The 144179-nt window shown below is 43.9% G+C and overlaps 2 protein-coding genes across 5 annotated transcripts; one reads left to right on the top strand and one right to left on the bottom strand.

The window, feature by feature from the left end:
• Positions 1-6236: 6236 nt before the first annotated feature.
• AP2S1 (adaptor related protein complex 2 subunit sigma 1) lies at positions 6237-19367 on the bottom strand. 2 transcript variants are annotated; one of them, XM_073321608.1, is made up of 5 exons: positions 19273-19367; positions 9814-9963; positions 8857-8970; positions 8161-8220; positions 6237-6788 (listed from the first exon to the last, which is right to left on the bottom strand). In XM_073321608.1, exons 1-5 carry the CDS (start codon positions 19273-19275, stop codon positions 6687-6689), a joined length of 429 nt encoding a protein of 142 aa, XP_073177709.1. In that variant the 5' UTR covers positions 19276-19367; the 3' UTR covers positions 6237-6686. The 2 variants fall into 2 exon arrangements, with proteins under 2 accessions (XP_073177709.1, XP_073177710.1); XM_073321609.1 differs by lacking the exon at positions 19273-19367 and adding an exon at positions 10472-11004.
• Positions 19368-35530: 16163 nt separating this feature from the next.
• On the top strand, positions 35531-140190 carry ARHGAP35 (Rho GTPase activating protein 35). Of its 3 annotated transcripts, none has more exons than XM_073321926.1 (7): positions 35531-35761; positions 68018-71921; positions 90009-90153; positions 129534-129611; positions 133042-133173; positions 137524-137629; positions 138281-140190. In XM_073321926.1, the coding sequence occupies exons 2-7, from the start codon at positions 68223-68225 to the stop codon at positions 138639-138641; spliced, it is 4521 nt and encodes a 1506-aa protein (XP_073178027.1). In that variant the 5' UTR covers positions 35531-35761; positions 68018-68222; the 3' UTR covers positions 138642-140190. The 3 variants fall into 3 exon arrangements, with proteins under 3 accessions (XP_073178027.1, XP_073178029.1, XP_073178028.1); XM_073321927.1 differs by lacking the exon at positions 35531-35761 and adding an exon at positions 67446-67586; XM_073321928.1 differs by lacking the exons at positions 129534-129611; positions 133042-133173; positions 137524-137629; positions 138281-140190 and adding an exon at positions 93925-94253.
• The last annotated feature ends 3989 nt before the right edge of the window (positions 140191-144179 follow it).

The raw sequence follows: 144179 nt of genomic DNA, 5'->3' as shown, positions 1-144179 counted from the left end.
GAACAGAGCTCACGCTGGGAGCTGAGAGGAGCATTTGCAGCCGAGACCCAAAACACCTGCCTGCTCAGAATGAAAAGAGCAGGTTTTCAGGGAGCGTTTGAAGCCAGAAGGGACCATTAGATCATCTAGTCTGATCTCATCTGATCTCCGGTAGACCACAGGCCAGAGAATTCCATCCATTTACCCCTGGATTGAGTCACATAACTTGTGCTGGCCTAAAGCATCTCCTAGGAAGGCAGCTACCGTGGATTTGGAGACATCAACAAATGGGGAACCCCTCACTTCCTGGGGCAGTTTGTTCCAGTGTTCAGTCATCCGCACTGTACAGAATCTGTGCCTTGTTCTGAGTTGGAATTTGTCTGGCTTTAACTTCCAGCCACTGGTTCTTGTTTTTTCTCTGCTGAATTAAAGAGCCCTTTACCACCTGTTTCAGAGTAACAGCCGTGTTAGTCTGTATTCACAAAAAGAAAAGGAGGACTTGTGGCACCTTAGAGACTAACCAATTTATTTGAGCATAAGCTTTCATGAGCTACAACTCACTTCATCGGATGCATACTGTGGAAAGTATAGAAGATCTTTTTATACACACAAATCATGAAAAAATGGGTGTTTATCACTACAAAAGGTTTTCTCTCCCCCCACCCCACTCTCCTGCTGGTAATAGCTTATCTAAAGTGATCACTCTCCTTACAATGTGTATGATAATCAAGTTGGGCCATTTCCAGCACAAGTCCAGGTTTTCTCCCCCCCACACACAGACGTTCTTGTTAAACCCTGGATTTGTGCTGGAAATGGCCCACCTTGATTATCATACACATTGTAATGAGAGTGATCACTTTAGATAAGCTATTACCAGCAGGAGAGTGTGGGGGGGAGAAAAAACCTTTTGTAGTGGTAAACACCCATTTTTTCATGCTTTGTATGTATAAGAAGATCTTCTACACTTTCCACAGTATGCATCCGATGAAGTGAGCTGTAGCTCACGAAAGCTTATGCTCAAATAAATTGGTTAGTCTCTAAGGTGCCACAAGTCCTCCTTTTCTCTTTACCACCTGGTATTTTCTCCCCATAAAGTTAAATGTACAGGGTAATCAAGCGACCTCTCAAATCTTTTTTGATAAGCTGAACAGATTGAGGTGTTTGCGCCCATCACTCTAAAGCAATTTTCCAGCGCTTGGGACCATTTTTGTGGCTCATCTCTGTGCCCTCTCCAATCTCGCAATGCCCTTTTAACAATGTGGACACCACACCACAACCAGAGGCAATATCACAGCCTCAGTCTCCCCAGTGCCATACACAGAGGGAAAATCCCCTTCCTACTCCTACTCACCTCCCCACTGTTTATACATCCAAAAATCGCAGTAGCCCTTTCTGCAAGAGCATCTCACTGGGTGCTCCTGTTCAGTTGTGTGTCCACTATGATCCATTAATCCTTTCTGGACTCCCTGCTTGGCAGGATATGGTTCCTCCATTCTGTGCCTTGTAAAGGAATTTACAGTGAGGTAACTATGGTGTGTTTGTTATCTCGCTGTTAATAAAACCTCACCTTAGGGCCAAAACCTGGCCAGTTAAGAGCAATGTTTGCTTAAGGCATTCCTCCTCCTCAGAGCCAGCACGCTCTGTGAACACAGCAGGTAATCCAGCACGCCTGTGCATCACAGCCCACATGGGGCCCACTGGCTCATACTCTCCACATCCTGTTGGCCAGGGCTCTTTCCTTGAAAGGCTTATTTCTAGGCCTGGTCTGCAGTACAGCATCAGGGCAACATAAGGCAGCTTACATTGACCTTATTATGTCAGTGTCTACACTACAGCCTTGCTCCCACCGATGAAAGTGCCCTACTAAACCGACGACATAACTCCACCTCCGCCAGAGGCGTAGGGGTTTTGCCAGCGTAGTTAGGGTGATGCAATGTCTGTGTAGACACTGCATTACTTACATGGGATGTTGGCTGTCACTCTCATCAATTTCACAGCTAGGCTCTGCAGCTCTGGGGTCCCAGCTGGAGCCATGAAATTGACATGAAGGGCTGGTAGACTCCCTGCTGTGAACCCTGCCCCAGGCTCACAGCTGATATGCTCACCCTGGGGCGGGTGGAGGGCTCCAGCTGTGAGCCTGGCTACCGCCTCAGCTCCCTGTTCCCCATGGGAGACAGACTCCAGCTGGTTAGCTCTTCTGGGAGCGGGAAGCTGAGAGCCTGGGTGGCAGCCAAGCTCGGAGTGGGGAGCTGAGAGCCCAGGTTCTCAGCCCCGCACACTGCCCCTCTTAAGTCAATGCAAGCGCTCCTGGTGAGGATGCGCACCACTGACAGAAGGAGGGTAGTGTGGACATAAAAAACTGCAGCAATTACTGAGGTGGCTGTATGTGGACTTGACTTAAGTTTGCAGTGTAGACATGCGGCATGCCCCTAGTAAGGGCTGACCCTTATCCCAGGCCTGTTTTTCTTCTGGGACACTTTTGGGCTGGGGGATTCTTTAGCAGGCTCTGAACTAAAAGGAGAACAGACGTGATACCTGTTTCCACAGCTCTGTGACCTCCAGAGACCCTAAAGCCCTCTTAGCGCATGGGGAGAGCCTCAGACAGGAAGGATCTTCCGCCGGTGGGCATGCAGCAAAGTAGCCAGGGAATCATCAGAACACAAGATCAAACCAGTCTGGGCCAGAGCGAGGAGACGCGATGGTCCTCACCCACAGGTGCTCGGCATAGGAACGAATTCAACTGGGCTGGGAGGGCAGCAGATGTGAGCTTGGGGGAACATGAGAGCTTTCAGGGGGGCTGGCACCGTGGGAGCTGGAGGGAGCACCAGGCATGAGAGGAGAGATGAAGGGAAAAGGAAAGATGGGGTTCATTTGCTGGGCAGAGGAGGCAGGGGTCTCAGGAAAAAGAGGAGAGACAGAGCCAACAGGATTGCTGTGAATGGGGTTTGCACATAAGGGGGCTGATTAAGCGCCATGTCGTCCTTCGGTGGAGGCCAGTGCACGATTGTTCTCCATTGTACTGCGTAAGCTAGTTTTACACGGACCAAGCAAAGGGGCTCGCAGCCCTTCTGGTGATGAGGCAATTGCTGGGACACTGGATGCCAGGCACCACCTGCGCTCTGTTCCCAGCTCTGCCAATGACCTTGGGCAAGCCCCTTCTTCTCTGTGCCTCAATATCTCCTCCCATCTATTGTCTGTTTAGACTGTCAGCTCTTTGGGACGGGGACTGTCTCCTACTGTGTGTCTGGGCAGCTGCCTGGCACAACAGGGCCCTGATCTCGGTCACTGTGTGTCTGGGCAGCGCCCAGCCCGACGGGGCTCTGATCTCAGTCACTGTGTGTCTGGGCAGCGCCCGGCCCGACGGGGCCCTGATCTTAGGACACTCAGATCTTGGGACACTGCACAGCCTTAAAGGGTCCTGCTCTCAGGACACTCAGTACTCAGTGTGACTAATAATAAAGTAAATAATCCATTTTATGCTCAGGCTGCTTTGCTTGATGATCATCCGGTGCTTTCCCCCTCTTCGTTTCATCCCAGCAACCACGGATAGCAGCCATGATCCAAGGGGAGAATAAAGCAACGCTTTTACACATGGTTAGAATACACAGTAAGGGCTCCCTCTGGTGGCTGAAGATCCAGGTCTAGCTGGCAGCACTAGCAAGCACAGGGATCAAACATGGACCGGCCTGCATCTCTCCAGCACAGCGGTATTTTAGGCTCGGTCCCACTGCTTCATCACAGGCTACATGTAAACATAAGAACAAGCAGGTGCATGGTCATAGTAGAGGGCAGTCACCTGTTTGAGAAGGAATAAGCTTGTGGAATTCGCTGCCTGGGGGTCCAGGGCATTTTCTGATCTAATTTTGCATGTGAAGATGAGAGATGTCATTAAATGCTCATAGCACAGGGATTAATTGCTCCTCTCTGTCCTCAAGCATGGCATTAACTTCCTCTGGGCCTTCCCTTTCCTTTGAAGCATCCCAGATCAAGTTCTAGATTCCAAGCAACCATTGTGACTTTCTGGCCTGACCCCATGGACAACACAGGCCATAGGACTGCCCTGATTGATCTAAAGCAGATCTTTTAGAAAAAAACATCCAAGCTTGGTTTTAAAATGGCCAATGATGGAGACTCCACCACGACCCTGAGTAAATTGTTCCAATGGTTAATTAGTCTTCCTGTTAAAAATGTACACCTCATTTCCAAAACTGAATGTGTCTAGCTTCAACTTCTAGCCATTGGATCATGCTAGACCTTCCTCTGCCAGACTGAAGAGTCCATTATCAAATATTTGTTCCCTGTGTTGGCACTGATAGGCTGGGATCAAGTCACCCCTTAACCTTCTCTTTGTTAAGATTGAGCTCCTGGAGTCTATCTATTTATCACTTTAAAGGATTAGAAAACCTGCCTTAATCATTCTCGTGGCTCTTCTCTGCACCCTCTCCAATTTAATCAACATCCTTCTTAAACTACGGGCACCAGAACTGGACACAGGATCCCAGCAGCGGTCACACCAGGGCCAAATCCAGAAGGAAAATAAAATCTTTGCTCCTACTCAAAATTCCTGTTTATACATCCCTGGATCGCATTAGCCTTTTTAGCCACAGCATCGTGCTGGGAGCTCATGGTCAGTTGATGACCTTTTTCAGAGTCTCTCCTCCTGTACGTACAGCCCACATTTGTTCTTCCTAGATATCTATATTGACATTTAGTCATATGATATTAAACACATATCGTTTGCTTGCACCCAGCTTACCAAGCGATCCAGATCGCTCTGTGTCAGTGACTTGTCATCTTCATTGTTTACCACTCCCCCAATTTTTGGGTCATTTGCAAACTTCATCAGGGATGATTTTATGTTTTCTTCCAGGTCATTAATAAAAATGCTAAATAGCGCAGGGCCAAGAACCAACCCCCGCGGGACCCCAATAGAAACACATCCAGGGGCTGTTGCTGCAGGCAGGGTACTACCACAGCAATTAGGGAGAGGCAGTGATGCCTAGTGGATAGAGCACCAGACTGGGACACAAGAGAGCTTGGTTCTATTCCTAGCTCTGCTGCTGGCCTAAGGCCAAGTCCTACTCCGTGCCTCAGTTTCCCCATCTCTAAAATGGGGGATGGTGATACTGTCCTCGTTTGAAAGCTATGGGTGGTAAGAGCTAGGTTTTATTATTCAAGGTAGGCACCATCTCTGAGCCATTACCGTGATGCACAAGGAGCAAGGATACCAGACTGCTACCGAGAGGGATCTACAAATCTTATCCAGGATTCTGGGCCCAATGAACCAGTGCAGCTATTAGCCCAACATGGCTCCAGCTGAGATGGAAGCAGTGGTTCAGTGCAACATTCATGCACGGTGAGAGGACAGACCTTCCTTAAAAAGAATCGGGCCTCACCCCAGGAAGAAAGGACCTTTCCCTGCATTCCGGGCTGCCCCAAGACAGCCTGCATTCTCCACAAAAACAAAACATGAGGGAAAAGCCCTAACAGGGGACGACTGCTCTGGAGATTGGTACTCCTGGCCTCTTTCATGAGACACCAGGGTAAATTCCTCAGCAGTACATAGTCCAAGCTCTGGAGAAAGCCAATTAGAGCAACAGCCCCGCGTGTATGGTGAACTCCCTGCAGCATCTGAAGGTCACACAGCAGCTCCTGACCAGACCCACTTAGCTCAAAATATTAAGTATTACAGCCAAAATATTTCAGTCCTGAAATGGCAACTGTGAAGCATGGCTCCTGTTCTCCTCTACAGGTTGGGCTCCCCAGCCAGACTACATCTCCCATGATGCACTGCCTTCCTTCAAAAGGGAAGACGCTGGTGGCTCATGAGAGTGGCAGTCCAACCAGGGAGTCCAGCCTATGGGGAGAATGGGAGCATAAGGTGCCTGAACTCCCATCATGCACCACAGCAGCATTTCAGAATTGAAATCATTTGGCTGAAAACACATAGTCCTGTTTTTCTTGCCAAGATTGTCCATGCAAAATTTGGGGGAAAAAACCTACCCTCTCCCCCCGTACATCGTTCCCCACCAGCTCTGGTGACAGTCTGTGCTGTCGATCCGGCAGAGGCTCTGAAAGTGGGGAATACCAGAGGCCACTAAGAACATGACCTGCTCCCAATGCCAGACAGCAACACCCAACAGGAGTTTCCTGCATGTACCTCAGAGCCTTATGTCAAATCTACCACCAAGAACCCCATCCCCATTCCCTCCCTCCTGCTTCTGCAGGGCTCTTCAGAGACCACCACAGAGAAAGGAGCGTTTCACAGATGGTTTATTTCAGTACAACACTGGCCATACGGTATGGCTGCCGCTCACCAATGGGTAACACAGTTGCGGTCCCACTTCTAGTGCAGACTCGGCACACGAACGGGGGGACGACGACAGCGCACGCTGGTTATATGGAGGGAAAACACAGAGGTTCGGGGATGGTTGTGTCAGGGCCCTAAAAGGATTTTTTTTTTTTTTTTTAATACAGTTGCTCTCTCCCGTTAGACCCACCCACACGGGATCTCAGCTGCCGCATTCGAGTGTGGGGAGGTGGGACTGAAATTTTCGACTTGTGGTTCTGATCCATTTGAGGGGGCGTCCCTTCCTCACAGTGGAGAGTGGCTACATTTGCTCTGAGACAGTCACTGATTCAGGGACTAGGTGCAAGGAGGAGACCAGAGGCAGGGTGGGGCACGGAGCCGATTCGATCCAGTTCTCTCATTCCAAGGACTGCAGCATAAGCAGCTGTTTCAGGACTTTCGTTTGGCTTGTCTCACGGATCTCGCCGGCTAGGAACATCTCGTCCACCACGGTGTAAACCTGCCACAAAAACAGACCACCCGTGAGCAAGGCGCACTGAGAACAGCCTCAGCACTGCCTCTCCCTCTGGGGAACTCTGCAGCATACCTGTAGCCCGGTATGCAGCACCTGGGTTCGTCCATCAAGTGGCACCGAAAAGCATTTCCAAAGACAACGCTGTTTCCTCTGCCATTTTCTGCATCCCAAGTGCCACGGGAGGGTAAAAAGACTGGCACCTGTGTCCTCCCCCAGAGCAGCAGAGTGACCCTGGCACAGAGGGACCCTCACGGTACTGAGGCCTGGCAAGTGGGTCCATAGCCATCAAATAGAGACCAGCATGCTTAACCTCTCCCTGCTACATTCCAGCCCTCTAAAATCCTCCAACTCGCCGCGGGGATTTATGTACCGGAATGCCACAGGGTTGCATGGGATCTGCCCTGTGAAGCTGGAAGGGTCATCAGGGACAAGGGCTGTCAATTTAACACGTTATATTTTGAATGTTTAATCCTTCCTCCTCCCCACCCAGGAGATGGGGAAGCCAAGCACGCTCAGCGCAGCAATGATTTATAGATTCCACAGCCAGAAGGGACCATTGGGATCATCTCGTCTGATCTCCTGTGTAGCACAGGCCAGAGAATGGCCCCAAAACAACTCCTAGAGCAGATCTTAGAAAAACATCCAGTCTTGATTTCAAAATTGTCAGCGATGGAGAATCCACCATGACCCCTGGTCAAATGTCCCAGTGGTTACCTCACTGTTAAAAACTGACTCCTAATTTTTAGTCTGAATTTGTCCGGCTTCAGCTTCCAGCTATTGGATCACGTTAGAGACTTCCTCTGCTAGGCTGAAGAGCCAGTTATTCAATATTTGTTCCCTATGCAGGTACTGATAGACTGGGATCAAGTCCCTGCCTAACAGTCGCTTTCTTAAGCTAAATAGATTTAGCTCCTGGAATCCATCACAATAAAGCATATTTCCTAATCCTTTAATCATTCTCGTGGCTCTTCTCAGACCCCCTCCAATTTATCGACATCCTTCTTGGACCGTGGGCACCAGAACCGGACACAGGATTCCAGCAGCGGTTGCACCAGGGCCAAATACAGAAGGAGAATAATTTCTCATAGAAACATGATTCTCTCCACTCCTACTTGAGATACCTCTGTTGATGCATCCAAGGATCGCATTGGCCTTTTTGGCCACAGCATTGCAGTGGGAGCTCATGTTCAGCTGCTTATCCACCCCCATCCCCCAATTCTTTTTCAGAGTCACTGCTTCCCACGATAGGGTCCCCCAGCCTGTAGGTACGTCTGACACGAGACCATGTTATACAGCAGCTGCATGGAACTGCACAGTGACGGGCCCCACGCTCCCCTCTCCGCTGGGCTGAGCTCACCTTGTAGAAGTTGAAGACCAGGTCGAGTTCACAGACATTGTGGAAATATTCATTCAAAACCTGGGCCAAGAGAAAGGAGAGCTGGATTTCAGAGACTGGGAGAAGGAAGGAGCCACGCCACCTTTCAGTCAGAGATGCTAAAGCCACAAGGGACCATTGGGATTGTCCAGTCTGATCTCCTGATTAGCACAGCCCACAGAATCCCACACAGGATCCCTGCCTGAGCCAGCATGGGTCGTTTAGAAAGACACAGCCAGCCTGGATTTAAGACTCCAAGGGATGGAAAAAATCTCCCCTTGTCTCTGGATCAGCTGTTCCAATGTATCAACCTTACCTCTAGTTTCAGCTTCCAGCCGCTACAATGGGTCAGACCATTGCCTGGGCGGGATATGCCTCTGCCCCAAAAGGGGCACCAAAGGAGATCCCTTGCAGCCAGTGGAATCTGCAACCCTGACCCCCTTGAACACAGGCACAGCCCCCAGTCTACCTGAAGGATGAGGCACTGTCTTTATGTCCCATCACAGCCGAGATCAGAGGGGCAGGAACTGCTGACTGTCCTGCCAGCACAGAGAGGGGCTGTTGAAAGCAGCTCACGGTCTTTTTAGGGCTGCCGTCCCTCTGAGGAGCTGGCACAAAGGACCAGGCCACAAGACGGCTCAAACTAAGGGAAGGGCAGAGGCCGTGGGCAGTGCTCACCTCCACGAAGTTGTGGATGGCCTCCAGGTAGGCCAGGTTGTTGTCGTTCACATCCACGCAGATGCAGAAGTACAGCCCCGCGTAGCGGCGGTAGATGATCTTAAAATTCCGGAACTGGGAGAGAGAGGAAGAGGACCAGCTGACATCTGTGCTGCCCCTGGATCAGACAGCCCCCCAGCCCCCCCAGATAGCCCCCTTCTGGAGCATAGAGCAGGCAGTCAGAGACAGCATGGCCCAAGGGGTCACCCATATCACCAGTGATAGCCGAGCCTATAGAATAAATCCCTAGCTCTAGTCTAGCGCTTTTCACCCCGAGACCTCAAAGTGCTTTATGAAGGAGGGGGCAGAATCATTAGCCCCATTTTACAGATGGGGAAACTGAGGCACAGAGCGAGGCAGTGACTTGCTCAAGGTCACCCAGCAGGCCAGGACACAGCCAGGAATAGAATCCAAGTCTGTCCCCCCCTCAACCCCCCGTACCAGTCCAGTCATCACATCACAGCAGCTCAGTGTCGGCCTGCTGCCCCCAGGCTGATCGGAGCAACTCCAACGAGATGAGGCATTAATGGCTTGTGGCTGGAGGAGAGATACCAGGAGAATTGTGAATCCCTACGCAACTGGCTGGGCTTGCCTCAAACAGACTAGCTGGCTCTCCGCTCAAGGGCATCAGGGCTGAGCAGCTGGTGGCTGGTTCTTAGCTGCGGTGATCCACCGCCCCTAGACTGTGTAATGAGCATGCTGTATTTGGAGCTGCCTCGAGAGCCACACACGGGCTGCAGCCACAGCAGGACCCAGCAGCTGGAGGGCTCGGGCATGGAGATCTCCAAGATCAGGGTTGGTATAAATTGAAGGGTTGTACCAGAGAGGGCGAGATTACACCTGCCACAGCCTCAGAGGCCTGCAGTGTATGCTGGGGCGTCGGTTGGCTGCCCATTTGGCATGCCAGGGGTGCCTTACCTCCACGAAGTTGGTGTGCTTAGCGTCTCGCACCGTGACCACGGCGTGCACCTCCTCGATGAGCTTCTGCTTCTCGTCGTCATCGAACTGCATGTACCACTTGGCCAGGCGCGTCTTGCCAGCCCGGTTCTGGATGAGGATGAAGCGAATCTGCAGAGAGAGCAGGCAGGGTTACGGGCATCCCACCCAGCCCTCCCCACCACTAGCACCCCCCCCCCCCAGGATGCTGCTGCTCAAATACGGTGCGGCTCGCAGGCTCCCGGGAGGGTGGTGCCTCCCCTCTCCCTCATGTCAGCTGGCAGAGAGCCCAGCTGTTCAAAGCTGGAGCCACCAATGTAGGGACCTTTACTCTGAACTGCAGAAAATTCTGTAACTATCTAGACTTCCTCTGCCCTGTGCTCACTGGCTGTTTGCTCCATCCCCCTCCCTCCCTCAGCCCCACTCACCCTGTTCTCCCCTGCATCTTCCCCCTCCTCTTTCCATTTCTCTGATCCCCTCCCTAACTAATCCCACCCAAAAATAAAGTCACAGCACGGACATGTCTGTCACTGCCATCGCTTTATTCACGCTCGCCCCCTCGCCCCACCTCGGCTCTGTCTGGTCTATTCGATTGCCAGCTCTTTGGGGCAAGGGCGGTCCACTACCATTTGTACAGCACCTTGCACGACGAGGCCCCATCTTGGTTGGTCTTTAGGCATGTAATAAACATGACTGCTAAGCAGCAACAGCTGCGCGGTAGAGTCTGGGGGCTACTTCTTTATGGAGGTGGAGCCGTTGCCTCTCTGTGGGTGCAGCATACCCTGGAAGGAGGGTCTGTCCAAGTACGCTAACATCCCAGCGTGGCCCGTGCCTTCTGCAGGCACAGCTGTGCCTTAGCAAGCAGTCGGCACAGTATGGGGTAGAAGCAGAGGTCACTTTCCCAGTCCCATGTGAGGTTATTCTCCATCAGTGACATGGGAGCTGCTCTAAGTCCCAGCTGCTCTTCCCATGTCATTCTGTGTCCCCCATAGACCTCCTTCATGGCACTCTCCAAAAGGGCACCGGCTCCCCCAGGCAGACTGCCCTGGCAAGGGTCTAAGATCCCTGGAACTTGGTTCTCATTGTCTGGCCCATGTAGTTCATTAGCCTCCTGGAAGCTCTTCCTAGGGACAGCAACAGCAAGAATCAGGCAGAGTGCGGGACAGGACAGGGCAGATCTCCCCCTCACCAAGGTATCTCCCAGAGGAAAGAGATGCAGAACTGCCTTCGAACATGGCGTCTTCAGCAGGTGTCTCTCCCAACCTGCCCCACTTCGGGGGCCCTTTGTCAGCTGCTCCCTCTGACAAGATCCTGTCCCTTCCTTTCACCCGCTGGCATCCCGTGGCTGTGCACAAAAGACAACATGTCTTGCGCCTCCTCCCACCCCACCCGTTCTGTTGGGCTGTGTGGAAAACAGATAACAAGGGGGGTTGTTGACGCAGGGATACCCCAGAGCAGGAGAAGCCACAGGCATAGTTTGCGACTCCTCTGTCCATTGCCCTGCTGGTCCAGCCTCCTTCCTCCACTTCCGCCCACCAGCCTGTGTCTCATGTCACAGCCATAAGCCGGGCCTGTGTGGATCCTCCTTCCCTTTCTGAGGGCTCCTTCCCATCACCAAGAACCCCACCATAACAGCGAGGCCCCACATAACAGCCAGAGAGATCACTGCTTGCACAGCTCCTCTGGGGTGTCAGCACCGGGTACTGTATCCTGGAAAGCAAGCAACTCACAGAAACTCAGGGGTGGTGGTGGATGATCAGCTGAACACAGGCTCCTAAAGACGCTGTGGCCAAGAGCTAATGCAATCCTGGGATGCATCAACAGGGGACTCTCGAGTAGGAGCAGAGATGTGATTTTATCTCTGTAGTTGGCCCTGGGATGACCGCTACTGGAATCCTCTGTCCAGTTCTGGTGCCCACAATTCAAGAAGGATGTGGATAAATTGGAGAGGGGTCAGAGAAGAGCCATGAGAATGATAGATTCAAGGAGCTCAATTTATTTATTTTAACAAAGACAAGGTTAAGGGATGACTTAATCCCACTCTATCAGTATCTACATGGCGAACATTTAATAATGGGCTCTTCAGTCTAGCAGAGGAAGGTCTAACACAATCCAACGGCTGAAAGTGGAAGCTGGACAAATTCAGACTGGAAATAAGGGGTCAATTTTTAACAGGGAGAGTAATTAACCATGGAGACAAACTCACCAAGGGTCACGGTGGATTCTCCAGCACTGACCATGTTTAAATCAAGGATTGGATGTCTATCTAAAAGATCTGCTCTGAGGACTGTTTTGGGGCAGTTTTCTGGCTTGGGTTATCCACGGGCTCAGTCTAGATCAGGGGCGGGCAAACTTTTTGGCCTGAGGGCCACATCGGGTTTCCAAAATTGTGTGGAGGGCTGGTTAGTGGAGGCTGTGCCTCCCCAAACAGCCAGGCGTGGCCTGGCCCCTGACCCCTATCCAACCCCCCTGCTTCTCACCCCCTGACAGGCCCCCCCGGGACCACTGCCCCATCCAACCACCCCTTCTCCCTGTTTCCTGAGTGCCCCCAGAACCCCTGACTGTCCCCTGCCACCCCATCCAACCCCTCCTCTCCTTCCTGACTGCCCTCCTGGGACCCCTGCCCCCATTCAACCCCCCTCTTTCCCGCCCTCTGACCACCCCGACCCACACCCCCACCCCCTCACCGCCCCCCGAACTCCCCTGCCCTCTATCCAACCCCCCCCCCCGCTCCCTGCCCCCTTACTGCACTGCCTGGAGCACCGGTGGCTGGCGGAGCTAAAACCGTGCCACACGGCACAGTGCGCCGGGTCAGGCCGGGCACTGCAGCCCCCTGCCCAGAGCATTGTGCTGGCGGCACAGTGAGACGAGGCTGCGCGGGAGGGGGAGCAGTGGGGGAGGGGGAGCAGTGGGGGAGGGGCTGGGGGCGAGCCTCCCGGGCCAGGAGCTGGGCAGGAGGGTCCCGCGGGCCGGGCCGTACTTTGCCCACCTCTGGTCTAGATGATCACAACGGTTCCTGCTGGCCTTGGAATCTATGAATCAGCAGCAGCATGGGAGGGGTCACGGCAGATGGCTCCTCCCCAGAAGGAGCTGCCTCACCATACTGCAGGGCCTTGCTAAGCAGAGAAGGGCATGAGTCGTCCAAGCAGCCTGCAAGGTCTTGCATTCTGCTGAGCCAGGAGAAAGGGCTTGCTCAGAGGAAATTCAGACGAGCAGCTGGCATGGCTCCAGCACAGAGCCGGTTGGTCGCACAAACCCACGGGGGGGATCTTGCTCATTTCCAGTCCATTGACAGCAGGCAGACATGCAGGGGACAGGCAGCACTGCAGAGACACCCCTGCATTTTAAGCTTGTTTTTCCTTATATTTTGCTGGGCTTCAGCATCCAAACATCTCACACCACGTCACACGCTGCAGCTAATCCTCACGTCACTAGCTGGGAAGTAGCCCGTCCCCATTCCACAGATAGCAAGGGGAGGGGAAGCGAGGTGTCCAAGGTGTGTCGGTGTGTCAGTGAATCAGTGGCAGAGAGAATGGAGCCCAGGACTCCCGTCTTGACCTGTGTCCCACATTCAGGCCTCACCAAGGAGAAGGACAGGCAGGAGGGTCAGAGAGTTGGCCAGTTCCAGCAGCACCCCACTCACCCAAGCTTCGTGTTTGAGGGTAGGGAAGATCTCACTCAGTGGAGAGTGCTGTATGGCTTTTCCAAACTCCAGCTCTCCCCCACAGCCAGACCATGTGGATTTATCTACTACTCTGCTTTACTTGCGGAGCCCTGCAACGTCACCAAACAGCCACTTGCTCCTTATCTCTGCACTAGCCCTGGGTTTGGATCCCACGCCAACCAACCTCCATCGCTCCCCAGGCTCTGAGTCCCCCTCCCTGGGGGATAGGCAGCCCTCTCACCCTCAGCCAAGACAACTGATGGCCTCAGTGCCCCCCAGCGCAACCCAAGAGCGGCCATGCTAGTACATCCTCTGCATCCCGGCAGTTACCGGCCACCAGGGTCCAAGCGGAGCAGATTGCTAGCAACATCAAGGGCAGAGAGACCGGGCAGCTACTCCAAGGGGACCTCCCTTTATAGCCACACATCACATCAGGCGGGAGAGCTTCATGTGGCCCCATCTGTGTCAAACACCAAGGGCAACAAGGGAGAAAACCATCTCTTTCAGGAGCCTTAGGGCTCAGACTGAACATTACTTGCAGAGTTCACTCCCATCAGGGTGAAGGGGCTGGCATGAGCCCACTCCGTTTTCCTCATCCACATACTAAGCTCAGAACATCCTTGATTACGCCCAACACAACCACTCAGACGGGTGGGCGGACAGAGGATCTCTAAACTGGCAACAGACAGTAACACTGTCCCCCCTCCGCCCCCACCTTCCCAGCAAGCATTGGAGTGGGCTTGTTCTGTAGCAAAGAGACTTGGTTTTGAGCTTGTGCAGCATGTGTTAGGACCTGTCTGGGTCAAAGCAAAGGGCCAGGCAGCCGAGAAAACAGATCAGAATGGGGAGATCTTTTGCGTCAGGAGATCAGGGCGTCTCAGATCCCACCGCAGATGGGAGGGCTGAACTGTTTCTAATCCTGAGAGAGTTTATGGCAGGGGAGAAATGCCAGGCCGAGGGTCCTGGGGTCTGATTCACTCTAGTGACCCCCTCGAGGATGTGCAGGATGGGCAGCAGCTGGGGAGGGGACTAATTGGCGCATTAGCCAGGAGGTTAATGGAAAGTGAACACACAGACTCCGTGTCAGAGTTAGAGCTAGCCAGAACAAATTCACCAAGATCTCATCAAACCAAAACATTTCGCAGAGACCTATTGGCTTCCATTAAACTTTTGTCATGAAGGTTTTCGGGTCAGAAAGACTGGCTACAGCTGGGTGCTTCGGGCCCTGCCCTGGGACGTGGGTTCAACTCCCTACCAGGTCTGATTTGGAGCAACCTGGGATGAACACCTCTGCTCTGAAGCAGGCAGAGCAGGGAGTCAAACCCATAGCAAAAAGAAAAGGAGTACTTGTGGCACCTTAGAGACTAACCAATTTATTTGAGCATGAGCTTTCGTGAGCTACAGCTCACTTCATCAGATGCATACCGTGGAAACTGCAGAAGACATTATATACACACAGAGACCATGAAACAATACCTCCTCCCACCCCACTGTCCTGCTGGTAATAGCTTATCTAAAGTGATCATCAAGTTGGGCCATTTCCAGCACAAATCCAGGTTTTCTCACTTTCCGCCCCCCCCCCCCCCCAACTCACTCTCCTGCTGGTAATAGCCCATCCAAAGTGACCACTCTCTTCACAATGTGTATGATAATCAAGGTGGGCCATTTCCTGCACAAATCCAGGTTCTCTCACTCCCTCACCCCCCTCCAAAAACCACACACACAAACTCACTCTCCTGCTGGTAATAGCTTATCCCAAGTGACCACTCTCCCTACCCATAGCAGACGCCAGTGCCCTGTGCACCAAGCTGCAGAGCGACACGCATGCATTTGGCCAGCTCTCAGCAGGATTCATTTTCCAACCATAAGATCTGCTAGGCTATGAAATCGCCTCCCCGAGGGAAGTGTTGGAAGCCACTTGGCTTAGGGCAGTGATACTCAATTAGATCGACCCACAGGCCAATTTGAGAATTGTATAACAAGAGGCGGGCCGGGCCATTTGTGCAGAAGGCTGACAAAAAAAACAAAACAAAGCAAACAAAACTTCAGCTGCCAATAAAGACCTGGACTGCACCGTAAGTATTAGAGTTTCTATCTTTTAACAAAGTTTATATATCAACATTATTACCTGTGTGTGTGGCAATCTCTAATGGGAGATTTCAGAGTAGCAGCCGTGTTAGTCTGTATTCGCAAAAAGCTTTCAGCTCACTTCCTTGGATGCATTCAGTGGAAAGCTTATGCTCAAATAAATTTGTTAGTCTCTAAGGTGCCACAAGTCCTCCTTTTCTTTTTTCTAATGGGAGAGGTGACATCGAGGATCTCCGGCAAGCTTTGTGAAGAGTGGTGTGTGGGAGGTCAGGGCAAGGTGCGTGCACTGGTGAAGATGTTCATGTCACACAACTGTGGTGCTGGTTTTTTATGAAGTTCACGCTAGAAAACCCAGATTCGCAGGGGTACGTTGATCTAAAGATCGTTAAAAGATAAATGGCTAGATTCTGGCTACTCTGAAACTGGTCAGCATATTGAATCCAGAAATCATAAAGTCCCACTTCTCTGAATTTTCCCTTCGAGACATCTGAGCTCCGGAGACTTACAATTTTTAATTGAAAGGCATCTTCATCAATTGAATCAAGAACGTTCTTTGCTTCAGAAGGGCAAGGTCCATCGACAGAGACAATAAATGGATCACAAACAAAAGCAAATCCTTTGAAATTTTAAAATTCTCAAATCGCATTTTGAAATTTTCCATCAGATGGTTTAGGAATTCATGCATCGTTTTTATCTGCAGCAACATGCAATATGGGAAAGTGCACCATCTTTCCTGTTAAGTTTGTCTGAAAGATTTCAAGATTCCTCTGAAAGACACACACTTTTTCAAACAAATCCCTGAGACTGCTTGCATGGCCTGGGAGCTGCAAATGGAGGGAATTCAAGTGAACAGTAATATCGCACAGAAAAGCTACCTATGACATAGAGGGGACATCATTCAAAATTCCAGAACTTGCAAGCCTTGTTGGTCTTGTGGTTTGAAGGAAATTCTATTATTTCTTTTTGAAGTGCACAAAACCTCTCTAACACGCGGCCACTACTTAACCAGCGAACATCAACTGTGCTGCAATATTCGCCTGAAATATCTTGTGAAATAGCTTTAAACAGACGATATTGTAAGCTAGAAGTTGGCCATATGTAGTTCACTAAGCTCATCACACTTCAAAATCCCCAGACAATTTACCGCAAAGGCAATCTGGCGAATAATGCACTGAAGTGTATTTAATGAAGGGTGTAGAACTGCCAAACGTGAGGCAAAGCCCTTCTCTTTCCCTGCCATGGAGGGACCTCCGTCTGTAACAAGCAAGTTTACTTTCCGCAAACCTGAACCTTCCCCCCGCCCCCCAAAGCCTTTTACTTTTTACAAAAATGCTCTCTTCTGTAATGTAGGTTTCTAATGGTATTAAGCACAAAATTCTTCCTGACAATTTCACCATCATAAAAATCTAACAGCAATAGATGGGCAGTGTCACTTAACTCGCCTAATTCTTCCACTGCAAGAAACATATATTTGGCGTTTTTTTAAACCAGAAAGCAGTGCTGACAAATAATCCTCATAAATTATCTCCAGTCTTCACACTGTGGAGGAATCAGACAGGGCAACTTGCTTCACACGTTTCACTAGGTCATCTTTGTTTTTATGTCCAGCAAAAAGCTCCTGCAGCATTTCCAATGGCACTCCTTGGCAAGCCTGGCATCCAGGAAAGGCTTTTCTTTTTAGCTAGTACCAACAGTATCTGAAGTGAAGCAGTTATTGCTTTTCCCTATACAGTTGCTGATGTTAGGAGAATGATATTTGAAGTGTGCTACAACCACGTCAAATTTTCAATTTTGTCACATCTTGCAACATTGCCACGAGGACCTTATTGAAGTTACTGTGCTTTGATTCAAAGTGGTGCCTCATGCTGACGACCTTACAAACGGGGCACATTAAACACAAAGGGTTTGCGTTTAAATGAGGCAGCATAATAAAAAGTGACAGGTTTCAGAGTAGCAGCCGTGTTAGTCTGTATTCGCAAAAAGAAAAGGAGTACTTGTGGCACCTAGGAGACTAACAAATTTATTTGAGCATAAGCTTTCGTGAGCTACAGCTCACTTCATCGGATGCTTATGCTCAAATAAATTGGTTAGTCTCTAAAGTGCCACAAGTACTCCTTTTCTTTTTGCATAATAAAAAGGAAATCTGCTGTTCAGCTCGGGTTTCACTGTTGACTTTGCACCTTTTGCTCTCACTCACATTCATTTTTGGCTCCATTTCCATCACTCATGAAAACATGGGCAGTGTCCAAGCGCAATTTTAGCCAATGCTGTCGTGAGAACTTAAGATCCAGTCAGTTACTAACAAAGGAAGTCATAGGCAAATGATAGGCAGCACATCACTGTTTGTGAGTTTAATTAGACACATTTTTTAAGGTGAGCTGGTGGGCCACACAGGAAGCCTTGGTAGGCCACATTTGGCCTGCAGGTGACCTATTGAGTATCACTGTCTTAGGGTGTTTCAAACTCTACTAGTCAAGGCCCCAGGAGTCAGACTGAAGGGGACACTCCTGCATTTGCAAGGAAATGGACTGCAGAATTGGTCTTTTCCATCGCTAACTTTTGCGATTCAATTACACACATGTGCACGCACACCGAATTCGGTCCTCAGTCTCCAGGGCTGAAACTGGTGGGTTTTTTTGCGACCATCCCATCAAGATGGTAATAGCTTTGGCTCACTCAGCTCCATGACAGCTTGGAACAACTGGCTTAGGCACAGAAGCGACTGGATGTCATTATGAATCCCCTATGCCACCTGGATTAAACCAGACTAGATCAGATGGGGCCACTCAAGGGGTCCAGGAACCCCTTAGTTGAGGACAATATCAGCCCAAATCTGTGATCATCTAAAATCTCCCCACTTGTCACAATGCCACACCACATGGCCCCTCGGAAATTCATAAAGACAACTGGGACTAGAACTCAGAGCCTCCTGCCCTTGCTCCGTAAAGCAGAAGACAATCTCCGTAATCAGTTGGTGCTAGACGAGGGGACCCCTGAAAAACAGCTTACTGCATCCCACACCAGAGACGGCTGCATGTCAGCAGCGGCTGAGAAACCCCTGTACACAGCCCACACGGCAGTAAGAGTGCTGTCAGAATTACAGCCCCAGCCCCAATCTTCTTCTGTTACCTGCCTACCAAATATCTTATCCTACAAGAGCCTCCCTCCTCAGGCACTGGGGCTGCTCCCTACTTCCCCAGGGGTGGGGGAGCTTATACCCCAATGGTGCACCCCCTTTCCCCACCCAGGATAGGGAGCCTCTCCCCCACATCCTTCCCCTACAGAGAAACCACCACTGGTGCCTCTCTACAACCCCGAGGGATAGAATCACAGAATCATAGGCCTGGAATGGACCTCAAGAGGTCATCTAGTCCTCTCCCTTGCACTCCTGGCGGGACAAAGTATTATCCATGGGGCTGGGGATCCTGACCCAAATCCCTCCCCTATAAGACCCTCAATTTTCCCCCTTTTCCCAGGAATGAAACCCACATCCCACCCAATGGCACCCCACGCTGAAGAGGGAGCCAGGCCCATATCCCCCCCCAGAAGGTCTTCCAATGGTGCCCCTCCCACAGAGTTAGGGAGCCAGACCCACATCCCTCCCCCTCGGGATGAGGGCCCATCCCCCCGGGAAAAGGAGCCAGACCCACATCCCTCCATAGAGCCCCACAGTGGTGCCCCCCCCTTACCATGATGGTCCCGTCCTAGCCAGGCCCCCCAGACCTTCTTCTTTCCCCTCCGCTTCCTCACACCTTCTCTTTTCACCGGATATCCGGCACCGTTCCGTCGCGCGGCCTGCTGGGAGCCGTAGTCCCGGCCGGCCCGGCGGAGTTGCCCCCCCGGCAGGCCGTGCGGCCGCAGCGGTGCATGCTGGGGGTTGTAGTTCCTCCCGCCAGGGCGGGGCGGTGTCGTTCCCCGCCGGCTCCGCCAGGGGGAGCCCGGGCTCCGCGGTGCTTGGGGTCGGCAGCGGTCTGTTGGAGCCGGGGAGTCGCCTGGCGGCCCAGCCGGGAGCTTCCACGCGGGGTCGGGAGAGCTGCCTACGTTAGCCCGCTGCTGGGAGAGGCCGAGTAGGCCCGAGCCTGGCCCAGAGCCCCGCAGCCCCGGGGAAAGCGAGCTGGTCCCCCCACCACCCCCCCGGGACACCACGGGGGGGACCTGACCCGGTTCCCCCCCTGAAGCGGGGCAGTTCTCAGGCCACTTCCCCCACCTGGGGCAGCGGTGGGGGGCGGCTCATGGCCCGGTTTGCCCCCCAATCCTGGGCAACGGGGCTAGCGGGGAGGGCGACTCTGCCTGAGTCTGGCCCCCGTCCCAGGGGCGAGATCATGGAAGGCCCCAGTGGGCTCAGTTCCTTGCACGCTCTGGTCCTGGAGCGGGGCCCTGTCTTCCAATAGTGGGCGTGAGGCCCCCCACCCCGCAGCAGCCGGCGGCTGGGTCTGGGCTGTGATTGTGCGAGGTTACATGGGGGACACAAAACCGGGAACGGTAGCTAAACAGAGCTGTAGGACAGACTTGCTTCCTCAAGGGCTACAAGCTCCCTGCATGTCCTCCGGCAAGTCACCTGGTCTCTCCTGGCCTCAATTTCTCCCCTGCACAATGTGGATAAATTCACTAAAGACTGTGAGGCGCTCAGATATTATGAGGATGAGGGGCTTAGCTTAGCTTAAACTTGTGTTTTGTGCTCAGACCCCACAGTGACTGGACCCCAGACAGATCAAAGCGACATGCAAACTCCTTAGAGCAAGGACTTTATCTTTTGGAGGCTTGTAGAACACCCTCTAGCTCTATGTTGTAATCACTTTTAGGCTAGAACTTTGAGCCTCCTGCTCTGAAAGCCCTGGCCTCTGCCCTCTGAGCTAAAGGAGAATCTCCCTTAGCTAGCAGCAGCATATAGACCTATGACACACAGTTGAGTAGTCCCTGTTGCAGCCAGTAGATGTTAGTGGTGTATATGTGGTAACCCTGAGCCTGGGACGAGCACAGGGGTGGGCAAACTTTTTGGGCTGAGGGCCACATCTGGGTATAGAAATTGTATGGCGGGCCATGAATGCTTACAAAATTGGGGTTGGGGTGTGGGAGTGGGGCGGTGAGGGGCTCCGGCTGGGGGTGCAGGCTCTGGGGTGGGGCTGGGGATGAGGGGTTTGGGGTGCAGGAGGGTGCTCTAGGCTGGGATTGAGGGGTTTGGAGGGTGGGAGGGGGATCAGGGCTGGGGCAGAGGGTTGGGGTGCAGGGGGTGGGAGGTGGCTCAGGGGTGCAGGCTCCGGGCGGTGCTTACCTCAAGCAGCTCCTGGTAGCAGCAGCATGTCCTGCTCTGGTTCCTATGCAGAGGCACGGCACTGGCCAGGCAGCTCAGCGTGCTGCCCTGTCCGCAGGTGCCACCCCTGCAGCTCCCAGCCAATGGGGTAGGGGCAGTGTGTGGAGCCCAGTGGCTGCCCCTACACGTAGGAGCCGGAGAGGGGACATGCTGCTGTGTCCGGAAGCCACATGGAAAGCCCCTGAGCCCGACCCTGCTCCCCAGCGGGAGCTTGAGGGACGGATTAAAAATTCTGACAGGCCAGACAGGGCCCGCAGGCCATAGTTTGCCCACACCTGGACTAGCATGTGATGCAGCAGAACAAAATGCTGTCCTGGGGAGAGACAGACAGCCAATGAGGGCAACTGGAGCTGGAGAGCTGGGAAGGCACCTGAAGGGAGCAGCTGGAAAAAACCTGTTAGAGATGGCGAAGTCCTGCCTTGAGTGCAAGGGACTGGACTAGAAGACCTCTGCAGGTCCCTTCCAGTCCTACGATTCTATAGGAATCTAAATGCTGAGCTATCGGACGAACTGAAGTCTGGATATAAGGTGAAGTCATAAAAGAATAGGAGAATGAAAGGAGGGGACTGGGAAGTGAGAAGGAGGAAAGCAGAAAAATAGGAAAGCCTTCAGGTCAGGAGAAGCAGAAACAAAAACAAACCAGGGTATGTGAGCAAACACTATTAGAGAAGGGAAGTAAAGGGAAATAAAATCTACAGATGTACCAGAGAGAGAGAGTATCAAGGGGAAAAAAACGGAAAAGAAATATAATTGGTGAAAAAGGGACAGATTAGAGAGCCGTGTTAGATTAAAACAGATCCTGAAAGCAGTAAACAAGACGCCCACTTACTAAGGATCTAAACCAGTGATTCTCAACCAGGGGCCCCTGGGAGGCCGCCAGCAGGTTTCAGGGGGTCTGCCAAGCAAGTCCAGCATTAGACTTGCTGGGGTCCAGGGCAGAAAGCCGAAGCCCCACTGCATGGGGCTGAAGCCCAGGGCCCCGTGCCCTGCCACTCAGGGCTGAAGCCAAAGCTGAGTAACTTAGCCCCACTGTGGCACGGGGACCCGGCAGTTGCCCTGCTTGCTATCCCCATTGTTGGTCCTGGCTTTTATATGTAGAATATATATGTATAATAGTTGTTGTGGCACACGTGGGCTGTGGATTTTTTGTAGCAAGTTGGGTGGGCCTCAGAAAGCAAAAGGTTGAGAACCCCTGGTCTAAAGTGTATGAACAGAGAGAATGACCGAGTGAACAGCTATTGAAGAAACACTGTTCAAAGGTGCCTAATGGACAAGTGAGGGTCCATAAGGTGAAGAAACCCTGTTTGTGGATAAACTCGGTGAAAAGAGGTACAGCCTCAGGAACATTGAATCTAAGGAGCACTTCAAGCCAAAGAAAGCAAAGAACAGGACAGCAAAGAGTGGAGCTGGACGTACAGCCCAGAAGAGGAAAAGTTAATTATTCGCTGAAGTGACACAGTATGTTGTTAAGTAATCTCCTTTGTTCTTGTTAATAGTGCATTTGGTATTAACGGCACAGAGTAAGGAAGAGTAGCATGTACGAGCTCCCAATGTGTTGGTAATCTATAGTTTATTATGATAAGGAGTGAGTACTTGGTAATATTCTATATTATTTATGCTCCTGGTACAATATTTGAGTTTTCCCTTACAAAGTTCTAAAAAAACAAATTAAAAGGATCCCTTTTGTATTGGTTTGCCTCTGCCTCTCCTCACAGTTAGCAGAGCCTAGCCTAGCCAGGTCACCACAGTCCCTCCATAGTTACAGTGTGGATAATAATACTTGCTTTCTCCATAGAAAGCGGAATAATGAGGGGAGTAGTTGAAGTGCGACAAGAAAGTGGAGGCAAAGGAGTAATTGGAGGAAGTGGTGGGGAGTCTGCATGGTTTGTCAAAGTCCCTTCCAGTGACAGAAAAGGGGCGGGTGGTCCCCTGTCTTCATTTTTCTGAATCAAATTATTTTTTGTCATGTCAGTGGGGACAGTGTTTTATGTAACATGTTCTGAATAATACCAGGAAAGGCCTCCACGCTTGTGAAACTAACCTGGCTCTTTTATTAAGAGAATTATTTACAGAGATGCCACATTTGTAACTAGTATTCGAGCCATGTGCACACAAACTGACTCCCTGGGGTCTCCTCCAAACTCTTCCCCCTTGCAACCTGTGCACCTCCCTCCAAGTTCCATGCAGGTTGTCACATCTCTCTTTTTTAATCGTTGTTGTGTCTGTTGTGCAAGCATTGTCTGACTTGGGGAGTTCAGAGATTATGAGGACATAGACCACCCCAGGAGACATGGCCCTTAGTGACAGCCCATTGCAGTCTGGTAGTTCTCAGAGTCCTTCAAGTGTGACCCCCCCGCCCTTCTTGTTTGTGTTCTCGCAGCTGTTGGAGTAGTTGCTGACTTCTGAGGGGTGGCATCCTGTTGGTCCCCTGTAGTGCTCATGTTCCTTGTTTCTTCTGAATCTCCTACATCAGGCCAGCCGACGCTGAGGCTCTTTCTAAGTCCTCCTGGTCCTGACCTTGGCACCATCTGTCTGGGCATGCCGGCTGACTGCCACTGCTCTGCAGTTCAGCTCCATCACCGTGCCGAGTCCGTAGCTACCTCATGTGACCTGTGTGCCACTGCAGCTGAGACTGTTGCCTCTCGCCATTGCGTTGTCTGGCTATTTGATGGTTGGGCCCAGACCTGGTCAGCTATGGGTAGTGGCCTCAGGTTCTGGCTCCGTTGCTGTAGCAACTGCCTCCTAGCTTGGCATTAACTGTTTCTGTGTCCTGCCCATCATTTCTCCTTTGGGGGAATGGGCAGCGCAGGGGTGGAGCCTCATGGGACAGGTGGCACAGGGGGCAGGGCCACGGGTCCGGCACCAGTGGCTCCTCCATTTTTAAGGAGCTTCCGTGGTTCCTGCCTTCTCCTGTAGCACGTTAGGGCTGCAGCCTTGCTTAGGGTTGTTCTTACGCTTTCCGATGCCTGCTCTTGGGTCTCTCACCATTCCCACATTGTATCATTGCGTGTTAACTGTCTCCAGGGCTCACGGGCTTCTGACAGGTGCGCCCAGAGTCTGAAAAACTCGCCCGTCTAACTCGCTGGACTCCCTCCATAGTCTCGACTCTGATCATTTCCTTACTGCCTCTCAGTGTCTGGCCAGAGTCCTTCAGAGGACAACAGACGGCTGATGGAGGGCACCTCAGTTTGTTTCAGCTTGTTGGCATTCAGACTGGTACCCTGCTCCCGGCACCCATTTAGGAGCTGTCCCAGCTTGGTATCAAGGTCCTGGATTGCCTCTTCCTTGGCATCTTCTCTTACAATAAGAATGACAATCTTGGTTGTCCCTCTAGTGCTTGGCTCAGTTTACACTGAAACACTTCTGGGATGGGCTGATGCCCACAGGTGTTTGTACCCAGCAGTACCTGCCAAAGGACAGGGCAAAGGGTGGCCGTGTGGCTGATCTAGCTCAATACACCAGCCGTCACAAACACTGACCACGTTTGCCTTGGCTAGATCGGGCAGCGTGTCCTCCATCCTTAACGGGCAGTGACTTCTTTTCAGTGCTCTGTGCAGATCCTCAGTTCTCACCGCTGCTGACCCTTTTGGTGCTAGGTTCCACAGGTGTAATGATGCCTCTTCTTTGCAGGCTTGCCTGTTCCTTCTTCAGTGGGACCGGGGCTAATGGACCTCAGTGTTTCACTAGTCACATGGGCTGCACTTGGGGGTCTGTTTCTACCTTCAGCTTGCCCCCTCCTCAAAATATGCCATTATGTTCTGTGAGAATACCAGACAGGGCCCACAGTGACTATGGTCATGTTGTCAGATCCAGAGCATGTGCTGCCCTTGTGTGTTGGCAGCTATAACTTAAATGTACTTTGGAGCCCGGGGACTGGAACGTGGGTCTCCCATCTCCCCGGGAGAGCCCTAACCACTGAGCTAGAGGCAGATTCTCTCTGACCCCAGGTATAGTTCAGTATTTATACACCGTGGAACAGCTTCGGGGGCAGAGGGGCAGGCAGGGAATTGAGCACAGCCACTGGATTGAGGCCCAAAGGCAATTTATGTGGGGGAGGAATGCCTAGTTTGTGAATCCCAGAGGCTTAGAGGTGAGCTAGGCACTGCCTTGCTGGGCGGTGCCAGGATGTAGGTGGCTGTGCACACACCCACCAGCTGAAATGTAGGAGCCTTGGGAACTTTAATGGCAGAAATTTAGGCACTCCCAGGGCTAGGTAGCAGCTGAGCAGGAATTTTGTGAATGCCTGAGGTTCTTAAAGGTTGGACGTAGGTACCTAAATATATTTGTGAATGTAGCCCATGGCGTGATTATTAGAGGGGTGTTTGGGGCTCTTCAGTCTCCATAAAGACAATACTTTAGAAGGTCTTAGCCAAAGACAAACGCCAGCTCTGGTTGCAGCTACCGCTTAGTGGCGATGCCTCAAATAGGGGTGGCGGGGCAGACGCATTGATTCTTGGGCAGCAGATATCCCGACCTTGGTTCCTTCATCCTTCTCCACCCCCAGAGCATCATCCTCCAACCAGGCTGTCTTGCTTCTTGCACTTGGTGCAGTCAATAGCTTCTAACTGTTTGTTTATAGTGTCCCTGCATTGGCCTGGTATTCAGCACAGAGGTGTCTAGGATAAAAGTCTGTTTCCTAGGGCTGGCTGAGAGCCGTTTCCTGTACACACTTGTATTGTTCATATGCAGGAGAATTAAGACAATGAAAAGACTGAGTCATCCTTATTAGCTCTCAAGTTTAGTTGTAAATGACCCATGTCTATACTCTGTCTATACTTGAAGGAAAAGGGGTGTTCTACCCCAGGTTAAACTAATAATGATGTCAGACTTTTAACTTGAGTTAGTGGCTTGAGTTAAAGCCTAAAGGCATTGTACAGGAGCGGCTAACCTGACAAAAGCCAAGTTGCTGTGTCTTCATTGCTATTTTAGCTCAGGTTAGCTAACCCTAGATAACACCCTTTTTTTGCAGTGTAGACACGCTCAGTGGTGGGACTTCTAATGGGCCCCAATGATTGGAAGATGAGTTTGAAGTTGTAGTTTTTGCCTTCCTGAACCCACATAAGTCAAGTAGGCCGGTTTTGTGGTTAAAACCCGGTGTTGAGGTCATGCAGTCTAGATTCAATTCCCTGCTCTTCCGCAAACTCCCTGGGGGACCTTGAACAAGTCCTTGAATCTCTGGGCTTAAGGCCAAGGTTACACTGGAAATGTATTTTCGTCAGGGGTGTGACTTGTTGTATGTTGGCAAAAACCCTAGCATGGGATCTGCTAATGGAGATGCAGCTTATATCCCCACAAGAGTGCTTTTGCCAGAATAGCTTATTTCATTGGCCGCACTGATATAAGCTGTACCGGCAAAAGCACCCCGTTACCCGTATAAGCGGCATCTCCACTATAACGGTATTAGCAACTCCGGCAAACCTTCTCTAGGCTTAAATTCCCCCTCTGTAAAAGCGGGATAATGACAGTTCTCTGCCTCCCAGGGATGTTGAGAAGATAAATCCACAAACAGCTGTACGCTGCCCAAGTCACAGCACCCTGGGCCGTGAGTATTTTCCACCTCGCATGGACGAGTTTAAGAAGGCCGCGACCATCTAACCACAAAGGAGTCTTAGGAATCGAGTCCCTGCTATTCAACCATTCCAATCACTGATTGAAAACAACATGCTGCCTCTTCTGTACATTTTCGTCTCTTTATCCTAGTGCGCAGTTATTTATTAAGTTACACAGAGCCTTGCTAGCCACCAAGCTCTTTAAAGACTTAGGCCCAGTTCCTCGAAGGTATTTAGGCTCCCAACAGGAGTTAGGCACCCAAATACCTTTGAGGATCTGGGTCTTTCAGACTACACAGGGGTCACTTCATCATCTAAATGCAGCCATCCTGAAGTGGAAGTGTAGCAGTGCTGTCTATGCTTGCTGCTGCCTCAGTTTCCCCTCAGGTTGGATTCCCCCAAATGTTCCAGTCTTGTTTGGTTGCTGCAGTGTCTTGGCTTTCCAGCTAAGTCATTAAGGGGGGAAAAAGCCAACCCCCTTCCAGGATATGCAAAACAAACACAGAAGAATCTCCCATCCCACATCTCAAGCTAGGCACAGACCTCCTCCTTCCTAATGGTCAGTTGGTCTTTCTACCTGTCTGTCTAAGTTTTAGGCACTCTTCACCCCACTCTCTGGGTTCTGCTTTTCAGGATCTGCTGCTGCTCAGTCTTGCTGCTGTGGGTCACACCTTGCTCTGTACTGAGCAGCAACTTCCTGGAATCTTCCTACTCGCCTCTGGCTTGCTACAGGCTTCTGTTTTATCTCCCCTGCCAAGCCCTGCCTGCCATGTGGCCTTGTTCACTTTCTCCACCTGAGGAGGTAAGCTAAGAGCTTTGCAGGTAGGGCTGGACCCATCTCCCCTTAAAGGGACAGTCACTCAGTGATAGGAGAGGAGCAGGCAACAAGCAAAGGCAAATAAAATTAGAGAAAGGCCCAGATCCTTAAAGGTGTTTAGGCTCCTAACTCCCATTGGTGATCTGGGCTGAATGTTTCCCGGCACGGACCCTGTCTTATGATCTGTTTTTATAGTGCCCCCACCCTGATGGGGGTTTCTGGGAGCCATCCCAATTCAAATAGCCCAGAAATAACTCTACCGGACCCTTTGACCCAGCCACTTCAATCGAGAATGCATCTGCTGAAGAAAGCCAGACAGTCTTTGTATTAAAGGTGACCTGGCCAAACAAACAAACAAACAAAAACGGTTTGTGCCCTTTTTTAATGCTTCATGAGGGTTAAAGGCAGCCTGACTTTTATTTATTTATTTATTTCAAGGAAAAATAAGTTTCTGCCTGTCCCTCCCCACCCCCTTAAAAATCCAGGTCTTGTTTACCCTGGAAGTTTCGGTGGAAGACCAGAGAACAGGTAGGGTTAGAACATCAGCCGGGCTAAGGTTACAGAACCTGATTAACTGAGAGAGGGAATGATTTTCCCCCCCCCCCAGACTTTTTAAAACACTGCTTTTTGTTGTTAACAGAAAACACTGGGAAGAAAAAATCTCTTTAAGTATGCAACACCCGCAACCTCTGTTATTAATACTGCAGGAGAGGTTAATGCTAGACGAAGGGGGATAGACTAAATGACCCCCTCCAACCCTATGATTCTAAGAACCCCAGTCAAGGGTTTGAATTCCCATTGTGCTAGGGCTGTACAGATAAATAAGAAAGGAGACAGTCTATAGTTCATACACACATTATGGTGCAAGGGCTGGAGAAAATGTCTTACAATAAGAGATTTAAAGAGCTCAAGCTGACTGAGAGGTGGCTTGAATATGGCGGTGGAGGAAGGTAGAACAAGACCCAACGGCTGGGAGCTGAAGCCAGACATATTCAGGGTTGAAATTAGGCCTAAACATTTACCAGTGAGGGAGAGTAACCACTGGAACAAACTCCCAAGAGAAGTGGTGGATTTTCCATCTCTTGAGTGTTTCAGATGGAGACTGGATGCCGTTCTGGAAGATGCTTTTGCCCAACACAGGTTGCTGGGGTCAATACAGGGGTAAGGGGCAAATTTAGTGGCCTGCGCTATACAGGAGGTCAGACTAGAAGATCTAATGATCCCTTCTGGCCTGAAACTCTGTGAATAGAGCACCTGGATTCAGGGTGGGAGAATGAGAGTACAATCAAGACACCAGATTTTAGCAAGCCAGTGAAGTGCTGACAACCCTCCTAGGCTGCATTGTCGCTAGAAATGGCTTCCAGTCATTGGATTGTGTTAGTCTGCTAGACTGAAGAGACCGTGATGGAATATTTGTTCCCCATGTAGGTGCTGATAGATTAGGATCAAGTCTTCTCTTTGTTTAGCTAAGTAGATTAAGCTCCTTAAGTCTATCACTGCTAGGCAGGTTTTCTAACCCTTTGATCATCCCTGTGTCTCTTCTCTGACCCATCTCCGATTTATCAACATCCTCCTTGAATGGTGGGCACCAGAACTGGACACAGGATCCCAGCAGCGGTCGCACCAGGGCCAAACACAGTACTCAAGATTCCCTCTGCTCCTACTTGGGATTCCTCTGTTTATGGAGCCAAGGATTGCAGCCCCACCCGCTCCCCTGGAGCCGTACTCGGGTGCTACCCTGAGCCGCCACCACGCTGCCTGGGCCACGCTGCTATTTTTAGGTATTAGCTTGAGCAGTGTAGACACTGGCATTGACTTTCCAAAGTACCAGGGGATGCTTGACCCCCAGCTGCCCTAGGCCCCACCCCCATTCTACCCCTTCCCTAAGGCCTCACCCAAACCCTGCCTCTTCCTGCCCCACTCCACCCCTGCCCTGCCTCTTCCCACCAGTTCCACCCCCTCCCCTAAGCGTGCCAGGTCCTCGCTCCTCCCCCCTCCCTCCCAGCTTCCTGCATGCCACAAAACAGCTGATCACGGTGGGTGGGAGCCGCGGGGAGGGAGGGGGAGGTACTGGTCTGCGGGGCCTGCTGGTGGGCAGGAGGCAATGGGGGTGGGGTGGGGGGGCTGCCGCATTTTTTCCCCATGGGTGCACCAGCCCCAGAGCACCCATGGAATCAGTGCCTATAGATGTACCCTATAAGGTTTGTTTTCCACTCGTTTAATCATAGTCCTGGCTCTCCTCTGAGTCCATTCCAATTCTGATTAGATTTTGGTAGCCTTTTTGTTTGCAAAATCCACGATCGGGGCCTGACACAGGTAATTTACGTGTAGCTCTGTGTGTTTATAGAAATTCCGCCCCCCGAAGAAACATTTCCCTGAAGGTTTTCAAACTTTCCTCGCCTGCTCTGGAATGAATCCCGAGCCACCTCTCCGGTCTCCAGGGTAATGATGTAATTATGTGGGTGTTTTTCAGAAGCATGTTCAGTGCCCGGCAAAATGAAACTGTGCTGATCTATCGTGTTATGTCATTAGGATGCCCGTTATCTATATTAAGAATCTACATGAATAGTCACGACACATTTACACAATGCACGCTCGGCAGGAAGGTTTGCAGGCCCCACTGTCTCGCCGGAAGGCCAAAAGCTGGAAGGCCTGGGGCTGGAACCATGACTCCCTCCCAGGTTTTCAACCAAAACAGGATTTAAGTCCTGGCTCCACGGCTGATTCTGAACAACCTGCTAATCTAAGCTGAAAACCAGCATGGGGACTTTTTTTCTTTTGTAAGTGGGTACCTGCGTGTGAAAACTCTGATATTGTGCATTTCTCTATCCTCTTTCATCCAGGAATTTCCAGGCCCTGGCCTCTAGTCTCCCCTACAACCTCCTCAGCAGGTTTAACCAGTTTAACTCAGCAGGTTTAACCAGTACTCACAGCACCAGAGCATAGGCGCCAACTCTGTGGGTGTTCCAGGGCTCAGCACCCACCAGCCACCCCCCCCGATCAGCTGTTCGGCGGTGGGTGGGAAGTGCTGTGGGGAGGGGGCGAGGTGGGGGCAGGGCTTTGGGGGAGGAGGTGCAGCGGGGATGGGAAGGAGTGGAGTGGGGGTGGGGCACCCACCCAGAAAGAAGCACATTGGTGCCTGTGCACCAGAGTCTTGTCTATATTAGGACACCAAGCAGGAGCATTGGTGGGAATCGTAGGTGCCAACTCCGTGGGACTGGCAGCCAGCTCCCCGCCAGTGCCTCCAGTCTGCCAGTGGCCCCGCCACTCAACTCCTCCCCCTCCCTCCCAGCACTTCCCACCCACCACAATCTGCTGTTTCACGGCATGCTGGAGGCACTGGGAGGGCGGGGGAGGAGTGGGGATGGGGTGCACTCAGGGGAGGGAGAGGAAGAGGTGGGGAGGGGGCGGAGCATGGGTGGGAAGAAGTGGGGCTGGGGTGGGAGCTTACAGGAAGGGGTACAGTGGGGGCAGGCCTGGGGCTGAGCAGGCATTGAGCACCTCTGGGCAAAGGAAAAGGCCAGCGCCTACGGTGGAAATCTTTCTAAAATTCCTCCAACGTAGACACATTGTAAAGGAACAAATATTATTTCCCTAAGATACACAGACACAGGCTTCCACTGCTCTGGAAGAAAGAGGAAGAGCCCTCAAAAGAGCTATAAAAGTTACCTTCCAAGCCATGGTGCCTAGCAGTTAGGGCACAGGGCTAGAAATTGGGAACTGTGGGTTTGAATGCCCTGCCACCAGTCCAATGCGTGGCCTTTCCATCTTTGTGCCACACATTTCCATCTTTAAAATGGGGATAATACCTCTTAGCTCAGGAATCAAATAATGCGGTAATGGGGGGGCCCCAAAATGCAGGACAAATACCTGACAACCTGCCCCCGAGTCCCAGTCGGTGGCGCAGCAGGGCTCAGGCAGGCAGGCTGCCTGCATACCATGGCTGGTGGCCCCACACTGCTCCTGGAAGCGGCCGGCTGCTGGCATGTCTCTGCGTGCCCCGGCGGGCTGGGGGGAAGCAGCTCCGTGCACTGCCCCCTCCCTGAGCGCTGACTCTGCCGCTCCCATTGGCCAGGAATTGCAGCCAATGGGAACTGCGGGGGCAGCAGCCATGCACAGAGACCTCCTTTTCCAACCCCCCTCCCCCCCCCCACAGGAGCTGCTGCTGGAGGGGTGCGTGCCGGTTGCTTTGGGGGCCATGCCACCCGAGATAAGTGCCATCCCCCTGCCCTCCTCCTGCACCCCAATCCCTTGCCCCAGCCCACAGCCTGCATCCAGCACCCAAATTTCCTCCCAGAGCCCACTCTCCGCCCCACCCCCGCACCCCAACACCCTGCCCCAATCAAGGTACCTTTTTTAATTTTCATTTATTTCCCATTACTTATAATAGAGGAGGAGGATGAAGTAAAAAAGAATGAAAAACAGGGGGGAGAGAAGAGAGAATGTTGGGTCCCGAGGGGGCCCCCGACAATGAAGCTGTGCACAGGGCCCCACTAACTCGAAATCCACCACTGTCTTCACTGCTATAACATGGCTTGAAATTCTCAGATGAAAGATCAAGTGTGATTACTACCTAATATACCAGCTCCCTGCACGTGAGTCACAGCTACTGTCTTCGTTCCTGGGCTCCACTTTCAGCATTCGCTCCGGAAACCTTTTGTTTATAGCTGAAATAATGATTACTCCTAACATACACAAACAAGTGTTAGGACACTGTAGCTTTTTCCAGGACCAGCTATTTAAAGAGACCAGCTCTAAGAATGGCTTTTTCTTCTCAACTAGAACGTCTTCCACCTTGAGGGTCAGGCATTGAATAGCTGCTTGGCCCTTTTCTCCCATCAGTCACTGCTTCCTCAACCAAGCCCACCTCCCGGATGAATGGACAAGATCTAATCCACAAGAGGCAACGCTGTGTTGCAGGACCCGTTTCCATAAACTTGGCCATTTCTTCTGCAGCCTCCTCCTCTCATCTGGACCAGGGCTGGCAGCTCGGACTCCCATTATAAATGAGGCAAATCCCACCTTTATTTTCCTTTAACTAGAGTAATAGAGACTTTTCCTTTCCTTTGCTCCCTGTAACCCACTCAACGCTACCAAACCTGAGGTCTAGCAACTTTTCTTCTCCCAGCCTGGAGAAATCATTAAGACCCACAGAGGAGTTAGCTGTCTAAATAATTTAGAACGTAAGAGTGGCCATATCAAGCCAGATCATGATCCATCTTGCCCAGTTTCTTGTCTCTGACAGTGTGCCGTACCAGAGTTTCAGGGGGAATGTACAGAATGGTAATTATGGAGCGATCCACCCATCTTCCTCTCCTGGCTTCTTGGCAGTCAGAGGGTTAGGGTCACCTCGAGCATGAGGTTGCGTTCCTGACCGTCTTGGCTAATAGCTACTGATGGACCTGTCCTCCATGAACATATCCAGTTCTTTTTTTAACATAGTTGTACTTTTGGCCAACCCAACATCCATTGGCAATGAGTTCCACAGGTTAGTTGTACATTGTGAAAAAGTATGTCCTCTTGTTTGTATTAAACATGTTGCCTATTAGTTTCTTTGGATGACCCCTAGTTTTTGTGTTGTAGGAAAGGATAAATATCACTTCTCTATCCACTTTCGCCACACTACTCATGATTTTGCAGACCTCATCATATCCCCCCTTTGTTATCTCTTTTCAAAGCTGATCAGCCCTAATCTTTTTAGTCTCTCCTCAAACGACCTTTGAAGATCTGGGCCCAGGGGTCCATCCAAGGGAACAACCTAAAGCCAGCATAACCTACTGGATAGGGTGATGGACCAGGAATCAAGAGTCACTTACTTTACCTCTGTTTCTTCTCCTATCCTTTGTCTGTCTTATCTGTTTAGATCTTAAATTCTTTGAGACAGGGAGTCTCTCACTATGGTTTGATCTACATATAGATTTTGTCCCAGTTTAACTGTGAGAAGAATGGAAGACTTGTTGTGATCGGTGCAATCTATATGAGGATCGATCAAGGTGAAGGTGATAACTATGTCTATTAATGACAGGTTTCAGAGTAGCAGCCATGTTAGTCTGTATTCACAAAAAGAAAAGGAGTACTTGTGGCACCTTAGAGACTAACCAATTTATTTGAGCATAAGCTTTTGTGAAGTGAGCTGTAGCTCACGAAAGCTTATGCTCAAATAAATTGGTCAGTCTCTAAGGTGCCACAAGTACTCCTTTTCTTTTTATGTCTATTAAGGATGTGATTTTTTTTTTAAACTTTGTTGTTTCGGGTTGGGCATAAGCATCACCATTCATTCAGGGTGAATGTAAAGAAGTGCCTGGAATAATAGTAAAGGAGGACTTGTGGCACCTTAGAGACTAACCAATTTATTTGAGCATAAGCTTTCGTGAGCTACAGCTCACTTCATCGGATGCATGTGTCTCCGCCCAAAAGAAAAGGCAAATGCAAGTCTGCCTAGAAATGTGAGTGGCTTGATATCATTTGGTCTCCTGAGCCCCTGTCTGGTGCTTTCTCCAGTAGGCCACACTGCCTCCATCCTCCCCCCCCCCCCCCCAGATTCTGCTCTCTCTGGCGTCTCATTAATGTAAAACCTGCCCCAGTGCTAAATCTGGATCACACACACCTTTCCTGAGAGATGAGTCCTTCCTCAAATGAGTGGGGGGGAGGAAGTTCCCTCACCTGACAGGACTTGAAAGGGAAGGGAGAAAAAGGTGTAGGGCCAGATGCAAAAGCTCAGAGGTCTGCAGTGGGCTATTACAACTCATAGTGCTAGGGCAGGGGTTCTCAAACTGGGGGTCGTGACCCCTCAAGGGGTCACGAGGTTATTATGGGGGGTTGTTGTGACCTGTCAGCCCCGGTGCATGCTGGAGCTGACAGCCCCTGCCCTTTGGAGCTGGATGGCTGGAGAGCAGGGGCTGCTGGCTGGGCACTCAGCTCTGAAGTCAGCACTGCCCCCAGCAGCAGCGCAGAAGTAAGGGTGGCATGGTATGGGGGATGTTGTCACTTTTTTCTGGGGATTGTCACAGCCTGAAATATTTCCAAAGGGGGTCCCAGCAAAAAAAATTTGAGAAGCCCTGGATTATTGAGTGATCCATCCCGTTAGCCAGTCCCAGCTTCTGGCAGTCAGAGGTTTAGGAATACCCTGAGCATGGGGTTGTGTCCCTCACCATCTTGGCTAATAGCCATTGATGGACCTATGTTCCAGGAACTTATCTTATTATTTTTTTTAAACCACTTACACTTTTGGCCTTCACAACGTCCCCTGGCAATGAGTTCCACAGGTTTGCAGTGCGTTGAGTGAAGCACTTCCTTTTGTTTGTTTTAAACCTACTACCTGTTAATTTCATTGGGCGATCCCCTGGTTTGTATATTATATGAAAGGGTAAATAACACTTCCCTAGTCACTTTCTCGACACCATTCATGATTTTAGAGACCTCTATCATATCCCCCCTTAGTCGTCTCTTTTCTAAGTCGAACAGTCCCAGGCTTTTCAATCTCTTCTCACATGGAAGCTGTTCCATGCCCCCCTCGTAATTTTTGCTGTCCTCTGTAACTTTTTGAATTCTAATATATCTTTCTTGAGAGGGGGGTACCAGAACTGCACGCAGTAGTCAAGGTGTGGGCGTACCATGGCTTTATACAGTGGCATTATGAAATTTTCTGTTTCATAATCTAGCCCTTTCCTAATGGTTCCTAACATCCTATTAGTTTTTTTGACTGCCGCTGCACAGTGAGCCAAGGCTTTCAGAGAACTAGCCACGAGGACTCCGAGATTTCTTCCTTGAGTGGTTACACAGCTAATTCAGACCCCCTCATTGTGTATGTAGGGCTGGAATGATGTTTTCCATGGGACCCTAAGCTTGTGGCACGTGGGGTGGGGAGGCATGCGTGGGTGTGGGGGAGCGCGCGCGAGGTGTGCATAGGTGTGGGGGGTGTGCAGGGATGGAGTGGGGGGGCACGTGCGGGGTGTGCACGGGGGGGGGTGGGGGCAAGCGTGGGGGAACATGTGGGAGTCCTGGGCAATGGGCGAGAGGCGTGGGGCAGGCGCTGCGGTCACGCATGGGGCTAGAAGGGCGTGCGTGGAAGGGGGGGGGGTCACGCGTGGGAGCGTGCCCGGGGCTGGAGGAGGGGTGTGGCCGCGCGTGCTGCAGCCAGCTCAGACCCGACGGCCCCCCCCCCCCCCCCCCGCGCGCGCGCACCTCAGGCTCCCTCGCGTCGCGCGCACGCCGACGCTCCTCGCGCTGCCGGAGCCCGCGGCCCCGCCCCCTGCCGCCCGCCCGCGCGCGCCCGCCCGCTCGCTCGCTCCCGCGGCGGCGGAGTCTGAGGGGAGGAGGAAGGAGTCGCGGCAGCCGCCGCCATTACAGGCCGAGCCCGCCCCGAGAGGGACTCGCGCCCCCCTCCCCCTCGCCGCCAGCCGCCGCCGCCGCCAGTCCCCACCGCCGCCCGGGGAGAAACATGGCGCCGCCGCCGTCACCGCCCCCTCCCGCAGTCCCGGGCCGGACCTGCCGCCGCCAGGGTAGGTATCGCCCCCCCCCCCCCCGCGCCGCCGGGAACAATGGGGCCGGGCCCCACCCCCTGCCGCGGCCTGAGGGGGGAGCCGCCCCCCCCCACCGTGGCATGTGGGGGGCGGCGTGGGGAGCGACCCCCCCCTTTCCTGGCATGGGGGGTGGGGTGGGGAGGGATCCCACACCCACCCCGGCATGTGAGTGTGGGGGGAGCCTGGGGAGCGACCACCCCCCCACACACACCGTGGCTTTGGGGGGGGGGTAGAGAACAGGGAATGACCCCCCCCATCCTCACCCTGCCGTGGGGAGCGGCCCCTTCTCCTGGCATGGGGCGGGGGACGGGGAGAGTGACTCGCCCCCCTTTCCAGCCCCCTGGGGCCTGAGTGGGGAGGATGGAGCGTGGCTGTCCTCGTCTCTCAGGCCCCGGGAGTGGGGGAGGGGGAGGTCTCCTCCCCCCCCCCCCGGGTCATGGGGGCAGGCGGGCGGTGAACTGCCCGCCCGCCCCTCCACCTGGGCGCCTTGCGGCGCGGGGGGAGCGAGGAGCGGCCTCCTTCAGCCGCCGCCCCCCTGCTTAGAGTGGGGAAATGTGCCCTCGTGTCCTGACCCCCGACCAGGGGCCAGGAAGCAGCCTCCTAGCCCTCGTTGTGGCCCTCGGGGAGGGTTAAATGGGGGAGCCACCCAGGGCCAGGGAACATCGATCCTCTCACTTCCTTCTAGGTGGCTGTTGCGTCAGTCCCCACCCTCCTGCCAAGGGTTTTCTCCCATCCTTTTTCGCCTGTGTCAAGGGATAGCCCCCTCTCCTGTGCTAGCGGGAGGATGAGGAAGTATCTGTTTGCTGCCAGGGAATATTGTTCACTGTTCCCAGGGTTTTCTCCTAACGCCCCTTTACCTCACTCCTCCCATGTCCTAGGGTGGTCTGCTCGGTTCTCAGTGCCAGGAGATTTCAAGATCTGTCCCCCTCCTCAGGCACAGTGCTGCAGATTTTAGGCCTCGCCCTCTTTATCCTCTTTGCTTTGTGCTTTCTAGGGGAGGGGTTCAGAGTAAATTTACCCTCTCTCTTTCAATTATAAATAATTTCTCTGAGCTGGGGGAGGGGAAGGGAAGACCCTGCGTCCCCACAAAAAGAGACCTGATTTTTCCTCCCTTGGCTCCCAGTATCCCCATGCAGATGGAGAATTCTGATTTCCCAGTCGCTGGAATCTCTGGGTTTTGTGACTGGTACAGTAGAGACTCCCTCCTGTCATTTGCCATCACTGCCCCCTTCCTGTTCATGTGTCTCTTCAGGAGTTCATCTGAGAGCTTGGCCACCTTCGAGCTTCGAGCCACCCATAAAATAAGTTCTGTGGTGGGTTAGCGTATGCAGTTGAATGACAGGTGATGGGCACCAGTTTGTCATACCTTCTGTTCTACTAGCCACTGCCCACCATCTCCTATAGAACAAGGGGTCTATCCAGTCCGAGGGCAAAATTTGAGGATCAGAGAGTCCCAGTTGTCTCAGTGAGCTTGTAGCATCCACAGTTAATTGGGAAGCATCAGGCACTAGCTGGTAAAGTGGGGCAGTTGTCCCAAAGGGGATTGGAAACTACAGCTTTAAATGCTTCTCTACATTAAAATAGAATAAATTGACTTTCTTGGAGGGTCATCTCTCTTTATCTGTCCGTTCAGTGCAGACATATATATCCATTTTAGCACATCCTTTGAGGGGTATCAAGCTGAATATGTTTGTAATAACCCTTCCCATAATCAGTTACTAAGGTCCGGTCCTGCTCATATTGAAGTCAACTGGAAACTTATTGACTTCTGTGGCAGCACGATTGGACCACAGCTGTGAGGGAGCAGTTGTGTGAAGGGCTAGCAAGATTACACTGATCAACATTTGTTTTATCATCTCTTACTTAGATTAGAAATCAAATCGTGTATGTGTGTATATAATCCTGTGTATCACTGATACATAGTCATGGAATAAAAACATTCCTGTGTGATGTAAATCAAAATAACTTCAGTGATCAATAGGACAGTCATGAGTTTTTAATTGTAAATGGTGTCAAGGAACATTTAGCAAAGACTGTGAGACAGAAAACACAGTTTCTTTTAGCCAGTTAATTATAATCAGGAAGTTAATATGATCTGCAGTTTCTAAAAGGCCCTTTAGTTTCATTTGCACTCTAGAGCAGAGTTGTGCACCATTTTTTGTCTCAGGAATTCAGGTTTATTCTCTTAAAGTGTGAGTCTGTGAGGTCTGAAAATATAGCTAAGTGTGGCTTTCCGGAGTGTGGCAGTAAATATTTTCTTAGCATGGTGAACTAAAGGTTTGGACGTGTTTTTTTTTTGTTTTTTTTTTACCATCATTCACATTCTTATTTGAAAAAGAAATATTTGTGTATGTTCTTGTGCTTCATTTACATAACAGAATGAGCAGACAGATTTACTAGGGAGCTGATTTTTTCCCCTACTTGCTTGAGCTGATAACTGATTTTGTAAAGACTGTGGGATGCTGTGAGCTGACATTGAGGGAGGGAATTCAAAGCAAATGATACATTTATATCTGCTTTTGTTCATGTATTGATGGCTTCAAGAATCTGTGGTGGTAACATTTTCTGTGATACGTGTGCCCGTTGGTGTAAGGTGGTGTGTTTTCTGCATAGATTCTGCATTTCTCATCGCTGGAACCCCTTTAGTAGAGGTAAAGCTGGGTTAGTGAGGACATTCTTATCCAAGGAGTAGGTGATGAAGGTGTGTTCCTAACCATTATTTCTGTGAAAGGAGCTGGGAATTACCAGACCTCTTTGAAAGGCAGCAATAGCCATGTTGATAATTTCTGGTTTTCCTGAATTGTAAAGCTGTTTAGTGTCACATTCTGATTTAGAGTTACTTTTATTTTTTCCAGTCTAGCTTGGACCTCACTTTGTAACACCCAAAGTGCTCAACTCCCAAAGGTGGTGTTGGATAATGAAGAGGGTGGCAGTTTATGTACAATACTGAATGTAAAGTTTTTGTTTTTAATCTGTGTTTTGGTTGCACAGTTCTTGTTTGCATTGAACAGGTGAAATAAAGCACAAACATGCCCTGTTTCGTTTTTTTAAGTTATTCAAATGGAAATTAATTCATATTTGGGGGGGGAGGGGAAATCCACACTTTTTTGCCTTTGTAATTAAGACTACACATTTTTAAAAAAGACTTAACTTTTCATGCTGAGTCATTGTTGACCCAGTGCTCCAATAGCAAAGATCTGAATGAATGGCTTGAATTACTGCAATTTGTTTCTATATCAATATTCCTGAAAGTGCACAGCCCTCCCTACTTTTTAATGATTATATTCGGAATGTTCATTCTGGAGTTTTGCACGGTTATTATGGAAGATATCTTTTACATTTCACTTGTTCTTCTGTAAACTTAACAGCTTTCTGTTTCTTGATTATGGAGGGTGGTGGGATTATTGTCAACATTAACGTATTCTCTTGAGCTGTGTGTTAACAGAATTATTGCTTAAAATACTGTGCTCTTCCCATTCTGTTTTCTCCACATGCTACCTTTTGTTAAATTTGGATTCCTTTTCTCTAAATTATCAAGAAATGTTAAAACTACAACTGGCCCTGTTTACCCTAGGATTTTAAAATGTGTTATCTATAACATTTTGAAAACACAGCTTTTTCCTTGTGTATGTCTGGCCTTGGAGACTGCATTTGTGGTGTTGGGTGCACTCCATGGTAGGAGCTTGTAGTATTAGTTTTTTTTTCTCAGTGGAAAGCGCAGTGTCTATCCGGGAGGAAGGCATGGGGAGCTGAGTACAAGGGGAGATAATTTTTGGTAGCCAGAAGACAACACGTTGGACTTCAGACAACCAATCCGAGCACCAGGTTGAACTGCATTTTGAATACATGGCCACTATCCCAAAATACAAGTTGCCATATTGATGCAATCTTTATTTGGACTCTTCAGCAAAGTGAATATAGTGTATTCGGCAAGCATCAGGTCTCTGTGCAACAAAGAAGAGAATAAAATGAGGAGTACTTGTGGCTCCTTAGAGACTAACAAATTTATTTGGGCATAAGCTTTTGTTTCCACTGCATGCATCCGATGAAGTGGGTTTTAGCCCACAAAAGCTTATGCCCAAATAAATTTGTTAGTCTCTAGGGTGCCACAAGTACTCCTCGGTTTTTTTGTGCTGATACAGACTAACACGGCTACCACTCTGAAAGAGAAGAATGAATGTCCCGTCATATGCTCATACCCTGCATTCTAAAAGGCCTAAATGTTTTCCTGCTACGGTTAGTGGCTTGTTTCATATTATAAATTTTTCTGAACAGGCTGTAGTAATTTTTTTAATTTAAGACCTTCCAAAATCTTTTTCTTTAGATAAGCAGTAAACCTCTCTAATCACTTGACAGTGTTCCTTTAAATATGAAGGATTATTTCTCCCTTTGGGGAAACTGCAGTCATTTTACAGCATCAAAGTTACAGAGATACGCTGTACAGTCCACAATATACACCATATCCTGAGTTATGTACTTTGAAAATTAGTCTAACTGATGTATAAGTTGACCATGACCAAAAACAATAAGTTTCTTTGTTGCATATTAAAGCAGCATGTTGGAATTGTATTGATTGATTTTTAAATTTTGTTGTAATGACCCTCTAAGAAAACCTTTAAAATCCCAGTTTTTCCTTCTCCATGGAAGGTCAATGATGTATAGTTTCATAATCTATTGGAACCTCTGCATGTACTGACACATGGCAGCTGTGTGAGTGATCACACTTTACAGGAATAAAATGAGAAAAATCATTACCATTAATTGCCATAGGCAATTAAAAAGACCTCTTTTGGTAATTGTTTACAAATGAAAGTGGATAATATGTTACATATGAGATTATTAGACTACCCTCAATGATTCCTAAATCAGGATTTTTAGACAAATAGGGGCTTTTATATCTAGGTAGTGATTTTATGCAGGATAAGATACCTAAATGGACTAGTGATAATTGGCATTTTAATCTGGCCAGATAGAGTTTGGAATGGATGCTTGCTTAGACGGTTGGTGGACTGCTGGCTGATGCTGCTATTGTGATGTAATTTTTAATGGCCTGGATTCATTGATTTATTTCTTTAGCCTGCTGACTGATGTGAGATTCAAGCACTGATTAGTCAGTAAAAGAATGCAAATGAACCCATTTGATAAATGTAAAAAAAAAAAAACTGCTGTGAGGACTCGCAGTGGGCCTGTGAAATTGGCATTTGCCCAGTAAACAGTCATTGAATACAAATGCTTGGAAGGTGGTGGGTTTAGCTCCAGTGGCCAGTGAATTTGAGGTCTGCATGACTGAGGTTAGTGTCTTTGTCTTGTTTATGCCCAGATCAGTTTGCAGTGTGACATGGTGATGTTTACCTTTTTCATATGTAATAGTTTGGAGTTTTATACAACAGTGTCCTCTGGGTTCTAATTCAAGGTCTTACTTCTAGTGGCATATGGTACTGGAATGAGAAAAGTGTTGTAATAAATATGCTTACAGAACAGTATATGTTATTACTTGTACTTTGATTCTTGTGTTTGTTTTTCTCTGTCCTGATTTTTTTTTTAAATTAGTTTCTCCTGATCTGGATTATCCAAATTTTTGGTGGTTTCAGTTTTTTGAGTCCATTGGAAGTTGTTGAAAATAAACTAAAATCTGATTTTTTTTTTGGCCTACCACAATCCAGAGTGCTTGTTATCAAATATGATGGTGCACATCTAGTGCCCTTGGTTATGCTATCACAGTTGCTTTTTTTTATTTCCCCCCCCACACACTCCCCGAGGTGTAGTGTGTGGAAATATGTGCCTATGGATTTGTGAGGAAGATTAAGACCATAATCCAATCAAATGGCCTTAATCTCTGATATTTTGGTAAAGTACTCTTTTTAGCCTTCGGGGTCATCCACATTCTTGATGAAACCATGATGATTCTTCATTTCCCCTTCTTTTATTGCTGCTGTCTCTTGGCCCTGCATCTCAGTTTCCATCTTTCTGCAGATGGCAGGATAGGATGACTACCGCTGTGCCCCCCCCCCAAATCCATCAGTGCTGCTCAATTGGCTGGAGGGGTCACCCAGGAGCAGTCTGCTGCCTCTGAAGTGCTTCCAGCATTTGTCTCTCACATAGCAGTGCAAAGCTGTTTTATTAGATCTTTGAGCCAGCCGTACTTATTTCTGACCCTTACCTGTCGCTTTTTTGCTGCTACCCTCTTAATCTTGATGACAAATTTTCCAAGTGTTTTCTTAAGAGTTTTTTAATATCCTTTTGAATCCTCATCTGATTAGGATGAAATTTTAATATCAGTTTTGTCTGTCGACTATTGAGTACATTGGCATTTGTTCTTCGTAGTTGTAATGTGCCCTAATTTTAGTTATTTGTGAAAGGGTGTGGACAAAATGTGGTGACAGGAGATTGGAAGGAGTAAGGCTGTAATGGAACAGTTCACTAAAGATCTAACACCCTGGAATATTGCTCTTGATGCTGCTAGATCTAGTTTTTATTCTCATTTTTATATCTTTTTTTTGGGGGGGGGGTGCGGTGGGGGGTTAGTGTTACATTTCTATTTGCAAACAAAAGCCCTGCCTTCACATTCGTCTACTGTGATTGGCTTTGACTGCAGTCTGACATTTCACTCTTGATTATTAGAGAATTTTTCTCTTTCCTAATGAATGTATTCGAGGGGCACCATGCATTCAGTAACTTGTCCCTTGGATCCCTGCTCTTTTAAACTCGTTAAGGATTTTCACATTTAATTGGTACCTGGTACTCATATTCTTCTTTTATCTTGCCTTTCAAAAGATTGTTATACTTTTAAAGAAATTTTCCTTGCAGTCTGGGATTTCTAATTTTAGGACAGTGTCACCCAGGCTTTTCTTAGCTAATCAGTCACTGGTCCATTTATCTCAATTCCTTTGATGTGTCTAGTGTGATTTTAGAGCGGGCCTATAGTAGTGAAGCTGCGTTCGTCCACAGAGTTAATGCTCTTACATGGCTGTGGTTTCAGGGTAGGCTGTAGTAATGAAGCTGCGTTCCTCCTCTCTGCTAATGCTCTTACATGCACCGATAACAGGGCTGTATCTATAATTTCTTTTGGATATTTCAGAAGCCTTTGATATGCTGCTTTGACCATGACACTATGTCAGCTTGCCTTGAATCCTATGTGCTGGTTACTGAGGATGCATCAGTGTGATCTAATATATAGGGGATAACAGGCAGTCTGGTAGCAGACTGAGGTGAAGCTCATCATCTTGGTAAAAATAGCAGACTGTTGTTTGAATTAAATAGTATATCAGGGTACAGGGGAAACTTACAAACTACTCATCTACCCAAGTATCAGGAAAACCAGTAAGTTGACTACCAAAAGTTGCTGCTTGGCAGGATATACTAGACTTTTGAGCTATGAACCTGGGATCTGTTCTGCCTTGTAATTTTATTTCTAACAATATTTTCAACGTATTCAGGTTTTAATTGTCCTCTTACAGATAACTGCTGGGGCCTTCTGCATTCTCTTTCACTTTATTTCTATGTACTATTCTGTAACCCTTGCCTGTATTTCAGTTTACATGTTGCTGTGCATTTAGTTCAAATCTGTGGTTCTAATAATGCTATGCCTGTTTTCCTGTTGTCCTCAGACATGCGTAGAAATGTGAAAATTGCTCATTTCCAGTATAATGGTTGTGCTGTTTCAAGGTCTTGCCATTAGTTCTGGAAACACCTCTTCCTATTGACAGTAACATTTTCGTGTCTTGGTCTCTTTACAAGATTCCTGTCTTCAGTAAACCCTTCCCACTTTGTATCTGAGTGTACCTTCGTCTTGGAAGCAGAGCTAGAATATATTGTCCTCTGTTGAAGCTGTGACCCAGACACATGCACTGGTGTATCTTTCATTATTGATTATCAGGTAAATGGTCTAAAATTTGAAATGATACTGTTCTGTCCCACGCATATCAGGAGGTGTATTTGAACTAAAATAGCTTATTTTAGGACTTGCTTTGCCATGCTGACCCCATTAACTTGTGCCTTCAGACTTTCTTTGCTAGAGCGGAGAAATGGGTCTCTTGGGTCCCTGACTATCTTTCTGCCATGAGATGCACAGAATAGTTACAGTTGCTAGTTCATTTTTATCATCTGTCCCAGGAGTGATCTTGAACTCTTATTCTAGTTGCAGGTAGAGGGGGAGAATGTGCTTTTTTTCTTCTGTAAGGGCTACTTGCCTTCCAAATACTTCCATTCACTTCAACAGGAGTTGGATCAGGCCCTAAGCTGTTAACACACAGAGTCTAATTCTGCTCCCTGCATACAGCGCTTTTGTTAGAATCCAGGGGAGTTCCACTTGCTGATGAATTGCAGAATAGGGTAGGATCCGCAATAATTTGCTAAATATAATGCTTTTTCTTTCAAGGTGAGAGAGAGCTATCACTTAAGGAGATAGAGGGTGTACCTATGGGTGGATGGCCAGATCAGATGCTGGGGACACCAGGTGATCTTCATGGTGACACCTTTCCCACAATTTCCCATAGCAGAACAGTAATACTTATTATGCTTTCATCTGTGCACTGACACACACTCCTTTTGAATATTAAAAGGGAAGTAACCTAGACAACCCTAGATATTACACTGGAAAAAAGGAACCAGATATATCAAAATCTGTGCCTCTTCGTTTGATTATTTTATTTGTTAACCTTTGGAGTCTATTATATTTTTGAGCAAATATTAGACTATTGAATGCTTTAGGACAAATTAGATTGTCAGCTTGCTACGACTGAATCTCTGATGTTCATGTTGTAGAAGTATAAACATGTCATGGTAAACAGTAGATGTTTCAATAGTTTTTTCAATAGATGTTATAGTAAGGTATTTATCTGTTAAATTAATATTCGAGTAATGCAGGTAGTATCCTGTAGGTATTCTGACCTTACTTTGCTATAAAAGATGCTAGCTTTTAGGTCCCACAAAAACAGTCACAACAAGATAACTTAATACTAAGAGAGCCTGCAAATGCCAATGAATTAAAAGTATTTGTTAAATTAACCTCTTTCCCTCTCTCCCTTTTGGACTTCTGGGTGTATAACGGTAAACAGAACATGTGTTCTGATAGGCAGTAGTGTCCAGTGACGAGCTCATGTTCTGGATAACATCCCTTTCTAGACAGATGCTAAACTGGAGTTGAGGACATCAGTCAAGTGGTGTAAACAAATTATCTGCTTCTGTGTACATAGCTTGTTGGTGTCAGATTTGAAATGCCTGCATTTCTTGGAGACATAGTTTTGAATTCCATCAGGGGTGACTGTTTAGCTTCCCATATGTGTTTTGGGTTGGGTTCTTTTTTGTGAAACCTGAATAACTAAGGTCCCATCAGTACTGGTGGACGTTAGACTTTTTTTGGACTTTTTTTTGTAAGAGATGGGGTTGCCTCTGCCTTTTCTCCCTCTACTTCCAAATGTTGCTTTGTGTTGTGTGCACCTACTGGCTGCTGCTCTACACCACAAGGTGACTGTTTCAGTGCTGTTCATATATTTTTTAAAGGACTTTGGGATCTGTCAGGTTGAAAGGTGCTACGGAGAGGTTTCTCAAACATTTACAGAGTGGCATGTATTTTAATAACATGTTTTCCTTCTCATTCACAGTCAAGCAGACCACTTCCCTTATGATTCAGGGTCACTTACTATCTCTGTAGAAAATTCAACAATTTTTTACATAAAACAAATTAGAAAAGTGATTAATACATTTTTAGATTTTTTTTAATGAGATTTAGAATTTGAAATGAGGAAGAGAGGGCAACACAGGCTGACCGCCAACTCTTCAAGGGCTACCAATGGTCTGTGTGCCATAGTTTGGAAACCTGTGCACTGTGGAATAATGTAGTATGGCTGTAAATGTGTTTTAAAGACCAGTATACTATGTAAGTTCCAAAGTCTCTTAGAAGGTTCTACTGAACTTTGATTTACTTTCTAATATTCCCAGAACCTCACTCAAAATCTTATTTAATTGATGTTCCCACAGATATAGCCTAAAATGAGCATGTGATCTGTAGTTCAGAAGTTGGTATCTCTCATGGTGGCAGCGGAAAAAACAGTCAATGGTGGACAGATACATGGAGTTATTGAAGTTATCCTTCTATTTTGGACACAATGTAATCTCTGGTGTGGCTTAGCAGGCTTTTTAATTTTGTTTTCTTGATCTTCATGTGGAATTGATATGTTAGGGTAAGTGTTCCTGTAGGCCTTGATTGGCGCAGAATTACACACACAATAGAGCAGCTCAGTGATGTACAAGACAAAATAAATCTACTAATAAAATTGTATATATCACTACTAAGTGTTCCCAAGTCCGAAGAGCAGCTTTTTTAGAGGTAAAGTTTGTCTGTCCTGTTAAGTTTTAAGTAAGGATTCTTTTCTTGTGTATTGATCTGTGGGAATTTCAGTGACTAACAAAAACAGTACTCCAGATGTGTAGCAAATGGTGGTTAAATGTTGAAAGTGGCAGGTATGGTTATGGAGACTTCACACTTACTGGTGAAAAATATGGAATGTGCAAAGTCAAACTTTGCTTCCATTTGAAATAAGTGTTTCTGCTTTCTTTCGAGCACTGTGAACAAACAGTAATCCCAAGGATTTGTATAAATTATCAGTAGGATAGTTGAGAGAAAAGGGATTCTCTCTCTCCTTCAGTGTTGAGTTCCTGGATTTATTCAGCCTCCAAGTTGGGGCAGGGACTGTAGAAGACTTACAGGGAGTGCACATCCACAGTGAGGATGATTACCCTGATTTTGGCTGAACAGCAGTGTGCTGTGTACTGTTCAGAGCATGGTGGGAATTCCATCTGTTTACTGTCCGAGACTTCATCGCTCTCGTGCAACCAGATGCCTTTCTTGGCCACATGCACTCTAGAAAGTCAAATTCTGCTGTCTTTGACTGGTAGAGATCTGGAGTTACCCATAACTTTGGTGATGTTACTCTGAATTTACATTGGACAGAATTTTGTTCTATCAGTTTGGGACCTCCATTGTATTTTCTCCTCTAAAACAAGTCTGAATTTACCTAAGCTAAATAGACGATAGAAGCAACTGAATGGTTTCAGACATTTGAAAAGAAGTTGAAACACTTATCATAAATCTATATCTAAGTTTTGTGGATAGCTCATAATGTGATGAGAGCTGGGGGCAGGGTTAAAAGTGGTTTGTTCATAAACTATAGGGTTCTAATGACATCCCCCCACCTCTGGAGGGAGATATAGTTACAATCTTAACACTCAGATTTTTTCGTTTGGGAATTCTTTACATAGAAATTTTTGTCTAATGTTAAAGTGAGGTGTTACAAAAGCCATGGCTTAAAGTAACACTTTTGTTTACACTGTGTAATGAGCATTGTCGCTCTTCTTCCTTATAATTTAAGGTGAATCAGGCTAGATTCAAATGCATCCCTATAAGAGATGAAGTAGGGTCTTTTCATGTAGCTGGTATAATTTGAAGTTTAATTTCTACAGTGAGTTTCTCTAAAAAGATTAACTGGCACTGAGAGGAGAGAAAGAATGGCTTTGAGGAGAAGGGGGGATGACGATAGGGTTCAGAAACATCAGAGCAGAACATGAGTTTTGCTGTACAATGGTTTGCTTAAGTGTCCATAAGCCAGTCTGGAAGTCACAACCCAGATATGGTCAGGCTGTCAACTGGTATAATGGGAATTTCTGCATTATTTTACAAGCATCTATCTCTGGATCTTTGATACTAAAGTATAGTAACATTAGCAGATAAACTAATTTTGAGCTGCCACTTTTCAGTTTTGGTTTTGGGAAGCCCATTTTTATAAAACCTCTCATTTAAATAGATGCTGTGATTAAAGTTGAGCTAAATGAGCAAATAGACTGAGGTGAGAAATGGGTGGTAATTCCATTAAGCTTTAATTTTCTACTGCCGCATGTTCCCTTCCCTTAAAACCTCCATCTACCTTTAACATAAGCCATATCTCCACTGGGACTGAAACTTAGTTAACTATGTTTAACTCAGGTCCAACTAAATTGGTATTTAACACAGTATGACTGCCCAGCATGGATGAGGCTAAATTATTAGTATGACACTGTTTTCTTTTTTAAAAAACGTGATTCTTATGCAGTTTTGCCTCATCCTTGCTGACTTATGAAAGCATGTTAGGAAATAGTTTGTTGAATTTTGCTTTAAACTTGAGTCATAGGTAGGAATCTTAAATCCAGTTTAAGGGAATATAGATAATGGAAAAGTTTCTAAGCTGAAACCAAATTAAAAAGTTTAAAATGCTTTTCTTCATTTTTGGTGAAATGGCAATACCAGAAGAGGGATACCACCCTCATAATGGAGAACTTCATGCTTAATCCTGAGAAGTAACTTGTTGGTTTGTGTTCTGAATCATTAGGTTCGAAATCCCTTATGCATTTTTAGAACACCTTGTGCCTGTAGGATACTCTAGTTACCCCAAACCCAGGGTAAACAAATCTGGAGGTGAAATAGCCGTTTTATTCCCTTCATCGTTCAAATGCAGGTACATCTCACTTGAATCAAAATTCATGGAGCACATTCACTTATTCTGTGAGTCCAAGAAGCAACACTAACTTGAGCTTTCTGCTAGTCTGTAAACTTACAGACATCAAAGGCTTCCAAGAGGAGCTGATAGAGTGGTGAGTTTCACAAGACTCATTGTCCTGAGAGACTTCAGCATCAATATGGACACTCCCTCTGATATAAGTCCCAAAACTCCAGTCTGAACACTGCACCCTGGGTGTTTCTAAGATACTTCTGCAACTCCCACCTGCGGTTGGCCATATTCTGGATGGGATTCTCAGGTTGCATGTGGACGTAAGAAATGCAGTAGTAATTGTGTGTTGCTGGTCAGACCACTTTCTCCTCTATGTGGAAATAAACTCTCACTGCTGCAGTGAAAGAAGAAATTACTACCACTGTCTTTCCCTGAAAGCTTTTGGCTCCCCCAGTTTCAAAAACTTTCTTATGGAAAACACCCAACCAAGTGTCTAAGGAGTAGAAACTTAGTGAGACAGCACAACTCTTCCTTTACTACTTTTATAGACTTTAGCACTGAAGCCCCTTTCCCACTCTACTGCCCACACGTATTGTCAGGGTTCTCAGGTGGCAAAGTAGGAAGGAAGAAAACTTGTGCATCAGTGTCAGAAAAAATAGTCTGATACAGACACCAGACACACGGAATTTCCACAAGTCCATGCTGTTGTCAGAAAGGAAACAGAGAGCTCGCATCTCTTCTGCTTTTGAAGCAGTAAAGTCTTGTCCTGTGGAGCTTTGCTGGATGATAAATTGCTTTGTAAACTCATGCTGCCACCACTCTTACCCTAGAATGTGGCATCTGCCTTTGCGAGGAATTGTTTCACAGAGGAGATCACCCGTATGTGGGATGGGTAAGAAGTAAAAGCCGAAAGCAGGCCCAGAAATACAAGAATTTGACCCATTCACATGAAGTAGGCATGGAATCATTACAGCCGCAATGTGAGACTCTGCGTCCTTCCCTTTCTGGATGGTAAAGCTAAAACATGTAGTTGTCTGACCAGTATTAAAGAAAACATGCTTGATGCTAAAGTCTTCACAAACTACAGTCAGAGGCTGCCTTCTCTTTTCTAAGAGAGAGTGTGTGTGTGTGTGTGTTTGGCAAAACCTTGAGAACCCCACAAGGCTCAGTCTTCTTACCCAGATTGTTCAACGTCTGTGTAAAGCTGAGAGTTGGTGAAATAAATTAGGTTGAAGTGCCAGCAATTCACGTCAAAACTAGTCTCTGCATCTTTTTTGCAAATAGTCCCATCTCCCAGCCTTGTGAATGACTAGCCAAAATCTTTTTAGGGTGAGGAGCAGCTTGTTAAAGTTGACCCCTGCCAGATAGATGATGCTGCTAGGGAAAGGTAGTCACTTTGAAGAACTTGCCTCATAACAACCCCCGCTATAGATGTTCTCCGATTGAGGGTATGTCTACACTGCAGGAAAAAAACAAGAACAGAGAGTCTGTGCCCTCAACTGACTTGAGCTTGCGCTGTGAGGCTAAAAATAGCAGTGTGGATGTTCCTACTAAGGCTGGAGCCAGGGGTTTGAGACCCTTGTAAGGTTTCAGAGTCTGGGCTCCAGCTGGAGCGGTAATGTCTACACTGCTTTTTTTGGCCCTGTAGTGCGAGTCCAAGTCAGTTGACCTGGGCTCTGAAACTCTCTACTGCAGGAGAGTGGGTTTCAGTGTAGACCTACCCTAAGTCACTTCATATCCATGGGATCTTTTTGGATTCTTGAATGTAACCAAATGGCCAAATATTCATAGAAGCAAAAAATTTCCATTTCCATTTCTGATTGCGTACAAGGTTGCTCCCTATGCTATCAGAAATCAATCTGTTCTGTGGTCCATGTGTTTGTATAACCTCCAGGGTTGGTTATTACAACTCATATCTAGAAATGAAGCTCTGTGCTCTTAGAGCTTTTTAAAAATTAGTACAAGACACAGTAGCCCTCCTATTGTAATGTGTTTACAATTTTCTGTAAACTCATCATCAAGCCCTCCATGGGATTGGCCCAAGCTATTTGTGAGATCTCTACTCCCTTCACAAGAACACCCACAAGAATGATATGTCACTGCAGTAATGAAACTATCAGCCAATCTGGAGAGGCTTGAGGGTATGGGAGACAGAATTTTCACAGGAGTTTTACCTGTGCTATGGAGCTCTTGCAAGTGATAACAATGACCAGAGAACTGGCCACTCGGACATAATTGCAAAATTCATGTCTTCAGTTAAGCTTTCCTTCAGTTTTCTCATACCTATGCATACAACGCGCTGATTCATGCAAACCTAAACAAGCAGAAAAACTCCAAACGAAATCTATAAACTAATCAAGCTACTTTTGCTTGCATTGTTTCTGTACTTAGCTCTTTGAGAGTTGCTTAGTTGCCACAGAGATGGGGACAATGCATTGTTGTTAACTGTTTTGCATATAGCATAAATGTCCAAAGCTTTTGTGAATCCTGATATACTCTTGGCCAATGTCTTGTGGCCTGGGATTACTGAGTGTTTTTTTTTAAATCCTTTTATCAGTTTCAAATTTGTTACGTTATAACTCTGTTTGGTATCCCCTTGTTCTTGTATTAGGAGTGTAAATGGAGCGTGTGAAAAGCCTGTTAATCGTTCGTTATTTTTTAAGAAGTGCTAAGATACAATTTTCAAAAGCACGAAAGCTCTATGAGAGCTAAGCAAGATTTAAGCTCCTCAGTGCATGTCACTTTTGAAAATGGGACAAAGTCAGGCTCTTTAAAAAATGTTACCCCATATCTTTATATCTTTTGCTTACAGAAGTCTTTCTCTTCTGTTAATCACTTTTTGTGATCACTCTCTGGACCTGTTCAGTTTCTGCTGAGTTCTTTTTGGAACAGGTGACCATAACTGAACGCAGTATGCAAGCCGAGGGAGTACCATTTGATTTATATAATGCAGTTATACATCAAGTATTCTCCATTTCTTAACAGAACTTAACCTCTTGTTTGGTTTGTAACCATTGAGACTATGTTATGTCCTATTCCCTTCCCCATCCTGTAGTCTCAAGGAAACCCTGATTCTCTAAAGTGAAATGTAACCCTGATAACTGAATACAAACTCCAGAAGTACTTGGGTGTTACTGTGATGGATATGTTAGCAATACCTAGCTTGGAGTAAATGTAATGTGTGCAAATGTCTTTCATGTTGTGTAGTTTTTAATGTGGAACATAAGTGACAATTACAAGTTGGGGGTTGACCTCTGGGAGGGGCACTGACATACTTGTTTTTTACATTAATGCAAAACATACCCTTCTAGTGACATAGGATACTGTTGAAATGAATCTCCTGCCTGAAAGTTTTGTTAGCTTTAGTGGCTTCTACCTTAAATATATTGCATCTAGTGGATTGTTTTCTTACAGCCTAAATATTTGTTGCCTGTGCTGATGAAAGCTTCAGAAGATTCTTTTTGTATGAAAGAAAATGTCTCTAGCCACTTGTCAATTGCTCAGTTCCTGTTCCTGCTAGCAGAGCTTTTCAGTAGCTCAGCTATTAAATTTATGGCTGTCGGTTCAGTAGCTAAAACCTGGTCATTATCTATGTGATTATAGTTGCAGGGGTCTTAAGTAATCATTAGGAACAATAGACTTACCTGTCTCCTTGAGGAACATCTTTGTCCTGTGAACAAACTGGTGGAGGTGCAGCTTCCAGATTGAGAGAGACTGCTTAACTAGAGCCTGTTTTCTTCCATTCAGAGAGTTTTAATGACCCAGCCAGGGGAGGAGTCCAGGCTGCTTGGCTGTTGACTGAGTATTCCACCATCTGAGCTGTGAGATATTATATGGCACTTAGATATCACAGTGATAGGGTCCTTAGAAATGTCTGAGATAGCTAGCTAGTAGCAGAATACCTCAAATTATTTGCTGTTGCTGTGACTTCTAAATGTTTAGGGCATGATTCTGCCACTCTTACAGTACCTTACCCTGCAATTAGTCCCATTAGAGTCAGTGGGACACCTTGCAGTTAAATATTACTCAAAATGACTAAAAGTGGCAGAATGGGCTCTTCATTTTAAGTGTTCAGCTTGCTTGTTAGTATGTTTTGAAGTAGAAATCAGGGCTTCTGTTATCAGTTGCAAACAGCAGGTTCACTTACAATTTTTTTTTTTTTTTTCCAAAAGTCTAGAGTAAAGAATCTGAGTCTGTTGTGCAATCTGACATTTTATTTGGCAGCCATGTAGATGCAGACTCTTCAATAACAAGGTCATTTCTGAAGAATATTTAGTGGCTGAAAATTTGGGATGTTCTTGTTTGGTAATGCATATAGTTTTACAGCAGCTTTGTTTAAAATGTAACTTTTGGTCTGTAATGGAAACAAAATTCTAATTTACTGTTACATTAGATTGCAACACTGGACTTAGTGTGACTAGAGACTGGAACACTGCAAAGCTCTAGCTATTTGTACATTTTTAGATGCTGCTCATTGGAAGGTGTTTTTGTTTGTTTGTTGAGTTTTAGGGGAAAGCTTGATAGTTAAATGTATTTAATCCACTTAATGACAGGCCGGAATCCTTATATCCCTCCCCTTGTTTTCATAGCTCTGGAATGTGGACAGATGACTTCCAAAGTTCAGGTAATAATTTATAATGATGCTGCTAGCATGACTTATCAGGGTTTAACTTTTTTTAAAAAAATCCCTCAATATATGAGAATGGAAAACAAGATATGAAGTTTCAGTGTTTTCAAAGCACTTAATCAAGGTGACTTAACTGGTTCAAAAGCAGAACCAAGGTGAATTATTCATTCCTTAATGCTATGTTAATTTTAGGGTTCTTTTAATTTAAAACAATCACTTTGTTCAAAGGCAGCTAGGTTTATAGTTAGATTTTATATCTTCTATACAAATTAAAACAGTATTAACTGAGTAGGTGTTGGGTGAAGTTCTGGTATTGGTGAAAGCCCCATTGCCTTGGTCATTAAAAATTATACTGCACAAAGTATTCTAGGTAATAGTCTTGTATGGGCCAGAGAGTGTGGGGCGAACAAGAGTCAATCTAGATGACTTAAGAGGTTTCTTTTATCTTTTTATTTCTATAATACTCATAACTGCCAAAAATATAATGAAGGTACTGTTCATTCATATCTGATAATGAAATCCATCAATAGATACTCGGAATTTGAAGGATTCTTCTTAAATTTCAGCTGTGTGTTGCCCCCGTAATAGCTTAATAAACTTTTAAAGTGAAAGTAGTTCAAAACTACACTAACATGTTTAAAGGCAAATAGAACAGGAGTACTTTTGGTGCCTTAGACTAACAGATTTATTTGAGCATAAGCTTTCATGGGTTATAGCCCACTTCATCAGATGCATAGAATGGAACATATAGTAAAAAGATATATATACCTACAGAGAACATGAAAAGCTGGAACTTGCCATACCAACTCTAAGAGGCTAATTAATTAAGATGAGCTATTATCAGCAGGAGGAAAAAAAACTTTTGTAGTGATAATCAAGGTGGCCCATTTCAGACAGTTGACTTCACATGGTGAAATAGATTCAATTTGTGTAATGACCCAGCCACTCCCAGTCTCTATTCAAGCCCAAGTTAATGATATCTAGTTTGGAAATTAATTCAAATTCAGCAGTTTCTCGTTGGAGTCTGCTTCTTACTATATGTTCCATTCTATGCATCTAATGAAGTGGGCTGTAGCCCACGGAAGCTTATGCTCAAATAATTTGTTAGTGTCTAAGGTGCCACAAGTACTCCTGTTCTTTGTGCAGATACAGACTAACACGGCTGCTACTCTGAAACCTGTCACTATGTTTAAAGGCCTGGTTTTTGTGTTACTATTTTCATGTTGTTTAGCATGTACACAAGGGTTGAAAGCAACATGGCAGGGCTTGGTCATAGTTGTGCCCAAATATACAAAGATAACCTAATAGCATTGCGAGATGGGAAAAATGGTTTTCTGCACTGGAGTGGGGCATCTGTGCCTCTTGGAAGCTGAGGCCACTGTAGAAGTACTGTGGCCAGCCACCCCTCTATGAAGGCATTTTTGCTGTATAGGAAATAGCCTATTACCTTCTTGGTGTGTGGCTGTTGAAAGAGAAATAATATCAATACGGTCATTTTTAGACTGCTGATTAATTTTGTTCCTTTAGGAATATGATGGCTTTTGTGCAGAATTGCCTGTGCTTGTGTGCTTTTACTTGAAATTAGAATTAACTCTTAATTCACTTTTGTCACTTTTTCCACTTTATATCTCCTGCAATCTTTTAATAAAATTGGAACTAGTCAAACTCAGAGCTCAGGTTTTGGGTCCAGTAGAGGCTGGGAACACTGTGGAGGAAGCAAGGCTATGTTTTTTGGAGAAGGAAGTGCCTCCTTTCAATCTATAGCTGTACCACCAGAGCCCACGTTGGGCACTGTGGGAATCAAGTACAGCCTAATGCAGACTTTGGGGAGGTGATATTATGTTAAATTGAGCTCCCATAGATTGCAATTGCAGGCTGATCTCCAACTTTGTCTAGCCAAAATCATTGAAAAGTGGTGTGTAAGCTCCAGCACCTAACCTGCTGACCTAGTAGGACCTTCACTAAGCTGTCATGGGAAAAGAGGGAAGGTTCGCTCAAGGATTGGTAACTGGTTAAATGATAGGAAACAAAGAGTAGGCATAAATGGTCAGTTTTCAGAATGGAGAGAGGTAAATGGTGGTGTCCCCCAGGGTCTGTACTGGGACCTGTCCTATTTAACATATTCATAAATGATCTGGAAAAAGGGGTAAACAGTGAGGTGGCAAAATTTGCAGATGATACAAAACTACTCAAGATAGTTAAGTCCCGGGCAGAGTGCAAAGAGCAACAAAAGGATCTCTCAAAACTGGGTGACTGAACAACAAAATGGCAGATGAAATTCAGTGCTGATAAATGCAAAGTAATGCACACTGGAAAACATAATCCCAAGTATACATAAAAAATGTTGGGGTCTAAATTAGCTGTTACCACTCAAGAAAGAGATCTTGGAGTGATTGTGGGTAGTTCTCTGAAAACATCCACCTAATGTGCATTGGCAGTCAAAAAAGTGAACAGAATGTTGGGCATCATTAAGAAAGGAAGAGATAATAAGCCAGAAAATATCATATTGCCTCTTTATAAATCCATGGTACGCCCACATCTTGAATACTGTGTGCAGATGTGGTTGCCCCATTTCAAAAAGGATATATTGGACTTGGAAAAGGTTCAGAAAAGGGCAACAAAAATTATTAGGGGTATGGAATGGCTTCCGTATGAGGAGAAATTAATAAAACTGGGACTTTTCAGCTTGGAAAAAAGACAACTAAGGGGGTCTATAAAATCATGACTGGTGTGGTGAAAGTAAATAAGGAAGTGTTGTTTATTCATTCTCATAACACAAGAACTAGGGGTCACCAAATGAAATGAATAGGCAGCAGGTTTAAAACAAACAAAAGGAAGTATTTCGTCATATAACGCACAGTCAACCTGTGGAACTTCTTGCCAGAGGATGTTGTGAAGGCCAGGTCTGTAACAGGGTTCAAAAAATAACTAGATGAGTTCATGGAGGATAGGTCCATCAATGGCTATTAGCCAGGATGGGCAGGGATGGTGTCCCGAGCCTCTGTTTGCCAGAAGCTGGGACTGGGCGATGCGGGATGGATCACTTGATGATTACCGGTTCTGTTCATTCACTCTGAAGCACCTGACATTGCCATTGTTGAAAGACAGGATAGACCTGTCAAGGATAGATGGACCTTTGGTCTGACCCTGTATGGCCGTTCTTAAGTTTCAGGCAAGGGTATGACACAGCTTTGGGTGGTGGCACTGGACAACCGCTATGGATAAGATGAGAAACCTTGGCAATCATACTACATTCTGTCTACTGTGGATCATAAGGAGTGCCTGCTTTCTGAATGACCTTGCTGGGGTAGATGGAGCAGTAGTGAACTGCCTTCAGTCATTCCCTTCAGACTAATACCAAAGAACTGTGGTGGGCAGATGTCCCTTGTTTTGAAGGGCCATTATGTGTGGAGTCCCACAGGATTGAGCCTGGGTCATTGCCCTTCCCCCACACTCACATTCATTGGGGCCTCTTGAAGATGTGGGTGATGGCAAGAGCTCTAATGCACTAATATGCTGGTGACGCCCAGCTGTACATCTCCTTTTAGTGGACACACACTGCACTGTTACTACTCGGCTGCTGGCGGAAGAGGGAACTTTATTGATTGAGGAACAGAGCATCTGGGCAGTGTCCCAGCTACTAGTCTGAGACTTTGTAGCCAGCAAGGAAGAATTCCCTCTCTTCCTCCAAGAATCTGTCAGGGAATACAGATCTGTGAGTGACTTGGGAGTGCAGATGAGAGTCAGACTTTAAGGCCAGAAGGGACCACCAGATCATCTAATCTGACCTTTGGTATATCACAGGCCACCAACACCATCAAACACCTGAAATTAGACAAAAGCATTAGAGCCCTCAGGAGACTTAAACTTCTGTGCCACAGGCAGCGAATAGGAGGAACCAAGGCACACCAATATCAAAACCTTTCTGCCTGTGTGTATATGTGTGTGGGGGGGGGATAATAAGCAAGATCTGAGGAAACTGAACATTGACTAGACTACCACTTGTGGAGGGGGATTGAATGGCTCCAAGGAGGGACAGCGGTAGGGAACTAACTGCCTTACCTGGTGGGGGCTGCAGCATGTGTCGTTCAATTGCTCCTCCCCTATTGTCTTAGCGGGAGTCACCAGTGGGAAGGAAGCAAGCCCCAGACAGGTTTCAGAGTAGCAGCCGTGTTAGTCTGTATCCGCAAAAAGAAAAGGAGTACTTGTGGCACCTTAGAGACTAACCAATTTATTTGAGCATAAGTTTTTGTGAGCTACAGCTCACTTCATCGGATGCATGCAGTGGAAAATACAGCCCCAGACAGTGATCCCAGCTTGGTGCTGCTTCAGATAATCAGAAAGCACCCGCCCACTCGTGGTGTCCATACACTACTGTTGAGAAGGAGTTGCCCGATCACTCCTTCAGGCTTGTAGCCCAGTCACTTGTGGGACAGTGTCTCCCTTCTGCTTCTCTTGAGATGGATCCCTGGAGGGAGTAATAGAACACTTGTTATCTGCTGCATGTTTGTGTGCCCATGTAAACAAGAATGACCCTTGCTCTGTCTGCAATCAAAAACGGAGGGGTATGTGTACAAAAATGGTTGGTTGGTTAGTTTTGTTACTTTAAATTCATGTTTTAGTACATAAACCCTGTATTTTAATTGTGGCTTCAGGGTAGCATGTGGGGGAAGTTGGTAGACTTTAATTGGGTAGATGGCTGGCTATTGAGGTTTTGCAGATGCTGCTTTCCCCTCCAATATTTCAGTGATTTTTTTCACTTGCCTGTATTTAGTCTGGTGTCTGGATTAGAGCCTTAACTCTTCTTTTAACTAATTTTTTTATCTCTAAATGGGCTTTTCTTTGTAACATGAAAACTTAAGAACCTTTCGTGCAGGAATGTATGCAGGACAGACAGATTTGTTCCATAAACTGCAAGTGCCGTAATGAGCTGTTACATTCCACTGGGTCGCTAATCTGCAAACAAGATGTACCTAGTAGATAAGAGAGCAGCAGTTCTTTAAACTGTGTCTACATTAGACTTTGTTTCCTTTACATTTCCCACGGGGGCAGTTTTCGGGTACTAGTGCTTGTGTAGACCATCTGCTATCATTTTAACGTGTCATCTAATATTGCTCACAGTAGGTCTAGACCAGGGGTTTTCAACCTTTTTCTCTCTGAGGTTGTGTCGTTCCCCCCCCCCCCAACATGCTATAAAAACTCCACGGCCCACCAATGTCACAACAACTGTTTTTCTGCATATAACAGTCAGGGCCAGCATTACGGGGTAGCAAGCAAGGTTATTGCCGAGGGCCCCATGCCACAGGGGTCACCACAAAGCTAAGTTGCTCAGGCTTTGGCTTTGGACCCAGATGGTAGGGGCTGGGAGCCCTGGGCATCAGTCCCACACTGCGAGGCTTCAGCTTTCTGCCCTGGGCCCCAGCAAATCTAATACTGGCCCTGCTTGACACCCCCCCTTAAACCTGCTCGTGGCCCCTTAGTTGAGAACCACTCGTCTAGACAACAAGGTGGCAGCAATGCCAGAAATCACCAGTGCCTTGTCTATGCAAGTTTTCCCACTCCTGCTACCTTTTGTGGTATTCATGGTGAGAAATCTTGAGAGGTGGAAGGGTGATGTGGGATCCATGATTATCTGTTGCATCACAAACCCATGTTTTCTAAAATACATTAATGTGTATCTTATTGAAGACTGTGTTCTTTGAAACAGGGAATCTCTTCATCTACATGTTTGTGCTGCATTTAGCACACCAGGGACTTGATCCTGACTGGGCCTCTGAGCTACTGTAGCACAAAGCATATTAACTTTGAAATCCAGCACAGTGGTGGAGGTTGATTGAGTTTCTATCTAAAAGCTGGGCACTCTTTTTGTTACAGGCACAGAGTCCTTCAAAAGTAAGGGCCAGATCTTCAGCTAGTGCAGAGGTTTTCAAACTTCATTGCACTGTGACCCCCTTCTGACAACAAAATTTCTACATGACCCAGGTGGTGGTAGTGGGGCTGGAGCCTGAGCCAGTGTGGGGATTGAGCTTGGGCTTCAGCCCTGGGTCTCAGCAAGTATAATGTTGGCACTGGCAACCCCATTAAAATGGGGTCCCGATCCACTTTGGGGTCCTGATCTACAGTTTGAGAACTGCTGAGCTAGTGTAAATCAGTGCAGTCTCTTTGACTTGAGTGAAGCTCACAGATTTACATCAGTTGAGAATCTGGCCCTAAAACTTTTACATCACAACCTAGGTAAATTTGTATAAATACCTTGACTAGACAATTGTAATAAATATAAATGAGGTTTATTCTGTATTAACTGCAGCGGTTTGAGTTCTGCGAGAAGGTGTATGTTTTATAACTACGTAAAGGGTTAAATAGGCTATGAGGAAGTTCAGAGACCAGAAAACTGTGAAACAAATGGACAAAAGCCAGGAGTATTAGTGTTGTCTTTGAATTTCCTGTCTTTTGTAGGTTAGAATCATAACCTTGAAGTTCTTTTCAATGCAGTGTATTGTCAGTGAAGTTAGTCGATGAGCAGGTTGTTAGGTACTCTTATCCGCTGTGAATAGAACCTGGCTGATGGGAAGGGCAGTTGTTGCTCTGTTTCTTAGTAACCTTTATGTGCAACATCAGGTGCATAAGATTTGTATGGTTTTCATAGTTTTCGTGAAACTGTTTAATTGTTCATATTGTTAATTCCATGGCTGCTGTAGCAATACGCCACCAACATGGTGTGTGTTAGATTAGGCACCTTGGGTGTTCTGTGAAGCTGAAGGTTGAGTGCCTCCAGGCACCCAAGCACATCAGTACCTTACCACTGCATATGTTGGTGTGCTTAATGTTGTTCCTTAATTTCAGAATTTTTGTAAAACAACAACAACAAAATACTGGGTGTGTGTGGGAGTTGGCTTTCTATATATCTTTCTGCTGTGAAAGTGAGTTTATAGGGAGAAGGGTTAGAAATGCCTTTTCTCTATTTTGAGCCTATAGGTCACTGAACTGAACTATTTTAATTCCTTGTCCTGCCTCCCGTTCCTTATTAGGAACATCTTGTGGCCTAAATGCTACTCATAACTTGCTTTCTGTTATAAATCAAAATGAAATAGGGATTAATGACAAGCTTCTAACTTAGTTTTTATGGCAGAAAATGAAAGTTGTCCTCTGGTCACTTATTGCCTGCTATTTAGCTGGGGTCCTGGGGAAGGGAGGAGGGGAAATAGAAACCTGCACTCACCCCCACCCCTCTCTTTGCCAGAGGAGATAGTATCACTTGAAAATGTAAAAAGATCAGGGTGGATAAAAATCAACGATTTTTTTTTAAAAATCACATTTTTTATTTAAATCGGATTTTTTTATAAAAAGCATTTTATCTAAAGATAGTTTTAATTAAGATACATTATAGCTCAAAGATATCTCCTAATGGAATAGGGATTATACATTTTAATTCTATAGTATGAGACAATATATTCATGTAATGTTTTTAAGAAAAGTTTTGTAAATGAGTTCCAATAGTTCATGGATTAGGGACCCAACCTTATGGGATTCCAGGGACTTCTGTATAGATTATTTAGGTTAATCTTTCTATCTACCCAATGGGATTCAGTGCTCAGTCTAGCAGATACCATCAGAGATGCTTAGTTTTGTAGTTCTCAAACTGTGGATTTCTCTCTCCAGAGATAACATGCTTGTTAACAGAAAAAATGTTTTAAAATAGATAATATATGTAGGTGAGAAATAATAGACTTCAACCCTATTGTCCCTCTGCAAATTTGTGTACACAGAGTCAATCCCTTACCTCTCTCTAAAAGTGCAAAGTTTCAAAAAGTTCAATGAATAGAAGATTGTTGGGGGTGGAATAGATCTGGACAAGGAAAAGTCTGGAGATAAATGTGAGAAGGAAGGGACAGGCAGTAGAAACAAAAGTGAAACTGTTTGAGCAGCATATTCCAGAAGTCTTGAGGTCTTTCTGAGTGTAACCTTCATTGATTTGAGATCTACCATACCATTCTCTCACTAGAAGGGAAAACCTATAATGGCAGCAGGCCGTAAAAGAGACCCAGTTGGGAAATAAGAACCATTCAAGGAATATATGTTTGCTGACGATGTTTTAAAGAAAGTCACACCAGTGAACTGGTGGAATTCACTTAAGCACTTGAATTCAGAGTCTGTTGAAGAGGTAATCTCACTTTTAACAGCAGTAGCTTCTTCTGCCGGTGTAGAAAGAGTATTTTCTTTCTTTGGACTAATTCATTCCAAATTGGGAAATTGTTTGGGACCTGAAAAAGCAGGAAAGCTTGTTTTTTCTTTTCCAGATTATGAACAAACAGGAAAATGAAGGCGAGCACGACTGAGTTAGCTGCAGAAGCCAATATTTTAAGGTTTCAGAGTAGCAGCTGTGTTAGTCTGTATCCGCAAAAAGAAAAGGGAGACTTGTAGCTCCTTAGAGACTAACAAATTTATTTGAGCATAAGCTTTAAGTTGCTCATGTCAACCTGGCTGACTTAGGGTATGTCTACACTACCCGCTGGATTGATGGCGGCGGGCAGCGATCGATCCAGCGGGGGTTGAGTTATCGCGTCTAGTCTAGAGGCGATAAATCGACCCCCGAGCACTCTCCCATTGACTCCTGTACTCCACCGCCGCAAGAGGCGCAGGCAGACTCGACAGGGGAGTGGCAGTAGTCGACTCACCGCAGTGAAGACACCACGGTAAGTCGACCTAAGTACGTCGACTTCAACTACGTTATTCAAGCAGCTGAAGTTGAGTAACTTAGATCGATTCCCCCCCCCCACAACCTCCAGTGTAGACCAGGCCTTAGTTGATTTAATTTTTATTTTTTAAAAAAAATATATTTCGTTTATTTTAGTTAAAAACAATTTTAGCAAAAACAAACCTCATTTTAAAAAACCTGAATGTTTAACTAAATTCAAAAATTCATATGCTTGTTCTGTTAAAATATTATGTTTGCTGTTGAAGAAAAAATCCAGAATGCATAACATTGTTTTAGTTAAAACAATTTAAATGTCTGTCTGATGATGATCTCCTAATATAGCATAGCAAGAAAATTCTCCAAAAATTAATGATTAACCTGTTGAATTGGAGATAGTTCACCTCCCAATGACTTCATAAGTATCCTCTTCAATTACCTTTGGTAAATGAAATAACCAAACAATCATTCATTTTCTGATATAGCTGTAAAACTAATCTGAAAAGTTTTCAAAATAAATCACTTTAAAAATGCACCTTCTAAAAATGAAACCTACATCTGAGTTGTGAAGAATACGTATTAAGGTTATAACCAACAAGAATGTACTTTTATGTAGAAATCCATGATTAAATCGAGTCTTCCTGACTAGTGATTTAAATCATGATTTAAATCAATTTGATTTGAATCAAATCCACCCTGAAAAAGATACACTTTATCAGGCTGTTCTGTGAGCTTCAATATATGTCCTCTTCAGAGTGAGATGATAAGGTTTTTATCTTTAATGGCACCCTAGATTTTAGACCACAAACTAAAATACATGTATCAACACAAGTTACAAATATATTTAAAACAATGTATTTTGAAAATCATTTCCTCATCTGTCTAGACCTGTGTTCAGGATTCTTTTGCTGACATCTTTCGTTTAGGGTAATAGACACAGCATCCTGCTCTGTTTTAGGTGTTAGTCATGATGTCAGCTCTTGCTACAGAGAGCCCTCTGAAAGCAGATTTGGGGCAAGTAAAAGTAAAGTGGTGTTTTTTTTTTTAAATGTTATATATTTACAATTGTAAGGCTACACATGTATGTTAATGATCTTAGATCTAAAATAGGATTTGCAATGACTTCTCATCCCTGGGCTAGCAAAACTGTGGTATAGGTGGCTAGAAAGAATGTCATAGTCATTCTTGAACCTTTTAAAATCAACTTTTATGCAATTTTGCGCTTCTGAAATCCATGTTTTCTTCTTCAGCGTATTAAAAATCTAATTTTCAAAGAATATGAAGTGGATCTGATTTTGGGGGGGAGAGAGAATGGCAGAGGTATTTGCAGTTTTTTTGACCTTCATTGTAATAAAGTATATATCTTATGATTTAGCCCTTATCTTTTTTCTTTTTTAAATTAGAATAATATAATTTTATTTGGAAACACCATTTGTGACATGTTTGCCTATTTGAAAATATTCTTCGGTATCAGAACTTTTTGCCAGTGTAAGAAGTGTTTATCTTATCAACTGTTTATTTTTGTAAAAGCAGGAGTATTAAATTTAAGGAAGTACTTAAGAAGTCACCATTGGAATTTGCTTTCATTCTCAGAACAACTTGCTTTTGGAAATGTTAATTTTACGGCCAGCCTCTTTATTTCTGAATGCCTAAAAAATGAGATTTCTCAGTGAAAAATTATCCCCTTTCTACAACTAGCAAGACAAAGGTGAAGAGTGGAATCCTGTTCTGGTTTCTGCATCTGTTACCAGGGAACAATCCAAATGCCTGGAGATTGCGTCATGTTTGCTGTATCAGTGAAGTTGGATTTGCTATATTAAGAACTGAGTTGGTTCAGGATAAATGATGAAGGAACGCTCACAGTTGCCCTTCTTTTTGCTGTTGATTAAGGCTTAGTACATTCCTCCTTTTATTCATTTCAGATTTAAAACATGGCACTTAGCCAAATAATTTCTGAAATTGATCCTCACATACAGTTCTGAAACTTAGTTGTGTTGCTGACATTCTTTTGTGGGGTGGTAAGGAAGCAGACTTCTGTGCAGGCCTATAAGAGGATACCACAGTGATTTTTGTGGGGGAGGGTGGTCAGTGAGGGGGTGCTGCGTAGCATGTGTGGCTTGTAGGCTGCATGTATGCCCTTTGCCTAAGAATAGCCCGTCTGTTGCGTGAGATTAAGCATTTCAAATCCAGATGGTTAAAAGCTTAAATCAGTCTTTCCTAAGATACAAATGACCCATTTCAGAGACTTTCTACACTTGGGCCACTGTGATGCAGTGAGAAAATTTACAACTCTGTGGGGAAATCCTTCCACACTGATGCACCTACAATATGTTCAGCATCAGTGTAATGGCATCCTTTAGTGCCATACTTAAGGGTCATTTGGGGTTTCCTTTATAAACTCTGATTTCCTACAGCATGTAATTATGCACATTACAGCTGGCATACAAATTGTCATTCCTTATTCCAAAAACACCCCTTAAATTGGGTTAATTTGTGATCAGTTTTAAAAAGAACTGTTAGTGAGGATATTTTTACATTAGTTTTGTATAAATACGCTATCCCATATAACTTCATTTAGGGTGTAGGAATACAGAATCCAGTCCTACTATAACAGTGTGGGAGCATCACTTCAGCATTCAGTTTGAAGTAACTCTCAAAACTGACAAGTACCTTGTCCTTCCAAAAAGCTTGAAATGTGCCTGTATCAAAACTTGGGTCCAGGAAACTGATGGAATGCCTTTCTACTAAGAGTCTTATGACACAAAAATTAATATGTAGAAAAGTTCTAGGTGCAGGCTAGTAAAATCTTAATTGTCCAGCAGCTCAGGACAAACAGACAATCCTATCTTGACACGTGTAATATAGTTACTTGTTGTTTACCTGCACTTACATTGTTGGGTATGTTTAATGACTGACACATCTGATTTGGGGCTGTTATTGAGAACAAAGGCCCTACAATGTAGTTGTCCTTGTAAATTTTCCTGTTCGGTATAATTTGATTTGCCTGTCTGACCTGCCTCTTTGCTAAATTTTTCCTTTGGCTTAGTCCCACATACACTTTGAGGTGAGCACGCACAAAACACTATATGTTTCTCCAATCAGTGTAACCAGGATTTTAAAGATCATGTTCGCAGTTCCCAGGAGGGAGCGACATATGATGTAACAATTTTAAAAAGTTACCGTTTTTGGATACCAAATGCATGTATAATATAAAAATACAAATTTGGACAATAATGTGTAGCTTCAGATGAAGGTTTTTCAGAAGTGACTTGTGACTTTGAGTGCCTCAATTTTTGAGTGCCCAACTTGATGCTCTAAAGGGACCTGATTTTTCAGATGGTGGATACTCAGCACTCTGAAAATCAGGTCCTATAAGAGGTACCTGAAATCAGTGATCACTCTTGAAAATCTTAACCCAGTATATTATTGTATGACCTAATTTATACCAGAAGTTATATAGAAAATGCAATGTTTCAGAGTAGCAGCCGTGTTAGTCTGTATCCGCAAAAAGAAAAGGAGGACTTGGGGCACCTTAGAGACTAACCAATTTATTTGAGCATAAGCTTTCGTGAGCTACAGCTCACTTCATCAGATGCATGCAATGTGACTGTTAATGGTGTTGGACAAACTTTTGTAGCGCTCCTTGTCAATCCAATACCTGTGAAAATCACTCAGGATGTTTCCTAGATTTCAGCAGTAACTTTAACATTTTGTATTTCCCCCTGTTCCCAAAGTTAGGGCATCTGGGGAGAGACAGGGAAACCACTGAGATGCCCAGATAAAGACTTAAACTTACTGCAAGCATTCTGTTCAGAGACAAATCTGCTTGCTTATTCTGTATTTTCTAGATTTCCCTTCTCTCTTGAACCTGGGGCCTGGGCTAAATATGGAGTTGCACCAGTTTATCTAAAAGTGTGTTTTTAAAGTGATTTAGTTATCCCTGTGTGGATGCTCTCTTATGTTGATCTTCCTTGCATTGGTGAATTCACAGGTGTAAGCCAAAGCCGTTTTAAACAGAATATGTTCACGCAGGTTAAAAACACACCTTAAGGTAAACTGGCATAATTTAGGTAAACTGGCATAACTTGAGATCTTTGTTAGGTAGCTAGCTGAGCCAGATTTGTTCCCTACCTGAAGTTGACATTTTCAGAGACATTAATTGGTGGAAATGTCAGAAGATTGACAAGGATTGGAAAATAAGTAGGTGTAGTAGATAAGCTCCTAGCCTCTTTACATGCACGTATTCTCATTAATAGATGAGAGGATTGCTCCCTTTCCCCCTGAAAATAACATTCAAGCAAAATTTTTCTGAACCAGTAATATGCTGAGCTTTCCCGGAGGTATCAGATCTTTAAATTTAATGTTAAGAGTAGCGGTTCAAAATAATAATAATAAAATTTGGATGGAACAGCAGCTCAGAAGAATAGTTTACATCATACAGTATCCCCATTGTGTCCTTTCACCTATGGACTCTCATCTTTAAGAGTGAAGTATGGTACCTACAAATGTAGAGATCTTCATCCCTCAGCCATGTCCGGTCTTAGAGCAGCTAAAGATGCTAAGGAGAAAATCTCCAGATTTGGACTCTAAGGATCCTGTCATCACTCCTGGTACCTGACTGCCACGGTGTATATTCATTGCTTTTGTTGCTTTTAGATAATATAGCCTGGTGACTCAGCTAATTTTAACCACCTTTTAAAGAAGCTGAATGTGCTTAAGATCAAGTGTTAAGATTGCCTTCTCAAACTCAAATGTACAATACCATTTTCAGATTTACAGCAGCCTTTGTCTATTGTGTAATTCAATCCAACTGAAGAACTTGCAAAACTGTATTATCCAGACATCAAAGCAAGGAAAATATTTTATACTAGCTGCGTATCCAAAGTTCACACTGCTTGGCAACTGACACAGGCAACTGGCAACTTACTATGAAGACCAACAGTGTTACCAGTATACCAGTTATTTTTTCTGTCTCGTTTTAAAAAGCTTAACACATCAATATCATTCTGAGGGTTTTTTTAAGCAACTCCCCTCTCTCACTTCTGCTATTTAAACATATCGCCATACTGAAAAATAGTGTAATTGGAACTGTTCCTTCATTAGGCATTAGTTTAAGAGGACTTCCTTGTTTTAGTATATAAATCTTGATTAAGTATATGGAAATTATATTCCGTTTTATGGAGTTGACTTAGAACTTTTCATTCTCTAAACTACTATGATCCTATTAGATTGAGTCTGTTCCCCTACAAGTGCAGGAGATAATCCTCCTGGTAGAGGACACATCAGATATTAAACTAGTACCATACTTGATCTTAGCTGGAAGGCAAACAGAAGATTTTACATTCTGCTGCTCTAGGAATTATTTTCAATATGTTAAACAGGAATACATATGCAGTGTTTCGTCTCCTTTCCTCTCCTCTCCTCCCCTCCCCCCTTCCTTTGGGGTGGTTGGGCTTTCTCCTGTCTCCAGAACTGACTTTTATTTCTACCCTTCAAGTCTCTGTGTCAGGCTGACTCATTTTTCCTGCAGAGTACTTGCTCCCAGGCTTTCTAGGGTGGGTTACTCCCTTCTCTAGCCCTCGCCCTAAGGCCTTGTGCAAACTACAACTTTTAGCTGAGTTTGTAACCTTTAGTGACATGGCTGACATATGGTTTGTGCCCACACACCACAAGATGTGGCAGTTATAATGATGGCTGGGTAAGTAGTGTCCATCGTGGCTAGGCTAGTGTTTGGTTCGTAACCATGAAAGTTAAGTGTTTTGTCCTTGCCAGAGGCCTAGGCTGGCACATGTCATCCTGTAATCAGTCTGTCACAGCTTTTTGAACTGGGAGCAGGACCCTCACCTGTGTCTGTGTAACTGGTTTGGGTGGTCCTCCCTCCTTCCAGTTGGTGTGGTTGCCTCTTATGCTTATCTTTGTGCATGTTCTCCAGGCACTCAAACCCCTGCTGAGTCAAGAAGGAGAGCTGTCAAGTGCACTGTTACAAACTGGATTAGGCGCATGGTAGGTGCAGATACACAAACATAAATGTGATGAAAGAAAAATTGCTGCCTGGAGTGGATGCAAACTGAACTGTAACTTGTAAGTGGCTGAGATGACCTCCTTCTAACTGATTACAAAACTCATGGCTGAGGTGGTAGCTTTGGTCAGAGTACCTCTCCTAGCCTAGTATTCCCATTTGTTTGGGTGACCAAACATATCCAGCTAAGCAGTGGGACTTCTGGGAGATGGCAAATGAATGTGAAAGTCAGAATTATAAGATTGAGACACTGCATTGGTAAAATATTTTAAGGAGCAGTTTACAACTAGTTGTCATTTGTGTTTGTGATTAAATGCAATGTATTAAACTGTACTGACAGTCTTTCTTGAGTTCAGTTCTATTCGTACGATAATTTCAGAGCTGTAATACTGATTATTCTTTTTCTTTTTTCTAGGGGGAAATGCAGGCTATCCAATTATGAGAATCAGTGAGAACTGAGCTGCTGCTGGTGCATACGGTATGGGAACAGCAAACTTCATTGCCCTGGCAGTCCGCCTGGATTGATAACTGTCACCCCTCCTCCAGCAAGCTTTGAAATTGCACGGGGTACTGGAAACACTAATCCTCTTGGAAGCAGTTGACTGTGGCAGGATGTGTGGATGATGATGATGGCAAGAAAGCAAGATGTTCGCATTCCCACCTACAACATTAATGTGGTGGGATTGTCCGGGACAGAGAAAGAGAAGGGGCAGTGTGGCATTGGGAAGTCTTGCCTCTGCAATCGGTTTGTGCGTCCTAGTGCAGATGACTTTCATTTGGACCACACTTCAGTTCTCAGCACCAGTGACTTTGGAGGAAGGGTTGTCAATAATGATCACTTTCTTTACTGGGGGGAAGTTGTGCGTTCCCTGGAGGATTGCGTGGAATGTAAAATGCATATTGTGGAACAGACTGAATTTATTGATGACCAGACTTTTCAGCCACATCGTAGCACGGCCCTGCAGCCCTATATCAAAAGGGCTGCTGCAACCAAACTTGCATCAGCTGAAAAGCTCATGTACTTTTGCACTGATCAGCTAGGGCTGGAACAGGACTTTGAACAAAAACAAATGCCAGATGGAAAGCTGCTGATCGATGGCTTTCTTCTCTGCATTGATGTTAGTAGGGGTATGAACAGGAACTTTGATGATCAACTTAAGTTTATTTCAAATCTTTACAATCAACTAGCAAAAACAAAAAAGCCCATTGTGGTGGTCCTGACAAAGTGTGATGAAGGAGTGGAGCGGTACATTAGAGATGCACATACTTTTGCCTTAAGCAAAAAGAACCTCCAGGTTGTGGAGACGTCTGCTAGATCCAATGTGAACGTTGACCTGGCTTTCAGCACTTTAGTGCAGCTAATTGATAAAAGTAGGGGGAAGACTAAAATTATCCCCTACTTCGAAGCTTTGAAACAGCAGAGCCAACAGATAGCGGCATCAAAAGATAAATATGAATGGCTGGTTAGCCGCATTGTCAAAAACCACAATGAAACATGGTCGAATGTCAGCCGAAAGATGCAGTTGTCTCCAGAATATCAGGACTACGTGTATTTGGAAGGAACACAGAAAGCCAAGAAGCTGTTCCTACAACATGTCTATCGCCTCAAGCAGGAGCATATAGAGCGCAGAAGAAAGATGTATCTTGCTGCTCTTCCTCTAGCATTTGATGCTCTTATTCCTAATCTGGATGAAATAGATCACCTAAGCTGCATAAAAGTAGAGAAGTTATTGGAGACTAAGCCAGATTTCTTAAAATGGTTTGTTGTTCTTGATGAGACCCCTTGGGATGCTACTAGCCATATAGACAACATGGAAAATGAATGCATTCCTTTTGACCTGATGGAGACTCTGCCTGCAGAGCATCTTTATGAAGCTCACTTAGAAAAGCTGAGAAATGAGAGGAAAAGATCTGAAATGAGAAGGGCTTTCAAAGAAAATCTGGAAACTTCCCCTTTCATAACACCTGGAAAACCATGGGAAGAGGCTCGTAGTTTTATTATGAATGAGGAATTTTATATGTGGCTGGAGGAATCTGTCTATATGGATATCTATAGCAAACACCAAAAACAAATTATAGAAAAGGCAAAGGAGGAGTTTCAGGAACTGCTTCTGGAGTATTCAGAATTGTTTTATGAGCTGGAGCTTGATGCTAAACCTAGCAAAGAGAAAATGGGTGTCATTCAAGAGGTTTTAGGTGAAGAGCAAAGATTTAAAGCTTTACAAAAGCTGCAAGCTGAGCGAGACGCCCTTATTTTGAAGCACATTCATTTTGTGTATCACCCAACTAAGGAAACTTGTCCTAGCTGCCCCGTTTGTATAGACTCTAAAATCGAGCACATGATCAGTTCCAGGTTTATAAGACCATCTGAGCGCAATCAGAAAAACTTGCTTTCTGATTCCAATATAGATAGGATCAATCTAGTTATTCTTGGCAAAGATGGCCTAGCACGTGAACTGGCAAATGAAATTCGAGCTCTGTGTACAAATGACGACAAGTATGTGATAGATGGTAAAATGTATGAACTTTCCTTGAGACCAATTGAGGGTAATGTCCGACTTCCTGTTAATTCTTTTCAGACACCCACATTTCAGCCACACGGTTGTCTCTGCCTTTATAATTCAAAGGAATCTCTATCTTACGTTGTGGAAAGTATTGAAAAGAGTAGAGAGTCCACCCTTGGCAGAAGGGACAATCACTTGGTTCATCTTCCTCTGACACTAATACTGGTTAACAAGAGAGGGGATACCAGTGGAGAAACACTGCATAGCTTAATACAGCAAGGTCAACAGATTGCCAGTAAACTACAGTGTGTCTTTCTTGATCCTGCTTCTGCTGGCATTGGGTATGGACGTAACATTAATGAAAAGCAAATCAGTCAAGTTTTGAAAGGATTACTGGACTCGAAGCGAAACTTAAATCTTGTAAGTTCTACATCTAGCATAAAAGATTTAGCAGATGTGGACCTTCGAATTGTTATGTGTTTGTTGTGTGGAGATCCTTTTAATGCAGATGACATCCTTCTACCTATCCTTCAGTCCCAAACCTGCAGACCTTCCCAGTGTGGCAGTAGTAACTCAGTACTACTTGAACTACCAATAGGACCACACAAAAGACGGATAGAACTGTCCATCCTTTCATACCATTCCTCATTCAGCATTAGGAAAAGCCGGTTAGTCCATGGGTACATTGTGTTTTTTTCAGCAAAACGTAAGGCATCCTTGGCTATGTTACGTGCCTTTCTTTGTGAAGTGCAGGATATTATCCCCATTCAAATTGTGGCGCTCACAGATGGCTCAATAGACATACTAGACAATGACTTAAGTCGAGAACAGCTGACTGAGGGACAGGAGATTGCCCAAGAAATTGATGGAAAGTTTACGACAATACCCTGTAGCCCGCCTCAACACAAACTTGAGGTCTTTCACTCATTTTTTAAAGATGTGGTGGAGAAAAAAAATATAATTGAAGCCACTCATATGTATGATAATGCTGCTGAAGCATGCAGCACGACAGAAGAAGTGTTTAATTCACCTCGAGCTGGCTCACCTCATTGTAATTCAAACCTTCAGGATTCAGAAGAAGACACTGAGCCACCACCTTACAGCCCATTTAGAGAGGACACGTCCTTGCCCACTTTGCCCAAAGATCATTCTAAACTTTCAATGGAACTGGAGGAGAATGATAGTCTGTCTGTCTTTTCCGTTATGAGCACTTTTGAAAGCAAGCTGAACAACAAAGTACCTCCTCCAGTGAAACCAAAGCCCCCTGTACACTTTGACATTACAAAGGGGGATCTGTCTTATTTGGAACAAGGGCATAGAGATGGACAGAGGAAGTCTGTGTCATCTAGTAGTTGGCTGCCTACGGATGGTTTTGACCCTTCTGATTATGCAGAACCTATGGATGCTGTGGTCAAACCAAGGAATGAGGAGGAAAATATATACTCTGTGCCTCATGACAGCACCCAAGGCAAAATCATCACCATTCGTAATATTAACAAAACTCAGTCTAATGGCAGTGGTAATGGTTCAGACAGTGAAATGGACACAAGCTCTCTGGAACGTGGTCGAAAGGTTTCTGTTGTTAGTAAACCTGTGTTGTATCGGACAAGATGTGCAAGACTTGGGAGATTTGCCAGTTACAGAACCAGTTTCAGTGTAGGAAGCGATGATGAGTTGGGGCCCATTAGGAAGAAAGAGGAAGACCAGACATCCCAAGGATATAAGGGGGATAATGCTGTTATTCCATATGAAAGTGCAGATGGGGAAGATCCAAGGAGAAGGAACATTTTACGAAGTTTGAGAAGGACAACAAAGGTAAGATGCTAATTTTTGTCTTCAGAGTTTATGGGACTTAAAATATACCTTGGATTGTAGAAGTCTTTTTCCTCCATGAGAAAAAAGCATACACTTTCTAAGAACAGAGTAGTTGGGGAACTGTTTACTTGGCATCAGCCTCTCAGATTGGACAACCCAATTAGTATGAGCGTTAAAAACTGGGCTCAGAATGACTTTTTAACAGTCATTCGTATACTTCATATATTTTTAAATTGCCCCTACACATGTTCTTAATTCGTAATTTCTGACTAGTTCTCTGTGCACGGGGGATGAGGGGGAAGATAGCAGAGGATAGGAAAGGAAGGAAGGAAGATGATAGTAAGTAGTTCACCACCAAGGAACATCTCTCTTGTGTAGAGAGATCCTTGTATTGCACTTAAGTAAAAAATATTGTTCCTAATAAGTATTATTTTCTTTAGTCTTAATAAAGTTTTTTGCAGAATACTCTTGGGTTACTTCCTTAAGTTGAATGTTACAATCTAATGTGATTGAAGCAAGAAATCGTTTAACAGTAACGATGTTGTGCCAAAGAAAACCTAAAGCATTTGTTTTACTGTAGCAAAAGTGGTTGTCAAACATGATTGCCATACTTATTCCGTACAGTTCTTGGGATAAGTGTGCCCCCAGCCCTCAAATCTTTGAGAGCAGTGTCACTTGGAACCATTTTTCACCTTAACCCTCCCCCCACATAGCTTATTCTCATGTAGGTTTCTGAGGGTGTAGAACAGAGGTGGGCAAACTATGGCCCGCGGGCCACATCCGGCCCATGGGACCATCCTGCCCAGCCCTTGAGCTCACGGCTGGGGAGGCTAGCCCCTGGCCCCTCCCCTGCTGTTCTCCCTCCCCTGCAGCCTCACCTTGCCGTGCGGGCAGCGCGGCAGCGTGGCTTGCTCCAGCTGGGAGGCGGGGCTGTGAGCTCCTGGTGCTCTGAGTAGCATGGTAAGGGGGTGGGGAGTCCTGGGGGGCAGTCAGGGGACATGGAGCAGGGGGCGGTTGGATGGGGCGGAGGTTCTGGTGGCGGGGTGGTCAGGGAGCAGGAAGCAGTTGGATAGGCGTGGGAGTCCCGGGGGGGGCTGTCAGGAGGTGTGGATAGGCGTCGGGGCAGTCAGGGGACAGGGAGCAGTGGGGGGGTTGGATGGCTCGGGTGTTCTGAGCGGGACAGTCAGGGGGTGGGAAGTGGGAGGGAGCGGATGGGGGGGCAGGCTGTTTGCGAGGCACAGCCTTCCCTACCCAGCCCTCCATACAGTTTTGCAACCCCGATGTGGCCCTTGGGCCAAAAAGTTTGCCCACCCCGGTGTAGAAGGGTGAGTGGTCCCAGCTGCCCAGTAGTTACTTTTGTCCACTGAAAACGAAGCGAGCTCAGAGCATACTGTTTCTTGGTGCTTCCCTCACCCTGTGTGTGTTTTTGGGGTGTATAATTGACTGGTTTGAAGATTCAGAGCTTGGGTACCAGAGGCCCACTTTTCCCAAGAGTGTGGGGATTGTTACAGGCACCTCTGTAAAGGGAAGGGATGAACACCTTGTTATATGTTATGTTGCATGGTGGTCCTTTCCTTGAACTTACTGTGGGGAAATGCCAAAGAGTACAGAATCAGTAATGTTGGAAGATGTAATCTTTGGCTTGAATACATCTTCATATATATAGAATAAATGTCAACGATAGGTTTTACGGTGCATGAAAAGGAGGCAGGAGGCTTTGGTGACTACATAACAATTGGTGTCAAATTGAGTCCTTAAAAGCACCTTGCTAGCAACTTCTACAGCCTTGTTTTTAACTTAATTTAGTCATACAGGAATAAAAAATTAAATTCTAACTCCCTCCTCTGTCCATTTGTCTCCACCTGAAAGTATCCTTATCCATGGATATAATCCTACCATCTTGGGATATTATTACATGAATGCTTTGAGATTATTTTTTTTTACACAATAGTGCTGTTAAACAGTTTTATCAGTATATTTTTCCATTAAAAAAGGAACGCTGACAAGCTTAACATATATAGTAATGAGAAGTTAACATGAAACTATTATACTTTGATACATTGCCAACAATTTTGTGCAAATACATCGGAATTAGTATAGTATGTCATGGTTAGAACTAGCCGCACCTGTGTCCACCTTCTGTTCTCTTTCAGTGAACCCCTTAAGGTGTCATGTCTCATGCTTTTACCTATCCCAGGGTGGAATTCTGCAATTCTTCTACTCTTAGACTGGACCCTAGGCTACAGTATCCTGTCTATCCAGCATTCTTACCCAGCAGGTCTGACTGAATTCGGGTAACCTGTGGTTCCTCATTTTAGGAGTCTGTGACCAATGGTATACAATGATCAGACATGCTTCAGAGAACCAAATAATTGTTTGTTTTAACATAAAAACAAAAAATATTTTAAAATAGTCTGCATCGATGTCTAGCTTAGCTAAATGTATAGCGTTCCCTGACAGTAACTTAGGTCTCCTAGCTTCTTCAGACACCCTTAATTGGGTGTCATCTCAGTCTGGTTTCCCTGAACAACTACTTGCCTCCTGAGAGAGAATTCCTTTTAAACCTGTCAGAGTTCTTTTGATCTCATGTGTTCTCAGGCCTTTTCCTGTCCTGATTAATACTAGTTTTGTAGGTTAGTTGGAGAAGAGGCAAAATCTTCAAAGATAATAGTCCTGGTATTGTTCCGTTACCACCCTCAAGTGTTTGCGAAGAGGTGGCTTATCTTGAGCAATTCTTTCCCATCCTGCCTAAGTCAATACACTCAAACAGAAAACACTTTCGTTACCAGTAAATCAAGTCATAAATTATTATGGAGGGCTCTGAATGAATCACAAAGTACACTTAGCAAAAATCATGAAGGAACCCCTCTATGGCTCAAAAACTGAAACGGGAGAATAAACAAATGCAGAGGAAGATAAGTCTTGAACCCAGAGAGACCCTAGAACTGAGAGTTCTAGATTAGGCAAGTAGATGCTGTAGGAATGGTTCTTCAATATTCCTTTTTTAAAAAAGTCTAAGGTGCTTTACTTTTTCTCTGTTATACCGACAACACTAGGCACAGCCATTGCAAACAGATTTACTCTTTTCCAGGGCATCTTCCCACTGAGAGACCGAGAGTCACAGTGTTTGCTGCCAAACTCCTTTGGCAGCGAACATCAATCTTGTTTCCACCAACTGTCATGTTTTTGGCAGTCAAAATTCCTCCCCCATATTTTTATTCATATAGGCAGGGGATGTTGGGAGTATCTATTAGTGAGTGAAGTTCTCCATTGCCCCAGGAACGATGTCTTTGATTTTGTTGTGCTGTATGTCTCAGGCAAATTAGCAGGAAGTTGAGAGACTGGGATACTAATACTTCAAAGTTCTTAAATCTACTAACAGAAAATATCACTGAAGCAGCATGGCTGTACACCTATTCAGTTGAAACCAATCTGCAAAATTGCCAAATTCCTTTACTGAATTAGACAATAAACAGGACTTCTGGCTTGCTGGAGCACAGGTTTCTTGTAATGGCCCTATGACTAGTTTTTTAATATACCGATTTAATATCTATCTTATTCAAAAGAACTTAAGGTGGGATTTTCTGAAGTACCATATTTGTCGTAAGGTAATTAATTGTCGGCATTGGAAACTGAAATATTTTATCAAGAGAACAGGTAGAACTGAAATAATTGAAGAGTGCCACATAGCCTTGTATGTCCACTTTACCTCAACGCTGGTATGGAGGGGGTTACCTGTGAGGGCATTGGTGGAGTTCAGTCTCTTCTGCACTCTCCTTTAAGTCTGAAATCATCTCACTTGTGACAGAGGTCTACTCGGAATTTGGCTGAGACCCACAAACTCACTTTGCATATTGGAAAGGCATTGTGTTCCATGCAAATCAGGAGTTTATGAGGTGAACGGTGCTGTAACCGATTTTGTAATCTTTTATATGCAGTTATAGGGTTTTTTTTTGTTAGAGGTGCTTGTTGCAACTCCATAGGTAAGGCTGAGTTCCAATTTGCACTTAAAGTAGGATTTCAGTTGCTTTGATTTGTAAGTAAAATGTGTTTTTACTTTCCTGGTTCTTGTCACACAGACAGCAAGCAGCAAAAGACCGGAAGTCCAAAGTGCAAACAATGCGATGTTTATTGGGGTTAGTTTCTAAGCAAGCATATTCCAAAGCCCTTCACACCAGTTGGGCTTATCTCTATATGCCAATAGTCTGTTTCCCAATGTTCTGCTCCCAGCTCTGACGCCGCAGAGCATTTATCCCGTGTCCCCCTTCCCAGCTCTGATGCCGCAGAGCCTTGCCTGTGTCCCTATTCCCATTCCCCCCAACCTTAGCAACCATGATTCCAATTTCACAATATCTTCCCCAAGCTAGCAGCACTAACTCTGAGTACACTATGAATTTTCTGAGAATTTACAAGTAAATTCACTGATTAATTTTGAGCTACAGTTAGTTAATTTGAGTCCATTAAGAAATTTAACACCTGTAAGTCATCTTTGTTTCAAATGATCTTAACAATGAAATAGCACACCTCAAACTTCCCATGTAGTTAAAATTAATTGAAATCATGGACACAGGCTATATTTGAAGAAATTAAATTGTAATTAAGATAAGTTATTAACATTTATGATACAGATTACAGACAGGCTCAGGTAACTGTAAATGGGGCCATTGTGATGTTGCCACCTTTCCTCCACAGCTGATTTTCATCCAGCATTTCTATTGCATATAATGACTCATTGATTTGAGGCTCCCTGGTCTCTAGTCAAGAATTCTCATCCGTAGATTGTGGTCCACCCAGCACTGCTCTTTAAAGATTCCATGGTGGCATACTAGCGTGAGCCATCAGAGTTTGTAAGGCTCTCCATGCACTGCTTTCTTGACTCCACTGTGCATTCAGAAGGTACTGATGAACTGAGGCAGGAGTGCAGGGGAAACTTTCAAAGCACAGACATGTTGGGATTTACAGATGGGGCTCTCCTTTTTCTCCCTTTCCACAGCACTGATCTCTGCCACACAGCCTTCTAAACCAAAAAGGACATTGCAGATTAAGGAATAGATTCAGCAGTACACTTTGCCAGCTTTGTGTTACGCAAAGCTACTGTTAAACCCATATCCACGGGCTGGTGAACTTCGGCTACATTGCACTGTTTTCGTATGCCAGTGAATCTGCCCTTTAAAAGTCAAAATTAAAACAAAAAAATGTAAGGTTGATACTACATATCTTGAAATAAATAGAAATCTTGTATGGTAGAATTCTTTTTAGGCTTCTTTTTTAGTCTTTGTGTATGACGTTTTAAATTTTAAAACTAAGGAAATTCCCGGAAACGCGAACTACATTAAGAGGCTAAGATTCATAGTATGTCTCAGTAATGTACGGGTAAGAAATGTTGTAATGCTGCTGTAAATATCCAAAAATAAAGTATTGTAGACCCAAGAAATTAAGAATTACAGCAATATTTAAAAGAAATCAAAACATGTTAAAGAAAGAAATGCGTAATTAAGGCACCTAAACAGCCTTAGCTCTGGTCTGTAGTAATGCTGTGATAGGTAAGAAATATGAAAATACAAACAAACTTAATCTAATCTGGGATCACACACCCTAAAATCATAATCAGAGACAAGGTGGGTGAGGTAATATCTTTTACTGGACCACCTTCTGTTTGTAAGAGACAAGCTTTTGAGTTTACACAGAGTTGCTCTTCTTTTTTCCCCACAAAGGTCAATTGTAGACTGATCACTATCAGTCCTCATCCTCAAAGGAAACCTGCACAATACTTTCAAAAGACAAGCCTGGGAACTAAATTTATAACTTTGCAAGATGCTAAAAATCATGGTCTTAATAATAACACTATTTTACAACAATCTGTAATACAGTAACTCCCCTTTTTGTCCTGTGACTACAGGGATGTTAAAAGAAAAGGAGTACTTGTGGCACCTTAGAGACTAACCAATTTATTTGAGCATAAGCTTTCGTGAGCTACAGCTCACTTCATCGGATGCATACTGTGGAAACTGTTTTCATGAGCTGTAGCTCACGAAAGCTTATGCTCAAATAAATTGGTTAGTCTCTAAGGTGCCACAAGTACTCCTTTTCTTTTTACTCTCCTTACAATGTGTATGATAATCAAGGTGGGCCATTTCCAGCACAAATCCAGGGTTTAACAAGAACGTCGGGGGGGTGTGGGTTAGGAAAAAGCAAGGGGAAATAAGTTACCTTGCATAATGACTTAGCCACTCCCAGTCTCTATTCAAGCCTAAGTTAATTGTATCCAATTTGCAAATGAATTCCAATTCAACAGTTTCTCGCTGGAGCCTGGATTTGAAGTTTTTTTGTTGAAGAATTGCAACTTTCATGTCTGTAATCACGTGACCAGAGAGATTGAAGTGTTCTCCGACTGGTTTATGAATGTTATAATTCTTGACATCTGATTTGTGTCCATTTATTCTTTTACGTAGAGACTGTCCAGTTTGACCAATGTACATGGCAGAGGGGCATTGCTGGCACATGATGGCATGTATCACATTGGTGGATGTGCAGGTGAACGAGCCTCTGATAGTGTGGCTGATGTTATTAGGCCCTGTGATGGTGTCCCCTGAATAGATATGTGGGCACAGTTGGCAACGGGCTTTGTTGCAAGGATAGGTTCCTGGATTAGTGGTTCTGTTGTGTGGTATGTGGTTGCTGGTGAGTATTTGCTTCAGGTTGGGGGGCTGTCTGTAGGCAAGGACTGGCCTGTCTCCCAGGATTTGTGAGAGTGTTGGGTCATCCTTCAGGATAGGTTGTAGATCCTTAATAATGCGTTGGAGGGGTTTTAGTTGGGGGCTGAAGGTGACGGCTAGTGGCGTTCTGTTATTTTCTTTGTTAGGCCTGTCCTGTAGTAGGTGACTAAGGGTCACTTCATCTTGAATGGTCTTTTAGAATATGTGTGAACTACTTACGCTATGCTATCTGTTCAACCTTGTATTTAGCTGTGACACTCTGAGTATCTTTCCCAGACCCATGGAAGAGCTGGTTGGTGCAATTAAAGATATTACCTCCCCCACTTTGTCTCTCTAATATCCTGGGACTGACATGGCTACAACAATAGTGCATACAAAGATAGAAATGTATCCCAGAAAGCTAAATTGCTACTTCTAATAATATGTAGATCCCAAAATTGAGACTTAACCCTTTATCTTCCTCCTTCAGGCTTCCACTTTCCTCATAATTTGAGTAACATATCATTTAGTAATTAGACATGTAGGATAATGTAACCAGGAACTGAGACTTTTGTCTCTGCATTGCAGCTTCATGGGTTTAACATTGGCAGTATGATATCCTATTAAAACATATGCATGTACAATCAGTGTAAAAAGCACAGAACTTTATAAGCACAGCAGAAAGCAGTGGATTACTTTTTTTAGAGTCTGGAACACCTTAGGGACAAATAATTTGCAATTATAATTTCTCAGACTTAAACTTCCTCATCCCAGGAGTGTTGCCAGTGAGCATGCAATGATCAAAACTAATCAGTTTTCAGTTGATTGTCCCACATCTTTGAGAAAAATTAAATATAAGCGTTGTCCAGATCTGGTATTGTGCCATAAATCAATAGGCCCTTGAATACTACAGTATAGAAATGCCTGTAAATAAATGGTGGAGTATCTTTTTAGGGCATGTTTGTGGAGTGAGGGGAAGAATAGAGAAGCAGAGACCATGTAATTTAAAATGCTGATTTGAAGGAGTAGTGTAAGCATAAGTGATGAAAGTCCACTGTGTATCTAAAAGAGTTGGTATTTCCCAGTGCCCAGGTCAAGAGGTCAAAGGGCTTGGTGTAAGAATAGCAGATCTAGCAGTAGAGCACCGTGTGCAGAATGCTAATGGGGGAAAGGGCAGGAAATTCTCTGACTTCTCAGCTAATTTACTAGTTGCTGTGAAGCTGTGAAATTTACATACCAGGTATTGGTTTCGCTGCAGATGTAAATGAAATATCTTAATTTCCTTTCTAATGAATCTACCATGGTAGTCACATCTGGGTGTGTTTGTCATGATTTCATTTAATTCTTTCTGAGCTATTTTGAAATCAGCCTGTTGTCTGCTATATCTACTTGATTTCAAAATGAAGTGTGTACATTTCAGGACTGCTCATGAGGGCAGTGATGCTGAAAGTCTCTCCGTGCGCCCTCCACCTCCTCCCAGTGTGTTTTAAAGATCGTTCATCAGAGGAGCTGTGCAATTGATTTTCAGAAAATACTGGTGACCTAGAAGTACTCCTTTTCTTTTTGCGAATACAGACTAACATGGCTGCTACTCTGAAACCTGTCATGGTGAGCTAGAGAAACTGTTCTCCCAATATTCCTTTGGAAATCCAGATGCATGTCATTGTTAGCCTTGCTTGTATGGTCTTGCCAGCAGTACCTCATCGTTAGGATGAGTCAGATGCTCTTCTTTGAGTGAGAAAGCATAATATGTCACGCTGCCTACCTATGTGTCCTTATTCTATAAGGGTGGAAAATGTGGAGTTAGTCCTGAAATAAGACACCCCCCCGCCCCAAATTTTCATATTTTCATGTGGAGATTTGTGTGTGAATTATGAATAAACAGCAGCTGGTGAACACTCAGATTCAAAAGACAGTGAATTTTGACAGACAAGTTGAATGGTATGAAATTTGAACCTTGTGTACTCTTACAGTATGGAAAAAAAATTTTTGTTGTAAGGAACTATAGTGGTTTGCAGTGTAAACACCCTCTCTCACCAATTGGACTACGGTTTTGTTTCAGTAAGGTGAAATTCTTGAGAAGGCTATTCAGCAATTATGTAAGGTCAGTGCTGCTCCTTGCTTCAAATTGAGCTTTCCACACAGGTTTTGCCAACTTGGGCTGTAGAAGATTGTTCCTTACAATGAACAATAACAATAACTACTAAAGCGAAGGATATTCTCATTCTTTCATCCTTAAACTCTTGTCTTCTTAAACACTGTTGCTACTGCTTCGCAAATCAGTGGTGATTTCATACTTGCAGCAGCTGTCCCTTGGCAAGCAGGGCAGGGTGGTCTACTTCTTTTCATTGGCATTGGAACGCTCTTCCTGAAAAACAGAGGAGGGCTGAATTGGTAGAAGTCTTGTACAGTCTGAGGAATTGTTTTGAAGTGGAGAGGTTTTTGCAATTTTTAAACCTTTATGTATTGTGCACTTACTTTGAATTATAAAAATAGAATCTCTTAAAAAAGTCTGTCAGAGCTTAACACCATTGGGAATTAAATAAGAATAAGAAAAAGCCTATTTTTAGAAAACTATATTCTCTATTCTAAGACCCTCAATGGCAAGGAGAGCTCTGACAAGAAATCAAGTTTTAATTAAAAAGGAGGTGAACTTCCATCAGTTCTTGACCCATAAGGTGAGACAGTCTTAACTGGGTGGAAACAATCTCTGAGGTGCATGAGAAATGCTGATACAGAGAGCTCCTTTCTATAGGAAAGACATATAATCATAGACCTGCTAAACTGTGCATTGGCTTAAAGGGACACATTTTAGTAATTTAGGTGCAGAACTCCGTGCTTAAATATTGTGCGATAAGTACTGTAAAAATAGATCACAGCTGAAAATTTGAAGTATTTTTTAACTAAAAGATCACAGGACAGGGGAAATCTCCAAAACCCATTGCTTATGGAATACCTGGATTAAAAAAATGTTTTGTGATTGGCTATTTCAGAGCCAGCAGAAGGAGCACAAGTTAATTGCCAAACATAATTACTAGATCTTGATGTTGATGCACAAACAATTAAGTAAATTGAAAGGCTTTGTTAATTTCAAGCTCCATTGGAAACACATGGAGATAACCTAAAATATTTGCCAAATAGAAAACGGAAAGAATTAATAATTTTTATAATAATGACAAATAATCTTTCAAGCTCCTCAGAGGGAATAAATAATAGAGTAAAAATACTTGTTCTGGTGTCCCTTTTTAGTCACTTACCGATTAAACTTAAAATTTTAAGCTGCAATAGCATGTTACCCTGAGGAATTCCTGAGCTGGCACCAGTCAATGCTCTGATTCTTTGAGTCAAAAAAAATACCTCAACTCATCAGTCTGTTGAACTCATTCTTTGTCAGATAAGGGCTGTATTCTGGCAATTATTTTCCTGAAGTAAGCTCACCTGCATTAGATAGGTACACTTGGTGGATGTAGCAGGTATGTGCGTAGATTTTTACGGGCAGAAGGGCCCACTGTGTTCATGTAGTCTGACCTCTTGCGTAACACACGCCATAGAATTTTATCCTGTGCTTCCTGCATCCAGTGGTGAGTTGTTCCAGTGGTTAACTTCTCTGTTTTAAAAAAAAATAAATAAAAAAATAAAAATAAAAATGGTGCCTCATTTTCAGGTTTGGATTTATCTAGAACTTTCGGCCATTAGATATTGTTGTGTCTTTGTTTGACTAAAGAGCCTTCTACTCAGATATTATCTGACTGTGTGGAAGTGCTTATAGAACATGACGTAGGTGCCTCTTAGCTTTCTCAGTAAGCTAACTACAACTTATTAAATCTCTCTGTAAGTCATGTTTTCTTGTGGTTCTCTGGTCCATTGTTTATGCAGTTAGTAACTATATTATCCTCCTTTTACAGATCGGGGTAAATTAGGCACAGAGGTTATGGCTTGCCCAAGGTCACCTAGCTATTCGTCATTTTGTTTTCCTGGTCTTAAAACTAACATAACACTTACACACTCATTGCTTTGTATAGATGTAAAATGAAGGTTAATACTCCACATTTTCTAATCTGCTGAAAGATCTGTATAGATATGTTGCAAAATCCATTAACTGTCCCTGAAGAATTGATTGAATCTGGCAAATAGAAAATAGGAAAAGTTCAATTAAGGCATTATGACCTCCATCTTCAAAGAGCAAGGTGCTAATAAGAGGATCCAATTCCCTCTAATCTTTAAGTAACTCATCTGATACTAGAGTTTGTTGCATGGCAGATTTTGCTCATTTCTTTGGGCTAAAAAATTAATTTTCTCCCTCAGGTCTAAAATGTGAGCTCTGGTCAGAAAGTTATCTTATTTTAAGACTCAAATGATATAATAGAGCAAAATATACACTGGCACTAAATCCAAGACAGGGATGGATAGAGGAGAGTGTTCAGCAGCCTTTAGAATTTGTTTGGTAAGAGGCAAATTGTGCTTGGCATTTTAATTGGTTCTGCAAGTTTTGTGTTGTTTTAACATATTCCTGTTTTGTCCTGACAGCTTTTTGTTAGTAGCCTTCCTCACTCTATTCAGTGCTATCTGCTTGTTGCTGTAAAAGGCAAAGATCCCTCCAGGTATGTGGGAGAAGACTGTTGGCTCATGAAATCCAAGCTCCTGGCATCACAAGGGGCTTGATTACATCATTTCAATTTCAGAGTAACAGCCGTGTTAGTCTGTATTCGCAAAAAGAAAAGGAGTACTTGTGGCACCTTAGAGACTAACCAATTTATTTGAGCATAAGCTTTCGTGAGCTACAGCTCACTTCATCGGATGCATACTGTGGAAAGTGCAGAAGATCTTTTTATACACACAAAGCATGAAGGTATTTTTTCATGCTTTGTGTGTATAAAAAGATCTTCTGCACTTTCCACAGTATGCATCCGATGAAATGAGCTGTAGCTCATGAAAGCTTATGCTCAGATAAATTGGTTAGTCTCTAAAGTGCCACAAGTACTCCTTTTCTTTTTACCATTTCAATTCTATCTTTTCATGAATGTTCACAGTGGCCTTGGAGACAGTATGCCTAATATAATCCATGCAATAGTGCATTACTTAAAGCATATGGCATCTGCACCTTCATGAGGCCAACTCTCAGAGTAACATGTCCAGTGTGGGCTTCTGCTAGCCTTTCAGTCACTTTTATTTTCATGATAAATTTCTTTTCTCACCATCTTCCATAGTCTGCAAGCTTTCTGTAGCTGATTCAGTACTTTGTCTGATCACAGCTAGTAAGAGATGATGTAATTTAGTTCCAGCTACCTTGTTTTAATGCAACAGAACTTTAACTCTGTAGATTACTGGTTTGAATCCAGCACAGGATGTTAGGAAATTTAGCATATTCCAACTTCAGTGGTCCATATGAAACAAACAAATGGACTTTTGGTCCAGCCCCAAACAAGGATGTGCATCCATATTTCACAAATCATCATCACTGTTGTCACTAATTGCCCTACAAATTGACAGTCTCCTTGGAAGCCAAGGATTGAATGACACACTGAAGCTGAACAACCTTTCTGAATGCTAGAAATAGTTTATTCAAATCAGGTTTGAGACAATCACAGAAGTCGGATTGTCTTACTGCTGTTTGTACTGTAAGTAGAAAAGTTCAGTCTCCAGAATTACCAATCCAACACCTTTCACCAGCATTAAATTCACTTAAAAAATACAATTATTTATTATTTGTATTATTGTAGTGCCTAGAAATCCCAGTCATGGACCAGGACCCCAGTGTGCTAGACACTGTACAAACATAGAACAAAAAGACGGCTGACTTTTTTGCTTAGTAAGGAAGTATTAGTATGCCTTTTCCTCATCTTTCGGTTTCAGGCTGGCATATGTGGAGCTGAGTAGCCCCATTTGCCTACACTGGAACAGTGCCTAGATTAATTAGGATTGCACAGTGCCAATTTTATTCTCATTTGGTGTATCAGGTAACGCATATCAGCACTGGTGAGTGGTACCCGTAACCAGATTCCAGCATCAGTTCCTCACAGATGTGTAGTGGGAAAAGGTAGCTCTGCTTGTGACCTCCTTACAAGTTGGTTGTGATTGCAAGTTGAAAAAAGCTGCCAGCATACTTCTAGTCATTGCTGAACCCACCCTTCAGTCCTCATTTACATTTTTCTCCATTTTCTTTCGTCTTTAATCTTGTCTTGTAATTGAGTAGCTAAAACTTCATCCCAGAACATAAGTCTTGTCCAAGTGAATTGCCTAAAGTTTTGCCTGATATGGGTTAGACGCAGAGAGGCCATCATCTGTGTGATGCTTCTTGGCAGTTAACCATCAGAATCGGCAGCTTTTGCCCTTAACCATCAGGCCCCCCTTCTCTGGGCTGCTGTTAGAATTCTCTCCATGTTCTGGCCATTGAAGCCACGCCGTTGTCAGTGTATCACTCTGTGCAATCTGGTCCAACCCTTGGACGTGCTGTGGCTGTGCCTTTGCAGTGCAGCTGAGTTGAGTAGAAATACTGTTTTTTGCCAAGTTCCAACAGATCAATGAGCTACTTCAAGAATGCAAAGATCCGAATAGTTCTGGCTCTCACGGTAGTTCTGTTCTCTGAACAGCGACCAGACTCTGCTTTATTGCTTTAAAAAAAAATAAACACAACCTCATATACCATTTTGTCAGCTGTGTACCATACTGTTGACCAAAGCATAATACATTAGCATTTATTCAGCACTCTGTGGTTTCGTGTTCTGCACAGCTGTTAATTAATCCATCCTCACACCTGTGAGAGAGCTAAATATTTCCCCCACTTTACAGATTAAATATTTTTAAAATAAAGATAGCTATGCTTTTAAGTCTGTGTGGAGAACTCTCAGCAGGATCATGATATAATTGCTTCATTAAGAGGGAGTACAAAGCATAAACTTGGAAGCTTTTTGGCAGTTACCCACTTCTAGTTCCTGGTCCTTTCTCTGGTTTCCACTTCCTCTCACTCTGAAGCCATTCTCTACTTTACCTGTTACAGCAACTTGCAGAGCTTCTGTTTTGAGAGGAGAAGAACAATGAAAAATGAGCTGTTTCATGCGGTGCTCAGAAGTGGGTCCTGGAGCCCTTCCTCGGAAAGCAAGAATATTGTCATTGCTGCTGCTTAATCCCTTGTCTCCCACCCTTTTCTGGTCTCCATAAGCCAAGAAGCTGGAGTCCTGGAGCAGATTCTGAGTGAGTCTCCTACGTAGCAGTGCAGGCATAAATTACAAATATCCCTGTATGTAGGCAGGCCTTTGTTTCTGGCAAGGTTCTTAATGCTGAGACCCAGCCAAGACACCTGCTGTTTTTATAGAAACTGTCAGCATGCCTGAAGTACTGTGAAGAGTCCTTGCCCTTTTAAAGACCAAACAATTATATTCTCTCTGAGCAGGAGATGTGTGGGGCAGGCAGTTCTGTTGTATGATCAGGACATGCTTTTTGTAAGTACAATTCTTGGTGATTTTTCTTAGTGAATTCTAGGTGTTTAAAAAATAAGTAGCACTGACATGCGTCTATCTTTCTAAAGACTTGATTTATCTATTTTGTAGAGGCTTTCAGTCAGATTTGCTAACTGAGAATTAGCTGCTGTAAATGAAGATGGATGTTGGGATGGTGTTGCTTTCTTCTTGCTGAGTGCCTGCTGCTGCCCTGTAACCCTTTTAATGATTCCCTAAAGAGTGATGCATGCCTAGCTAAGGGCAGGGGACTGTCCATTAGACATCTGGCAGGTGGCACCAAAGGGTGACATTTCCAGCTGAAATTTACACAGTAACGCTTTTATTGCCTGAAGTTCTAGAAGGGTTTTAGTGTGGCTTTCTACATATGTTGTAGCCTCAAATTTCCTTGATGCCCTGACTTTGGTGCACACCACATCTAGTCACAGGAGGCTAGAGATAGAGCTACAGGTTACCAAGCATTCTATTGCCTTTCGGACGAGTCTAAGGCCTTGTCTACATTGCCACTTTACAGTGCTATGACTTTCTTGCTCAGGGGTGTGAAAACACCCCCTCACCCCCCCCTTCAGAGTGCTGCAAGTTCCAGCGCTGTAAAGTGGCAGTGTAGACGGTGCACCAGCGCTGGGAGCTACTCCCCTCCTGGAGGTGGTTTTTTTACAGCGCTGGGAGAGCTCTCTCCCAGTGCTGGTACTGCGACTACACAGCCACGTTTAACATTACTAGTGAAGACATACCCTCACAAACTTTTTTAGAAATCTGCTAGGTCATCAGAATTTGCTTCCTGTAAACATTTATCAGCAGTTTCTTTCCCCTTTATGGTTCATCCAGCTACTACTTGTGAAGAAGAAAGAGAGAGATTCATAGTTCTAGTATTTGTATTTCGCCATCATCCTGCTGTACTATGGATCAGTGGTTCTTAGCCAGGAGTCCAGGGCCCACAGGGATCTGTGAGCAGATTTCAGGGGGTCCGCCAAGCAGGGCTGGCATTAGACCTGCTGGGGCCTATGGCAGAAAGCTGAAGTCCCCACCACCTGAGGCTGAAGACCGGGGCTCACAAGTCCCTCCACCTGGGGCTGAAGCTGAAGTGTGAGCAACTTAACTTTGCGGGGGCCCCCTGTGACATGGGGTACCAGGGAATTGTCTTCTTTCCTAACCCCTGACGCTGGCCCTGGCTTTTATATGCAGAAAAACAGTTGTGGCATAGTTGGACCATGGAGTTTTTATAGGATGATGGGGGGGAGGGGGACGACCTCGAAAAGGAGAAGGTTGGGAACCCCTGCTATAGATGATTAAAATGATGTACAATGTGAAAGCTTTCTAGTGTTTGGAGTCATCCCAGTTACAACTTCCTGTCATCTCACTGTTGGATCTCTGACTGAAACACTGATTGCAAACTTTTTCTGTGTTGAAGAGGTCTCTCTTCTGTTAGCTCTGTCCAAGCATAGTGTGCTGTACTTCATAGGGTTAGTTACGACAGATGAGGATTTTGTCGTCTTGGCAGTTGTACGTGATGAAATTTGCATTGAATTTCAGTAGATCTGTGAGCTAGAACTATGGCAGCATTATTTTAGACAGCCTCCCAAAAGGGGTCTGCTGAGGTTTTTCGTCTGTTCTTGGAGCCAAATCTGAGAGGACAGTGTCTCTTTTTCACCTGTTAATTTATTGCACAGAGCAAGCATGCACGTAGCAAAGGGGCATGTGACAAATTGCTCATCACAGACATAGTAGGTGTGGCAAGGGATTGATATTAGGATTGAGAACTGTAAACTACATATATTAGAAAGGTGGAAATAAGTGTCTCCCTGTACTGATCTGCTCACTTTTTCCTCACTTTCTGTACACAGGACCAGCACACAGAGGTACATGTAGTAGGTTACATTTCAATTGTTGTGTGGGTTTAGCTTTAGGTGTGGACAAGGTTTTCGTTCCTTTTTTCACCACTTTTTTCCTACTAAATTTGTCACGTGATACCTATTCTAAATTTGCTGTTTGCTTTTATTGGCACAAACAAGATGCTGTGCCTGTTGCACAAAAATAAACATTTCCCTCATTATTGCAAATTCAGTATTGTTCTAATGTGTCCATGTGTGTCACCACTGCTATGCAGGAGGAAGTTTTATAGAAACGCAGACTAAACAGGAAGTGATCTGTTCCAGCGGGGTGGGGATATAGACAATGTGAGGTGTGTGTGTGAGAATTTCTTGGAGTCACATGGCCCAGCATCTGGATAGCAGTTCTCTCTAGGGAGGTTTGTTCATGCAGCTGTATACAGTTATTAGGCTTCTGGAATTACAGTTCTCTGACATTGCAGGTCAGGAGTTTGAGTAAGAATAATCAACTCACCAGGTCTCAAAATAAATCTGGACACCTGCTCTCATAAGTTATTTTTGTCAAACTAGAAACTGTATGGAAATTGAGCCACCACTGATTAATATTGTCCAACACGTCAACAGCTGTGTCTTCCGTTAGATCTCCTACCATCTACCTCATCTGGAGGGACTGTTAATGCTTATTTTGTGAATTGATACCTACTGAAAAGTGTTTGACTAGCCAGCTTACCTATTGAAAAGTGTTTGACTAGCCAACTTTTATTCTTTAGATGTACGAGCATTTAAAAAACGATTAAATACATACAATGCCCAAAATAAGTTGCAGAGAACTTCTTCACTCAACCAAAACCATCCTCTCATAGCTACCCACTTAAGAAAAAGACTGTGTGTGTGGGGAGGGATGGGGACAGGACAAAAAATTGATAGAGATGAAAGAAATTCCGGTGGATAAAGGGCTCTTCATTTAGAGTGCCCTTCTTGTGGTCCACTGATGTATAAATCTGTGGACAGTAAACTCAGATAGCCCTGTTGATCTCCGCTATTTGCAGCATCATTCAAAGAATGGAGATAGTTTCATAGATAACTATAGCCCAAACTATAAAGATGAGAACTATTACTTCAAGTATGTCTAGAACCATCTGTGCGCTAGAACTGCACAGGCGTAATGTGCTACCTATGCAGAACAACACTAAATAAATGGGCAGCCACAGTCTGAACTAGCTGAAGTTTCCAAGTGGTTTTAGGGTATGTATACACTTCAATTAGATAGCATTGCTGGCCTATGCCAGCTGACTAGGACTCACAGGGCTCGAGCTTATGGGACTGTTTAATTGCGATTATAGATTCATAAATACTGAGGTCAGAGGGGACCATTACGATCATCTAGTCTGACCTCCTGCATAATGCAGGCCACAGAATCTCACCCAACCACTCCTGTGAAAAACCTCTCACCTATGTCTGAGCTATTGAGGTCCTCAAATCGTGGTTTAAAGACTTCAAGGAGCAGAGAGTCCTCCAGCAAGTGACCCGTGCCCCATGCTACAGAGGAAGGCAAAAAACCTCCAGGGTCTCTTCCAATCTGCCCTGGAGGAAAATTCCTTCCCAACCCCAAATATGGTGATCAGCTAAACCCTGAGCGTATGGGCAAGATTCACCAACCAGAATACTACAGAAAATTCTTTCCTGGGTAACTCAGATCCCACCCCATCTAACATCCCATCACAGGCCATTAGGCCTATTTACCATGAATATTTAAAGATCAGTTAATTACCAAAATCATGTTATCCCATCATACCATCTCCTCCATAAACTTGTCGAGTTTAATCTTAAAGCCAGATAGATCTTTTGCCCCCACTGCTTCCCTTGGAAGGCTATTCCAAAACTTCACTCCTCTGATGGTTAGAAATCTTCGTCTAATTTCAAGTCTCAACTTCCTGGTGGCCAGTTTATATCCATTTGTTCTTGTGTCCACATTGGTACTTATATGTCCACATAGATGTTTGGGCTTGGGCAGGACCCTCTGACCTCGCAGGGTCCTAGAGTTTATTATCCTGTGTATGTTGTGGTATTTTTCTTGTTATATTAATTCAAGGATATTCTCTTCCACAGAAACCAAAGCCAAAGCCTCGGCCATCCATCACAAAGACTCAGTGGGAAAGTAATTATTTTGGGGTGCCTTTGTCCACTGTAGTGACTCCAGAAAAGCCTATTCCCATCTTTATCGAGCGATGTATTGAGTACATTGAAGCAACAGGTAAGAATTTCTCTTGGGGCAAGCATCAATGAGTAAAAGCATCCACTGGGAGCTTGGTGCAAAAGTCATATGTTTTAGTTTGTTAGGAAGTCCAGGATCATATTACCCTTGAGGGAGAGAGGCTTATAAAAATGTTTGTATGCAGATGCCTTTTTATATATTGGAAGACTGGAATTACATTTTCCTTAAGCTTCCTGCACTTAACCCTTTAAGTAAGCCAGGTTGCACTGCACTTTTTTTGGGGGGGGAAAAAAAACAAAAAACAGGTTGTATACAAAAATCTGCATTACAAGCAGTCTAATTGGTTAAATTGAAATGCTGAATACAATACAGTATTTAGGTTATGAACTTGAATCCCCATTCCTTGCAATTTCAGCTTCCCTGATTTTTATTAGTAATTGACAAATCATTTGTATTTCATGAGATTAGAAAATGAGATAATTTGCTTTGTTGGGTTAAAGCTGAACTTTATTTTGGTGCCGATGTGGGCTTGGGCTTGTGCCTCAATCATGCTACACTGAAATTGCATCCAGATGCTGTAGAACTGCGCACTTTGCTGTTTCATGTCAACAATAAAAACTCATTTAATTTCATTCTGTTTGGCAAATGTATTAAGGTTTGTAGTGCACCGAAGATGTAAAGTGCCATTCTTGTGATTTCAGAAGTTTGCCAAATACTTACTAGCCACAGAAATAAATGTGGTAGCCAGAGAGTAATATGAAAATAACACCCCCCCATCACCAATATCAAGGAGTGGTGTCCTAATGAGAAACCCAAACCCAGCAATCCCCAGTGTTGTCATTCTCTTCATGGTACTGGCCCCAAACTTTGTGTTTCATCTTGTGCATTGTTAGGAAAATCAGATTATATACTGAGTTTAATTTTCTGTCTGGCTTCTGGAGAGAGAAGGATGGGTTGTTCTCCCATCCCCCTTACAGATGCAGAGTGGAAGGGCATCAGGAAGCTTGTGTCTTTTTATTTTTTTTTTTTTACTTTGTTCATCCTCTCCCTGGATCACACCCCTACTGTTGCTGCTGATCTCTGCCTTATAGCAGAGTGAAAACGACATTACTTTGACCCGCTTCACTCTGCTGTGGCATAGATTAAGGGTATATCTACTTTACAGCTGCTGCCGTAGCACCATAGTTTAGACATTTCCTACATCAAAGGAGGAGGTTTTTCCATCAATGTACTCAGTCCACCTCACTGTGAGGCAGTTGCTAGATGGACAGAAGAATCCTTCCATTGACCTAGTCACATCTACACTGGAGGTTAGGTTGACTTAACTGTTTTGTCAGGGCATGACATTTTTCACATCCCTGAGTGATGTAGCTAGGTCAGCCTAAGTTTTAGGTGTAGACTGAGCCTCAGGCCTCTGCTGTTCTTGGACTGTTTTTCAGGGTGGTAGGTGGGGAATCAGTGAGAAGGGAGGAAGAGAAAACATTCACCTTTTACAACTCTTTAGTCTGCCACAGGCATAAGGAATGGCATGAGCTACCAGTTAGCAACCTGTTGCCATGTCAGCTGAACATTGATGTGCATGATAAAGAAGACAGAACAGTCGAGGGGCAGTAGTGGAAGAAACTATTGTTCAAGCATAACTTAAAATTGATTTAAAAAATAACTCAGTATCCCATTCTTCAGTATTAGTGAGTGTTCTTATTTGGCTTTTCCTTTCCCTGTGTTAATACAATAGGCCCTGAGATTATTCCTGATTCTGACACTTGATATCAATCTGTTTTCTAGGGATAGAGAGTTCCCATACCTAGTTCTAGTTCCATTTCTGGGGGAGTGACTTCTAAACCTTTCAACATGGAAACATACATTATTTTGGGCCTACTTGTACATTTCCCCGTTTGCTTGTTCTGTACCTGAAGTGCAATGCAAGGATGTAATTTTGGAAGTTTATTTAATGGTTAGAGATTATCCTTGAATTCTGAAGCTAGGGTTGAATAGTACTGAAAGTCATCACAAGATTCAGTTCTGCCACAACTTCTGTGTCAAAATTCTTTAACTAGCAAAGAATTCTAGATGTCCTAACTATATCTGGATGGTTTACTTAATTCTGTTTGAAATACACTTTTTTGTGTTTCAGAATAGCAGCTGTGTTAGTCTGTATCCACAAAAAGAAAAGGAGGACTTTTGGCACCTTAGAGACTAACACATTTATTTGCACATAAGCTTTCGTGAGCTACAGCTCACTTCATCGGATGCATTCAGTGGAAAATACAGTGGGGAGATTTATATACACAGAGAACATGAAACAATGGGTGTTACCATACACACTGTAAGGAGTGTGATCAGGTAAGGTGAGCTATTACCAGCAGGAGAGGGGGCGGGGGATCTTTTGTAGTGATAATCAAGGTGGGTCATTTCCAGCAGTTGACAAGAACGTCTGAGGAACAGCAAGGGTGGGGGTAATAAACACGGGGAAATAGTTTTACTTTGTGTAATGACCCATCCACTCCCAGTCTTTATTCAAGCCTAAGTTAATTGTTTCCAGTTTGCAAATTAATTCCAATTGAACAGTCTCTCGGAGTCTGTTTTTGAAGTTTTTTTGTTGAAGAATTGCCACTTTTAGGTCTGTAATTGAGTGACCAAAGAGATAGAAGTGTTCTCCGACTGGGTTTTTGAATGCTATAATTCTTGACGTCTGATTTGTGTCCATTTATTATCCACTTCAATCTCTTTATTATAATAATAGCTCACCTTACCTGATCACTCTCGTTACAGTGCGTATGGTAACGCCCATTGTTTCATGTTCTCTGTGTATATAAATCTCCCCACTGTATTTTCCACTGAATGCATCCAGTGAAGTGAGCTGTAGCTCATGAAAGCTTATGCTCAAATAAATTTGTTAGTCTCTAAGGTTCCACAAGTCCTCCTTTACTTTTTTGTGTGTGCTTACAGTATTTTTGATCCTTTTTTCGCCCTCCTCTGGTTTTCACTTGCTGCTTTCAAAGCCTTGATAGCATTTGAGGTGGGAGGTGCTCTTAGTCTCTAGTAATGCAAATTCTTCTTCAGTAATAGCTATGCTCAAGATTACAGGCTTAAACTAATGTGTTAGTAGCCCAACACAGTCAGGCTGCAGATTACAGTCTCTTTACGCCTGGATTTATTCTCTCTAATCCAAGTGTAATCAGTAATGATTAAGTATCATTAAGTGTGGACAGATTGCCTCAGCCTGCTATTAACCCTGATAGCAACATCTGGAGTTGAGTAATGGTGTTAACACTCTCACTATTTGAAACTTCATGACAAGGGGGAAAATACACTGACTTTTAATCTTTCAAGGTCTGGGTCAAATGAAGCCTAGACAACAGTCCAAAAAGTCAATTTTAAAGTGTGATATACTGATTTAGTTCCAATTAAATAACTCTTCAGTGTAAGTCTGTATTCTATATTTGAAAATGCTTCTTTAGACAAGGATTCTCTTCTGTTTGATCTAGTTGTTAAATGCCAGCAAAGCTTTGCTGGAGTGCTAAAGGACGTAAATCTTTGGTGTCCTATCCCCACCTTCTCAAAAGTCATACAACAGGGTAATGTGTACAGACAAAATAAAGCTAGTGACATATATATCAGGTTTCAGACTTCATTTAAAATGAAAATGTCTTACATACACAGAACCTGCTTTTAGAATAGGTGTAGGTAGCATCCCTATTGCTTTTACTGGTCCCTTCCGTTATGCTGTTCCTTTGTTAAAGGTGTTGGGGTTTGATGCAATGTGTAGATGGAACTTAATCTTCAGCTACCCTTCTTTATCCTCTTCAGATACTGAGTTTGTAATGCTCTGAACTGGAAGGTGAAGACCTGACACAGATATTGAAAATCCAGTCGCTGATATTTCATTTTCACTGATTTTTCTCCAGTAGGTGTGATTTATAAGCCTATCCCCTAATCCATATTGGGCTTCTGAGATGTCCTAATACTTAAACTGCCTGCTCTGAAGAGCAGCTTTTTGCTAGAGACAGTTGCATTTTGGTCCCCATCTGTTCTCATTTTTTCAAAGTGGTGATATGGCTCCTCAGATCTGTGTGGTATTTAAATTACTGTCAGGATTCAGTTGTTGGAGTCTTTGCTTTGACCAATGGAAGGTTTTCTCTTGCTTGGTGATAAGTCCGTTTATCTTGAGGGAATTGCCATTTTCTCCTGAAGATCTTTGATCCTACAGCTGTGGCCTTGAATGGTCATTTTCTCTTGGGGGCTCTAAATTTATCTATATATGTTTCAGCTTTATTCCCTTATGGCTCATATGAGGGGAAAAATGGGACAGCATCTTTGTTGCTTTGATGGTATAATTCAGGCATTTGCAACACTGGTGACCAAGACATCTGTAAAGACCCAAGAATTTATTTTTCCAGCCAGAGCTAAATTCAAATAGTTCTGTTGCCTGCTCAACACCCAAAACAGCAGGATATTCCTGAAGAGATTCTCTAGTCTGAAACCTGAAGTATTCTGCATCATCAGAATTTCCTAGGTTTCCGTTTTTGTGTGTTTGTATAGGGGAACATCTTTTGTCATTGCAGTCCAGCTCTGTTCACTTAAAGTTCGTGAGGGGAAAAATAATCTCTTCTTGAAACGCTTCCTAAAACATGCCTTCTATCCACTGCATGTGCCTATTAATTTCCCTATCAGTGATACAAGTTCTAATGTTTTTAATTTATTCACCATATATGTTCGACAGTTTGTTTATACTGCAGAGGAATGCAAAAATTAAAGGGAAAAAAATTTATCTGTGGACAAGTGGTCAGTCATTTCAGTTACAAATGATTGAGTTCTTTCGGTGGTGGCGGTGGTTGTTCTTACTATAGTACTGCAGTAGTGCTTATGAGTTCCAAACAGCGATCAAGGTCCCCTTGTGCTTGGCACTGTACAAATGTATAGCAGAGATGGATGGTCCTTGTCCCCAAAAGCTTACAATCTAAGTTGTAGACAGATTTTAAAAGTTGCTGTACAATCTGCTTTGGCTTGGCTGGAAAATTAAACTAGTTTCTTATTTTTCTGGGAAAGGGTAACTGCTCTTGACCTACCTGACTATTTTGATCTACCAGAGTAGCTGAAAAACCCAGGCTCTATCTCTTCCCAGTCACCATACACCTGTGATCAGAGAGCTAAGTCAATACATTCAAACTAATGTTCATCACCTCCCCATCTTCCGTCTCTCACCAGAATAGCAACTCAGTTCCGTTCTGTTTAGCCTCTTCTCTCCTTACCCCAGAGGCAGCTCAGTTCTCTTTGCTCCCATTCCATGTGGCCCCACTCTTTCACCATCCCCTGATTGATGTCACTCATTCTGCCCCAGCCTCATCGATGGCCTCTTTTTGGCAGGTAGGAAACCTGACACATTTATTTGCCCAGATATTATTTCTACTTTTCCTGAGCTTCTGCGTACTGGTTTAGTTAAATTGGTGCAAGCTTGTGTGCACACGTTCTGGTTTCAGTTTAAGAATGTCTACACACAAACAACTGTCAGGAATGGCACAGGTAAACTTAGTCCTGCCTCAGTGCAGGGGGCTGGACTTGATGACCTTCATTTGTGATTCTAAACTTGCACTGTCTACACACAAACTTGCACTAGCAAACTAAATCAGTTAAAAAACATACCTTTAGTTAAACTGGTGCAACCCTGTGTGTATAGACAAAACTTAGAGTATTTTACTCCTTGGGTACGTTGGACTGGGTTTTTATGTGCACAGCTACACTGATGTATCTATATATAAATTGGTTTAATTTTTGTATATTTGCTTTAGGGATAATCAATATGTCATATTTACTGGCAGTTATGGCTTATTTTCATGTGTGTTTAAATATGCGCATTTCTTTAATTGTAATGGAAGTTTCTTTTGGAAAAGCCAGTAGCTTTAATTTCCTGAATAGTGATCAGCAGTTGGCTTGATATAAAAGGAAATGCTTTGCTTAAGGACATATAGCTGCCCTGTTTGCTAATCATTTAATTCACTGGAGGAATGGGTTATACTGTTCTCTCAACTGGCAGTTCAAACGCGCGCAGTCAGTTGTCTCAGCATGTACAGACTCCTGTAGATGAGTCTGAGACTTTTTGGCCATCAAAATACAAAGACTATTACCTGGTCTTTCTCCATGGGCTAACATGAACTAAGTGTGTTGCAGAGGCTTGTAAGAGATCTTGAGTTGTAAAATTAAACATATGCACTTAAAGGGGAAGTTGGATTTGCATGGTAAGAGATATAGCGGGGGTGGGTGGCGGCTAGTTAATCAGAACTCCACTAAATGATAATTATTGCAATATCAGGTCTCATAAATGTGTTCTAATATGTGAAGGGAGGAGGACAACCCCAAGTTCTTTGTTTTCTGAGAAATATGGCAGTGAGCTTGTATTAACTGTATGTAACCAGTTCTCACCAAACTCAGAAGAGCCAAAAAGGGATAGTTCTCTTTCCCCTGTTTACACCTCTCTTTGTGGCGTGTACAAAAAATGTGCAGAAGTCATTGATTTACTAATCATCAAAGATTTGTTCCAAAGAAGATTCTCTTTTATAGATTTGATAGGAAGGGCCCTTAATGTTTTGGTAAGAGTTTGGAAAAATGATTATTTGTTCTGCTTGAATTAGCCAAAAGTGAGGGTGAAGGCCAATAGGTTGTTGCTAGTAGAGGTCAAGGGCTGCATGAGGAAGGCAAGGGGGGACTAAATGGTGTAGGGGGTTGGTAATCAGATACAGAGCCTCTCCCCTCTGGGTCACTAGTTCAAATCAAACTGGTATCAGCAGGGACTGAAAGTTAGCATCTGACAGCTGTTCATTGGCCTGCCTGAAAGGAGGTCTGGTGGTCCTAGAAAATAGAGGATCTCCTTTTGTCACTAAGTTCTGCAGTCAAAATTGACACACAGCCACTAACTAACATTATTTGGGTTCTTTGGACTCAAAACGGGTTTTTTTGTTTGTTTGTTGTTTTTTAAAGAACTGAAGTTAACAATCACAAGAGGCATCAGAGAGATGTTCTGAACATAATACAGATCTTTTAAACCTAAACAATTGGACAATGTTGATTTTTTTTTTTTTAAAGTAAGCATGGTATTCTGCTCGCAGATTAGCCCTTACAATAGAGAGAGAAATATCTTAGTGCTTCACAAGTATTTTTAAGGCTGTAATTGCTGTGCTAGGTTTTTATCATAAAGCTGTCTTTGCTTCAGCAGCCTAAAGATGAATAAAATGCAAAGTGCTGTGGTGGTTTTGCTTCCTAATATCATGCCAGAGGTTCCGACTGCTGATTCTTCTACTTACATTTTGCACATCTTCTTTTGGCTGTTGCCAAAACGTAAATTATTTTCTTTTGAACATGTAACTAAAGTGTAATAATCTGCAAGTAGTAGCATTTTCAGGCATAGAACAACCAGCGACTTTGTAATACAATCCTGTCGAGCTTTCGTTTTGTCAGAAGTAATCCTGTTCTAGAATTTAGGACTGCCTTCAGATTAACTCTAATCTCTGGCTGTTGCATTCTGGTAGAACTGCATAATATAAGGCCATTTTTCTCTGGAGCACTTTGAGTGTAACTTCTGTTTATATTGTTCAGTGGGAAGGAAGAGCTTTGAATGAGACCTTTTTCAAAATAGAAACTATAAAATTCCTCCCAGGAATGTTGGAATATAGCAATAGGGAGCCAGATCTTGTTCCTGCTATCATTGTACTATGCTTTCTTATGAATAGATTGCTTCTTATTTATGCTTGCTCTTTTCTTTGAGCCTTTTGATCCATTTGCAGCCATTCTGTGTGAGAGATTGGTTTGTACTCTGAAATGGCCGGTGTGTAGAAAACAGTCCTCTAGGATTCTGTCTGCAGACATTTTTAATATTGCAAAAACACAATAGTCTGTCCCTCACAATAGAAAAACCTCTCTTTCTTTAGTGTCCTAATGAGATATTAGGCTTTCAGTCTGTCAGTGCAAATCGCTCACCATCAGATAGAGCAGTGTTTCATTGGCATAGCTGAAATGAGGTATCCCATTAGCCCACTTGCTGTTGTATCAGCAGTTCAGGGAAGCTTTAACCACTGGTTAACACACACACATCCACTTCTCATAAAGGAAACTGCACAAAGGAAACTGGCTGACAAGGATACATGTCATGGCTGCTGCCTAACCAGTAGGTAGTTCCACGCCTTGCATGAACATCCGACTTCCTTGGTGAAAGGAGAGATGAATATCTTCAATTAGGGCTGTTGCATATTGCAGCATTGGCATTAGAACAACCAGCTGTAACGATGTTCACCCTAGCATGGACTTGCAAAATACTTTTCACAACTATTACAACTTCCACATGACCTTTCTAGGAATCAGTTCAGATGTGCTGGGTGAAACGTGGAATCGTGCTTATGCTGTGCTACGCTGTAATAGACACAGAGGTGTGTGTATTTGCTTGCTGGGGCCTTAGAGCCTTGTGGTATTAGATTACCTTGTATGGCTTTACTAATACAATTCTACAGCAAGCTCTGAAGCCCTGTTCACACTGTAACTAAACTAGCTAAAGCTAAAATGTCCAGTGGTGCTATCTCAGGCTATTTCTCTAGCAGGGTTTGAACACAGGTGCAAAATGTTTTTTATTTTAAAAAAAAAAATGGTAAGGTGACATGCTCTAATCATGTTGACCATTCAGTGATAAATCATGTGGTTTTTCTTGTAGCATGTTCAAAGTTCGTAATGCATCAGAACTGCAACTAGTCCTCACTAGGTCCTCCCACTGTGTTACAAATAGCTAGGGGAATGATTTTACGTGCAAGGCTGTGTCTATCAGCTTTACATCTGTAGCTATAATGTATTCAGACAGTACTGTATAAATAGCTATCGGGACAAGGTTTTTGTTAGTGCATCTGTAGCTCATTTTGCCCCAGTGGGATGAATAATACCCTGCAGTTAGCAGCCAGAATTCTCCCTCAAATAATGGAGTGCTCTGAGTATTGTTAATCTTTTTCTTAGTTTGGTAGATCAGTTAGAGGCTGAGAGCCCTTTGGGCAGACCAAGTACTGGTTGGTTGGTTGTATGTGTTGATAGTGTGCTGTGCCCTTTGTCATATTGCTGACACCCTTTATGATGTATATGCTGAGAGTGCAGGTCTAACCTGCTCCGAAACAGGCAGAATCAGCACATACAATAGATCTCTAGCTGGTGTGTTAGAAGAGGGATTTTGTTCTGTATGTGAAGTGGAATGGCAGTGATCAGCCATTGATAATCTCCATAGTGAAACCTAAATGGTGTCACCTGAAGATGCTTTAAATCAGTGGGGTTGACCATTTAGATTTTTCTTTTACTATGAAAATCTGTTCATTTGTTTTACCTTTCATGGTACAACACTAAAGACCATTTGAAAGATTATCTTGCTTCAGGGTATTTCTCTGGTCCTGATTTGGCAGGGATTTGAGTACATATACATCATAATGCCCAATACAAAATATATATTTGATTCCAGCAGGTTTTGAACTCATTCTTCTGGTGATCATGTGCTTCTGTTTTGATTAACTCTGTGGCATGAGCAGGGGGAATCCATGTTTTATCAGATTCTACCAATTAGTGTAATTGAAGGTTTTAGGTTTTTTTTGTTTGAGGGCTCATAACTTTCATAAATGTTTGCTCTGAGTTTAAACTTCGTGTACAAGAGGCTTTTCCTAGAGGAGCCTTAATCTGTATAGTAGGGGAAAAAGTAATTGTAATGAGGAAAATAGTTAGCAAGTTAGCCAAAAGGGAAAAAAATCTTGTGAATGTAGGGAGGTAGGAAGGCCAAGAGTTCAATTCTGTCAATGTTTGGCAACTTGGCCACTCTGTGCCTTTATTAGCACAGCTTTAACACTGTTTATTTAACAAAAAACAAAAATAAGCCCACAAAAAGCAAAACAAAACCCTAGAACTTAATTGAAAACCAGAAGCAATGCAGTTCGCTCTGATATCCTGGAAGGTAGGTTGTACTGTGTGTTTTTTTTTAATCTAACAGCTCTGAGCTATTGACAAATGAAACTGCATTATGTTGGTTTCTCTCAGTCAAAAGACTAAATCCAATTCACTAGTTACAGTCTTGCCCTGTGTATGTGTTGGTCCTCCAAACTTCACTCTTCATCAGTTTGTCTCTGCAGCATTAATAATTGAAGTAATGTGAATAACTGTGGAAGTTCAAACGGAATATAGATTCTTTTTATCCCTTATAGCAATGGTGGGTGAAACGGGATAACATCTGTGAACCATTTTAATATTTAATTTTAGCCAGGTTGATCTTGATGCCTTAAAATAAATCCCTGCATGTTTGTCCCCCTAGGAAAACTAGTCTGTGAACCTTGGATCTAAAACTGAAGATCAGATTTTCTAAGTGAAGTGACTTCTCTCTTACTCTCAGTGAAAAGAGTAAAGCTTCCAGGTTGCTTGCTATGTGGGCTAGAATAATCACTTCTGCATACTCTCTCACCATCCCACCTCCTGCATGAGGGTGATATTACCTGGAGTTTCACCTTGTGGTATTTCACATGTGGGATTCAGTGATTACTTGTTGAAACAATTAATTTCCCAGTGGTTAGCTCAGTGTTTAATAACCCAAAGGTCTTAGCAGCAATGCTGCTGATGTAGCTTTGATATTAAATACGAGAGGTCCTTGTGGTGGAGGGAATATCAGTAGGTGTTCTTGTTAGTGCAACATTGCAAGGGGGTGAATCTTCAGCATAACTCCCTGGATGAAAGATCCATCAGCATTACCTAGCTCTAAAAGAAAAATTGCCTCAAGCTATAGAATTGGAACTAGAGAGAGATGAAGAGTATCTCCATTACCTGGAAATATTCTTTCAGGGAGAACATTAAAACCTGCAGCTTTGGATTCGTGGCTGCATTAGATCAGATTGTGTGCGTCATTCGGAGTTCGCATGTCAGCCTCAGCTCTTTGGTTGCAATTGAAAGCTCTAAATAAAAATGGACTTTTGATTTTTGTATGGATGGTTGTGACCCCCACCACTGTTTGCTAGGCTGACTGAATAAATGAGCAGAGTGCTTTGTGTGGAAGAACGTATTTAAATTTTGTCTTTTAATTTCTGATGGTGTCTTCAGGAAAACAACTTCTTGTTAGATCAAGAGACCTTTAGAAAACAGATTCTCAATGATTATTCTGGGAGACAGATATGAATCTTATGACAAGCAGAACTGCAGAAAAATGTCTCCCAAAAAGGGGGAGTCTTATACAAATTCCAAAAGGATATGTTGTATGTTATCCTAGCCCTATTGACTATTTATTGCTGGGTATGAAGTGGGAATTTTCTGTAATCTTTTTGAGACTCCTGTGTATGCCTCGGTTTCCCTTATTTTTTGCATGTTACTGGGAGAGGCAGGACTGTTTGATTTCAGGGCAGGCTGGGCGACATAGATATGAATGTTACTTAGCTCTCTGAGCCTGAATGGGATGTTAAAAATGACTGGCCGAGGCTGACCCCATATAAGTGGAAAATCTGAGAAGATGGCAAATCCAGTCACCAGTACACTGATGTCTAGCAACCAAGGACCGAGAGAAAGATGGAGTTCCCCACCTTTCAGCAGAAAAGCTGAGCAAAATCTCCCAGCTCGAAAATAAAAGACTGGGGAAGATGTGAGGTGGGGGGACAAAAGTTGGCTGCTACAGGGAGTCATGGGCTCTCACCTAGGAACTGACAAGGAGGTGAGAGAGAGAGATGGAGTGTGAACGTGAGGGTTTCACTACAGCTTGGCTGGGGGCTCTGGGCTAACCAGAATGGTCTATGCCTTAATCTTCATTTCTCTGTGCTAACATAAGTACTTCCTATGTTGTGTGCCAGTTGACTAATAAACCCTGCTGTTTTGACAACACCATTTGAGTGTCACTGCAAATGCTTGGTGAGGTACATTAATCCCTGAAAAATGTATAGGTCTCCACCAGGAGCATGTCTCAGGTGGACTTACTGAACAGAGCTCATGGTATGAAGCAGGAGTGTTAAAGCAGCAGAGGTTCAGCCTCAGGAGACAATGAGGCCATGTCCCCTATCCTGTAGGAAGAGAGAATCCCCTTGGGGGTCTGGCATACTGAAGGGGTTCCTCTAAGAGACTGCTCCAGAGCTGGGGGCGTAGGACCGATACTGTGGATCAGTGACTTTGATGTCCTAAATATAGTCTCCACTTTGAGACCCAGCTGCTCACATATTATCCTCTATGGTTTGATTTGCAGGTAGGTTTCAGCATTAGATAACTGAATCCTGTTTAGCCAAGCAGAGGTGGCATGTGTTAGTGTGGTATTTCTAATCTCTAAAGGTCACTTCTCCCTTCCTTTCCCCAGGTGTAGGTGGAATTTGTAATCTTGGAATTTGTCCTTATATGTTGTAATACCTGTGTGGGGAATAAGACTATGTTATAACTTCAGAGCCATATCTTTTCCGGTTATTGTCCTGTGACACCTTAGCTTTTTTCTACACCAAGTTTAGACTTGCAAGCTCTTCGGGGCATTGTCTGTCTATAAGGTGCGATGCGGATTTATACCACTACTGAAATGTCAGCCCTCTCCACCTTTTTATTTTCCTCTTGGGAGCCTATATTTTATACTGTAGTGAGGAGGAGTGAAATTCTTATAAACATACCAAATCTTCTTTTCTGTTGGAGTCCATGACTACTCTTCCTTCTTGGGTTGAGAGTACCGTGGTTCTGGTACTAGAAGGGGTACTTACAACAGCATATGTTTATTTATAACATAGGGAGCAGAGTGTTATTTTTAGATAAAATTCACCTAAAATTTATTACTTTAACAGCTGTTTGGTGCCTTATTGTCGTATTTTAGTAGGTGCAATTAAATAAATGCAGGCAGCTATCAGGGACTTGATTTATTTTTTGCTAAATGGCAAACTTATGCCTGGCAATATCAACATGGAGGAAGATTTAGTCTCTGCACCAAGGAGTTTATAACTTACTTCAATAACTGAGATTGCATCTAACATTGTAAAGACTTGGACTCTCCAGTACTTTAACATTTGCCATTTACATCTGTTACCCATGATCTTTTACTTGCATTCTCTTGACCCTTCGGTAAAATCTGTCTTGCACTCCTGTCCTTTATTGCATAGCATTCTGTAATGTAAAGATGATGTTCTCAGTGCTGAAAATAGAGCACAACAATGATCCTGCACTATAAATACTAAATGGAGACTAGCTTTGATTGTAAAGACAGAAAATCATTTTGAAATCTGCATTTTAAGAGCTTTATGTACACAGCATGTTCAGGCGAGATGTGGACTGGTTAAGTCATGTGGTATAGCAAAATATCGTTGTCTTGAACTCAGATTTTCCAGCTGTCTCTGCTGCCTACATGGTTGATTTGTGGGTGATCCCAATTGGTGGAAATCAGGTTCTAGAAGAGTGCTATGAAAACTCTCCAGTAATATCTTTTTAAAAAAAAAAAAAGGTGGGAGAGTTTTATGACCAGATACCTGAGTTTAAGCAGTTTTTTCTACTTTCTCCTGTTGTGGTAATTTTCTAGTCCTGCGCTCAGCCAATAGTTTATTCCTGAAACATTGACCTCAGTGCTTTGGCTTCAGTACCTTTCACATGTTCACCTGGGTCAGCTGGTTCCCAGTCACCAGCATACAAACCTATGCTAGTAGTTGAGACTTGTGCCAAGTATATATGCCCCTTCCTCCACATCGTGTCTCCTTCTCTTGTTCTTGTTTTAACTTAGACTGTAAATTCTTCAGATTGGAGACTCCCGTTTTCATTTTCTATACTTTATGCTGGTGTAGTACAGTATATCTAAGTTCCCTATAAGCTGTGTGGCCACGCAGCAGCCTATGTAGTGCTGCGTAGGCACTCGGGACCCGCCCATCTGTGACCTGCTGCAGCTGGGGGAGGGGCAGCCCGAACCCCTCCCCTACCCCGAACCCAACCCCAGCCTGGACCTGCTGTGGCTGGGGCACCCCTCCCCTGGCCTAGACCTGCCGCGGCCAGGAGTGGGGCACCTATCCCATGGCCCCAGCCCTGGAGCTGCCGCATCAGGGAGAGAGCTGGGGGAAGCCCCACCGCAGAGCCTGCACCCCCAGCCAGAGCCCTCACCCCGCCCCCACCCCCATACTCCAATCCTGTGCCCCAGCCCTGAGCCCCTCATCCCTGGCCCCACACTGGAGCCCTCACCCCTCCCCACCCCAACCCTCTGCCCCAGCCCTGAGCCCCCTCCCACACTCCGAACCCCCCCCCCCATGTGACCCATGTGTCACACATCACTTCCATATTGATGCACATAACATAATTCATTCCGCACATGGGTGGGAAAAATTAGAGGGAACACTGCAGTATATACATAGGTGCACCCAGTTGATTGCTGAACCTGTGTTTGTTTTGAAGCAGCTCAAGCTCCAATTGTGGGATCCTGAGGAGCCTAAACCATTGCAAAATGTCCATAATAAATGGGAGGTGGTGGGTGCTGTCGAGGTCTTATTCTGGTAAAGTGCTGATGGTGGTGGTGTCTGAAAAAGTTGGAAACTGCTGTTTTAAGCTACCAGTCATCAATTTTAGGGAACTTTCTTCTTACATTGGTGTCTCCCTGAACCCTATGTCCTGCAGGAAGCGTTTGCTTGCCTCTGACAACAAGCAGAGCATCTCCTGGCTCTTTTCTTTCTCCTGGCTCTGAAATTCTAACAGCCATTTGAAGAGCTTGGTAGTCAATGAAGCAGTTTGAACAATGATTTGAAAGTGGTTTTGTGTGAATAAGAAATACATGGCAAATGAATGATTCATGGCAATCCAGACAAAACCTCTCCTCTAATGATAGTGTTAGGCTGGGTTTGGCAGCAGACCGCCAAATCAACTGTATTGTTTTAGATCAAAACACTGAGATCTGTCATTTGTAGAGATGAGAAATTTACATATCTGGTTTGCTCTGTGCAGTCCTTTATTTCACTAAACAGATCTCTTTCGGCCTCTGGAGAACTCAGTGAATGAAACTTGCACTTGAGGTCTCAATAATGTGTCATTCGTTTGATAGGTAATTGGGTTAAATCCGAATGGCTCTGTGGCCATGGGACAGTCACCATGCTAATATCCTACTGCAGTTACCACTGTTTTGAAACCACACAGAGAGGGGCTTTTTGACTTTGCACAGCTACTTTGCACAGCTAATTTGAAATATTTCAAATGAATGACAATTTTTTGACTTCCCTCCCCCACGTTTAAAATGTTTCCTCCATTTCTGGATGATGGAAACATTATGATTTTGCTTAAATGTGAAGACTGATGCATTCATTTAAATGTGCTACTTGTGTGGAATTAAGGTGGTGGGGAAATGGAATCTTTTCCAAGTGCCAAAGTTGTAAGGAGGTCTCAGACACCTCAGGCATCCGGCAGCTTCTGGTGACATTGGATTATGGGTGCCTGCTCCCAAGTTTGAGGTTTGTGGTGTCCTAGGCAGCTAGGAAAGCATGGAGATGGGAGGTTGACGAAGGGAGGGAGGTACACAGATGGCTGGGTCTTCCCAGGAAAGGCACAACAACCAGTAGCAAGTTTGCATAAATAAAGAGGCAAATTTCTTTTGTAGGTTTTAGTAACTGATTCTACAGACATTTTACACTGTGGCCTAATGGAGCCTGAATAGATGACTAGTTCTGAGGAAAGGTGTGCATACTTCTAGGTCAATGACAGATGGCTGTTGTAACTGTCTATTAGAGATTCTACTCAGTTTACTGTACGGTGATTATTCAGGAAGTTTAAAACCAAGACTGTTGCTTGATCAGAGTGACAATGGCAGTTCAGGAATTATGAAGTTCAATACCAAACAAGGCAAGGCTTTGAGCCAGTAAATGTTTCAGTGAATACTCTCACAGTGGGGGTCTTGTGATAACATCAGGGCTACAGAGATTTGTCTTCAGTGTTGTTCAGTGTCAGAGCTTATTCTGAAAGACTTCTAATTCATTACAGTCCTGTTGATACTGGCTGGGGAAAAGTTAACCCTTCTAGTGAGCAGTGGCTTTTTAAAACATTGTTCTTGCTTGAAAATGGCTCACAAGTTTTGACAATTAGTGCACCCAAGCAATGTGAATTCCTTCTTGTAGTGATGCTGTGAGAGGAAAAATATTAAAAGAAAATATTTAAAAATCAGTTTCACTGTCACTAAAATGCCTCCTTAATTATGCATGACATTACTACAGGGCAGAGTTAAGGTTGTTTGGTTGTCTTAACTGTTTCTGTAAGATTTCTTACATCTTACAGTAACATGTTCGGATTTCTTTTAAGTATAACCTTAACTTTGAATTTCCTGGGTTTATAATGCCTGGTTCTAGGAGAATTACAGCAGCTTTGTCATATTTTTTACCTTTAAATTATTGATAATACTCTTTGCCTTAATGTATAATCGAAAACTATATACTGTTTAAAATCTCTGGTTTCATTCCAAGCAATGAAACTTGTTTTTAGTGTATTTAATGTAGCCAAAACCTGCTGCAGTTCTTCTCAAACGGATTAAAAATAATGTCCACCTCCATGTATAGGAAGTGAAATGTTCTATGAACCATCTCAAAGAGTGCTAGTACAATTTCTCTGTCTATGTGGAAGTGAAGAGGGAATTAAACAAGCTGTTAGCTTCCTCAGACATTTCTTAACATGAGAGCCTTTATCCAGCACCATCCTTTTCAAATGGATGAAAACATAGAAAGATTAATGTAAATTCCAAGGAGATATGTACACAAAGCTCAAAAAGATGTCATCTTACCGTCACTGACACATCATGAAAAAATGTTACTAAATCCATTTAGAGGCAGTTCTGCAGATTATAGTGTTGCAGCAGCAACTTGGAGTTGAGGTAGCACTTTCATTCTAAACCTCCATTTACAGGCATTTGGGTTTTGTTTTGTTTTTTTTTGTTTTGAAAAATTGCCTGGTCAGGCTGATATTTCCCATGTTCGTTCTCTAACACATGGATTTTTTCAAGTGTGTGTAGAATGTTTGTTGAAATTCCCCTCTGTTTTCAGGTCATTCAAAATGTTCATTAAAATTTCAGCTTTGCTAAGAGCATACATAGTCCTCTGTAAGGAAAAGTGCCTATAACATCCTTGAAGAATTGTCCTTTATAAATCAAATTGTGGATTAGCGTAATGGATATTCTCTTTGTAGCTTTTTATAAGTAAGTGTGTGTGTATAAATCTTCTGTCTCCAGGGTTTTTTCAACCCTATATACCTTGGATGATACAAAGAGCACATAACTTGGAATTGTGCATATGTGTATCTACATTTTGTTTTAAATTCAGGAGAACCTATTTAAGGGTCTCCTCTGTATATACCCATGTCTCAGTTAAACAAGAATCCCATGTAAACAGTTTGTTTATACAGTACTGAATTTTACCACTCATTTCATTTGGCTGAAGCCTGATTACAATTAATGTACATTTTATTAGTGCATAAAACAGATTCACTTTTAATTTAAAATACAAAATTAGTAAAATGAACATAGCCAGTGCATTTCTGGCCCTTTCCTGATTGTCATTATAAGACATACAGAGAATTAAGCCGGAAGCATTTTGTGACTTTTAACTGCCCTGTTCACACTTGTAATTGTAATTGACAGTGTTTTAAGCTGAAAATCACGACAACATGGATTGAGCAATTAGTCGTCCTATTAAGTGACAAAACGCTTATTCTGTTTAATGAGAGAAAAATCAGTTATTTGAGGATTGGTGTATTAAAATTGGCTTTCTTGGTTATCCATGCCTTGTTAGGAAAATAGGAATTGCCAGACTGGATCAGACCTATGATCCATCTAGTCTGGTGTCCTGTCTGACAGTGCTTACCACCGCATGTTCAGAAGATAGTGCAAGAATTCACACAGTAGGCAGATAGTGAGTGATCTGCACCGCATTAAGGTCCCTCCCTAATTGTCAAATTGGTTTAATCTCTGAAGCATGAGATTTTATATCCCTTCCAATACTTCTTATTACCATTAACTATGGATATTCTTGTTATACAAGTTTCAGAGTAACAGCCGTGTTAGTCCGTATTCGCAAAAAGAAAAGGAGTACTTGTGGCACCTTAGAGACTAACCAATTTATTTGAGCATAAGTGTTCAATTCACCTTTGGATTTTGCTAATTCTTGGCCTCAGTGATGCCCTTTGGCAATGAGTTCCACAGCCTAATCATGCATTATTTTTAATATTAATTATGCAACTTTTGTTTGTTTTCATCAAAAAGGTGAGCAGTGATTGGGCAACTAATATAGTGAACGTCTGTGTAAGTGACATGAGATCTGAGGCTAAAATAGGGAAAGAACGAGTTAAGAATTATTTAGGGCTTGCCTACACTAGAAAATTATGTCGCTCAGGGGTTTGAAAAATCCACAACCCTGGGTGACCTAGTAAAGCTGACCTAAATCCCCTGGTAGACAATGGCAGTTCAATGGACAAATTCTTCTGTCGACCTAGCTATCCCCTCTTAGGGATGTGGATTATCTCTGCTGATGGAAGAACTACCTGGCATAGGTAGTGTCTACACTGAGGCTACGTCTACACTACCGCCTGTGTTGGCAAAACTTATGTTGCTCTGGGCATAAATATTCCACCCTCCTGAAGTTACACCGATGTAAGCACTGGTTTGCCGAATGTTATGTTGATGGCAGAAAGAAATGGAGTACTTGTGGCACCTTAGAGACAAACCAATTTATTTGAGCATAAGCTTTCGTGAGCTACAGCTCGCTTCATCGGATGCAAGGATGCATCCGATGCAGCGAGCTGTAGCTCACGAAAGCTTATGCTCAAATAAATTGGTTTGTCTCTAAGGTGCCACAAGTACTCCATTTCTTTTTGCAAATACAGACTAACACAGCTGTTACTCTGAAACCTGTCGTTGATGGCAGAGCTTCTCTTACCAACATAGCTGATGCTGCTTACAGGGATGGTTTTTTATGCCAACAGGAGAGCTCTCTCCCATCCGCATAGTGTCTTCACTGCAGCACTGTAAGTCTAGACATGCCCTAAGTGTTACAGTGGTGCAGCTGTGCTGCTGAAGCGTTGTAAGTGAAGACAAGCCCTTAGACAAATTAGATGTCTTCAGGTTGGCACCTTACAATACTTAAGGAACTGGCTGAAGAGATCTCTGAGGCATTAGTGATTATCTTTTGAGAACTCATAGAGGACAGGAGAGATCGCGGAGGACTGGAAAAGGGCAAATATAATACTTACCTATAAAAAAGGGGAATAAGGACAACCCACAGAATTATAGGCCAATCAACTTAATTTTGGTACTTGGAAAGAAATGGAAGTAAATAATCAAGCAATCAATTTGTAAGCACCTAGAAGATAGTAAGGAGATAAGTAACAATCAACATGGATTTGTCAAGAACAAATCAAGTCAAACTAACCCAGTGGTCCCCAAAACTGGGACGTGCTTCCGTACAGAGGAATGTCCGGAGGGGTACAGCGGGGCCTGGGCCAGCCCCCATGAGGGGGCATCACCCAACTCTACTTTGGCCCTGGCCCCAGTTGTGGCTGTGGCCTGGCTCTTGCTTTTCCCCTCCAGTCCGTCCTCCACTCCGCTTGGGGGTCGGGGCGGGGGGTGACTGGGGGAGGAGGCGCGGACACATTCTATTACTGGTAAGGGAGGCGTGAGAGGAAAAGTTTGAGGACCACTGAACTAACCTAACATCCTCCTTTGACAGGGTAACAAGCCTTGTGAATGGGGGGAAGTAGCAGCACCTAGAGGCTACAATTGAGATTGGAACCCCATAATATATATTCGTACTTTGCCAGGCACAGTGGGATCCAGCCTGGTACTGGTCTTTAGGTGTACTCACAATGTAAATAACAATTGTGGCAGGTGTTGTACATATACATCGTAAGAGATGATCCACCATTAGTAATCTTTATCCTTCCTTAATGTGTACAAAAGAAAAGATAGTTTTGGGTATTGGCAAGTTAAAAAATTTGATGCCTCTGTATCTTGTATTGTGCCAAAGATGACCAGGATGTTCAGACAGTCTTTCATGCTGCCAGCATTGGCAATTCTTGAAGAAGCCATTTTCTGAAATTTTCCTGTAATTGCCAAAATCTTATAAACATAAAATGGCTGTCAGGTTTTGGAATAATAGAACTGAATTTGGAATCATAGAGCTGTGACCTGATGATAAGGTAACAGAAACCAAAAGACCAAACTGTGTGTGCACTAAGACAGGCAGATAACTTTATACATCTGTCTTCAAATTTCAGGATTACGTAATCCGGTTGGGTCTCTTAAAACAGGACCAAATTCATCCTTTGGTAACTCCATTTATTTTAGTGGAGTTACAGTAGGAATGAATTTAGTCTGTAGTCTCTGTTCACAGCAATGTCTTTTCTATGGGTGTACGGAATTCTGGGATGAATAACAGAAGAAATGGTAGGAGGGCTCACAGTTGTGTTGTCACTAGCCAGATTACACGTTTTTGATATGATGACCATGTCTTGGCAACATTGTACTGCCTATGATTGCTCAGTCTGTGCTAGAATTCAGCAGAAACTTATTAACAGAATCCTAAAGTACTACTTCACACTCTTCCAATTCAGACCTGTTTGAGATTGCTACTCAGAGAGAATACAGTAACTTTCATGCCATAGTCTCAATTTCTTTGCAATGTTTAATCTAATTTTTAGTGGTCACCATTGTTTAGAGATCAAAGTGTATTAGAAGGCGGCCATTTTTTTAGTTTAGAGAAAATTGGTCTTGTGGTAAAGCCACTTGATTGGGACTTGGCAGACCTGTGTTCAGTATGAGGGCTTGGCTACGCTTGCTCGTTATACCGCAATAAAGCCGCCCAGAGCGCTGTACCTCACTCCTCGTCCATACTGGCAAGGCACATAGAGTGCTCTGACTCCCTGGCTAGAGCGCTGCTGGTACTCCACCTCCCCGAGAGGGATAACATTTGCTGCTGCGTATTGGATGAGAGGCTGCAGCGTCAGTGTGAACGAGAAGTTACATTAACAGAGCTTTGAATGACCTCCGGAAACGTCCCATAATCCCCTTAAATCAGGTGGCCTCTCTTCTCATTGTTGTGAAATGGGCAGGAATGCGGAAGTGACCTTTCAAAGCTCTGTTTCAGACAGCAGGCTGCTTATCTGGTCCGAGAAAAAACAAGTGTGGGGCTGGGGGAAAGGTCTGAATTTACAAGACAGCACGCTGACACACTCTCAGCACCCCAAAAACCCACTCTCTCTCTCCCCCCCACATATACACACAACACACTCCACCCCACCTTCTCCCCATTTGAAAAGCATGTTGCAGCCACTTGAACGCTGGGATAGCTGCCCATAATGCACCGCTCCTAATGCAGCTGCAAGTGCCGCAAATATGGCCATGCCACTGCGCTGTCAACTGTCAGTGTCTACAGATTGCAGCGCTTTCCCTACTGCGCTGTACGAAAGCTGGTTTAACCCAAAGTGCTCTATATCTGCAAGTGTAGCCATATCCTGAAACTGTACCAGACTTCCTGTGTGATCTGAAGAAAATCATTTAACCTCTCTGGGGTCAGTTCCCAATTTGTAAAATGAGGATAATAGCTCCTTTGTTTGTAAGCTCTTGGGGGCAGGGACTTCCTCGTACTTTGTCTGTACAGCACTCATCACAACACGCCCTTGGTCTCAGCTGGGGCCTCTAAGGTGATACCATAATACAAATAAATAAAATTTAGGATAGTTTCACTCTGGCAGTTTGCCTTTTAATAGATCATGTATAAGTGATTGAATTAGCAAGACTTGTATAAACTGTTGTTGCATTTTTCTAATGGTGGTGAAAAAAGGGGTATTAAAATACATAGTTCCTTTCAGTATTCTGCATTTTAATGAGCTTATTCATGTTGGTGCCTCTTTTGAGTGATTTTGATAGTTCTAGATTTGTCAGTAGGTCTTTCCTCCATCTTCCAAATATCAGCAAAAGCTTTTTTATTCAGAGAGATGCTCATCCTTTTTCCAACCTTTGAGTACTTCATGCTAACTCTACCTCTTTCTTTACAAGACAATGTTCTACAGTAGTGGCGAAACAAAACTGTCTTACAATAGTAGTATTGCAGCATTAAGAGTATTTTTATACAGTATGTTCCAAAAATGCATTAGTAATATGGATAAATCGATAGATTTGCTATTGGCCATTCTAGATAAGCCAGGTATGTTTAACTAGTGATGAAGCATGGCTAACGGATTTCCAGTGGACACTGTGTCCTACTACAGTAGCCCTTTTTGATAAGTGTGCCTGGCGTTCAAAGGCCAGAGAGAGAGAGCTTGGTTAGGAAAAGCCAAGCATGAGAGCTCTCTCAAAAACACTGAAATATAATTTGAGATAAAACATGGAATTAAGGTGAGTTGAAAAACGTCAGTCGCGTTGACATAACATGTAGCTCTTTTTCTGTGGTTTTAAGGTATGGTTTAAATGATACTTTGAGATGTGCTCAGGTGTAATTAAGAAAAGATCAAATTAGCCTTAATATAATACTAGGAAAAATTCCTAATAGTGAGATCTATTAATTTGTGGAATATTCTCCCATGAGAAATGATCGATGTCCCATCGCTTGTGGAAACCTTTAGACAGGAGCAATCCTGCTTTGGTCTCAGAGCATTGCACTGTATGCAACTATGAAGTCCTTGATGTGGTAAGCCACTTTCTATGGAGACCAGTATTTGGAATAGATCAGAGGGTCTCAAACTGTGGTCTGCAGACCACCAGTGGTCCACAAGCTCCATTCAGGTGGTCCGCAGATAGTTCCCTCTTGGGTGTATGCCTGGGCGGCCACACACGAGAGAATGAAGGGCCACCCACCTAATTAGTGGAGCAGCGCAGGCGTGGCTCCACTAATTAGGTGCCTGGCCCCTGGAGGAGACGCACATGTAAGGTGAGGTGGTAGCCTTGGGGGGGAATATGGGGTAGGTGGGAGGGGGCAGTGGGGTGAGAAGAGAGGGTGGGGGGAGTTTGGAACGTGCAGGGCTGCAGTGGCCAGAGAAAGAGGCAAAGTTCCCCAGTTCCAGGGCTGCAGCTGCCGGGGAGAGACGGCCCTCTTTCCCAGCCCCAGCTCTGTGGCTGCCGCGGCAGGGGAGGGAGGGTACATCCGTTGCATTAGAAAGGTAAGACTACTGATATTCAAATATGAGTTGTATGCTTTTATTTGTAGAACAAAAAAATGTTGTTTTTTTTATATAGCACTTTTATCCAAAGCACTTTACAATAGTTAGCTAATGGTACAAACAACATTTGGAAAGATCATGAAGTGGTCCGTTGAGACCCTCAGCAATTTTCATGTGATCTGTGAAAAAAAAAGTTTGAGAACCACTGGAATAGATAATTCTTTTGAGTAGATAGATGCAGCTGTGTATTCCACTTAGGCGTGTGTGGAGAATTTTGCCCAGCAGGGGCAGCGTTCCCGCCTCATGGCCATAGCCCTAGTACCTGTTTAGTGTTAGAGTTAGTTAAGTTTTTAAACATTGTTATGTGGAGGGCCAGTTCCTAACAACAGTACGCATGTGCGGTGCTTGCTGTGCTTGGGCAAGGCTGAGAGTGCTGGCGTTTCACTGTCTGGAGTCGACACCTCTCTGAAGAGAGGGAAGAGCCATTCCCCATTGAATGCACTGAGGAAAAGGTCACATAAGACCAGTCAAGACTGTGATAAGCCAGTGTCTATGGAGACCAGTATTTGGAATACATAATACTACAGGTTTCAGAGTAACAGCCGTGTTAGTCTGTATTCGCAAAAAGAAAAGGAGGACTTGTGGCACCTTAGAGACTAACCAATTTATTAGAGCATAAGCTTTCGTGAGCTACAGCTCACATCTGAGGAAGTGAGCTGTAGCTCACGAAAGCTTATGCTCTAATAAATTGGTTAGTCTCTAAGGTGCCACAAGTACTCCTTTTCTTTTTGCATAATACTACAGTAGAACCTCAAAGATACGAACACCAGAGTTACAGACTGGGCAACCAGACATCATGTGAAACCGGGAGTAACCAATCAGGCAGAAGCAGAAGTTTTTGTTTTGTTTTGTTTTTAAAGCAAGTACTGTACTATGCCTGTATTGCATCTTAAAGATAGGCACATCTGGGCTGCCCGTGCCCACCCTACCCCCAGCCCCACTCACAGAGCAGCCACTTACAGCAAGACACTGGGGCTGAGCCAGCAGAGCAGGAGCAGCACTGGGGTCTGTGCAGCTTTCACCCCTCCAGCCCCCAACTGGGAAGAGGACTCACTGTTCTCCCCCCCACCCTGGCCAGGAGGGCAGGGCTGGGGCAAGGATATTTTGCGCCCTAGGCGAATCTTCCACCTTGCACACACACACCCGCCTCCTCCCCCCACACTCCACAAGCTCTGAAAACTAGTAAACTTACCCATTCTGACAGGCTGTTTATAATGCTAACGGTTGTTGTAATGTTTCTTTTTTACCTTTAAGGCGTTTCAGTTGTTTGCCATTGCCTCTGATGGTGTCCCATTCAAAGTCTTACTATTGTGCAAAGCTAAACAATTGAGCCTTGCATTGCATCGCCAGTCAGGTTAGGCAGGGTGACAAATCCCCCTTGCCCCAAAGGGCCATTATCCTCTGGTGACTAATTTCTACTCCAAGTCTGTAAAGCAGACTTTTAAGGTAAATACATTATTCCTTCACTATTACCCATGCACACATCTCACAAAGATTCTCACTCTTAACAAGTTACCAGCCTTGTGTATATCCCTTCCACGTTCCTCTTTGTGAGTAAGTGCCCTGTAAGACATGCCCTGTAAGACAAGATGCAGTGAGTTTGTCAGGCCTGTGGTGTTTGTGAAGATCAGGGGGCCCTTTGCCAAGGGGTACTGGTGTCACAGTGAGCTTGGGGTGGCTGACAGTATGGGGCAGGGCACTGAGGCTGGTGGGGCAGGTAACACTCACTGGGCTGGGGGACAGGCGGTGCCAGGATGGGGCAGGGGCAGGTACCTGTCAGTCTCCAGCACTTGGGCTGCGCCAGGGCCAGCAACCACTTCACCTCGAAGTCTCCCCTGCTCTGATACTTGTTAATGAAATGTTGTTAATGTGTTAAACTTTGGTTCATTAGTGCCGCTGCTTGTGTCTGAATGAGAACATTGCAGAGATCAACTTCCTTGAGTCAGGAAGGGTCTTGCAGCATACACTTGCATCTCTCGTGGTTTGTTGTGGAGACAGAATAGCAGTTAGCCCTCTCTTTCAGAGGGTGAATATAGAGTGTTGTAGAGAAAGGGCGAAGAGTACTGATGAGGAAATAAAATCTTTATGGGCATTCTAACAAGTTCACACGTTAGGATTCAGTGTCTTTCACATACTTGGCAGACTGTTTACTCCCAGCTGCTTTTACACTTCATCACTCAGGGCTTGTCTTCACTTGAAACACAACAGTGGCACAGCTACATTACTATAGCACTTCAGTGTAGACCACCAGTGTAGACAACCACGCACCCCCCTACTGGAGCCCAGAGGCGCCCCCCCCCCAGCACGGTCGCCTGCCCCAGGCTAGTGCGCCAGGAGGCCGGGCAGCATGGCCCCAGCCTTTCCAATACTGGAGCACCGGGAGGCCAAGTGGCGACCACACAGGAGGAGCTGCAGAGGAGTTCTGGTGGTGAAACATGGGCAGGGCCATGCCTGGCTATTTTGGGAGGCACAGCCTCCCCTAGCCTATGATATCCGCCGCCTGTGCTACCTGTATGCCAACGGGAGGGGTTCTTCTGTTGGCATAGATAATCCACTTCCCTTGCAGGTGGTAGCTAGTCAACAGAAGAATTCTTCTGTTGACTTACCGCTGTCTACCCAATGACTGGCTTAACGATCTTGCTGATTTTTCACACCCCAGAGCAATGTAGCTGGGTCAGCCTAATTGTTTATTGTAGACTAGGCCTTATTCTCTTTTATTACTTTGATATCTGTATCTGTTGATTTAAATACTTTAATTCTTGAATCAACAGACCCATAACAAATGGTGTTGAAATAGTAGAGATGATATAGTCCAAGAAAAATGTTCTATACCAGGAAAAAGTGCAGAGCAGAAATACTCAGGACGACAGCATGCAGATCTGGTTTATCTAGGGTATGCTTATGGCTTATCTATACTTGGAAGCTTACCAAAATAGCTATTCTGGAATGTTTATTCCAGAATAGCTATTTCAGTAAATTTTGTAAGTGTAGACAAGTTCGGTGCTATAGAAATGGATGCTGTGATAGAAAGAGATTTGGTAATGTAAGTATTTTAAAAATGTCTGAAGATGTACATTTCCATACTGACTGCGGAGATCACTGAAACTGTTTCTGGTTTGGATCAGGACGTGTTCAGAAACTCCCCAGCATATATTATCTGTAATGGGAGGCACAGAAAGAACCAACCAGATGTCAAATCCATATGATGCCACAGACATGGTGTGATGTTTGCACCTCTCCTCTTCCAAACCTAGCGATTTATGACACAGCTGGCTGTGTACACAATGCCTTTTCTAATTTATAGAGTGACAGCATCTGGTTGCCTGGCTGGCAGTCATCAAGATTGTCATAACAGACTGGGTAGATATCGCAAGTCCATGCTTCAGTGAAAGAAGGCGGCATATTGCCAGAAGTTGACACGCTTACGCTTTAGAGAGATCTTTGCTGCCAAAGAGAAATACCCAGTAAAAATGCAGGGTTAGAGTCTCCTGAGCTGTCTGTCTGACACCTTTCTCTAGCACTAAGTCCACTCAGAATTTAGAGGAGAAATATGGATTGTGTGCAGAATTTCTGCCTGTGTAAAGGGCGAGGGGTGAAAATCCTTTAAATAAGGATGCTGGCAAACTTATTTGATGCAGCCAGTTCTAAAGCACCGATTAATGTAAATAAAAATGACAAAAGGTAATGGATGGTGAGGAGAATAAATCTGGCCTGCTCCGGATGACTCTTTGGAGGGTGATTTAATACCAGAGCAGAATATTTTCTTGTCAGCTCCTGATATTCTATATTTAAAACCACTTTGTTAATAAAAGTTGATTGGGATAGGTCATGTAAACTTAAAAAATATAATGTAGGGCGCATTCTTGTTTTGTGTGTTGTGGCTTATATATAGAATGTGTATAAATATGGGCAGATAGTCATAACGGTTTAAAAAAGAAACCGCAGATTTTCACGGAAAATACTGGAGTTAAAATTGAGAAAGTATGAGTAGCTTACAGGAAAAATATAAGTATTCCCTTTGTTCTTCTCTTAGGCGTCCAATTCAGACCAGGTGTAACTCCATTGATTCTCATGACCTGTTACCCAAGGACTGAATTTAGCCCTGTATTTCTAAAACTCTGGTCTTTTCTAGAGTTTCATCTGTACTGTATTGAGTTTATTCCTTGTTCTGTTTGTCTTGTGGGTGAGACCCATTTTTCTTTCTGAATATTGTATTTTCATAGAATATCAGGGTTGTAAGGGACCTCAGGAGGTCATCTAGTCCAACCCCCTGCTCAAAGCAGGACCAATCCCCAACTAAATCATCCCAGCCAGGGCTTTGTCAAGCCTGACCTTAAAAACCTCTAAGGAAGGAGATTCCACCACCTCCCTAGGTAATGCATTCCAGTGTTTCACCACCCTCCTAGTGAAAAAGTGTTTCCTAATATCCAACCTAAACCCTCCCCCACTGCAACTTGAGACCATTACTCCTTGTTCTGTCATCTGCTACCACTGAGAACAGTCTAGATCCATCCTCTTTGGAATCCCCTTTCAGATAGTTGAAAGCAGCTATCAAATCCCCCCTCATTCTTCTCTTCCACAGACTAAACAATCCCAGTTCCCTCAGCCTCTCCTCATAAATCATGTGTTCCAGTCCCCTAATCATTTTTGTTGCCCTCTGTTGGATGCTTTCCAGTTTTTCCTCATCCTTGTAGTGTGGGGCCCAAAACTGGACACAGTACTCCAGATGAGGCCTCGCCAATAGAGGGGAAAGATCACGTCCCTCGATCTGCTGGCAATGCCCCTACTTATACATCCCAAAATGCCATTGGCCTTCTTGGCAACAAGGGCACACTGTTGACTTATATCCAGCTTCTCGTCCACTGTAACCCCTAGGTCCTTTTCTGCAGAACTGCTGCCTAGCCATTCGGTCCCTAGTCTGTAGCGGTGCATGGGATTCTTCCGTCGTAATGGCAAAGAGGCTGACTGTGCGTTCATTTGGTGACCCCTAGTTCTTGTGTTATGGAAGGAGTAAACAACACTTCCTTATTTATTTTCTCCACACCTGTCATGGTTTTATAGACCTCAATCATATCCCTCTTAGTCATTTATTTTCCAGGCTGAAAAGTCCCAGTCTTATTGATCTCTCCTGACCCTATTAACCTCTCCTTCAGACAACGGATAGTTACTTCAGGAGACTTAGTCAACACACAATCTAGACAATTTCAGCAAATGAGTTTCAGGTGGTCCACCATGTTCTGAACCCTGTACCAATTTTATTTTATGGTTTTGTAATCACAGTTCCTGTTTAATTAAAAAAAAAAAAAAAAAAGCTTCCTGGTTGTTGTGTAATGGAACCATACAAACATGGGAAACAGTGGAAAACACTGTTCAAATTGCTATCAAATACATTAAGTTTATTTAAAATCATAGAGAAATATGTTTTTAGAAATGAGATGAATGCTTGTGTGAAATTTGTATGAATGCTATTAGTTTGTAGTAATAGGAGGCTTAAAATCATGGAAGTTTTATTTTTTTTAAAGCAGATTATAAAAATATTTTTAAAACTAAAAGGAAATATTGCTTTCACACTTTATATCCTAGAGATTTTGAATGTGAGTTTATAATTTAAAGAAGAGCTCTGTGTAAACCCAAAACTTCTCTCTCAGCAACTGAAGTTGGTCCAATAAAAGATATTACCTCACCCACCTTGTCTCTCTAATATGCTGGGACTGACATGGCTAGGACAACACTGCTTATGAAAAAAACCAGCTGATTGCTAATGCACAGAACTAGATATCTACAAATAGCTAGATCTTAATTCAGGTGACTTGCATTTTCAGAATAAGTCTTTTAATGTTTTGTAAAACCAAAATTTCAGAAAAGAAACTAAATGTAGAATATGGTGGTGAAGTTACAGGTTTGGATCTAACCGCGAAAACAGGGAAATCCCTTGAGACACAAGCTTTAGTGTTTATGGTGATTACAACTTGCCTGGCAGGAAAGAATGAGGAGTGTGTGATTCCTCAAGTGATTGCCTGTATGGATTCCACTCTTGGTGTGCTGGAGCCTAAGACTGGATTGTTTTGGCCAGTAGTGTCTGTGCCAGTGGCCTTGATGACCTCATGCCCCACCACCCGAGGACATAAACTATGGAGAAAGTCCTTGTTTCCTTTTTACCGTTCTTGAAAGAATCCCTGCGGTATCTGCCTGCTTCTCTGCACTCTGTGCTGGTGTTAGTTATTGGTATTGTTAATTAGGTAGTCTTAGTCTCTCTGCCCTTTGGCACAAAAAATCTTTAGTTAGTTTACAGTCTAAACTCCCTGTCCCTCCCATGACCCCCACCATAGGGGCTCTAGCAGTGCAAAAGTGAAATCCCTAGAGTTCAAACCCTGCACCTCATATGAAGCTGCAGTTATGCTTAATGTCAAGCGCTGCAGGTGCCTTTTTGTTCAGAAATATGACCTCTCCTAAGCAACGTTCTGTATGTCACTGCTTTTCTAAGTGGACTCAAAGCTAGAGGTTCATCTAAAATTTTTCCTCATGAAGCGCTCTTTGCTCTATCACAGGAACAAGAGGAATTTAAAGTGACTACTGAGGGACAGATAATAGCCCACGTTTCCCTACATATGGCACTGGATGCATTGGACACAGCGGCGTGTATTATGGCCACATCTGTGGAAGAACATCCTCCTAGCTCCAGTCCTCTCGGATTCCCAGGGAAGTCCAAACCACAGCTGAGGACCTTCCCATTAAGGCTAATGAACTTAATTCCAAAATGGATCAGGTTCTCCATTTGCTGAAGGTACTTCAAGAAAACTTTGCATTCTTTGGGACTGTGCAATCCAGCCCCAAGAAGAAAGCAACTAAGACCACAGTGTTCCTTCTGCCTGTTGCTATCGTCAGCCTCAGAAGACTTTGGAGCCACTGAGAGAGGAGCAGACTTTCTTCCAACAGTAACTCTTCTGCCTCTTCACAGTCTGCATCTTCTGCCAGGCAGCCAAAACTGGCAGGTTTGATGCTAGTGTCAAAGCCTGACAGAACCTCTTGAGGATCTCTTCCTTTCCACCCCTCTTTGGCTTTTTATTTTTGGGAAGCCTGGCCTCGGATCACTTCAGACCAGTGCGTCTTGGAAATTGTCAACAAGGAGTATGCTATCCACTTCCAGTCCCTTCCTACCCTCCTTCCCTGTCCCCTTAGAGGGATCTCATAAGATACTGTTGAAAGAAATAGACTTCTGTCTACAATTTGGATCTCTAGAGAAGGAGGTGCTGTTAGAGTGCAGGAGCAGCAGGGGGTTTTTTACCCATTATTTTCTCATCCCAAAGAAGAAAGGGAGTTGTTGGCATCCCATTCTGGACTTTCAACATCTTGGCAAATTCATCCATCGTTTCAAGTTCAGGATGGTGACTTTGGTCTCCGTAATTCTTTTGGTAGACCCTCAAAACTGGTTCACGGCTCTTGACCTTCAGCATGCCGATTTTCATACGTCCATTCATCAACTCACAGGAAATGCTTCAGATTCTTGATCGGAACATCTCACTGCTGGTACAGGATCCTACCCACTTTGGTCTTTCCACAGCATTGAGGATATTTCACCAAGTGTTTGGCGGTTATGGCAGCTTGTCTAAGGAAGCGTCAGAACCAGGTCTGTCCATGTCTCAACTTCTGGCTGATCTGAGGATGGTCACGCTAGCAGTTGACCAACTTGATTCACATGACTGTAAGGCTCTTCAGTGCACTGGGTCTCAAAGTCAACATTGAAAAATACATTTATTTCAACTGAAAACATAGAGTTTTATAGGACCTGAGTTAGATTCCATGTCAGTACAAGTTTACCTTCCATAAGAGAGATTCCAAAGTATAACGAACCTCATCAACCAACTTCAGTCTCTCACAGAAATCATAAGAGCATACCTTAGACTTCTGGATGAAAGGCCTCAAGCACCTGTGTGAAGCAGTTTGCGAGGCTTCACCTACATTCCTTACAAACAGGTTTCAGAGTAACAGCCGTGTTTGTCAGTATTCGCAAAAAGAAAAGGAGTACTTGTGGCACCTTAGAGACTAACCAATTTATTTGAGCATGAGCTTTCGTGAGCTACAGCTCACTTCATCGGATGCATGCTGTGGAAAGTGTAGAAGATCTTTGTATATACACACAAAGCATGAAAAAATACCTCCTCCCACCCCACTCTCCTGCTGGTAATAAGGTTATAAGTGGGGTGGGAGGAGGTATTTTTTCATGCTTTGTGTGTATATAAAAAGATCTTCTACACTTTCCACAGCATGCATCCGATGAAGTGAGCTGTAGCTCACGAAAGCTTATGCTCAAATAAATTGGTTAGTCTCTAAGGTGCCACAAGTACTCCATTCCTTACAAAGGTGGTTAAAATCAGCATATCTATCCAGAAGGCACCACACACCACATGGATATATGATGGTCACAGTCCTGCAAGAAGTCTCTCCTTGCTAAACTGGTGAAAATGCCCTCTTCAGGTGTGCAAGGGAGTACCCTTCTCTGCAGTTCTTCCAACCAAGACACTGGTGACTGATGCCTCCACTGAGGAATAGGGGTCCCAACCTGAGCTCCTTCAAATGCGGGGGATGTGATCCTTCAGGAAGCTAGTCTGCACGTAAATGTCCTGGAACTCGGAGCCATTCATTTGGTATGCAAAGCATTTCTACCTTTCCTCCAGGGATCCCCATGCAACACCACAGCTGTACATTATGTCTACAGGCAGGGAGTAGCCAGATCACCAGCTCTCTGTCAGGAGACCATTCAGCTCTGTACTTGGAGTATTTATCATGCTGAAGGCCCTGCGTCTTCCAGGTTTTCAGACTTACTAACAGGTTATGTCAGCAGACAATTCCCAGACAACTGTAAGCGGTTGCATAAGGATCCAGTGTTGCAGACCATCTTGGTTGTTTGGGCCTTCTCCATCCTTCGAGTGAGGGATGTGAGGATGTCTAGAGCACAGGTTTGTCCCAACAGACTCTGTTGACTAAAACATCTGATCGTGTGCGAGTGGGGTGCACAAACACCCAGAGTTGACAATGCATGTTGAAGAACTGTAGTTACTGTGAGGTAAGTAATAGTTCTTTTATCTTTATAGTGTGTTTACTGCTTTTTGGTGAATTTGAAACCCAGAAATTGTCAACCACTGAAGCTGCTCTAGCAATCTGTTTCTAATTGCTCACAGGCCCTAGTTGGGTTTTCCGACCAGTCCAGTGTCATCGTAGCTCATTCTTTTTAGTTCTGAAAATCACTCACCAAGTGCATTTTGTGTTTTGTTCTCATTTATATTGTTTTGTGCTGCTATATTTTTCAGAACTAATTTAACTTGAATTTTCTTTGATTTTTCTCTCCAAGGCTGGATTAAGGGCTCTAGAGACCCTAAATGTCATGAACCTTGCCCTGATGCTATCCTACATATGTAGTATGTTTTTCTCCCTTAAATTGTATTATGTATATAATTATCCTCTGTTTTTGTGCTCTTTTTCCTGACTCTACAAACACATCTGTACTAGTGCTTCTTGCGTGGTGGTACTCAGAACACTGACTTCGCTATAATTTTTCTAGTCGCTAACTAATATGCCTAATGCCTTGTTTTTTCTTTGAGTGATGATCTGGAGAAGATGATTCTGTCACAGGGGTACATTTCAGATATAGGGGTACATTTCAGTAAAGGCCTATAGTGAAGCCTTCCCAGATTGAGAAACCAGATTTATTTCTAGTTACCTGGATTATTAAAGTTTTCTTTCATATTTAACGTGTCCTGCTAAAAAACCTAGATGGTCATGGAATATTATCACCATGGATGTCACAAAATTTATGGAGGTCTCCAGTGAGTCATTTGATTCTTGGTAGCTAGTGTATTGTATGTGAATCTTATTTTCTGGTTGTAGAAATGTCAGCTGGAAGAATTAAGTGCTTTAGAGGAGCAAGGTATATTTGCATATTTATCCAAAATTCTTTTGTGAAACAGATTAAGGTTCTACCTTAATTAACTTTTCCCACTGCTTGATTCTAAGATTTGGCTCATGTAATAAAAGATCTTTTATCGAGAATGGACAAATCTCTTTGGAAAGCCCAACCAGCTTTTTTCTTTGGAATTCATTAGCTGGTTGGGCTTCTGGTTAAGGACTACGTTGAAAATAACGGCTGTCTTTCTTTTCTTGTTCTTGCTGGTGGGAATGCCACTTACGCAATGTTAAAGTCCTTTCTACTGGAAGGCTCTCAGCAGCCAGTCTGTGGTAGGTGTAACCACACAAGATATCCCATTGTAGCCACATTGGGCTCATTATATATCTTTGTCGTCAGATGTTACTGATGAGAATCTGACAGCAAGAGTGAGAAACCCAGCTGTTCCTACTTCTTAGTATTTCAGGATGTTGGTCATTTTGTATTCTCACCTTACTTCCATTATCTGTGCACTTTCTTACAGCTATTGACAATAACTAATGGGGAGCAAGCATATAAGTGAGGTTATACATGAATTGTGCTGTTGAAAACACTACAGCACAGATCTTTTAATCTTGTCACTCACTGCCCTGACTAGATTTTAACCTGTGAAAGTCATGTTGCCACTTACATGAATTACCAGAGGTCACCAGTTGGTGCTGCTGGAGCATACCTTCGGCATTGTTAGGAGCAGTAAGGTGGGTGACCCAGAGATCGTCTGATTGCTGAGAAGAAGGCAAGCGCAGAAGGCAGGTAGCATTAGAAACCTTTGATGAATTTGGACCCTGTAATGATCATGTTGGTTATAGTACTGTTGTTCTACCCTTTCTGGTGATCTCCCTTAAAAAAGCTTTACCTTTTTATCATAGAAACCCCATGCTGGATTTATATCTCCATTATTCAGATACCCATTCATTCTGTGTGTTTCATTTAAAAATGAATGGCTTGATCCTCTCCTCATGCAGTGGGTACATACATATCTTGGGAAATCTATTGCCTTTGTATGTAGGCAGGTTCTTTTGATTCTTCACAGAATTCATGTCCATATGTCTGAGAATAAATCTTACTGCTTTTTTGCATATTTAGATTCCAGTAATTCTGTCAAATGCAAGCCCTGTCTTACACTGCTGTAGTGTAGCTGCTCAGGGGATTTGCATGTATATGTCAGTACACTGGTGCAAAAATCCCTCACACAGACAAGTCCTCGGTGGTGGTGTTCCCCAAGATTATGCATTCCTGAAGGTTGCATGCGGGTCTCACCCTACAGAGATCTGCACGTGCCCATTTCCAGTACGTCTGGTCAAGAGTGCCCTCTGTACAATACACACCATACCTAAGAGTCTTGCAATCGTGACATGGAGAAGAGTTAGAGAAATTTTGTAGCCTGAGACCATGTTTTCCCTTACTGCACAAGACTGAAATACTAAAGTAGCATGGGTAGTAAGCAGAAATTCAGTGAATGATGCTGCTCCCACATACAGTTCTTCTGTAGTTATTTCTCTGTAGTTTATTTAACTCCATATTGAATAAACTGTGGATTTCCTTAGTATTGTCTCTCCAGTTCAGCCCTATCTACACATATGTTTGCAAGATTGGGGACCCTAGTGGGAAGGAAAGGAATAGTTTGGAGTTTTAACGCTACAGTAGGGCACAAGAAAAATCTGGGTTTTAGTCTCGGCTGTGCCACAGACGTTCTCTGTGACATCGGGCAGGTCATTTAATCTCTCTCTACCTTAGTTCCTTATCTGTAAAATAATGATCCTCCCCATCTCTGAGGTATTGTTAGAATAAATTGTGAAGTTTACTTGGGTATTTCAGTGATGAGCAACATTATTATTATTATTATTATTATTTGTATTATCGTAGCATCTATGAACTCCAATTATGGACCAGGATTCCATTGTGCTAGGCACTGTACGAACACAAAACAAAAAAGATGGTCCCTGTCACAGGGAGAAACATATAAATAAACTATTGTAGGCAGACTGCTAGAATTGTCACTGATTTAAGCATTGCGTTGACTAGCCCTGCTCTGGCAGGTGTTACTTAACATAATGCTTAAAACACTGCTTGCAGCCAGTGGCCCTTCTGTGCTAGGGCTCCCAACATTGCCAAAACTCATGGAGTTGCACCCATGTTACCAATGATGTAGACAGGGCTTTGTTTTTTAAAGTCAAGTTACTCCTTGCAGCTTCTTCCTAGGTTTTGTTTCTGCTTATATGAAATTAGTGGTTGATATTAATCTGTTCAGTTCAGGTCAAATGATGTTTAGCCTGTCTTGATGCTACAGCTTTGTAATGTCTGTGTGGCTGGTGTAAAACAGGATTTCATAAAATAAACATGGAAGTGGATTGCAGGAAATATTAAGTCAGTTATTAAATACTGATGAGACATGGTGAATGAGGTCATATCTTTTATTTGACCAACTTCTTTTGGTGAGAGAGAAGCTTTTGAACTTACCCAGAGCTTTTCTTCAGGTCTGGGAGACGTACTCAGTGCCATATCGAAGTACAGGTGGAACAGATTGTTTAGCATAAGCCGTAAATCCAATGTCTCTCGAGTCCACGGTTTTTCGTATCTAGCAAAGTTATGAATTTAAGCTCCCAAGCTCATCTTTTGCTGGTGTCATGCAGGTTTCCGTTGAGGACTGTGATGTCAGATATAGAGTGATCGCTTTGTCAAAAGTGTTCACCCCAAATGATAGTGTTTTTATCTTCTATTAATTTTTTTGTGAGAGTTCATCAAGAGCATAGTAGCAGTGGAAGTATGGCTACAGATTTTACATGTGCTGTTTTGGCAGGATCTGGTGCTGCTTTAAGTTAGTGGTCCTGGTCTGTGGGGCATTTGCTTCTGATGACGAGCTTGGAGAGCATGGGGGGTTGTTTGAAGACCAGAAGAGTCCTCATCCTCTCAGTCCTTATCCTCAAAGGAAACCCACATAATACCTTCAAAAGATGGTCCTGTGAGCTTAAATTCATAACTTGGCTAGATACTAAAAATCATGGACTGATTAGAGACAAAAAGAACAGGAGGACTTGTGGCACTTCACAGACTAACATTTATTTGAGCATAAGCTTTCGTGGGCTACAGCTCACTTCATCGGATGCATAGAATGGGACATGCAGAAAGAAGATTATATCAAATAAATTTGTTAGTCTGTAAGGTGCCACAAGTACTCCTGTTCTTATATATAATATACACACACAGAGAATATGAAAAGGTGGAGTAAGAGGCTAATTAATTAAGATGAGCTATTATCAGCACGAGAAAAAAACTTTTGTAGTGATAATGAAGATGGCCCATTTAGACAGTTGACAAGAAGGAGTGAGGATACTTCACATGGGGAAATAGATTCAATTTGTGTAATGACCCAGCCACTCCCAGTCTCTATTCAAACCCAAGTTAATGGTATCTAGTTTGCATATTAATTCAAGTTCAGCAGTTTCTCATTGGAGTCTGTTTTTTAAGCTTTTCTGTTGCAAAATTGTAGCCCACGTAAGTTTATGCTCAAATAAATTTGTTAGTCTCTAAGGTGCCACAAGTACTCCTGTTCTTTTTGCAGATACAGACTAACACGGCTGCTACTCTGAAACCTGAATAGACACACTGGATTTATTGCTTATTACAACAATCTATAACTTAAACTGCCCCCCCAACACACACACACACACACATACACACACACAGCATTTTTCCCCCTTCTATGGCTGGGAGTTAATGTTCATGGGCCACTTCACCTTGAATGGTGACTTGAAATATGTTAACTACTTATGCTAGACTGTCTGTACCATCTTATATTTAGCTATGACAGTGAGACTGACTCTATACTAGAAGCATGACATCAGCGGAGCTGCAGTGCTGTAGAGCGTCTGGTGAAAACGCTCTATGCCAACAGGAGAGAGCTCTTGCATCGGCATAATAAATCCACCTCCGCAAGAGGTGGTAGTTTTATGTCAGCATGATAGTGCTGTCCATACTGGTGCTTAGGTCGGTGTGACTTATTCACACACCTGAATGACATAAATTATTCTGAAGTAAGTGGGAGTGTAGTGTAGACCTGGCATGGGTGTATTTCCCAGACCTGAAGAAAAGCTCCGTGTAAGCTCGAAAGCTTCTCTCTCTCCAACAGAAGTTGGTCCAATAAATGATATTATCTCACCCGCCTTCTCTCTCTCATTTCCTAGGACCAACACAGCTACACCACTGCCTACATTAAATATTGGTGTTGCTCAGTCATGAAGGGGGATGATTTGAATTTACAAGTTATGTTTGTTTCAAATTATATATGTTGTCAGTATTATGCCTCTCATTTTAAGCTACTGGTAATTAATTTGCCATTTCCTCTTATTAGCGGCTATGGTGGACGATCATTAAGAGAAGGAATTACTCATCTTTCTCTGTGCTGAGTGGTAATGTTATGTCAGAAAAAATTAATTGGGGAACAATTGTGGAGCCATCTGCAGTCTTCGCAGTCCCGTAGTGTCTATTCCCTTTCCGTCTACATGTCTGAGCAACAAGTTTTGGGGTGGGAGGGGAGAAAGAAAGAAATTGCCAGAATGTCTGTGGCTCTGATGTTCCTTTTGTTTCGTGCATTCATTGCTTAGTATTGCTGTAAGGTTTGACAGTACTAGTGTTACTTAAGGCAAGAATGATGCTGGCTTTATGTGAGTTTGGTGTGACAGAAATGATTGAGGTCAGATTTGCTAACAGGAGCTAGGGCACATGTAGACTTTTAATGACCATACTAGGCTTTTAAACAGCTCGTCATATTTTCACTGCTTTCTTTTTCCAGTTTGCACATACCTGCTTTGATTTCTCTGTGGCTCTCCAACTTTATATGACAATGGAACTAGGACTGGGGTCCCTGACTAGACTGCCTCTTTCTTGGGAACATGGTGCTGTAGACGTGATGGTTCACCATGGGCTGGGGGTTGTAACAAAACACGAGAAGCAGAGCACAATAATCTTTGGGAAAGTGCATCTCCTGGGGAACACTTAATGTGAACAATATTTTATAGCACGGCAAAGCCCAGAAACAAATCTTAAGAACTACATTACTGTCAATTTTAAGTCCTCTTTGGACAGTTTGGGTATGTCCATCATTAGTGAGTCAAACTGAGGCTACGTCTACAGTACCGCGGGATCGACACTCCAGTGATCAATGCACCAGGGTCGATTTAGTGGGTCTCGTGAAGACCTGCTAAATCGATGGCAGAGCGCTCTCCAGTCAACCCCTGTACTCCACCAGGAATGAGAGGAGTAAGGTAAGTCAACGGGAGAGTGTCTCCCGTCAACCCAGCATGGTGTAGACCCCACAGTAAGTCTACCTAAGCTACATCGACTTCAGCTGGAGTTGCGTAACTTAGGTCGACTTACTGCGGTAGTGTAGACATAGCCTGAGACAAGTGTAAGCAAGGACCAGAAAAGCAGAGCTTCCGATTAAAGGCAGAGAGATGGGGCTCTGTCTTTTCTTGCTGTATGTGTACATTAAACAGGTACTTGCCTTAATAAGCCCCGTTGTCTAATGGCAAGCTTTTTTGAATTTGAGCTGCAGGGAGACGCATGGTGGCAGCTGCTCCTGTTTTTCTTTCCAAGTGAACAGACACTGATTCTTTTGTGTCTAGCCCTGAATTTTATGGTCTTCTGGGCTGGTCTATTAACCCAGTTTTCTTTTCTGATGAGGTGAGTTGCTTTCTGTGAAATGAGACCCTGATACAGTCCACTTCTTTAGCAATTAAAAGCTTCAAACTGTCCAGTTGATGCCCTGTATATTGAATAAATCCTTTGCACTTCAGATTCAAATACTATTAATGTACTGTGTATCATAAGACAGGTTCTCTGCTTTTATCTCACTGAACGTGGGCTTCTCAGAAAGTATCAATTAAAATGATGGCTAAATTGAGACATTTGTTTTCCCTGCTCATAGATTCATTGCAAGAGTTGCATATCCTTCTAGTTGCATTGCAAAAGTGATCACCCTCGCCCTCTTGTGTCCAATTGCTTCTGTATATGCTGAGGTTACTGCAACAGAACTGAATGAGCTCTGTGTATATAGGCATTTGTCCTTGGGATGGTAGTAAGGAAGGGAGCAATGAAGGGTAGCTTCTTCCTTTAGCCAGATTCCAAATAGCTATGAACATATTGCTCGTTCTAAGGAATAAAAGTCGTGCACCACTTTCCAGTTCTTGTGACATGGGAGTCACTGACTCATTCATTCCCCTCCTTGTAGACAGAGAATTCTGTTCCATCCAGATAACACTTCCACAAAGTTGCACCCTTCTGATTCCAGTCCTTGCACTGACTTTTTGTTTCCTTGTTGTTTCACTAGGATTGAATACTGAAGGCATCTATCGTGTGAGCGGAAACAAATCTGAGATGGAGAGTCTGCAGAGACAGTTTGATCAAGGTAATGTCTGTTCCTATTGCTGTAATTGGGCAAAGGAGTTTTGGCTGTGGCAGTAGCATAGGAAATATATTTTTTTAATTTACTTAGCATCATCTAGTCTAGTCCAAATCAAAATGATTTATTTTTGTGCAATCTGTTTTAATTCCAGGTCCGGGCCTCTGTAATCACCTTTTAAACTATTACTGGCATTTGGACTGAAAGCTGAGAGGTCTGAATATGACCATGAGTTTAATTCAGATTAGATGTAATGGGCACAGCTTTCTTTAATATTTGTTCATTGACTGATTGAGAATTTGCTCTAATTTCTTAAACCTGAGCAATCAGATTGTGATAATCAGCCAAATTATCAGCCAGTGCTGCTGTAACTGTTGTTATGCTGTGTTGATACTCTGTTCTTCCCAAAATATTTAGGCTATGTCTGCTCTGTTGAAATAATCAGGGTCCTGTGTGTGCTGCGCTTCCCCAGCTGTAGAACTTGCCACACAATCCACCCCTTAAAGCAGACTTGTGCTCTAGAATACAAGGGCTAGAGATGGTGTCCCTTGCCCCTGTTTGCCAGAAGCTGGGAACGGGCAAGAGGGGATGGATTACTTGATGATCACCTGTTCTATTCATTCCCTCTGAAGCACCTGGCATTGGCCACTATTGGAAGGCCTTTGTTCTGACCCAGTATGGCCATTCTTATGTTTTTATTTCATTTTTTAAAAAGATGTTTCTAGACCTCGTGGATGTGAAACAAGTGTGAATCAATGCAAGGTTCTATTTTCTGGCTTTGCCCTCTGGCCTTGTCTAGTCTACAGGTAAAAGGTGTATTTTAAATCATGTCTGTTAACATGATATGAAATTCTATTTTATACCCAAAAAGAAAAGGAGTAATTGTGGTATCTTAGAGACTAACCAATTTATTTGAGCATAAGCTTTCGTGAGCTACAGCTCGGATGCTCAAATAAATTGGTTAGTCTCTAAGGTGCCACAAGTCCTCCTTTTCTTTTTGCGAATACAGACTAACACGGCTGCTACTCTGAAACCTATTTTATACCCAGTGTAGAAATAGTTTTAATGCCGTTAACACCCTACAGTTAATTAGGTACCAGCTAACATGGTTTTAAAGGTATTAACTATATCTAGGCTATGTGGTAAGTGATTTCAAACTATGATGATTAATTTAGCTTTAAAAACACTTTTTCATAGGGTACAATCTGGAACTGGAATAACCAATCTGTTTTAATTCACACCCTCATTTATTTTGACTCAAGTCTGTGGGTGCACACTTCTTTTGGATTAATCAAAATAGAACATTCTTAAGCTGAAATAAGTGTGTCCACATGCAGATTTGCACCAAAATAGATGAGGGTGTGAGTTAAAACAGACTGATATTTTGGTTCCAGGTTGTGTAAACAAACCTATAATCTAGACAAGACCTCAGAGGTGTGAGCTGCTCCATTATCTTAATAGGGGTTAACTCTGAAACACAAAGCAAAATAATTTTAAACTACAGTTTCACTGCTTGGGTCTGATAATTTTAGTAGAAACATCCAGCTGTTGTATTTAGCCCACAATCCCAAACTGCCTCCCATGTCTTCCCATATGCCAAAAGCCCCACCTGTTGTTTACCCAACTCCCATCAGTCCCAGACACCTATTGCGATCCAGTTTTGTATTGTCAGTGCACACATTTTCAGCACATTCAAAACTTAAACTGTTGATACAACATAAAATAAATTTATAATCAAAACAATTATCATGGAGACGACCATACTGATTGTTATTTGTGTTCATATTTAACTAAACTTCCATGTTTAAATTTAGATGGGGATGCCAGAGTACCGCACAGACTTTAGGTCCTTGAAAATAACCATTTATTTTTTAATTTTCTCTCTTCTGTTGCTATGTGGAAGACCCACAGATAGCTGGGAAACTAACTTCAGGGGAAACAGTGAAACTGAATAGAAGCAATGTGCTGTCAAATGCACAAAGTAAGCAAAGTGAAAAACACAATGAGAAATATCTTTTCTCTAATCTTTCAATGACAGTAATCATAGGTATTACTTGGAACAGTTGTAGGGGAAAGGTTGTCAGTAATATGAGTTTTAAGTTAGCTATGTCCCTTCAAACAGAGCAAGTCTTTTCTGATGACACAAGTGAGGCGAAAACGTGTTATAACATGTTTGGGTGACAACCGGATTTAACTGCAGTTATTTTTGTAGCGTAGGCAGAATTGATATTCATGACCTTGCAATTCCTGCCTTAGTTTTTAAATTCATGGCATCACAATATGTACCATAATGCTTGAAAATAGGATTTTCTGGCTCTGGGACATCAAAAGCCTGTACATTTGGCAGTTTTTATGGTGTCTTTGTTGCTTCTGGCCTCTGTAGACCATCTTGTCTGATACTTTCCCTTTGCCCTTATCTAAGTCTCTCCCTTTCTTTCCACACTGTTTTGTGAGTGGTTCACTTGTTAGTAATTAATGTATTCACATGAGGTTTTGCCACTCTGTGTAGGAGTTCTTGTTTGACATGTTCCTTCAACAAAGTGTTTAAGAGATTTATTTAGTGCAGATAAATGAAACAACTAATTCCTGTGTACCAGTGTTTAAATTTCCAGTGTTTTTGTAAGTCCTACCGTTTTGTTCTTCCAGGGCCCTTGCTGACCATTGGGATTTTGTTTATTTCCCGGCTGGGGACATTGTCTGAAAAAGCAAATTAGGACTTTAAACATGATAAAGTGTCTTAAAACTGAATAAATGTAGCTCTAGTCATATGAAAAGTTTAGGGATTCAAACGAGCTTTACAATGATGTCTACTATAGGGTGACATGATAGAGCAAAACTCTTATAATCTCACCTTGCATGATTGTTAACATTTTAAAGGTGTCTACAGACATTAACTGCAATGATGTCACATTTGAATTTCTTCATCAGTAGCTGCTTTGGGGGAGGGATCTGTAAGAAGATAGATAAATTAGCAGAAAAGAATTTACAAACTGCAGGTGGCTTTGAAAAATAGGACAAAGCAGGAATATTAGTAATCTCATTAGCCAGATCCAAAAGGTTCATGGCAGGCAGTATTTGCTACTGGGTAGAGTAAAACTGGAAGTCAGGACTCCTTTATCCCTTTTCTGGACCTGTCAAATTAATTGCCCCCTCAGAGCTTCTGTTTAGCTAGCAGTCAAATGAGCGTCTTTGTCTTAAAGGATTGGAGTTTTGCATAACAGCAGGGGATGGTTACTCTGTGTTCTGTGCAAGACGTGTTTTAGCTGTTTGTCACATAGGCCCTCTACATTCAACACTTTCTCTAAGTCTCATTTTTAGTCCGCCAAGTGATTTCTATCTCTTCCCTGTCAGGATCTCATGTATGTCATTTGCTTCACTGCAGCAGCTGCATGTCTTGTGTTCGCTGAGATTTAACTGTTAAATGCTTTCATTGTAGATCACAATCTAGACCTGGCAGAGAAGGACTTTACAGTGAATACTGTGGCTGGTGCCATGAAAAGCTTCTTCTCAGAACTGCCCGATCCCCTGGTACCGTACAATATGCAGATTGAACTGGTGGAGGCCCACAGTGAGTATGCACAAGGCAATGGGTGACACCATTGTTTCAAAGCATAAAGAATCCAAATTCTTCTGTCCATCTGGCATTATAGGAAACTGCTTTCTCCTGTCTGAAATACATCAACATAGTGGCAGAGCACGTAGTGCCGGCAGTGCGTTGGCTTTAATTGCAAATTTTCTAACTTTAATTGACTTAGTCCGTATTGTGTTTTGTCATCATGACAACAGTAATAATTGTCTCCGCTTGTAGAACTTAGAGCAAGAACTGAGCTGAGACATTTGTGGTGCTTTCCTAATCATACTGTTCTATCCTCTGTCTAGAACATCACGTTCTTTAGGACGTGGATTGCGAGACACAAATACAGAACTTGGGCACATCTGGAAATTTGTTTGTTCCAATTATATTGCCCTGGGACGCAATGGGGTCCTGAAGTCAGGATTGTTTGGGCAGGTATAAATCCAAAATTGCAGCCAGTTTCCTTGGACCTCAGCAGGGTGAATCCTTCGTCTCTCAGCTTGCTAAACTGCCTGGAGCTTAGCCCCTGCACAAGTTTTTCCTTCTGTTTTTTATTTCTTTTTCTAGCTGCTTGTCGGGGGCATTGACCCACTGCTTTCGCATGCCAAAAAGGCAGCTGCTACCTTTTAGGGCTGAGCAAGGCTTTCAGTCTAGCTGCCCGGTCAATACATGCTCTCTATCAGTAGGCAAGCCCTGATCTATCCAAAGTAGTCTTCTCACAGCAGAACCCACGCTGCGACAGTTAATACATTATAGCGGTTGGTATCTCATGTGCCAGGCCTGCAACCCAACCCAGTGATTTTATATCTGGTTCTAGTTGCCCTGTATGAGCTGGGTCTGATGATACACACTCCTAAAGGATTCAGAGTAACAGCCGTGTTAGTCTCTATTCGCAAAAAGAAAAGGAGGACTTGTGGCACCTTAGAGACTAACCAATTTATTTGAGCATGAGCTCACGAAAGCTCATGCTCAAATAAATTGGTTAGTCTCCAAGGTGCCACAAGTACTCCTTTTCTTTTTGACTCCTAAAGGATGGTTCTTGACAGTCAGTTGGGTCTCTAGAGCATGTTCCTGTTTGCCACAAATAGAGGGAGACAGTGTAATACACAGCCACTGCTTGTTAATGTCTCGATGTTCCATAGATAGCTTTTCTTCCTGGATCAGCTGGAGTTTATAAATGCTTTCAGTGCTGAACTTGGGTTTCCAGGCACTAGTTGACAGTCCAGTGGGCTGAAAGTTTCCGTAAATGGGTTAATGTCAGGGAAGAGAACTCCATCACCAGTGGTTGAGGGCATTAATGCTAGCAGTGGACATCATGCCGAGGAAAGGATTAAATGGACACAGTGAGTCTGTCCCCCCACAGAGTGTAGTTGCCTCCTTCAGTACACTTCTTTTCCTCCTCCCCTATCCTTAAGATGAAGCTGTGAGGGGTTGTTAATATGACCAGTGTCCTTAGAGAAAGAGCCTTTGGAATAATGCATATTAATTAAGCTAGGAGAGCCATAGATTCAGCTGGAAAATGGATCTCTCCTGGCAGTTATCTTTAGGGGCTCTCAGCCTGCTGGAAGCAAATAGGTCTGTTAAGGATAGCCTTACCATGGCGCCATCTAGAGGCAGAAAAGATAAAGACATGCTAAAAATTCCATTGTGTGAGGGAATTGCTGACACAGCATCTTTTGTTGCATTTTTTTTTTTTTTTACTTAAGAAATCTTGGCAAGAAAAATCAAGTAATTCTTGTGCAGCAGCCTTTCTAAAACACGCATATCCTCCTAGTTGATTCTGCTGTGAAGACAGCTCATTAAAACAGCAAGAGCCTGGGGTGTATTTAATTTCCCTTTTCATTCAGTGTCCTCCTTATTGGTACCGCCCTTTCACGGATATTCACAGCATCTTTAAGTGTGTTAGAGGCACAGCCCTGCGCATTTTAACTTGTGATACATCTACCCAAGGGCTAAGCAGAGCAATTAAATGAGGTAGGCAAGACAAACGTGTACACACAAACAGGAATTTATATATACAATTCGATGGAGGGGAAAATGCAAATAAAATATTAAGTCTGAGAATTTAAGTGAATAATACAGATTCTCATTAACTCAGTTCCCTTCTGTATATTTCATATTTATTTTAATTACAATCTCCATATCCAGGCACCTGACAGTATTAATGGATTATCCTGATAGTCCCCGTGAAGGGGAAGGGACTTTTGTTACCTGGTACTGCTGAATCACTTTTAACAGCAATGGGATACTTTTGTTCCAGAATCTTAGTACACAAACAGCCACAGTTGGAATAGTAAATACATAACCAGAACAATGTTTGACAGGCCTCATTGGCTTCCAGGAAGGCGCCAGGTACATCCAAATGTTACCCTTCATGGATATTTAAAAGCAGCATGTGGTCTACCTTTGAGGAAAACTATAAAACACTCGTCCATGTGAAATCTGATAAACATTCAGGTATTGAGCTGGGCTTGGTGGGGGAGTCCAGGGAACACCATTGTCAGTTAACAGTTCAGTGTATTGGAAGATCATATTTTCCTTCCATTTAATTATTTTTGAAAGAGTTTTTTAGTGAAGGCCGATGGTTTGGGGAGAGAATTCTCCAAATCACCAACAGCTTGTGTACATGCAGAGTAGCATGTACTCATGTGGTTTTACAGGTGTGATTCTAAAGCAATTTAGTTAAACTGGTGCAGAAGATGGGACATGCTTATTTCAGTTTAAACCTCTCTTCACCAACCTTTGCTCCCAAGGATCAGTTCTTTCCCTCTTCCAGCCTAATGCTCAACTACTGCCCATTCTGGTTTCAAACCATCCTGCCTTCCGATAGTGGTTCCCAGTCCCATATAGGTTGGCTGGGTTGAAATCATATGCTAGAGATCAGGGACAGTTACTGGCAGTGAGGAGCACAACTTGCTCCTGTCTAGGGTCCTGTCTGTCTCCTTGCTGCAGGGATTAGTACTAGTGCCCCTAACCCTCCCTTAAAGCCAGCCAGTTCCTAGGTAAGCTGTCCATCCGGGAACTAACCAGGTTCAAAGTGTTCGGCCACATCATCTGGCTTGCTGTTAGGTGCCTCTACTCTTCAACACCAGAGCAGGATCTTCTGAAACAAGACTGATGATTTGTAGCAGCAGTGGGTGACTGCTCATATCTGAAACTTCAGGTTGATTGTAGAGGATGAGGTTATACCTAGAGTGGGATAAATATGGGTGTCCTGTAAATCCTCTCTTCCCCTTAATTGTGTTGTATAATGGCAAAGGGGAGGTAGGCTCAAGCTATTCCCTTTATTCTGGAAAGCTACGTGTACATTATGGATGATCAAATATGGTGGAGGTACCAGTCACCGCCCTGTCCTTGAAGGAGAGTGAGAGCACTGGAGACCTGTTCAGGATGCTCAGGAGCAGGGTAGGGAAGTACATAGTACCAGTGCTGCTTTCCTCCCCATTTCAGAATGGTGGCCTAGAGCCAGTAGGGTACAAGGCCAGATGGAGATCCAAAAGATGGAGATCATTGCCTGTGTTGTCAGCCTCCAGGCTTATTCCAGCTTGCAGCACCCTCTCCGCCCTCCCGGCTTCTCTGGGCATGTCTAAGTTAGACACCCAGAGCTGTAGCAGCCTTCTGTATCAATCTATGGTCTGATGTGCAGAAGGAGACTTACACAGTTGTAACAAGGACTACTTTTCTTACATGTTCTTGATATCAAAAATACCAGCCTGGTGCTCAAGTTTTCATCCCTGTTCATCCAGTGTTGGGATGCCAATCTTATCTGACTGTGCCCGGTGTTTGTCTTTGATAATGCTTTACTCGAAGGTACATACACAGCTCTATTTGACTGCTTTTCTGGGCCATGTACTGGATGGAAAAGGAAGATACGAATGTGGTAATTATGTTCCCCAAGGGCAATACAGCAGTATACCAAGGATGATGTATTCTTAATAGGGAAGTCTTATTAATTGAGCTATGAATCTGCTCCCTCACTGTTGCACCCTGGAGGTCATGGAACCAAGTAGGATGTAGCACTTCTCCGTATGTGGTGATATTTGCGTTTAAAGGGTGAATCTATCCTACACCATCTGTGGCATGACACTTAAGTACACGTGGCTTTAGGGTTAGCTGCTGATGGTAAACTTTTGGATTGAACAGTAGGATGACATTTGTCTGAACAGATTCCCTGAGATGCTTGGCTCTTTGGAGAAGACCAGTGGGATTCACATCCATATGTTTGAGCAGGTTCTCTTTGCTGCTGGCGGCCTTTGAGTTGTATTTAATCAGCTCATCAAAGGCTCATGAGCATTTCACTTCCTCAGAAATTCCTGATTCTCATAGCTTTTTTCCTTTTGACAGAAATTAATGACAGAGAGCAGAAACTACATGCGCTCAAAGAGGTGCTGAAGAAATTTCCCAAGGAGAACTATGAGGTCTTCAAATATGTCATCTCTCATTTGAACAAGTATGTACAAGATCTCTTCCTTCTGTATGACCATGGGTAGTGGTTGGATACATAGATTGTCCCTTTTATTCCATGAGCAGCTTCTTAACATAAGCTGTGTACAAAGCATTGGAACAATATTAAGCTAATGTTGACTTATTTAGCAGCTGTAATAGAGTAGGGAAGCAGCCTGGAGTGAATTTGTTCCTTGGCAGTTGTCCCAATTAAGTGGGCATGTCATTTATCAGGGGGGCTAATTAAGTTCCATAAATGTTGCTACATCAGAGCTAGCAGAATTCTGTCGGGAAAACCTACATTAGAGACGCATCTCTCCAACTCCTTTAGTTTCTGCTCAGGATGTCACTTGCCTCTGGATGTGTAGGGTCACTTCTAGTGCTGCAGAGTTTAGAAGTCAGCAGGGAGCCTGCATTCATCCATTCTGCACTACCCATGGGAGGGAAGCAGGAGAGCTCTCCCAGGAGGCACATGACGATAGCTTGGGTTTGTTTTTGAGCATGGTTTCCTAGTCCACCGGAATTTGGATAATGCTGTAAAGGGGACGAGTTGGATGCCAACTGATTACTCCCTGTACCCTTCACATCCTAGATATGTGAGCGTTCTTCCTGTTGTGAACAGGCTGTGCTCACGGCCTCTCTCTGTTGTCTGTTGCAGGGTCAGTCATAACAACAGAATGAATCTGATGACGAGCGAGAACCTCTCCATCTGCTTCTGGCCCACCTTGATGAGACCTGACTTCAGCACTATGGACGCTCTCACTGCAACTCGCACCTATCAGACAATCATTGAACTCTTCATCCAGCAGTGCCCCTTCTTTTTCTACAATCGACCAATTATCGAGCCCCCCAGTGCTACACCCAGTTCTCCGTCAGCGGTTCCTGCCAGCACACCTTTCTTATCCAGCACACCTGTGATGACTCAGCCGTCCCCACCACAGACTCCTCCTCCATCACCACAGTCTCCTCTCCAGCCTCTTCTCCCACCCCAGCTTCAAGCAGAGCAGCATACACTGTGAACTGGTGTGGGAGAAAGGAGATTTGGTCTTTTCTCACACAGCGTGGAGATTGGAAAGAAAACCCAGGGTTCTGCTGTCCCCCTCTCTCTACCACCCTGTTGCAAACTTCAGCTGCGTTGGCAGTCTGAAAAAGCAGGAACAAGGGGCATCAGGCACAAACTTTGAGCGTTCCAGACTGGTGCCTGGGGCTGGGTTGAAGAGGACATTGGACCTTTCTCTTGTTTGGTGGGGTGGGGGGGAAGCACTTTTGAGTGTGATTGGTTCTGATCCAAGCCAGCCTATATTCATGATAACACTACCGAGTTGAGTCTGGGGCTCTGAGATCTATTGCTTTTGTCCACTTGGCTGCTTGTACAGAACATGTCCTTTGACTGACTCTTCGCAACACCCTCAGCCTGTGCACGGGAAAGATCCTGTCAGAGTGCAAAGCCACAGAAACACGCAGACACGTTCCACAGGATATGGTTGAGGCTCATCCAACACTTTTTAAAAAAAGAAAGAGCGAGAATTCACTGATCATGGGGACCATCACTCGGAACAATCTCACTGCTAGGAGATCAGCGTAGCTACTCTGAAAGCTGCATCGCCACAGGTCTGGACCCAATATCTCTATAACAAGTACAGCTTTGTGTTTGGACAAAGCTAGAATGTAACTTTCTCTGACTTAACTGATGACCAGGGTGGGAAGTGAGAGGAATCTCCCTTCAGAACAAAGGAACACTGGAAAACGAACATGTTCCCACCATCCACTGGTTTTAATCAAGAGCTGAGAGATGTGGCACAGATCAATGGCCCCTTTTCCTTGGAAGCAGAACTACCGTGCAGCAGGTTCCTTAGGAGAGTTCAGGCTTGTGCGGCTGCCCTTGATTTAGCTTAGCCTTGCCTTTTCCTTGACAAATCACTACACATCTCTCACCCTGGTAGAATTTGGCATTAGCACTTACAGGACGAGAGGTTTGGAAACACAGTAGATGTTTACTATCAGACAAGCTGGATTTTGATTCCTTTACAACACTATTGTTACTGAAACACTTTTGTTAAACTGTGTATGGGGAGAGTGGGGGGCAGGTGGTGGGACTAGAACTCTTATTTCTTTTGTCAGTGGAAATGTTTTTCAGTCCAGCACTTATTGTGCAATGAAGTGGTGAGGGAAGCGTGTGTCTGGAGTGTGTCACAGGGCTCCGAAGGCACGGACAGCATTGCAGCTAACTTGTCCATGGCAGGGACTGCAGTAGTAAGACACTTGTAGCAGCCCGCAATTGGGTGGCTGCTGAAGCCTCTGTAAACCTTGAGGACATTCTGGCTTTGTGGGTAACACTCGGTGTGAGTATCACCGCTAAACGGGGAGGGTGGAGTACGTTACTGGTGTCCCCTCAAGGCTCTGATTTTGTTTGCTTAAAAAAAAATTGTAGCCAGCCTGATGGCATCGTGGGAGAGGGATGACCTTCCAGGCCCTCCTTGTATCTCCAGCTGGTAGCAGTTAGGTGACACACTTTGGCTTTTTGACAAAGGGTGGTGGCCATTCACTGCATTAACACCTGCTGCTGGTTGATGCCACAAAATTAGTAAGAAAGGTAGGGCGTGAACGTTGAAGGGGAGTGGGTGGGGAAAAAAGCTGTGCATGAATGAAAAGGATGGTAGGTTCTCAAGGCTCCCTCTCGGACCTGCCTGCAGGATCTGTACTTGGATCCCTGGTATGGTGCCACCACAGAAAAGCATGTGCAGGCTTAACTAGTTCTATGTGATATGCAAAGTGCTAATTTGGCACCTGAACTGCTGTACCTGCTGTCCTCTCCCTCACCTCTATTTGCATGTGCTGTGTGTGTGTGTCGTTCGGTCCTGCCCACAGCCCTACCGTCCTATCCCTGGCCCCTCTAGACTGTCGTGTGCGCATGTCACCTTCCTCCTCCTTCTCCTCCTCCTTTTCCACATGTACGCTGCTGTGTGTGCGAATCACCTCTTAAACCTGTGTTGTCTCCCCATCTCCTCTCTCTGTGTGGCCTCCCTAATCCTCAGTAACATAGGGCAGTTTTTAACTGGAGTTTCTATGGTACCAATGGGAGAAATCCCTACAAAGATCCTCCTGTGTCTCCTCGCACTTTAATATGGGATCTGTGGTTTATCACTATCTTTTATCTTTCAAGGATGTTTGAGTCCCTATATCTAGGCAATTAAAAACAAAATTAAAAACAAACATAGCCTCAAAGCACGCCCTGCCCTCCTTATGCCCTTTGGCATGCAGAGCCAGCTCTCAGTGAATTGAATCCCTCCTATAAATAAGCTGGGTTATTTATGTACTGACAAAACTGCATTTAAAGTTATACCTATGACAAAATAATGTGCTTGAAAGTACTTCTTATAGCATTCCTCCGAGTTTTATATTCTCATGCTTTAAAACAAAAGCTTTTATGTAAATATTGGATGATGGTTTTTTAGACCGTAAACCCTCTCCCTTCCCCAAAAGCCCTTAGGTTGTGTATGTGTGATGCTAACGTTCTGAGTGGAGGAGATCTGAAGCCCAAGGTTGATTCCTTTCAAACCTTTCACCATAAAATAAGGACCCATCTGTGCTCTGTTGGACTCTCTTGCTTCTCTGTAGGCAGTAGGGTGGGAAAGGTTTTTTTTGGTGTTCTTCCTTTGGATTCTTTGGGGTCATTTTGCTTTGTGTAAGAAGGTTTGTTTCCGTGCCTTTCTGTAGGTCTGATGCTAAACTTCTCTCTAGACAGCTTTTTGGTACCTCTTTCCAAAGCCTGCTCAGAACAGAGCCGTCCTGTCTGAGGATGTTGGGAGGACAGGACCCCTTCCTTCACCAAAAAAAAAAAAAAAAAATCAAAAATCCCATTCCCTGCAGAGCGGTAGTGCATTCTTCCCCCGAGGCACTGATCAGTTCTTGTTGTTCTGCCTGAGAATTAAAGCAATTAGTCTCAGGAACTCCCATCCTGGATTCCTCTACTGTGCAGAGGCTGGTTCTACCCAGTCACCCATCTGTGGCCTTGAGATTTTGTCCTCAATTTGTGTATATTGCTGACTGAAGCAGCGAGGTGTGGGGGGGTGTAGGAAGGGCTCAGCCATTGTAATTGTACTGATCTAGTCTGAGGTTCTAGATGCAGAAGGGGAGCCTGCTTTTGCCCATAGGATGGAAATAATGTACCTCATTTTTAAAAAACAAACACACTGCTGATTGATTTCCTACGGGATTTGCTATCTACTTCTGTTCTACCCTGAAAGACCCTGGAGTTGCCTGCTGTGAAGATAGACTAGCAGGCCCACCCTAAGGGAAAGAGGTGTATTTTTGCAGAACGTATTGTCTCCAATCACCTGGCATATACCTGTTTGCAAAGCACCTGATTGGTTGCTTCTCATTGACAGGCGTTAACTGTCTGTCCCTCCCAGAGCAGTAACGTTCTGCCTGTACCTCACACACTAAGTTTTTCACGTCCTTTTCATGCAACCTGTGCTTTACAAATGGTCAAGACTTCTCTGTGTTCTGGGGAATGTGGTTTTTCTGTACAGTGGAGGCAACGGCTCTAGAGCAGACAAGAAGTGCATGTTTGGCTTCATCATGCATGTGGTACTCCTGGGGGAATTCTGCGACAAAAAAATTAAGAATTCTGCTTACAATATTTTAAAATTCTGCATATTTTATTTTTCAAAATAACATATCACATCAGTTTCAATTATTTTGGTAATTTATTTCAAAATACCACAAGTATGTCTGTAACAATACGGATAACAAAAAGATTGAAGAAATGGTTTTTGACAAATAGATTCCTTACTAGGCATATAAATACAGAACTTTGAGTAATCATTCATTTACACTACAATACAGAAATCTATTTCCCGAACCCCTCAGAAGCAGTGCAAAGACTTGGGGGAGTCTAGGCAAATGGAGGAGCTGAGGGAGAGGGAAGTAATTGTGGGGAAGGAGCCTGGATATGAACTTGGGGAATTCTTGGATGTGGGTGGGGAAAAGTATGGAATGGGGTTTGGGGTTTTTTTGTGGGAGGGAGGAGGATTTTTGGGGAGCCTCCCACATGTGGACGCTGGCTGACACCTAGCCTGTCTCATTCAGTTACACATCTGGCCTGTCCCCATATGTCACTGCACCCCCACTCACCCACCTCTTCTCCCCCATGTGTCCCTGTACCCTCATCACCCCTCCCCATCTCCATGTGTCACTGCATCTCCCCTCCCATTCAGCCTCTGCCCCAGTCTGTCCCCCCGCTAGCCCTTTTGAACTCCAATCTATGACCCCCCCAGCACCCCCATGTGCCCCACACTGTCCGTCCCCCAATATCCTGTGCCTCTTGACCTGGCCCCATGGGCAGGGCACTGTGAAGAATGCAGCTTCTCCTCTTCCTTAGCAGCAGCTGGGGTTGCTCCTGCCCAGGAGTGGCACAGCAGCAGTGACCCCTGGTGGGAGAAAGGCGTAACTGCAGAATTTGTCCACAGAATGTATTTTCTGCCGAGACAAAACATTCTGCATGGCACATGAATTCTGTGTGTGCACAGTGGCGCAGAATTCCCCCCGGAGTAATGTGGTTGTGTTCCATGAACAGCATTGTTCCTACTGCAGGCGGGAAGGGTGCGGAGGAAAAGTAGGCACTGAAGGGTGGAAATTTGAAAAGTCTTTAGCTTCTAGTTGCATTTTGAAAACTGTCTTGGCTGTGTGCTCACCATGTGGCTAAATCAGCAATCCAGTGTGCAGCTTATCTCCCTAGGGGAGTGTTCTGCTAGAGGCTGGAAATGTCTGCTTCCCTGCCCGTGTAGTCTATGGTCCCTATCATAGAGATAGCGGTAAACTTCTTCCAAAGTGTTCATTTGTTTTGTCAGGCAAATGGATGTTTTCTTCATGTGTTTTTTGGAAGCGCTTAGGACCTGCTTCATTAATCCAATGCTCTCCAGCTTTTCTGTGATTCTGTTTTTCCTTTCTTGTGTAACTCGGAGCATCCATGAGCCTTGCTATTCTGTGTTATTTTAAAGTAAAATTTAACCCTTTTAAATAGATTACAGGCAGCTGAGGTTTAAGTCACTTGTTTAAAAGAACCCGATTGAATAGAATTGGAGAAGGATGCTTATCGGACACTAGGGAGTGTTTCCGGACATGTAGCCAGCTCTTCCTTTCAGCTGTGCTCGGCTCTTATACTTGGCAATTACATTTCATCAGTGATTATACCTGTAACATTTCATAGTTGTTAAACAGTCATCGGAGTGGTGTAATGAATTTTTTAACCACTTCCACTTTAATTGCTGTGCTGATTATTCGTCTTTAATTTCAGTGACTCAGCAACTGTGGTCCAGAGTCTGATTTTTTTGTACAGTCACGTACAGTTCGTTTCCCTAAATCATTTCCTCATTCAAGTATGTGTCATTCAGTCTGTCTGTCACGCTAACCCAGAGCGCTGCATTGATTTGCAGAGCTCCCACTGTTTTTTTTCCTCCCCTCTTCCTGTGTAATAGGTCCTAGTTTTTATTGCTAGGTTTAAAAACCCTTTTTGTAAAATTGAAATACAATAGGAATATTGTATTTTAAATTTA

This window comes from Lepidochelys kempii, chromosome 23, assembly GCF_965140265.1.
Source record: "Lepidochelys kempii isolate rLepKem1 chromosome 23, rLepKem1.hap2, whole genome shotgun sequence".
Lineage (NCBI taxonomy): Eukaryota > Metazoa > Chordata > Testudines > Cheloniidae > Lepidochelys > Lepidochelys kempii.
The sequence above is the reverse complement of the archived record's forward strand: the minus strand, read 5'-3'. Positions and strand labels throughout refer to the sequence as shown.

Coding starts and splice junctions, on each gene's coding strand:
- ARHGAP35 (XM_073321926.1), top strand. CDS start 68,223: ATGATGATGATGGCAAGAAAGCAAGATGTTCGCATTCCCACCTACAAC. Junction 71,922..90,008: donor GTTTGAGAAGGACAACAAAG/GTAAGATGCTAA, acceptor TCTCTTCCACAG/AAACCAAAGCCAAAGCCTCG. Junction 129,612..133,041: donor GCAGAGACAGTTTGATCAAG/GTAATGTCTGTT, acceptor CTTTCATTGTAG/ATCACAATCTAGACCTGGCA.
- AP2S1 (XM_073321609.1), bottom strand. CDS start 10,522: ATGTTTATTACATGCCTAAAGACCAACCAAGATGGGGCCTCGTCGTGC. Junction 9,964..10,471: donor ATGGGGCCTCGTCGTGCAAG/GTGCTGTACAAA, acceptor CTCTCTCTGCAG/ATTCGCTTCATCCTCATCCA. Junction 8,221..8,856: donor CCATCCACAACTTCGTGGAG/GTGAGCACTGCC, acceptor CTCTTGGCCCAG/GTTTTGAATGAATATTTCCA.